Source organism: Aptenodytes patagonicus, chromosome 1 (genome assembly GCF_965638725.1).
Source record: "Aptenodytes patagonicus chromosome 1, bAptPat1.pri.cur, whole genome shotgun sequence".
NCBI lineage: Eukaryota > Metazoa > Chordata > Aves > Sphenisciformes > Spheniscidae > Aptenodytes > Aptenodytes patagonicus.
The window spans coordinates 59,280,011-59,410,049 of record NC_134949.1 but is presented as its reverse complement, the minus strand read 5'-3'; the positions used below and the strand labels follow the sequence as shown (position 1 = coordinate 59,410,049).

General features: G+C 50.9%; 4 protein-coding genes across 7 annotated transcripts; all 4 read right to left on the bottom strand.

The window, feature by feature from the left end:
- Positions 1 to 20,910: 20,910 nt before the first annotated feature.
- On the bottom strand, positions 20,911 to 29,342 carry TXN2 (thioredoxin 2). Of its 2 annotated transcripts, none has more exons than XM_076338491.1 (4): positions 29,288 to 29,342; positions 28,389 to 28,606; positions 26,617 to 26,740; positions 20,911 to 21,661 (listed from the first exon to the last, which is right to left on the bottom strand). In XM_076338491.1, exons 2-4 carry the CDS (start codon positions 28,604 to 28,606, stop codon positions 21,545 to 21,547), a joined length of 459 nt encoding a protein of 152 aa, XP_076194606.1. In that variant the 5' UTR covers positions 29,288 to 29,342; the 3' UTR covers positions 20,911 to 21,544. The 2 variants fall into 2 exon arrangements, with proteins under 2 accessions (XP_076194606.1, XP_076194616.1); XM_076338501.1 differs by lacking the exon at positions 29,288 to 29,342 and adding an exon at positions 29,004 to 29,060.
- A 1,586-nt stretch (positions 29,343 to 30,928) lies between these two features.
- On the bottom strand, positions 30,929 to 44,431 carry FOXRED2 (FAD dependent oxidoreductase domain containing 2). The gene is made up of 9 exons (XM_076338475.1): positions 44,396 to 44,431; positions 43,261 to 43,806; positions 41,415 to 41,666; positions 40,161 to 40,430; positions 39,283 to 39,449; positions 38,460 to 38,625; positions 37,702 to 37,943; positions 36,648 to 36,818; positions 30,929 to 32,062 (listed from the first exon to the last, which is right to left on the bottom strand). The coding sequence occupies exons 2-9, from the start codon at positions 43,782 to 43,784 to the stop codon at positions 31,797 to 31,799; spliced, it is 2,058 nt and encodes a 685-aa protein (XP_076194590.1). The 5' UTR covers positions 43,785 to 43,806; positions 44,396 to 44,431; the 3' UTR covers positions 30,929 to 31,796.
- A 412-nt stretch (positions 44,432 to 44,843) lies between these two features.
- Positions 44,844 to 52,928, bottom strand: EIF3D (eukaryotic translation initiation factor 3 subunit D). 2 transcript variants are annotated; one of them, XM_076338458.1, is made up of 15 exons: positions 52,835 to 52,928; positions 52,317 to 52,450; positions 51,939 to 51,984; positions 51,403 to 51,539; positions 51,206 to 51,291; positions 50,664 to 50,736; positions 50,413 to 50,528; positions 50,063 to 50,195; positions 49,290 to 49,437; positions 48,919 to 49,049; positions 48,378 to 48,463; positions 48,018 to 48,147; positions 47,395 to 47,537; positions 46,056 to 46,336; positions 44,844 to 45,008 (listed from the first exon to the last, which is right to left on the bottom strand). In XM_076338458.1, exons 2-15 carry the CDS (start codon positions 52,437 to 52,439, stop codon positions 44,995 to 44,997), a joined length of 1,647 nt encoding a protein of 548 aa, XP_076194573.1. In that variant the 5' UTR covers positions 52,440 to 52,450; positions 52,835 to 52,928; the 3' UTR covers positions 44,844 to 44,994. The 2 variants fall into 2 exon arrangements, with proteins under 2 accessions (XP_076194573.1, XP_076194579.1); XM_076338464.1 differs by having other exon boundaries at positions 50,413 to 50,525.
- Positions 52,929 to 67,694: 14,766 nt separating this feature from the next.
- CACNG2 (calcium voltage-gated channel auxiliary subunit gamma 2) lies at positions 67,695 to 119,656 on the bottom strand. Of its 2 annotated transcripts, XM_076328734.1 has the most exons (5): positions 119,379 to 119,656; positions 118,690 to 118,835; positions 72,645 to 72,728; positions 68,768 to 68,908; positions 67,695 to 68,267 (listed from the first exon to the last, which is right to left on the bottom strand). In XM_076328734.1, exons 2-5 carry the CDS (start codon positions 118,829 to 118,831, stop codon positions 67,732 to 67,734), a joined length of 903 nt encoding a protein of 300 aa, XP_076184849.1. In that variant the 5' UTR covers positions 118,832 to 118,835; positions 119,379 to 119,656; the 3' UTR covers positions 67,695 to 67,731. The 2 variants fall into 2 exon arrangements, with proteins under 2 accessions (XP_076184849.1, XP_076184848.1); XM_076328733.1 differs by having other exon boundaries at positions 118,690 to 119,656.
- Between the last annotated feature and the right edge of the window lie 10,383 nt (positions 119,657 to 130,039).

Below are 130,039 nucleotides of genomic sequence, written 5' to 3'. Positions count from 1 at the left end.
CAAAAGCTTTTTAAGAACAGTAGAGGCTGCCTCTTCAGCCAAGTGGCTGAGAAAGGAAAGGTAAGCAAAGGAAAGCAGTCAGTGTCAAGTCTAAATAAAGCTTTTAAAGGAGAAAAATAGCAGATCTGAGCTGGGAAAGCAAATACAAAAGGCAGAATGAACTGACAGCAGTAGTAATGTGGGAAATAAAAGATAATGACTGCAAGCATGAAATGAAGACATAAAAAGGCTGCCACAAAGTTGTTTTTGAAGACTGTATGATACTGGGCATTTTAAATTTTTCTATTCTTTTCTGACTCTCGTACTTCTCATATGTACTCTGCTCTTCCTGATGCTAAGATTTAAGTCTAAGGTCAGGCTGGACTGTCTTCTTAAGGTTTGGCTTTTTTTTTTCTTTCTTTTTTTTTAAAATTTGAGAACTTGGTCCCACTCCTGTTTAATCAATATAAAAGCTTTCTTGATGATTTCAGCAGTAAAGCATCAAAACTGAGCTCAGAACAAAGATTGCTGCAGGTTTACACCATCCTTTCCCTTAACAAAAAGTGTATCCCACCTCTTTTGAAAACTCTGTGTATTTATTTCCCTCATGGTCAGATTGGTAGATGTGTGGTAGTTGAGGCAAGTCAGATTTGAAATGTCTGTTTTCCATAGCTTCATTACTTTGAAAATAAGTGCAACAGGTTTTTGTGTTGATGTGGTGGCAGGAAGTTACCCAGGAAGGGAGACACACCTCAGAGAGAAACAAGTATGACTAAAAAAGCTATCATACTAATTTTATACATCTGTTACTTTCTACAAATTCACAGGATGTTTATTTGGATCCTTCTGATCAACTTCACTCACATTTTCCATCGATGTTTGCAAGCCAGCATCCTTTGGAAGAACAAACCTGTAATGGTCATTGAATTCTGAAAAACATCATCTCAACAGCAGATAGATTTACCAGTTTGGTGGGAGTAAATTAATGGTACTGCAGTGTTTCTAGAGGGGAAAAAAAAAAAAATCTACTAAGCAGCGAGCATCCAGAGATACCTCTTCAATTTGCCAGCCTTAACTGCAGACCAAGCAAATGCCCACTTTGCTGAACTACAGTGTTTTCCCCTGCACTGGTCTAATCCAGGACAACTGGGCTTAAGTTTGTTGGCAAACAGCAATGCCTGGGAGAAGCCTGCACTTCTGTGATCAACAATAAATGCACGGACATTTGATTTCTATATCTGACAAACAGGTAAAGTGGCTAAATTCATTTTGGTGAATAATTTCCAATGCTTTGCGAGGCAGAAGAAATCTCTTCCAAAACTAGTTTCTTACTGACAAGCTTGAGGGAGTGAAACAAGAAGAGTGACAGAGACAAAAGGTGTTTACTTCATCGGAGAAGTCACATTGCTAAACGCTAACCACAGTGGCTTTAGACAGAAACCGCACGCGTATATATCTGGAGAATGTCACAATCTGGTATTGCTAAGAAGCCTGAGCTCTGCTTTTGCAAAAGCCTGAAACATCAGTAGTTTCAGTGCAGATTCGTAATTGGAATTTCTCAAAAAAAGCAGCTCTGGAGTGGCTTTAATATGTACACCCATACAAAGCAGCAGCTATTAATGCAGATGAGAACTTGAAGGGTTTTCATGTACTGTAACAAAAAGAAATGGCTCTTTGGAGGTGGGTCTCTAGAAAAAAGCCACACGTCTGCGGACTTCACGCCTATGTCCTCTGAACAAGCTGAAATTTGTCTGCAATTTAGGCACCATCTCTTAGCACATAACTTCCTTTTCCCCTTATACCAATTCTTTATTGTTCTGCTCCCATAACAAATGCCAAATCCAAACTGTGAGAGTGCAGGAGATGGAAAGACATGAACTTAAGACGTGGAAGGAGTGAAAACAAGTGATGTTTCCACTGGGGGGTCAGAGCTTACAAATTTAGTGACTACCCATTTAAGCCCAAGTTCTAGCTCTGTTCATCCAGATTCTACCAGGAGCAGCTGACATAAAAGAGCTGCACTGCACCACACTAAGGGAAACGTGGCCCAGTAACCTGTCTCAGAAGCAGCCAGTAGCAGATGTTAGGAGGAGAGTAGCCCTTTTCTTACAGAATGATGTTACCCTTAGCATGACTACCCAACTTCTGGCATGGCTGTGGAAAAGGTATGGCTTAATTGGCTCATTTCATATGTGGGGGTGCAATTCCATCATGCCCTCTTCAGCGAAGCTGGTTTAAGATGTTGTCTGTTCTCCCACTAGCCATTCATTCCTAGTGCTGTGTCATAGTTTACCACTGCTCCAGTGGTGCTGATGTGGATGTTTCAAAAGCCATATTGTAAACTGGATCACTGAAGTAGAGTTAAAAAAGAAGGTTAAGAAAAAAGATCAGTTCACTGATCTAGTTTATAGGCCCACAGAGAGATGCATCAGCACAACTGAAGGGATTAAACTGAGGCACTGTAACAGGAGTCTTTCAAATTGACTTTGCTGATGGAGAAAATTTAAAAGGGAATTATACCTGCCCTCCAAGACTGGGGAGGAACCGTACCTGGCATACTCTAGCATTTAAAACAGTTACTCTACTTTTTACCTCTCCCCAGCCCTCCACCCACACAGTCCCATGTGAACAACCTGCTGAACTCCTGCTCCCTCATTGTGGTTCTTACTTCAGCTTTAGTAAAAGAGGAAGATGTTTTTACTTTCTTAACACATTAATGACAAGATCTGCAGCTGAAAAACAAAGCATTTACGTACAGCATCTCTGCTCGTTTGGGATACCACTCAGAAGCATAGATCTCTACCCATTGGTTATGTAGCACCGTAAGTATATTTGTCTTGTGCCAGAGTCCCTCCTGTCAATAAAATGGGAGTGACACCATCATGTTCCTGATCTGACATAATGGCCCAGAGCTCTTTACCTCCAAGGAATTCTAATATAATCATCTCTGCCATCTAAATGCAAGCACAATGCTAAGCAACAGGCATTTTTTAGTTCAGTATATCCCCTTCCTAACCTTGTTTCCTCTGGCCCTGTTCTCTTGCTACTCACTATTTTCTATTCAGCTTTAAATTTGGAGAAAGCTGGCATTCAACACCATTATACAAAAGGGCCAACAGGAATACAAGCCATCCAGCAAAAGTATCTTTGCCCCAAAACCGAGATTTGGAATCCGAGTTTTTTGCCTTGGGCCAACCCAGACTTATCCAAAACGCCAGCAGAACACATCCTGTTACCTGCCTTAAATAAGCACGGCAACTCTTTGCTGCAGAAAACAAACTGAGTGTTTTCACATAATCTGTTGCGGCTTAGCCCCTTCAGTGGTAATTCAGCGAGTATGATGCATGTAATTTTAGGCTTGTCTGTCCTGGCCTCACAGCTCCCTCGTTCAACAATTGCCAAGGATCCTTTATTAACATCTCAAATACCTCCTTTTCCTTGTCCCTTTCTCAGAGGAGGTAAGAAATGCTTCAGATTCCTGAGTTTAGAAGGGCTGGGGGGGAGGGGGGGGACGGCATTCTTTTTACTCGGCAGAGGATAAACTGAAAGGAGAATAACATCGCTGCCCAGCCCCTCTGTCACGCTGCACCTGTCATGCTTATGACGCTCAGGTAGCAAAAATACTTGCCAGACTTGGGTCGGATATTGATGAGGAAAAAATACTTTAAAGAGATTGACAAATCCATCTAAATGCTGCTTAATTCATCCTGATGAGGTAGGGCTGTGGAGAGCTTTATGCTACCTTTGCTTCTCTTTTCCTTCCCTATGTCTCAGGCTGGGCCAGGTTTTCACAGAACCAAGAATTCAGTAGCAGGCTGACTATGCTATTCGGAAAACAGGACTAAGTTCAGAGAATACATAAGGTGATAGTGTTTAGCTACTTCACTTTTTTTTTCATTGTTTTAATTGCTTTTCAGCATCGGCCACCTTTACGGGCCTCTAAACAAAAGGCATCTAACAAGCATCTTCCTATAGCAGGAATTTAGTCTCCCCTTAATTTTTTCCTCCCTACAAAAACATGAGAGCACCCCTACTTTCACCTTGCTGCCTTTCCTGAGGTTACAGTGTGAGCTTTTGCTCCACTAATGGTGCCTCTCAGCTTACCTCATGTTTGCTGTTTGTTTTTGGGCTCAGCCTTCAACAGTAATCAAGGCCAAATATTTGCTCAAATGAAGTGGCTCTGTGGTTCTCATTCCAGGGAACTGGCTGAGGACAAAGTGAAACTAGCTTGAAATATTCTAGTATGCCCAAGAGATGCTAGGAACAAGGGATTTTTCCAGTGCTGTAGAAAGTCATCCAGATTCTCACTGTAGCTTTGTTGTGGGAACTGCAGGGGAACTAACTCATTCATAGCCTGCCACAATTAAAGATACCACTTTTGTCTGCCAGAAACCAAAGTTGGTCTGGTCAAAGCCAAACTTTGGGACCATTCGTTTGGGCTACAACCAGAAAGAAAACTCAATGCGAAGTTACGCAAGCATTTGTTCTCCCTCTTCTGAAAGATTGAAGCCCACATTTTTCTGATAAGAGGAGGCTACATCCTTTGTGCTTGCAAATCAGCGGCAGGTCTTCTAAACACACCCACAGATTCTCAGCGTAACATATTGCAAGCTCTGTGCATCTGGAGCCAGTGCATGCTTTGCTCAACAACCCCCCTTTCATTTCTGCCAAGATTCCCTCCCACATTTGGGACTTTTTTCCTGCTCCCTTGAGAGCCTCCTCAATTCTCCCAGCTCCTCCGGCCTCCCACTGTCAGCATGGACTGTTCTGTATGGCTTTGCCGGTCTGCTCTGCCTTCGGAAACATATGGGCCAGTGCAGGAAGCTGGGCACAAAGAAGATCCATGCATTGCCCTTATTCTCAGCCCCATGTTTGAGTCAGGTGGATGGACCAGAAGACTGAACTTACAGCACTGGCAGAGAAGGCAGAAAATTAGCCAGGACTTACTGAGGCATTAGCTTTGCAGGATGTGAGAAAATACCAACAGAGATACACGAGGTACCATCACTGTGGGAAACCACCTTTTAGCCAAGGTGCAGACGAGCTCCATTTAACACAGACACCTTCTTTCTCATTTATCAGAGCATCGTTTCCTGGGATTGTTCTGGAACAAAGAAAGTAACTCACTGGGCATCCTACATGTTGGCGTAACACACAATTCCTGTCAAAAATCAGTACTTCACTGAGGAGTAGCAGGCTACTGAGCTGCCCAACTGCAGACTAGCACCTGCTATGCAATATTTCTTAGCTACCAAGAGATGGGAAAGTGTTAGAGGAACCAAGCCCACAGGGCAGAGGTGCGCGGGGGCTTCTTGTGAAATTCCTCTATGTGAGATAGCAGTTTGTGTTAGACTGGGATGGAAGGAGTCCTGCAGGCACTGCTGCCTTCTGCACCGGCTTAGAAAAAAAAAAAAAGAGGTTAGAAGGTTTTTTGTGGAAGAGAATATTTGGACTTCAAGTTACAGACCCAAGTGTGATACAAATCTAAAGCACGACATAAGATAGCTCTTCTGTCTTCTACCTAGTGGGTCAAGGCATTCAACCTGTGGTAAATCCTGTCCACTCCCTCCTTGTCTTTTCTGTCTACACATGGTGTAAAAGCATCCTTAAACCACTTGCTACTTTACCATTCTCCTGATTACAACTGCATCTAACACTGAACTTTAAACACACACCTGTACATAAGTTTGCGGCTAATTGCGAGACAGCACAGAGGCCTATAATTCTTTGACTCTTTATAGATGAATGTACATGTATAAAAGCCTTTTGAATTTTCATAAGCCGCCCCTTAGATGTGGGATAGCAAAACACAAAAAGATGAAAACAAGATGCTCACCCGATGATTCAGCTTTCCTGCAAAGTTTCTTCTAGCAGCCATCATAACCCTGAAAATAATCATCCCAGCCCCTTTTTCCTGTGGGCTAAAAACACATCAGCGATGAGGATCATAATTTAAGGTTTTTGTTCCCACTAGGAATCCATGAGAAAGAGCTTTGCATTACGTGGAGAAAAAAGAATCATATGCAGGAAAAGGAGGTATGTGTATTTTTTTAATTTTTTTTTTTTTCACTTAAGGAATGCTAAATCAGGTTTGGCTTTGCTAGGGGACATACCAGCTGTCTCCAAGCTCTTTTTATTATGACCTCTCTTGTACCTTAATTGAGAAAGCAGGGTGTGGAAGTTTCAACAAAGGCTCCCCTTTGTAGTGTGTTAATTAGGCACAGGAGTTAGCAAAACCCCTCAGTTATAAACAATTACCTTTCCCCGGGCTTACTTTCATTTTCATGCTACCACGTTTTTACTAATTTTCTATTAGTTTTCCAGAGTGGACAAGACTAATTTCTAAAATTAGTCTTCTAATTAGCAAAGAAAAGAAAAAAAAACACCAAGCAGGAAAATATGTAAAGCAGGAGGAAAAAAAAAAGGTATAATTAGAAGCACTTAAAGATGCCTTTTTTGTGCTTCTTCAGGATGCAGGAGCACAAGGTCTTTTCAGATCACTGTAAAGTCTCCTTTAAAAGTGAAAATCTATATTATGGTCCCCTGGAAGTGACTCTGGGTGTAAATGCCTGGGGATGGGAAAGAGTCTGATCTGGGTTTGCATGCCCTGAAATGAGTGCTACCCTCACCCCCGCAGGAGGAGGAAATGGAGGAAAGCGAGAGGGGCTGCGAGCTGTAATTCCTCCAGACCCTCTCCATCCATTCCATTTGCAAAGCAGTTTGCTTTAAAAAGAGGGCCCTGCTTGGCCCGCAGGACATCTTTTTGCCTGCCGGTGTCCTGGCTGGCCGCTCAGTGTGTGCTCAGACCCAAAGACACACAACAGCTGGGAAGGGAGAGGCCTCTGCCCTCCTCCCTGGCTGGAATGCCAGGCTTTGTCCTGATGGCAATGACCTCACCTCTTGGCACCGAGCTGTCCCACAGGGGACCGCCAGCCACCCTGGCTCTGGTACCCCTCCTCCTCCTCCTCCCTCCACCTCCGAGCAAGGGAAGGAAGAAACCCAGGGGCTTGGGGCAGTCCTTCTGCCTCAAAAAGAGGCAATCCCAGTGATGGAAAACTGTACTATAAGGACAACTGCCATCTTAATGCTAAACGTTTTACACCACGCGTTGGCATGAAACCTTTCACACGGCTGCTCTCTAATCTTGTTCTCTGATGAATTTCTGGAGAAAGGTTGAGCGAGGCACTTTAACCCACAGTATCAGGAGAAGCATGTTATGATTCAGTCTCCAGTCAGCGTCACGCTTCTCTTGCCACCCATGGTAGTGCTGTTTGCCCAAGACCTTTACAGTGTAGAAGGCACCCAGATATTCAAGCACAGATGACGGGCTATATCTGTGTTCCCTGAAGGTTGCCTTTGCATCCAAGGAGCTGCCCAGAAAGCCGGGGAACAGTGTTTATGTGGGACTGGGGAAAGAGTAGCTCAAGCTACAGTCCCAACAGCTTCTGTGTCTCCTGGCCTGCCAGCAGACCTGGAAAAGCCTGTCTAGGGAAAAACTCATAATTCTCAGTGGCAGCTTCCCAAGCATAGCAGTTCTCATTGGGAACAACCTTGCCTCTCCTCTCTGGAAGAGACTGAGGATAGTCTAGTGAAGATATCTGGTGAAGACAGATAGGCATTCCCCCCTTTATTGCTGCACATCAAACCACAGTCCTCCTTTCTCACTGCGTTGCAGTAGCACAGACTGATTCTGAAGCCAAGATGAGCTCCTGTTGCTTTCCCCAAAGAGCTTTCAAGCTTAAACGGACCAGAAAAACTCATTGTGAGAGAGCAATCAGAAGTGAAGAAAGGCTGAGAATGTCCCCAATGCCTGCAGCAGGTCCCAGGCAGGAGCTGGGTACAGGGTACTACCCTGACTGACCAGGCAAGCCAGGGAACCAAGGACCCCATGGCAGCACAGAGCTGCCTCACGTACGATGGAAAATGTTTAAACTGCTGTAGTTGGGGCCCACAGGAAACTTTTGGGAAGTGTGTGCTGGGTCTAAGACAGGAACCAAGAGAGTCAGTGTTTAAAATATGCACTGACAATGAATTGCTTCATTACTTAGAGAAAAACTGAGAGGGGAGGGGAAGGAGTAAAACTCAGCCACATCAGGAAACAGGCAAATAATTGTCTGATGGATACACCAGGTCTCCTGACTGCTGGTCTAGGACTTTGCTGCTGCTCAGCCCATAGTGTCTTCTTCATCATGATAAGCTGCTTCTTCCAGGAGACAGCAAGGTCTCCTCTGCATTTAGGTATTCCCCATGGGAACACACTGCATCTCAGAAAGGGCAACGTGTCCTCAGAAGATCATTTTCTTAGAGAGAAAAGCTGGGGGAAGGTGGCCATTTGAAGGCTCACATGCTAAGCATAAGACCCTGAGGACAGCCTCCTCCCTCGATACCAACAGCAGGGGCTGCACGGCACAGCTAAGTCCTCCCCACTGTGTGCCCCCATGTGCCTCAGGTCCCCAGGGCCTGTGTAGGGTGCAGGGGACCCTGCAAGAGAAGTGCCACAGTCATGCTATGGGATTAGGGCCAAGCTCAGCAAGGTGGTGCGATCCCTGCCTACATGCTGGTCACCACAGCTCCTTCCCTGTCATGCAATCCCCTGTCTGGGTGCATCCTCTCCTGTGGGATCTCAGACCCTGGAAAAGAAGCAAGCAGAAACATCTTGCATAGGGCTGCTTACCATCTCTGCTAGTGTCTTGTTTTGCCCCACTGTACTGTTTTTCTTTCTCCTACTACACCTTCCCCTGTACATACACTCTCAATTGAAGAATGAAAGTGCAACCCTTAAAACTAAGGGAACTTTTGGCCCATGAGCAGCTGAAGAAAGGCACATAGACACGTCAGCCACAGCCCCCGCCTCCCGTAGCACTTTGTAAAGCAAGTGAATAGTCTCAGGCAAGAGGCTTTCTATACTTTGAACAGTCCAAGGCAAGGAGTCGTGCAGGGCAGAGCACCTGGAGAAATTGGGTGGGCTGGGTGGCCTGGGCTTGCACATCCGTGAGCAGAGACATGGGAAACGCTGCCTTCCTGGAGCTGGAGTGGGGAGGGGAGCCCTGGAAGCCGCAGGCAGGAAGAGTCTGACTTGGGGAGGTGGCCAGTCTCGCACAGAGTGAGGCAGGTAACAATCATACAACTATTTATGGCTCTTTTTCATTGCGACAACCACAGCCATATATGGGCAAGAGCGCTCCACTTGAGGCAGAGCTGCGGAGGTGGAGCCTCAAGGGGCACTCCTGATGCTTGCTCCCAGGCTATCTGCCTGCACAAGCCGCTGACCTCCTTCCCGGGAAAAACCCTGGGAACCCTCGCTGAATCCAGCTGTTTAAATTTCAAACTACAAAATGACCCGGCTCCCCTCCCCTTCCCCCCCATACCTCCTATTAGCTGGAGCTGTGGTGAAGCAGAAGCATCTGCATTTGTAATGTTGTGGGTATCTGGGAGCACTGGGTTGGAGAGTCCTCCGCATCCGACGTGGGAATCCTATTCCCATCTGGTTGTGATAGTACTGAGAACCGGAAGAAAAAAAGAAAGGAAAAACAAACAACCCTCCCCTCGCCCCCCCCAGCGTTGCTTGTCAGACACTAGCGAGTGTGTGAAAGGCTGCAGCTGGCAAATCTGGTGCACAAACTGCGATGCAGATCCTTTCACCTCTGGATGGGCTTCGGAGCCCCCCGGTATCTCTAGCTGAGCTGCCAGTGTGCGCGTTGGGTTCTTACACATTTCAACCCCATCCAACCCACCCAGCTGAACTACGCTGGAAACTGGTTACAAATAAAACCAAACATAAACATGCTAAAAATGTCACTGTCATCAGATAAGGTTGCTATGCACATAAAATTCCTGACACAAGTTCATTAAACCAAGGACATGAAAAGTTAAGCCACATGCATGCGGTGGCTAGGATGGGGAGGGAGGTACGGTGAGCGGGGATTCAGGCTGTAACTCTGTTTTTGGGCCTGCTGCCAGCCTGTAGGACATCACCGCGGGGTGACTCAATTTCTCCCAATGGGAGGGGGAAGAAAAGGAAAAAAAAAAAAAAAAGATGTCACAGCACCCAGCTCCTTCTGTGAACACGGGCATGTTTCGGGCAGGAGCAGCAGGCGGGAGGCAGGGATTAGCCACGCCACTTGCAAGCTGCGGAAGGCTGGCCTTTCAGAGGACAAAGCATGTGCTGACTGCCAGCCCTCGGCAATCTTTACCAAAACCAGTCATATTTAGCACTCCATGAGGCAGTTATCTTTGTTTTATAAAAGAGGAAACAGGCGCCAAGAGCTTCCTCTATAATACACTTGTAGTTGTGGCGACGTTCAAGTCACAGAAATGCAGGGTTGAGTGGGCTAGATGTTCCCACATAGGCTTACCAGTTCTCAGACACCCAGGTTTGCACAGAGGTACATGAGCTGTTAGATGTAATGACCTTCCCTACCACCTACTGAGTTTTTGTAGTTCTCAAGCCATACATTTTAAAAGCCAAAGAGGGCAGGAGCTGTGGGAGTGGTTCACAGGTGGGAGTGATTTCAGGTGATCCCCCCCTCTCCTGAGCTTACCACAACAGCCACCCTTTAACTGCTCGCAGGCTGTCTGTGGCTCAAGAAAGAGCAGCTGTGCACCCTTTCCTCCAGGATGAGTGACATGGGTTAGGTTAACCTACAAGGGTGGAACATCATGTTCCTCCTCAGCCTCACAAGGGTCAGGGTTGGGGCTTGATGATTGCGCTAAGCCAACCCAAGTCTGTGCAGCCTGTGAAGGAAGAAGTCCTGTTCCCCTCCCTCCTCTGATCTTCACACTCCCACTGCCAGTCCCAGATGACACAGACAGCTGATCCAGCTGGAAACAGACTTGAACCAAAAGAGAGAGAGATGTTTCCGGCTTGATTGTTTTCTTGGTCCATTTGACTACCTGGGTGCTAGAAAGGCTCTGGAAATGCACGGTCATGGGCAGCCAGACATAAGCTGGTCAGAAACTATGAGGGAATTGCAGTCCAGGAGAGGCCAGAAAGCCTCCTTTCCAGTGGTACCATGAATGAATTTACTCCAGCTGCGTGGCTGGTCACAGGGGTTGTTATAGCATCCCACATGCAAGTGATTGCAATCAGTATCTGAATTAAGGAACATCTATTGCCAAACATGTAGGATTACCAAAATCACAGCATCATGTAGTGTAGGAGGTAACTCTGGAAGTCTCCAGTCCAACCACCTGCTCGGAGCAGGACCAGACTTAAGGTTAGATCAGGGTGCTCGGGGACATATTCAGCTGGGTTTTGAAAACCTCTGAGGATGGCAAATCCACAATCTCCATTCTTGCGTCTTGTCCTTTCACTGAGCACCTCTGACGATCTGATGCTACCTTCTGCATAACCTCCATTTGGGTAGCAGAAGACAGCGGTTAGATAACCCCTCCTCACAAGCCATCTCCTCTCCTTGCAAACCAACCCAGCTCCCTCAGCACCTGCTCGTGTGTCAGATGCTGCAGCCCCCTGGCCAGCTTCATGCTGCTCCGCTAGAGTTGCTCCAGTTTGTTACTGTCCCTCTTGCAAATGCAAAGGACCATCATGAAGCAGCCTGAGGAACTGTCCGTCTCACCTCCTGGAGAAGAGCAAGTGTCTCTGCCTACTTGTAAAAGGACGAGTCTTTGCGAGTATGTTTATTGGGTTGTGCATGCACAGTACCAGTCTGTGTTAGTGCATGTACACAGTGTCACACAGGGAGTCGGTGCATCTGCCTATCGTGTAAATATTGGCTCAGAAGTTTAGGTCATAAAAATGGGTGCAGATTCACTCAAGTCCGGGGAGCTGTGCTGGTTTTTGTGAGCAGAGCTGTACTGCATGTATGCTGTGTGAATGCCGTCTGTATGCGTACCCAGGGACATCTGCACACCGTCCTTCTCCTTCAGTGGCTCTGCGCCTTAGCAGGCACAGATCCTCCTTCCCGTTGTTATTGGAGAAGATGTTTACAGTCAGGTCTAAATCTGGTCAGGTAGCTTCTCAATTACTCACCTCTCAGTTATTACTCTGCTTCAGTAACCCTGAAGCTCAAGGAGACAGGGTGTACCAGGCGGTAGCTGGTACTGGAAGACAACAGAAATCATGTTCTGCTCTGCTGATGTTGCCCGAGGGCAATGCATCACTGCCATGATGTCATAACTGTGAGGCACAACCTTCAGAGCATAAAAAAGAACACCCATTGTTCAGTGGGCCAGCAGGTGATATGAAAGGAGACAAGCAAGAAGGAAGACTTCAAAACTTTTACCTGCTTGCTGTCTTGGGGATAATGGTAGGCAAAATGACGTGTAACTGCAAAGCGGTGGTGCCTTTTGCAATATCAGGATCGCGGTGTGATGAGCAATCCCTCTGAAGTCTTCATAAAAGGTGGGGAAAGCTGAGGTGAGCTCCAGGCTGTGGATGGGGGAAATGCACCGCAAGGATATGAGATGTCAGGTACGAGGCTGACAAATAGGTCCTGGACAGGATCTGCAGGCAGGGCGGGAGGAGGAAGGCAGGGACAGGGCATCTCTGCACTGCTGTCTGAGTGTGGAGCTCTGCTTCCCCCAGGCCACCTTACAAAGCTGAAAGCCCCATGAGGAGGAGTCCCTGGAGAGAGGGCTTGGGGCAGTTCAGTGCAGGCCACGCTCTTGTTCCTGCGGTGTAGATGGACTGGGCAGGGTAGGGCCAAGGCTGGACCAGCGGCTGCCCCGAGCTGCGGAGGCTGCAGCAGAATGAGAAAGCTCGAGTGCTGGTTCTCAGCCAGTCACATCTGCTCCTCATTTTGCAGCAAGAACTACCATCAAGTCTCTGTCATAAGGAGCTTTGGTGCTGCAGCCCAGGGTGCCTGGATGTCCAACACAGAAGGACAAGGAGTGTCGGGTAAAGGCTTCCTCAGTGTTAAGCTCCAGGCTGGAGCTGTGGGCTTACAAAGAAGAGGAAACGAAGCAATGTAGTCTGCTATGGGGAACAGAGATGTAAACCAAGTTAACATAGGGTGAGGTGCTCAAAGGGCTGGCCCAGTTCAGAGCCAGGCAAAGTTTGCTCCCCAGCTATAGAAGGTTATTACACAAATGCAATAAAACAGTTTTTACTACAAGCCAAGGACAAGAATCATCAGCTGTTCATGTCACCCAGCTCCCTTCAGTCTGAAACTATTTGGGGACTTAGGTGGCATGAGCAAAAGGCAGTCAGGTCAGGTTTGAAAGGCAGAGCTTGTTCCAGGGATCAACATCTCCTTTGAGACCCTTTGGTAAATCCCAAAGCAAGCAGGGAGGTAAAATACAAACTCAGCTGACTTCCCCATCAGTTCCACCTCTGGACCTACTGGTCCCGGCTGGAATGTGATGGGCTGGGATGGGAAGCCGTGTCTGTGCCACCACCACTGCTGGATGTAGGTTAGAGGGCCCAAAATACGTGCACAGCCACTGTAAGCCATGGGACTTTGTTCTCTGCCCAGGGCAGGGTGGCCTGTCCCTCCCAGCTCTGCAGCCTGGCATATCTCACCAGGCTTATCTGGTCGCGTGCCCTCCTCCCTCCCCAGCTGTACCCCCAGGGCCAGGTTTTCCTGCCTCACCCCAAATGGTTATTTTTATTATTTTAAAACAAACAGAGTTGCGTCTGTTTTGATTTCCAGAAAAAGGTTAGAGGGAGGTCAGAGCTGACATCTGGGCTGGAGATAACATTCCCATCTAATTAGCAAGCCCTGAATAATGAGGGCCTTCCTGTCCCATCCCCCTGCCCCGGCGCAGGAGAGGGCAGAGCCAGCAGAGGCCAGGGCAGAAATGGGGCAGGAGAACACCCCATTAGGTGGCATTTCACTTCCTAGTGCCCCCAGACTGAGCTCGTGGGGCTGCTGATAGATGCCTGTGGGCAACGGCTGGAGGCTGCCCCTCCTTCATCTTTGTGTGGGCACCATTTGCAGGCACTCAGCCTCTGCAGACTCTTTTTCCAAGGAATCGGCCACAGCTTTCCAAAGTGCCAATGGCGCTGCCAGTCACCCCCCAAGCCTATTGCCCGGGGGGAGTCCGTTCGCCCTTTCTGCAAAGCAGGGGTTACAGATTTAAACACCCTGGGCGCTACCTGTACTGCTGTATGTGTGGCAAGAGAAGACACTGGGAGACACGATGTTGGTGGGAGACACAGATGAGATGCACGGTGAGGTCCCCGGAGCGTGGCTGGGCCATCTGCTGCCCTCCCCTCAGTCTAGGGAGCCGTACATTGGCAGCTCCGTCCCCACTCTTGGGAATCAGGTTATTTATCAGAGTGGCGCAGCCCACCGGGCCGACACGATGCAGCTGTTTGTGCGCAGCAGTACTGCAAAGAGGAAGCAGCCATGGCAGGAGCTGGCTTTGGCCAGGATGCTGGGCTGGGGATGGCAGAGGGGCAGCAGTGCTGGGAAGACCCAGTTTGTGGGGGCTCTGGCAATGTGTAGACATATCCTCCCCCTGCAGCAGGGCACAGAGACACTGGAATACAGCCTGACTCAGCTGGGAGAGAGGCTCCCCGGCTGAATCACCCTGGGCTCTGCGCCTTCCCTGCAGCTCCCCCACCGTGGGCTGGCTGTGCCCAGCCAGCACTTGCAAAACCCCATGAGATCATGGGCACAGGCAAGCATGGTGGGGGCTGAACTGCAGCCAGGCGCTCCCCAGGTGAGATTACAACACCAGGCGCATCTGCTCCATGGAAAACCCCGGCTGACACCCCTTAGCAGAGCCGGTGACACACCAACCTGCCTGCCCCATCAGCCCCATGGCGGGGGGATTTGCTGCCGGCAGCCTCTGATGCGCGTCCGCCCTCACCGGAAATGCTGCAGCCTGTTGATTCCTCGGAAGGGACGTGACTGTCATTCCTGGCCTCGATATAAAACCCCACGAAGGGGAGGAAAAAGGAGACAGGGGAACAAGGCTCGGGATTTAACACTGGCAGAGCTCAGCCGCTGTGCCCCCAGCTGCAGGCTGGAGAAGATGAGGCTGGAAACTGTGCCCTTGGATCAGCCATGTGCCGCTGGCCACCATGGGCTGGGCACAGTGTCACAGGGAGGCACAGCATCGCAGGGGAGCAGCAGAACAAGGAGATGACAGCAACCTAGGGAGTTTGCTTCCGGACATGGCCACATGCTGCCAGTTTCTGTGCTGCAGGCTCCAGCGAGACCAGCAGTGACAGGTCCCTCATGTTCCTGCATCCTTTTGTCTCAAGGGTGCTGCCAGCTTCTGCCTTCCTGTGCAGTGCCAGACAGATTAAGAAAACCCCAAATGTGCTTCCTCTGAGTGCCACCAAGAAAACCCAAACTGAGAACAGAACTTGAGCCCAAGGCCAGGGAAAGGGGAACGGGAACTAAACAGGGCCCAGACAGGTACAAGGGGGTTGCTGTGCTGGGTGACCGCACAGTTTAGCATTAGAAATGTAGTGGTAGGCATGACAGCAGCAACCATTAATATTGCCTGACCTCTATGTAAAGTCTCCATGGTCCTGCCAGGATCTTAGGGCAAAGCCCATGGGACCCGGCCTGGCTGGGAAGGGGAAGCCGGACCTCCTCAGGTGGTGAGCTAAGCTGAAAGAACTAAGCTGAAGGATCAGCCCCTTGAGAGCAAACCCAGCGAGCGAGAAAGAAGAATGCGAGGGTTTTGTCTTGTAGCTTCCTGCCAAAAACTGGCACGGCTGTAAACATGAGCGCAGAACAATAAGGTCTCCTGTCCCAGCAGCTGCTAAAGCCGTCACCTGGGGAGCTTCCTGCAATCAGCCAGTGGAAGGACAAAAAGGAGCTCCCACATGCTTTCCTGCAATTTGTCATATGCCTGATCTCTGCTCTGCTCAGTCCCTGCCATCCTCCCTTCCCCAGAGCCGCCTGTCTCACTTTCTGACAAGAGGATGTGGTTACGAAGACCAACCTCTGGTGAGGAGCAGGCTCATCATTCAGCCTTGCTTCTCCAAGCAGCAAGAAGTTCTTTTCTTTACAACTTCTGAGTTACCCGATAGCCTCCCCACAGACAGTATTTCCCCTGGGCTGGTTCTGCCCACACTGCGTGGACTTCCCCCATACCTGGGTCTGGGCAGCCCAGAGAGACCCACAGCGTTCCACAGGTCCTCTCTGCCTGCCACGCATCGCATCTCCAGGGCTGACAGTGCCCAAAGAGTTGGCATGATGCTGCCACCGGCTTCTTTTCAGACCACCACGCCTTTCCAAGGCGTTAATCTCTGGGTCTGAACACTGCCATGCTGGATCTCTCCTCACGGGTGAGTATTTTTAGAAAGTTTGAGCTCAGACCATGCAGTCACTCCTGAGCTATGCCAGGATGAAAAGAAAACAACCACTTTTGCCTGAACAATACAGGCATGGAACAAAAAGCCACTGCAAATGGGCTTTTTCGGCATCACTCAAAACTAGCCGAGCTTTGAAAAATGAAACTTGCAGTCAAAAAAAAAAAAAGAAAAAGGTTCTTAGTGAACAGAAAGAGCTTTGACAATTTACTTAAAAAGCCAGATTAAAGCAAAACAATGTTATATAAATACCGGCGGGCGTGCCGGAGCTTGCATGCAGTACGGCGCTCCGTCTCCATCACAGCTGCTGTGCTAGCCAGACCCAGGGTGTTCGTTACCTGCTGGCTGCAATGTGGAACGGCCCTGTGGTTAAAGCCACCTGTGAGGAAAGGAGCTGCACAGTCCCTGCGCCTGTGGCAATGGGCCCCATGGGGAAGTGTTACTGCCTCATGATGGAGCAAGAAAGCAAGCTCGGGGGATGCAGCTCCTCTCCGCCTCGAGGCCGTGAAGCTACGCGTGCAGAGCCGGCCGGGACAAACACTCTCTTGCTGCCAGCTGTGTGGGACCGGCATGGAGGAGTTGCAGCCGTGCGGGTGGCCGGAGGTCACCATCGTCTCCGGAAACCACTGAAATCTCTGGTGCATTTTGTACCCTCTGGACAACTTGAAGTGGATGTTTCTGAGGAGACTCACTGCAAAAATTTCCTGGTTTTCAGTATTACTCAACCACCCCTCTGCTCACAGGAGGGATGGAGCCGGGGTGCCTTCAGCAGCAGAGGGATGAGTAGCGTGTGCCAAGAAGGGTACTGGGAGCTCAGCCTTCCTGTGAGTGAGAGAGCAAGCAGTCTGGCTCCTGTCCTCTTCTGTCAGCAGCTTCAGCTGCTGGGGACATCTGTGAGCCCCGGAAGCCGCTGGCACTTTCCACAACAGAGAACAAGAGTATGTGAGTGGATAAACACACACACACACATATATGTATATGTGCAGGGACATTACTTCACAGAAGCTGCAGGCCATGAAGAAAACCCAGTCAATTTTAGTGCATTTTTATTGCAACTATTTGGATTATGAGGGCCTAGGAAGTTGATGCGGGCAGGCAGGAGGTTGGGTGCTGCCCTGTTGCCCGCAGCTGCCAGCTCTTGTCCGCCCACAGGGCACAAGCAGCTCCAGCGTCCCCCTCTGACCTCTCCTCACAGGACGGGTCTTCCCATCTCACTGTCCAGCAGGGACCTCTTGCCACCAGGAAGGCAGCCACAGGGTTTCTCCTCACTCCCTCCCCACTGGGACATGGGGTGCCACATTTTCAAGGTCTCCCTGGAAGTCTCCGGTTTCCACCCATTTGGCTTCTCTGGGTGTAAGAAATTTGGGGGTTCTCCTGCTGCCCCTGCCTCCATCCTTCCCTGGATGGCAGAATGCACGTTGAGGAAAAAAGCAACCGGGCATGGCTCAGCACAGCAGCCCCCTCCGGCATCGCGCCCAGCCTGTGGCTACCACTCTCGCCATGAGTTGCAGCCTCTGGTTTTTGCCTGAGAAAGGTTTTAAGAGGGAAAGTATTGCTGGAGTTACAAAGCTGCAGAGGCAGAGAGGCAGAGAAACCACAAAGCTCACAAGTGCACCCCGGGTTCTTGGGAAGAGCATCAGGAAGGCATCCGTGTGTGGTGATGGACTTGAGCCTGGGTGGGTTGCAGGGGCAGGTAACAAGGACAAGACTGTGTAACAGGTGATCTAGTTTGGTTTTGGTCTGGAAGTCAAACCTATGGTAGTTTTATCTTATCTTTTTATTGCTTAGGATATTGCAGCTGTGCAAGCTGTTACTCTTTAACTTGCAGGAAGCCGAAACTCTCAGCAAGCACTTAATGCAGCGCAGCAAGTTTTGAACAACGCTGAGCTTAACATTACTGCTAACAGCCTTGCAGAGTTGGAGATTTTAATTGCTGATTCTGTCTGAATCCTATAATTACTTGGTTGAAAAAAATTGGGGGGAAAATAAAAAAGCTCAAAGTGATGAACAAACTGCTAGGGCAAAGAGCCCGGCCGGGCTGGTGAAAGGCCCTGCCTCGGGCAGCGTCAGTGGCAGCCATTTCCCTGTTGACATGGAGCTGGTCTTTGCACAGGAGGAGTCATATAACACATTGATAAAGCAAAGGATTTACTGTCCATGCTGGGTGGCCGGGCTGCTGAGGCCAGACCTCATTGGAGCCAAACGTGGCCAGAACTGTCCCCTTCAAAGCTGTAGGGGACCACATATACACCGTCCCCTGTGTGCTGCAAACCAGGCAACCTGAATCTTCCATCCTCTACCAGCACTTGAAGCTGCTCTCGGTGTAGCAGCCCTAGCAGAGAAGGCAACGCAGCTCTCCCTCCTTGCAGGCATCTGCCGTGGCCCAGAGCAGGTGGAGGTTAACATGGAGTTTAGTGGGCAGGCACAAACATCTCGGGGAGAGGAGCAGCTGTGTTAGGGCTTGATGCAAGCGTAAAGCCAACAGAAACGAATGGAAAACCTCCACTTGCCTGGGATCGGGCGCCTTGGACAAAACTGTGAGGACAGAGGCACCGCGCCTGACCTTTGGGGGGGATCTCGGCATTGGGTTCAGAACACACCTGGGGAGGGAGAAGCGGGTTTAGCTGAGCTTTGCTCCCCTTGGGAAGGCACCGACCGCCATGTCCTCTTAAAATAGCAACCAGGAACATTAGGAGCCGAGAAAGCTGCTGTAATGCAGGCAGGCTTGGGTGGGAGAGAGCAAATGCTTAACAGATCAGAGGAGCATTTGATGGGTTTAACTCCAAAAGGGAAGACCAACTGCATCCTTGCCGGAGCGAGCAGAGAGGAAACATTTTCACAGCTGACATGGAAAAAGCACCTACTGCTGAGGAATTGCCTATTGCTTCAGCTCTCTTCTCTCGGGAAAGACCAACATCATGTTCAGGTGGCATGAAAATTGCTGTGCAACCCCTCTTTTAACTGCTACATAAATACACTGCTGGTAGTGCTTCCCGCTTGCACCTCCTCCGTTATTGACGCAGAATATGGGGAATCCCTGAAGCCTCCCCCAGCAGTCGGCAAACAGGGAGCCGAATTAAAATCCTGCCACAGAAAACATCCTTGCGCTTTGACTCCTGTCCTGTGGTGAAAACTCTGCAAAGCGCTCAGGGAATCTCAAGGTGCCCCCAAACCCCTCCTCCTCCTCTCAATCCATTACGCTGTTTCTGAAGGATTTCCACAGGGCACAGCGTATGTGGCTTTTCAGCATTTATCTCAAAGAAACAGTTGTGGCTTTCACATAATGTGCCCTGAAGCATGCTGGCCCTTTAATAGCTGAATGGCACCTCAGCTCTGCTTTTCCTTAGAAGGAAGTGATAAAATAGCAAAATTATACTGCCCCTTAATTACACAATGCAAAGTCACTGTGTTTTTTCCTGTTCTGTAGGATGGTGAAGCATGAAAGTTGACTGTTGTCAGGTACGTGACGCTGTTCCCCTACTTTTCCTGCTCATGCAGGAAAATGGAGACGGTCTTTACTAGAAGTGTTTATGGAGCAGGAACACCGAAACTGCAGGGCAAATTGCCCAGCCTGAAACATCAGCAGGACGTGACCAGCATAGCTTCTGTGGTCTCCCAAATAAAATAAAATGCCATTTTTTACTGATCATAACTGACCGAGAGTTCTTTATCCAATTATATCCAAGTGACATCACCTCTAGCAGCACGCCGGGGGTGAGATCAGCCCAGACAGGGAGGTACCCATCTCGGAGGACCAGCACCACCTTGTGCTGCTGCCCAGGCCCCAGAGGTGATGGAAGCAGGTGGGAGCAGTGATGCCTGCAGCACTGCGGTTGCAGCAGGACACACGGGACTTGGATCGCCACTCCCCTGCTCCTTCAAAGGTCATAAATCGTTTTTGCGAAGGTGCAGAAAAAAATTGCCTCGCTGCTTGTAACAACCTACGCCACAGAGGTGAAATGGAGCAGAGCCAAAGCAGAGTTCAGAGCGATTGAAGGAAACAGAAGCTGGGAAGGGGGGGGGGGAAGAGATAAAAAAGCAGCTTGTACATGGTTATTAGGCACTTATAATGTTCTCATGCAGCTTAGATAAGCAAACTGGAATAAAGCATTACAGCAGGCATCAGCCCTGGTGCTGTACTCTGCCTACAAGCACACAAGGAGGCTGGGAGCACTTAGAAGCCAGGCTGGTTGGAAACAGGTGTATATGGGGAGGAGAAGAGATGGAAAGGGCTGAAGGCTGCTCCCGATATGAGCACAAAACTGCCTCCCTTAGTCTAAAGGTCAGGGCAATTAAAGTCAAAAGACTGCCTTTTGGCAGGGCTCACCTGCCTGAGCACATTTAATTATTCACACAAGGGAGAGGGAGGCTCTCGGGCTCCTCGGGCAGGAAAGGAGTGAGAAAAGCACGGGGGGAGCGAGCACAGCTCAGGTTCCCTGTGCGCAACGAGTTGCTGTTCCTCTGCGCACAGGAGGCGAGTCCTTCTTCCGGCGTCCTGGATACAGCAGCACCCAAAGGGGGTCCTAGAAGCAGCACTGAAAGCCCCGTGAAAGTAATCCACTTGTTTGTTTTTCGGCACATTACCTTTTAGTAGGGATCAAGTCATAACCTGCGCTCTCCCAACCCATTGTTAGAAACCAGCTGCTGCGCTGCTGATACTCCCTCTCACCCCTCTGGACAGACAAGGGACTTCCCTGTGATTTCTGAGAATCAAGTTTTATTCTCCAGCTAGACAGCAGTGACCATAAAGTTCTCTTTATTACAGACCTACAAAAGGAGATCCATAAAATACTTCTATTTTCTCTTATAAAATTATGACGGGAGCCCATGGACTTGTGGAGGAGTTGTACCTGTCCCAGCGACACGAGGACAGAGGGACAGAGAGACAGGTTTCACAGACAAGGCAGAGGCATTCTCAGCTTTAAACAAACCCACCCAAGGCAGGTATGTACCCACATCTTGCAGGGAGCAGCTGCCCTCTGCTCTGGGCTATCAGATGCTAGGCAAAGAGAAAAACATTCCTCCTCTCAACGCAGCAGCAGCTCTGCGTGTCAGCTCTTTGCTGATAAACACAGGCTCCTAATTCCAGCCGCATTCCCCATTTTGAGAATAAGCAGCCCCGCTCCTCAGCGCCCTTTACAACTACTGCTGCTCAAGAGAAGGGGGAGTGGGAGGGAAGGGTTACAACACTGTCCATCTCCTAAAAACCCCAAACCAGAAGAAAACCCCAGGTTGTACAAGGCAGGCAGTTCACGTGCCCCTCAGCTCTCCCAGGCCAGGAATGCACAACATGGACGTGTCCAGAGGCAGAGGTACAGCCACCCTTTTACTTCAGGCTCCGATGAGTTTCTTGAGGAATGCCTCCAGCTGATCCTCATCCTTTATCCCCACAAACTTATCCACGACATCTCCGTTCTTCATAGCCAGCACGGTTGGCACTGCTGACACCTGGGGGCAAGAGAAACAGGGAGACAAAGGTGAGCAGAGGCTGCGGGGAGCCCAGCTGCACCCAGGCCCCAAATGGAGCTCTACAGATGAAGAAGTGGCTACAAGGGAGTTGAGCATACACCGCTCAAGGGTAACATGTCTGCTCACAAAACACAGGCCAGCTGAGCTCCATGTTCTTCCTCTCCCTGTCGCCTCATCTCTGCACTGACTTACGTCACACTGCTTAAGCCAAGGCTGAGCAGCTTTTCGAGTTTAAGACAGACCCAAAATTTTAAAGACAAAACCAAAGCTAATACAAAAACAAGACGACAAAGCTTTTCCCCCCCTCTCCACTACAAATTCCTCTTCTCCTTCCCTTTTGTCCTATCATAAGCAAACAAACCCAGTCTTTTACCGGGACATCTCTCAGACATGACGACCTTTGGACATTTTACAGCCAGGGTGGTAGCAGACTGGACCCGTGTTCTTCTCCAGACAGGACTGGAGCAGGACCCCACCCACCACCGCACAGGCAGATTTCCTGCTCCATCCTACCATGGTAATGACAACCCCCTCTGACCCATCTTTCCTTCTCTACTCCTGTTTTCAGTGGTTCAGTTGGTCACACACCAGTGGCTGTCCACTGCAGATCCCTGATGATTAGGTAAGAAGTGAAAAAGTCCCTCCGACCACAGCCAGCAGGCAGCTGTGCTGCTCCGGGCACTGTTTTTTTAGCCCAGAACAAAGTTTTCTGGGAATTATCCAAGAGAACAGCGGTGGAAATGACAACGCTCCCCAGAGCCTTACCGGCTGACCAGTGACAGAAGAGACCCTGGGGACACAATCGAGAGAAGGAGCAACCAGATCTCGGAGAGCTGCGGCGGCGGCGAGATCTGGTCTTGTTTCTGACCCCACAGCTTTGGTGCCCTTATCTCTGCAAAGCCTCCCCCACCGAAACACATCCTGTCCTTATCTCTCCTGCTGCCTCCCCACCAGCCTGCGGGGCCTTCCCGCGTGCACTGCCAGCAAGGATCTGCAAATCCTTCCTCGGGAAACCTGCCAGAGGGCTGGCTTTTCTCCCATCGGGAGCCCGAGATGAAAGGGACATTTTGTGCTTCCCTTCCCACCCGGTCCCGGCCGGCCAGTCCGGCGTGGCTCCCCGCAGTCTGTCCTCCAGGGCTTGTGCAGTCTCATCTGAAGGGATGGGAGCGCCGGGGCTGCTGCAACGCACGATCTTCAGCTCCTCCTAGTGACTGTCGGGAGCGGATCCGGAGGAATCGGCCCCAGCACTGGCAATGGTGCCGCCAACATGCTCCCTTGTGATTTTAGGGGTGAGAAAGGACGGTACCAGCACTGCGCTCAACTGGTCTCTCCCTCCTTGAGGAGGGCAAAGCTCCACTGAGCCTCCCTCTGGTTTGCAAAGTGGGTTAATAACGAGCGGAGCTGCCCCAGCTCCATCCAAAAAACCAGCATGCCCAGCCGCAGCAAGCATCAGGCCATTACGGCCTGGGTGAGGAACGGGCGACTCTTCGAAGCACTACAGAGAAGCAGCTAACACCGAGTTACAGGGCTCTGCACGCTGAACAGCACACCCACGAGCTTCACACAGCCTCAATCCCTCCATCTGTTCCCCTTTTCGTGCTGGTGAGCAAACCCCCGAGAACGGGTGGCAGGTCTGGGGCTGGCGCTGCAGAGCTGGGCGAGAACCAGGGGCAGTGAGCAACTTGCCTCTGCCCAGAAAACACAACGCTTTTGACAGCTTCCTTCCTTCTAGCTGAAGCAAGGGCAGCCCGTTGACGGAGCACGTACTTTGTTTTGCTGCTTGAGAAGCAGATGTCATGGAAATTTCTAGAATGCAAAGTTGGGGCCTTCCCCCCCCCCCCCCCTTTTTTTTGGGTCCCATCCACACTGAACCTAAACAAACCCTCCTCCTCCCTCAAGAGCATTTCTAGAGAAAAAGTCAGGCTGCTTTTGATCAGCGCTGACGACACGTATAAACAAACGCGGCCATCCAGGCTATTCCTGGCAGCACCTGTACCGCGGGAATTCTCTCCCATCTGAAACTGGGGCTTTTATACAAGCTCGGATGCCACACAACGGAGCAGGGGGAAGGATTTCACCCAGGCTTCAGAATGAGACGTAACACAGGACCGAGCTCCGCTGATGAATGACCGTCCCTGTATCCAGCAGCTCTCCCGAGCTGCCCACCCGCAGCAGCCAGAGAAGGGGCTGCCCTTTCCCAGTGGCCACGCGTGCGGGTAACAGGCCAAGGCAAGAGATGAATCTGAAGAATTTTAAGAGATGGCAGATTAAACAAAAGTATTCCTTCTCCCTTTCTGCTCTCGGGGCGAGAGGTCAGGAGCGGGCTGGACCAGCGGAGAAAGGCCACAACCAGAGATGAAAGGTGTTAAGATAAAAGGAGGAATCCCCAGAGAAAGAACTTTTGTGCTGGGCATAACCGGACGGGGAAGGGTGCTGGGGACGTTTCTAGTCGCAGGAAACGCAACCCTGCTTCATGCAAAGCCGGGACGGCTGGGAGCCAAGGGCAGACGGACGCGCGTGTGAAGGAATGCACCGGCATTCCTCAGCTCTTCCAGGGGGTCTCTCCCCCTCGCCCTGCCTCCCCCCATGCCAAGGAAGCTGCTGAAGCGGACGTTGTGCAATTGGGCGGCAAGCCAGGGGCTGTGTGCGTCGGCAGGGGAATAAACATGGATGGAAGGAGACTTCCTGGCAGCTAGTGGAAGAGTTGCGGGGGTGGCACGGACACTGAAAACCCTCAGAACAAAAACTTTCTCAGCCTGCAGACATCTGATCCCCAATGGAATGGCTTTAAAACAAATAAGGCTTTCCTGATCCCCCCCGAACACCACATTTGGTTTTCCTGATCTCTCCCAAACACTACCTTTGGTCCCTCCTTGATCTCGACTTGGAGTCTTCCCATCAGCCCTTATGCTCACATCTCCTTAAGCGGCAACTTCCCAGAAGACAAAGCAAAACCAAGCACATGCTCAGCACATGAACCAAACTTCTGCCTTGAAAAGGATGCCCCAAACTATGAAGATCAAAGCAAAAATTTCTCCTCTACCCCTACCCGTTTGCAGCTATCCTACTCACGGACACCGCCTAGGGATGGGCTTTTAGCCGCGGGGATAATGGTCAAGACCAGATACACGCATCGCTCAGAGCAGAGGACGCAGCGACGATCCCCAGGCCCTCCTGCAAAACAAAAACTTCATGTTTGTCTGTAAGGCTCCAGAATGAATTGCTGGAAGCTGGCCCTTGCCCGCAGCTTCAATCCTGCCTGCACCTATGCCACCAGGGCTGCAAGACGGGCAGACCCTGCCGACAAATGCGTGTACACAGCAGGCTGTGCAGCTGCTCACTCACCATCCGGTGGGAGAGCACACGCAGCGTGTCAGCAAGCCTGCACAACTCGGGAACTTTCAGCCTCTTTTTGAAGACCTTTCTTCACATGCACACACTCTGTTTGCCGTTTTCCAGTCATCCGAGATGATCCAGCTAATTCGATCTACTGGAAGGCTTGGAACAATACAAGAGTTAAGCTAATAACCCCTATTCTCTCCTCCTTAGGGTGGGTGCTACCAGAGCCTGGCCTGCCTCTATTAGCATTTACGTGCTTTCTGACCACCACAGAAACAACTTCACCCTCTTCAGCTTCTTCTCACCAGCACCCTCGAGCGATGCAGCCTTTGGGCTTGCAACACACAGCCCTGCTCAGGAGCCAGCAGCCACCCTCCTTGGCCTGGGGCGTATCTGCGAGCACGCCACCACCGAGGAGAGCACCGGAGGCTCTCACGCTCAGCTTGTGGAAGCTGCAAGTCGCATTTGTGGCCGCAAGCTGGGTGGACACGCCACCACAGCACAGGCAGAAAGATCTCCTTGGGAAAGAGTGGGAGGGAACAAGCTGTTTCCACTTCCTTCTCCTTCCGGCACGGCAGGGTGTGGGAACGGCACAGAGCATCTCCTCTGGGCTCAACAAAATGACAGCTTGCTCAGGAGATGGTTCACACTTTGCTGGGCAACTTGAGGAGCTTCCTGTGCTAGCCCCCGCCCTGGGAGCAGGACTTCATCTGCAGAGGGGGAGCAGCTCCATCTGCGTGATACGCGAGTGAAAATTAAGCCCTTTTTTCCCTGTAAAACACAGCAGCAGGATGCCCCGACTCTGTAGACTGAGTTGTTGTTTACAAGGAGAGACAAGGGAGGTGAGCGCAGCTGTCAGAGGAGTTTTTGCATTTCTTAAACTACCTAATCACTGGCACAGGGAAAAAATAAGTCAATTACGTAAACCAAAGCCATGGCCTTCTCCAGCCACTCTGCTCCCTCCTGGGAGCCAGGCAGCACAGGGAACACGCCCAACAGGCATGTAAAACACTAGTGTAAGCGCCAAGGTCCACACTTGTCAAGAGTGGGACACATGCTCCTGTTGCTTATGTGTGTTCTCCGACCTGGCTCCCACCTGTCCAGACAAAACCCACGGTGTCTCCTTGTGCTGTGGCTTAAGGACGGGACATTATCACCCAGCAAGAAACCTTGTTCAAGGAAGGGAAAGAGGATGGGCTGGCTGCACAAAGAACTATGTTCAGGAGCAGAGCAGACTGGGGCTTGTTACTTCACGTTCCTGCCCTGCACCTGAGCAGCCCATGCATGCAGCAGAACGCTGCGTATGCTGCAGGCTCCAAGGCCAGGCAAGCATTTACGCTGACAGATGCCTGCAAGGCTTAGAGGACACCTTTCTGCAGAATTAGAGGCGGGGATGCTGAGCACGAGCAGCAGAGCTGGAGGAGAGCCATGCAGCGAAATCCACCTACTAACGAGTGACCCAAGGGATCAGGAACCTGTAGGCGCTGGGCTTCCCCTCCCCACCGATGCCACTGCCGTGCGGGCACACCTCTCCCCGGGGAGGGACCTTCTTTGCACCGCCAGCAAAAGAGAGACCGCACTCTTCCAGCTCCTACCTCGTACTCAATAGCAAGGTCTGTGTGATCGTCAATGTCCACTTTGGCCATCAGCACCTTCCCCTCCTGCTTGGCCACCATCTTCTCTAACCTGGGGCCTAGTATCTTGCAGGGGCCACACCACCTGATGGAGAAAGAGGACAGGGGACATTAGAGGCGGCAAGCGCAGCAGCAGCAGCCGTGGAAGGCTTGCTGGTACACCAGTGCCTTTACCACCATCGCCGTTCCATTCGAGAGCCAGCCTGGAAACACCATTTCTGAACCATGGCTTAGGAAAACATTTCCCTCACAAAGGAGCTGTCAAAGGTTTTTTTTCTGTGTCTGTGTGGTGAGCGGGCTGAGCGGCAGAAGACGTCACCATTCAGCATTCGTGGTGCTTTTGATGTCATTTCGATCACACCGCAGTCTGCTCTGCCAGCCTTGGTGGTCCTCCTGCCCCCGCTTCTCGGCTCTTCATCACTACCTTGCTTTGCATCCTCGCTGGCACGTACGTGCAGAGCTGTGACCCTGCTGACCACAAAGCCGCCCTAGAGCGAGTGTCGCTGCTGGGTGCAGGGGTCTCAGCCCACACTCAGATTGGTTTATGCCGATCATCAGATCACAGACTTCCCCTCCGCACTCACTGCAGGGTTTACAGAAACTCCCCTTTAGCTGCAAAACTCGCAGAGGCATTGCATCTCTTCAAAGAAAGACCACCTATTCCAAACCCAGGTGCAGCAATAGCAGACTTTGCGAGGCCCTGTACACAGAAAACACCCCCTGCATCCTCTAACCGCACCAGTTAGGATGGCATGAACTTACTCAGTTCAAGGAAAACATGAGTTAAAGCTCCAAGTGCCCTTTTCTTTTAAAATTGAAGCTTTAGTAAACTTTGTTCCTCCTCAGCCTCCCTCTGTATCAGGTTTCAGGCTTTCAATTATTTGTCTTCTCCCTGGATGATCCCAATTAACGTTCAATTTGGTTTGTCAGTTTGGTCTATTTAGAGCAGAAGTTTTCGGGCTGTTTCATACTATGCCCAGAATCAGCCACAACAGGGCTCACAGGACAGACAGCGCTGCGGGACTATGAAAATACGTGAAAAAAGAAAGATAATCAGTACCGTTAATCCAGCAGATAACATCTAGGAGTATTTTTACTGGCAAGAAGATGACAACATTTTTATCGATGACAAATGCTGCTGTTGGCATCACGTGGCTGTTACTAATACATAACGGCATTTGCTGTCAAGAGCCGCGCTTCAAGAGCACGCAGCATAAGAAAACTGGAAAGATGCAACATGTCGGTGCAGGGGGAAGAACACTGCAGTGTTCTTCCACGGCCGTTAAGATCATTTAGTGTTTTTAAGACGACGTTTAATCCACGAAGCTAAAAAAAGGAGATATCAGAGGTTTTTTTTTGAGGTGTCTTTCACAGGATGATGCAACGCCGGGGCCAGGGTGACACCCGAGCACTTGGGAGGTGCGGCGACACTGCCCTGGGGAACACCTTCCTGGCACTGGTGTTTTACACTCCTGCAGGGTGTAGCTACACCTACAGCAGTGCAACCCAATGAGTGAAACCTCCTCTATGGATTGCACTGCCATAGGAGCAGAAGCACCTTTTAACACCAGACGCCCGGCAGGGCGCTCGGCAGCTCCACGGCTTGGGAAGTCCTCGGGCATACTCACATCCCCGGTGCGCCCAGAGTGCCACACCATGCCAGGAAAGCAGCAGGGACACGCCTGCACGTGTGATGGCTGAGCGGGGCACAAGAGCAGTCGGGGGGAACTTACTGCGCATGGAAGTCCACCACAACGGGTTTGGGGTTGTTCACCACCCGGTCCTGGAAGTCGCTGCCATCCTGCACGTTGAAGGTGCTCCTGCAGCCTGCTGAGGTGCCGAAGGCCCTGCCGTGGGGTGCCAGGGGGGCACACGGTGCCAGGGGACCCTGGGAGGGCAGCGTCCTGGGTGCGAGGGACAGCAGCCGCTGGAGTGCCAGCCTTTGGGCCATCTGTGGGGAGAGAAGGTATGTGGGGCGGGTACACCCCACAGCCGGTCCCACTGCAGCAGTGCCCCGCTCAGGGTCCCCTCGGCAGGGCAGCCCCCAAGCCAGGAGGTGCCCTAGATAGAAACATATGGGGCGTCGCATGGGAGCGCTTACTGCCCCTACGCCCAGCCCTCGCCACCCCACTGCAGCTCTAGCCCCACAGCCATGGGGTCCCACCCGCCGTGGAGCCCCCAGCTATGGACCCCAGCTTCCTCCCCATCTCTATGGGGCAGGGACCCCCGCCCCAGGCACAGGGTCCCCGTTTTCCCCCCGCCCTACAGAGCGGGCCCTGCCCCTCGGCCTGTTCCTGCCCACCACAGGGCAGGGCCCCCAGCCGCGGGATCCCCGTTCCCCCCGATACCACCGGGCACGGCTCCTTCAGCCGGAGGGCCCCAGCAGCCCCCGTCAGCCGGACAGGGCCCCCCAGCCATAGGGTTCCCCCCTCAGCCCCCCAACCCGGCGGGGAAGGACACCCCCCCGAGCCGCGGGGGCCCCGCTGCTCCTCCAGCCCCAGAGGGCGGCACCCCCCCAGCCAGGACGCCCTAGCCAGGAGGGCCCCCTTCCCCCGGCGCCGTAGGACGGGTCCCCGCCCGCCACGGGGCGCCCCCCGAGCCGGAGACCGGAGCCGCAGCCCCCGCCCCGCACCTTCCCGGGCCCGGAGGTCACCCACGCCCAACCAAACTTCCGCCTAGTGCCCCGCCCGCCCGCGCGCTGATTGGCCGCCGCCGCAGGAAGGCTGCGAACGGCGGAACCGCCGCCCTCCCCGCCGATTGGCCGCCGCCCCGAGCGCCGATCTCTGACCGGCCGCCGTGGCCGTCCTTCAAGCCCCTTCCCACCGCCCTGTAGGGGCCGGCGGGCTGTCACGCGGGGCGAGCCCCGGGTGCCGATTGGCGACGGCGCCCTCCAATGGGCGCCGCGAGCACGGCCCGAGGCGTGGCGCGCCTCCCGCACGTGGAGCGGGCCCCGGCGGCCCCGCCCCGCCCCGCCCGGCCCCGGCCCCGGCCCGGCCCCGCCCGCCGGCGGCGGCGGCTCCGGCCCGCGGCTCCCTCCCGCTCGGGGCCGGGCCGAGGACGGCGCCGCTCCGCCCGCTGCTTTAAGCTTTCCGGGCCGCGCAAACCCCCGGCCCTGCGGCCGGCGATTAACCCCCCCTCCACACGGCGCGCGGCGGGGCAGGGCCGCGGGACCGGCCTGCGGCCCCGCTCCCACGGGCGACCGGCAGCCAGCGCGGCTGACTGCTCCACCCGCCGGGCCCGGCACCGCAGCGCCCGATCGAAAACGGTTCGGAGCCAGCGCTCCCTTCCCCCCTGCCTGCTCCGCCGGCGCGGGGCCCGGCCGGAGCGAGGCTGGAAGGGCAACGCTCGGTCAGCAGGGCGGGAAGGGCTGGGGCTCGGATCCTGCTCCCGGGGATCGACTGGAAGCGAGCGGCGGCGAAACCTCTGGGGTTTAAGGGGCCGGATCCAGCCCTGGGAGACACGCGCGGAGCACGCTGGAGGAGCCGGCGGGAGAACCACCCTTTAAGGCAAGACACGCACACCGTGAACGTACAGCCTGCGGATGGCTCGTGGGAATTCGAGGGCGGAAGAGGAAGCACCCGGAGAAGGCGCGTGCGCGTACCTACGGGCGGGCTGCACTCGACGTCGGTGCATACAGGGGATGAAGGAGCAGGCTCGTAGTGACAGCCGGGCAACCCCATTCGGTCGCAGGCCCTTATCTTCCCCCAGACAATCCCCAAATAAAAAGCCCGCGGTGCCAAGGACGTAGCGAGTAGCGGCACCACCCGGACAGCTACGGGCCACGAGAGCCATTCCCGGACTGGCCTCGGAGCCGGGGCAATGGGACGTAAAGGCCACAGAGGGATGCTGATGAACAGCAACCGAGAACGTGGTCGTATCCCCTTGCACGTGAAGAGCTCCGAGCTTGAAGCAGAGGCGGGGCAGGAACCGGGGTTTGACAGGAACGGCGGCTGAATTCCAAGGACTGTAAGAGTTTTAGGTACCTGGAGGTACAGCCCCCCCCGTCCGGGGTATCAGGAAGCACAAGTGCGGAGGGGTGTATTCTTCTAGGTGCTAGGGGGTTGGAAAATGCGTGTGGAGGTAAAAGCCTGTTTCCCCTCGCCCCTCCTCCGCTTCCTGGAAATCACAGGGACAGCGTAAGGCGGAGCGCAAAACTGCTCTGGCTTCGCAGCTCCGGGGCCGTGGAAGGAGCCCTCAGGGAGGCGACAGGCAAATGCAGGTGGCCGACGGAGGGAGCAATGAAGCGCAGGCAGCCTCCCAGTCGACGCCGGCAAGCTCTCCAGGTGACCGGAGGGGAATAAAAGAAACAGAAGACAAGCATTTTAACAACATCAAAGTCCACCCGAAACGTTCTTGATGGGACATTGTGCAAATAGGAGAAATATTGGTCACGCTTAACAAAAGGCAGGGGCTAACCCTTCGGGCCGCTCGGTGCGGGAGAAGAAAAACGCGAGGACAGCGGAGCCGAACTCGGCGTAAGTCCCTGTGTCCCAGGCATTCCAGGCAAGCTACTCGTCCTCCGTGGAGGGAAGGGTCTCTTGTGCTCTCCGGGAGATGACAGATTATCCCACCTACACGGTAACTAAAAATACGCCACCCCTCTCCACTCAGGCTACGCAACTGCCCTAACTCAAACGCAGGAAAAACCCCGGGAAGGTTGCCTGGAGCACTGCTTTGGGGTTCGGTGCACAAACGAATTTTCAAGTACACGCGGCGTCCGGCGTCCAGGGATCAGAGAGCCTGCACCGGGCTGCCACAGGGTGCGAGCAGGTCACCTCTGAAGAGGGACGTGACTTTTTACGTTACCCGGGCGTTGCCGCACTCTCTCTTCTTTGACCCCTGGATGTCACTGCAGATACTGGTCTGCGAGATAAACGCAAACACCATCTTCAGGCAACTCTGAACTCCGCAAGGACAACGCGGGAGCCTCGGCATGGCTGGATTTCGGCCCCTCGCTTATCCTTCGGAGCACGTTGGTCCTCCTTGTAACAGCAAGATCTGAGCAGGTCTTTGGCAACTCACGGTCAGTGGAAGGCATGGGGATGGAAGAGGAGCACGGGAAAGGGCAGAATCCTGCTGCGGATCTCTGTTACAGCCTTGTCACAACAGCACCTGTGGGTTTCAGTGTGGAGCGAGAAAGGTTAAAGCTCATCCTTGGCATTAACAAGATGCTGCAGCGGATGAACCGGTATCGCGTGATCTCTCAGCAGCTGGTCCTGTGACCCTTCGCGGCTGTCAGGGGGTCTGTCGCCCGGAAAGTCTGTGGGAGCGTAATCCTCCAGCAGGCCAGCTTCTACCGCGTGGCGCCGGAGCCCCTCGCTCCCCACGAGCCCTTGCATTCTCACGTACCCCTGCCGACAGAAGGGAGGCAGCTTCTGACGGGTGAAGGCAAACAGGAAACAGGACTCTGCGGGGGAAAGGATCAAAAAATCAGACTCGGCAGAGATACCCCGTAGAGAAAAATTCCCATAAACTCTTGAGGACTCATTCAGAACAAAAGGCAGAGAGGATGAGGGAAGGTGACTGGAGTGTCCCACCCAGCACCCTGCCCCAGATGGCAGCAGAATCGTAGAATAGTTTGGGTTGGAAGGGACCTCTAAAGGTCATCTAGTCCAACCACCCTGCCGTGGGCAGGGACATCTTCAACTAGATCAGGTTGCTCAGAGTCCCGTCCAACCTGACCTGGAATGTTTCCAGGGATGGGGCAGCCACCACCTCTCTGGGCAACCTGCTCCAGTGCTTCACCACCCTCAGCGTAAAAAATTTCTTCCTTATATCTAGTCTATATCTACCCCCCCTTAGTTTAAAGCCATTCCCCCTTGTCCCGTTGCAACAGGCCCTGCTAAAAAGTTTGCCCCCATCTTTCTTATAAGCCCCTTTTAAGTACTGATAGGCTGCAATAAGGTCACCCCAAAGCCTTCTCCTCTCCAGGCTGAACAACCCCAACCCTCTCAGCCTTTCTTCACAGGAGAGGTGTTCCATCCCCCTGATCATTTTCGTGGCCCTCCTCTGGACCCGCTCCAACAGGCCCGTGTCTTTCTTATGCTGAGGGCTCCAGAGCTGGACACAGTACTCCAGGTGGGGTCTCGGCAGAGCAGAGTAGAGCGGCAGAATCCCCTCCCTCGACCTGCTGGCCACGCTGCTTTTGATGCAGCCCAGGATATGATTGGCCTGGGCTGCGAGCACACACTGTCAACTCCTGTCCAGCTTTTCACCCACCAGTACCCCCAAGTCCTTCTCGGCAGGGCTGCTCTCAATCCCTTGGTCCCCCAGCCTGTATTGATACCGGGGGTTGCCCTGACCCAGCTGCAGGACCTTGCACTTGGCCTTCTTGAACCTCATGAGGTTCACATGGGCCCACTTCTGGAGCTTGGCCAGGTCCCTCTGGATGGCATCCTGTCCCTCTGGTATGTTGACTGCACCACTCAGCTTGGTGTCATCTGCAAACTTGCTGAGGGTGCACTTGATCCCACTGTCTGTGTCACTGATGAAGATATTAAACAGTACCGGTCCCAATACGGACTCCTGCAGGATGCCACTCGTCACCAACCTCCATCTGGACATTGAGCCGTTGACCACTACCCTCTGGATGTGACCATCTAACCACTTCCTCACCCACCGGACAGTCCACCCATCAAATCCATACCTCTCCAGTTCAGAGAGAAGGATGTTGTGGGGGACCGTGTCAAAGGCCTTACAGAGGTCCAGATAGACGACATCTGTAGCCCTTCCCGTGTCCACTGATGTAGTCACTCCATCACAGAAGGCCACTAGGTTGGTCAGGCAGGACTTGCCCTTGGTGAAGCCATGCTGGCTGTCTCGAATCACCTCCCTGTCCTCCGTGTGCCTTAGCATAGCTTCCAGGAGGATCTGTTCCAGGATCTTCCCAGGCACAGAGGTGAGGCTGACTGGCCTGTAGTTCCCCAGGTCTTCCTTACTTCCCTTTTTAAAAATGGGGGTTATGTTTCCCCTTTTCCAGTCAGTGGGAACTTCACCGGACTGCCATGACTTCTCAAATACGATGGATAGTGGCTTAGCAACTTCATCCGCCAGTTCCTTCAGGACCTGCGGATGGATCTCATCGGGTCCCATGGACTTGTGCACCTTCAGGTGCCTTAGATGGTCTCGAACCTGATCTTCTCCCACAGTGGGCGGCTCTTCATTCTCCCAGTCCCCGCCTTTGCCTTCTGCGGCTTGGGCGGTGAGGCTCGAGCACTTGCCGGTGAAGACCGAGGCGAAAAAGTCATTGAGTACCTCCGCCTTCTCTGTGTCCCGGGTAACCAGGTCTCCTGTTTTGTTCTGGAGAGGGCCCAAATTTTCCCCAGTCTTCCTTTTATCCCCGACGTACCTATAGAAGCTTTTCTTGTTGCCCTTGATGTCCCTGGCCAGATTTCATTCTATCAGGGCTTTAGCTTTCCTAACCTGATCCCTGGCTGCTCGGACAATTTCTCTGTATTCCTCCCAGGCTACCTGTCCTTGCTTCCACCCTCTGTAGGCTTCCTTTTTGTGTTGGAGTTTGTCCAGGACCTCCTTGTTCATCCATGCAGGCCTCCTGGCGTTTTTGCCTGACTTCCTCTTTGTTGGGATGCATCGCTCCTGAGCTTGGAAGAGGTGATCCCTGAATATTACCCAGCTTTCTTGGGCCCCTCTTCCCTCCAGGGCTTTGTCCCATGGCACTCTGCCAAGCAGATCCGTGAAGAGGCCAGAGTCTGCTCTCCTGAAGGCCAGGGTAGTGAGCTTGCTGTGCGCCCTCCTCGGTGCCCTAAGGATCTGGAACTCCACCATTTCGTGGTCACTGCAGCCCAGGCTGCCCTTGAGCTTCACATTCCCCACCAGCCACCCCTTGTTGGTGAGAACGAGGTCCAGCATAGCACCTCTCCTTGTTGGCTCCTCTACCACTTGGAGAAGGAAGTTGTCATCGACACATTCTAGGAACCTCTTCGATTGCTTATGCCCTGCCGTGTTGTCCCTCCAACAGATATCGGGGTGGTTGAAGTCCCCCATGAGGACCAGGGCTTGTGAGCTTGAGGCTGCTCCAATCTGTCTATAGAGGGCCTCATCTGCTCTGTCTTGCCGATTGGGTGGCCTGTAGCAGACTCCCACTGTAATGTCACCTGTCCCTGCCCTCCCTTTAATCCTGACCCACAAGCTCTCGGTTGGCTCCTCATCCATCCCCAGAGCTCCATGCACTCCAGCCGGTCATTGACATAGAGGGCGACACCCCCTCCTCGTCTCCCCTGCCTGTCCTTCCTAAAGAGCCTGTATCCCTCCATCCCAACACTCCAATCACAGGAGCCATCCCACCACGTCTCCACGATGCCAATAAGGTCGTAGCCCTGCAGGCGTGTGCACGTCTCTAACTCCTCTTGTTTATTCCCCATGCTATGTGCGTTTGCACAGAGGCATTTAAGTTGGGCCCCCGATGAAGCTGTCTTGCTGGCTGGAGTTCCTTTGTGCGGCTCTTCAGGCACTCTCCTGCTGACCTGTGTTCCTTCTCCAGGCTCTGGGCATCTATTGCTGGCCCTGGCATCAAACTGGTAGGAGTGGGATGGATTGAGGTTCCCCCCCCCGGCAACTTTAGTTTAAAGCCCTCTTCACCAGCTTGGCAAGCCCATGACTGAAGATGCTCTTCCCCTTCTCTGACAGATGGACCCCGTCAGCCCCCAGTAGACCAGGTTTCTCAAAGCCCATGGTCTAAGTAGCTGAACCACTGGCTGTGGCACCTGTAACCATTTGTTGATTCAACTGGCCCTTTCAAACCCCTTCCCTTTGACCGGGAGGATTGATGAAAAAAACCTACCTGCACTCCCGAGTCCCTTACTGCCGCCCCCAGGGCTCTGTAGTCCTTCTTGATAGTCCTCAGACTGCTCCTGGCTGTGTCCCTGGTGCCCACGTGAAACAGCAGCAGTGGATAATAGTCAGTGGACTGTATGAGGCTTGGTAGCCTCTTGGTGACATCCCTGATATGAGCCCCCGGTAAGCAGCACACCTCTCTAGAGAGTGCGTCCGGTCGGCAAATGGGTGCCTCCGTACCTCTCAGAAGAGAGTCGCCTACTACTATCACCCGTCGCCTTTTCTTAGTGGCGCTGGTTGTTATACGGGGGGCAGATCAGGCTGCATTACTCAGCTCCAGCATCTCTCCTGATGCGATGGGTCTTTCCTCTTCGGTCTGCAGAGCAGTGAAGCGGTTCTGCAAGGGCACCTCAGGCTTCAGGGAAGTCTCTTCCTCCTGCTGGTCCCTGCCATTGCAACCATCGATTCTGCTGCATTATTGGCCCCCTTCCCCTTTGCGTGTGCCGGCGGGGGAGTTTTTGGCTGTTTGGCTGTGGGCCCACCGCAGACTGTGCTTGGAACCAGTTAATCAACTAGAATAATCAACTCAATTCTGCAGAGCTCAGGAGATGCAGGGTGGGATCTCCAGTCTGCACTCTGAGAGGAAAAGGAGCTGGATTTGCGTTTGCAGCTCTCTGTCATCTTCTTCATACCACAGGACTGCTGCCCTCTGTGCAGCACGTACGGTTCCCGCAGGAGGTTCCCAGACCAGTCTTCAGACCAGGAAGGGAGGCAGCAGAGGCTCTCCAGCTCTCACCTCCCAGCGCTCCTATTTCCCATGGGAAAGCAATCCCATCATCTGTACATGAAAAGAGATCTGGTACCTGATGGCACATAGGAGCGTTCGGATAATGGAGGAGGAAGGAAAGCTGCAGGTAGAAAAGGGACTGAACCAAACCTCATACACCTTTCCCTAACTCCGTGTGTGCCTGGAGCCGTCTCTTTCTGGTGGTGAGCAAGAGCAAAGGCTATTTGGGAACACACACACAGCACCAGCACTTTTTACCGTCTGGGGAGTGCATCAAAGAGGTGTGACTGACGGTGAGACCATCAGCTCGCCACAGGGAGATCTCGGCTATTTGCAGAAGAGATCGCTCCTGTCGCGTGTCCCTCGCATCCCTCCTCCTCCTCCTGCCACCTTGACCCTGTGCTCAAATTACCTGCAAAGAAATTGCGCAGGTCAGTGCTGAGGCAGTTCTCCAAAAACCGCCTCAGCGGCAGGATGTGAGCGTTCGGGGCCGTCCAGTCTGTCAGAAAGTCCTCCACAATGTGATGGACGGCATCTGGGCGGGGGAGAGGCCAATCTGGGGGCCGAAGCCTCATCTCACGCTCTGCCAAGAGAACATTAAGGAAATCTCTCAGAATCAAAATAGCATTAAAAAGAGCTTGGGGAGTGGAAAGCAGCTATGACAGCTGTTCCAGCTTTTGTCCTGACCTTTTTAATCCCTACCTTACTTTCATTTGCAATCCCCTCTGCTTGCTCTGTCCTCAACAGCCCTGCCACTGCACAGCTGCCCCTTGTCCCTGCCTGCAGTACTTCCTGTCATTTCACTCCCGTTCCCCCCGGGCAGGGACTGCCAGATGGGCTGAGCTGCGTTCAAGCTTTAATGCTGCTACCCATCACACTTCTTTCTGTGCAAGGCAGGCCAGACCCTGACCCTAGGTTTCTGGAGATGAAGATTCAGCACACTCATTTCCCAAGGAAATCTATTCTGAGTGTGTTTGTTTGCTGGATATAACACATCTTCAAACCCTTGCCTTTGCCTCTATCACCGCTAGACCTCTCAGAGCTGGGCCGGCCACAGAAAGCAGCTTTCTTCTGGCGGCAACACTGAAGCCCAGCCTCATCTGCCAGGACTCTGCAAAATACATGCAGGGTGCCAGCCAAAGGAAAGCAATGTTCCTCTTTTTGGGAATGGGGCAGCTCCCAGCATACCTGTTTGTTCCTATTCTCAAACGTGAGGTCTCTGGTACAACCTCCCCACCCCACACCTCGTATCGGTCTGACCGATGGAAACTTCTTGCCAACTCCCAGCTTTTTCTTCAGCTCACACAGAGGTGGCAGGTGTCCTAGAGGATGGACGTGAAGGAAGTGGAGGAGAAGGGTGTGCAATGCCTTCAGGTACTCCCCCCCTTCTTTGGCCCTGAAGTATCTTCACCCCTCTTGGTTTTGCTTGTATCAGATCATTAGCAGGGAGAGGCAGGAAAACGTACCTGTTGGGAGGCGTTTGTAATAGTAAATAACAGGGTGCAAAAAGTTGGACTGCCAGGCGTGCTGTGCCTCTCCCACGGCTCGGTTGTAATAGAAGACATCCTTGTCAGCCCCAGAGAAATTCCTCCCATACTCCATGATGACGACAAACAGCCCGTTGGGAGCCTTTCTCCCCGTCTGCGTTTCCAGCTCGGCCAGGACTCCAACAGGGTATTCTTCCAGGTATTCAAATGCTGTGGCATTCCTGTGAATTGCAACCACAACTGTCAGACTTTTCCACCAGAAAAAAAGCCAGCTGGGATCCAACACCCCCTCAGCTGGTCAAGGCTAAGGCCAAAGAGCCATCAGAGAGTAATTATCCTTGGTCATTACAGATCTGGGCTGAACTTGACGCAGAGCTTATGAAGGCTGCAGATACTGTTATAAGACTCCATTATTCTCCTGGATTATGGGATTTCTCTCTACATTAGCACTGCTCAAGGAAAGCTTTTCCCTGAGGACAGTAAAAGGGTACTACACCTCTGAGCCTAGAGGGAAGGTCTGGACCATTTCAGCCCCTTAAGAGAGAGAAGTAATTGGCAGAATTGGGCACAGCGGCACCAGTCGCAGCAGCAGTACACGTTTTGAGGTGGCTGCCTACGTGACGGTAACACCCTTAGGCAGCAATGGAGCAATTTTTGTGGTGGCACCACGGGAAGCAATGGTAAAGAAAAAGGAATGAAGTGATGGAGTGCAGTGCTGGGAATAATTACTCACTCACTCTCTCAGCAGTATGATGTCAGCCAGGATACTGAACATCTGGTAGAGGCCCGAGGCCTCGTTCACCCGCTTGATGATGGAATTGGTCAGCTGTGTAATAGGGTAGACTGTGGATGGCCAGGGGACACCATGGTGACGGTTTTCCAATAGGCGGTGGACTGCACGAGCTAAGACATTGAGAGAAACAAAGACAGATTATTTAAAAATCCAAGCTTGCGCTTTTAAGAAATCCGATTGCTCTGCTGCGGCACACGCAGATACTGGCAGGACACAATAAATAAGCTTTACAGCTCATCCGTGCTCAGGATCTCCCACCCCGATCGCTGGCAACTGCAGTGGAGATGCCCTCTGAAAGCTGACGTGATGCTAAGTGGTTGGTGAGGGGGCGGGGGGTCCTTGGGGATATTTCATTACTTCTGAGCAGTCTTTTAATGGTAAGGATGGGCACGCACACGTAAAGACGGAAATTCTCTCTACTGCCCAAAGCCGCTGGGTTTTAACTCTACAGCACAGACCTCTCACCCACAGCCTGTCACAAGGCAGAGCATCTGGCAGGCAGAAATCTATTGTGTTACATAAATAAGAGACAATGCGCAAGAGAGACACAAGACAAAACAAAGACAGACAACCAAAAACTTCAGATATGACCCCAAGTCACTTCTCCTCCAGTTCAGATGACGCAGCTGCAGCTTGGCTGCGTTTTGTCATTCTTACTGCCAGCACAAGACTAAGGGTGATCTCTTTCCAGCAGTAAGCTATGAATTGTTCCTTTGAAGGGTGGAACAATTCCCACCTCTGCCCTTTCTGTACACCCCAGTACTCACTTGTATACCGGAATCCATGGATGAAGCCCCCAGCAGATTTCCTGAAGTCAACAGAATGGCTAGCAGTGCCAAGAACAAAAAGCCCCCGAGTGCTTCTGGACTCGTAGCTGGGTTTGATCTGAGGGTACTTCTTTTTATTCCCTTTTCCTGGCATCATTCTAAGGGATCTGATGTGCAAAAGAGAAGAGCAGGCTGTCAGGAAGAGCAGGGGTGGAAAAATAAAAAGGGTTTCTGATAAGGCACACATTATATTGCAGTCACTGCAAGACACTGCTTTCAGTGGGCTTTACCACTACAATAAGGATATTCCAGAAGACAAGGGTGCTCATCTCAAGGTAGCTCTGGACAAGATCAAATTCCAGCCTGAGCCACTGACAGTGAATTTTGGAAGACAGTGAAGTTAGCAGTATCATTTTCAACTGCAGGATGTACTAGGAGACAAACCAAGGTGGAGTGAAGGTTGCATCCTCAGGGGAAAAAAAGCAGACAAAACCTTTCTGTAGTGATCTGTACCTGTACCATCCTCATTCCAAAAAAAAACCCCAAACCCAAAACATTGCTAGCCTTCTCCATATGATCTGGCAGGTCAGGATGTCAAGTTCTAAAGGCACAAGTTTTTCTGCATCACCCAGGTCCCAACACTGCCATTTGCTCAGCCCTAGAGCCTGTCAGTCAGAGGCCAGTGACACACACGTTCCCACTGGCACATGGCCGGAGCTGCAGGGTAAACAAAGGACTGGGCAGCACCGGGTAGCTCAGAGCACGTGGAGGCCTGGGCCATGCTGCCAGGAGAGGACCTGCCCTTCCCTTTCCTCCCTACTCAGGCCCTTCACTCTAAATACCTGCTTCCCTGGAGATCCTGGGAAGGGATCCCTCACCTGTTGTAGATAGAGAAGTCAAACTTCCAGCCCAGGCAGCGGATGACACGGTCGTAAGGTGCGCGGGTAGCAAAATTATCCAGCTCATCCTGTGGGAGGGTGACGGAGTCAATGCCTGCGCTGGTGTTCCTGTTCTCCAGGTAGAACCGGAGTGTGATGTGCAGCTTCCCTTTCTTGTCCTTGACGATAGCCAGATCTTCCAGGTTGCCCTCCAGAAGCCCATCCAGAGATTTCAGCTGGTAGGTGTCCAGCAGGCCGTTGTTAATTGCTCTATGAAAAAAAGGAGAATGTAAGAGGGGCTAAAAGAAGGGAGGAGAGGTGGGATCCACGGATCTGTCTCAACTGCTGAAAATGCGACACCTTTACCAGGCATCCCACACTCCCCTTCAGTGCAAAGGTTATCCCCAGAGCCTCAGGGCTCACAGGAACAGCACAGGTAACACAGCCTCGCTGCCCTTGCAGGATGCAGTCAACCTCTCAGCTCTCCTCTGTGATTGCAAGCAAGGGAACAACTTGGGAGCCAGCACTTTTTAATGATACAGTTTCCAAGGGGACATTCTCCTATTTCACACAGACCTCGAAGAGCTCTTGTCAAGCTCCTGTGGTCAGCAACTGCAACCTGGACTGCTTTAAACCAAGGACTTAAAGATAGAAGGCCCCACGCTTCCTCTGCAACCCCCAGGACCACAGCACCTCTTTGGAGCTGTGCCAGTCCAGCTTGTCGCCTGGGCGAGAAGTGGTTCTCTGTGTTTGTACTCCGGCTGCGTTAGAAAGAGGAAGAGGTGCTGGAGCGTGTCCAGAGAAGGGCAACGAGGCTGGTGAGGGGTCTGGAGAACAAGTCTTATGAGGAGCGGCTGAGGGAACTGGGGTTGTTCAGCCTGGAGAAAAGGAGGCTGAGGGGAGACCTCATCGCTCTCTACAACTACCTGAAAGGAGGTTGTAGCGAGGTGGGTGTCGGTCTCTTCTCCCAAGTAACTAGCAATAGGACGAGAGGAAATGGCCTCAAGTTGCGCCAGGGGAGGTTTAGATTGGACGTGAGGAAAAATTTCTTTACTGAAAGAGTGGTGAAACATTGGAACAGGCTGCCCAGGGAAGTGGTTGAGTCACCATCCCTGGAGGTATTTAAAAGACGTGTAGACGAGGCGCTTAGGGACATGGTTTAGTGGGCATGGTGGTGTTGGGTCGATGGTTGGACTCGATGATCTTAGAGGTCTTTTCCAACCTCAATGATTCTATGATTCTATGATTTCCTACCTCAGATCCCCGACGTAGTGGGTGGCCCACGAGAGGCGCACGCGGGACCGGCTCACCATGTGGATGAAATTCGTGACGCCCAGAATGTTCTCTGCCGTCTCAAAGGCCGAGTTGCCTCGGCCCAAGATCAACACGGTTTGGCCAGCAAAATCCTCCGGGTTGATGGACACAGTCTCGTAACCCTCAACGTATTCTGAGCCAGGAAAGTTGACCACATTGGGTACCCACGTCCCAGTGGCGACCAACAAAGAGCTGCAAAAACAGGGATAACACTAGGGAATGTGGGAATTATGGGAACAGGGCCATCGCTTCATCTCATCACCCCGTCCTCCTCCTGCTGTGGAAGGTGACTGTGGTGTGCCCCCTCCAGCCACTCTGGATCAGCTGCACAGGTCATGGTTTCAAGAGAAACCTCTCCCTAGCCTCACCTAATGACCTGCTGTTGACCTCTCTTCCCTATTCTCAGGCCAACGAAGATGACTAGGAACGTCATTATATATAGCAAAAGTCAGTGTGGGTACTGTACATATACGTCTCCCTCCGTTGTTCATGAATGTGCAAGCACTACTCATACGTACTCACTGACAATATATATAATACTGAAGTTTCACAGGTCAATTGTATGTTGCATAAAAAAATTACTGATTTAAAATTTGTGTTGCCTTTTAGTACAGCAGAACAAAAGTTATTTTTAAGAGGGACAGAAAATGGTTTCGATATTTTAAAATGTAACTCCTAGCCATAAAACCGTATTAGCAACATCACTAATTGTTAACACTAAAATTAAGAACAGTAATCTTTTTATATGTCTCCATAGGAACTTTTACTTGAATCTTAGGGAAATTTTTGTGACTTAGACAGAAACACCAAGCAGCTGAGGCTAGTGGCACTGTCTGCTGTCCCAGTCTTACTCATGCAGCTCGTGAGAGCAACTCGCTTGTGGTGCGTGGGTGCCTGGGATTGCCTTCTGTCCCCTCCGAGCTTGGCAGCCAGCGCACCTCCAAGTGACAGCCAGCATGGCCTGCTGTCGGAGAGCTGAGGCTCTCAGGAGAGGTGAGAAATATACTCTGTATGTTCATATGAGTAACTCCTAGTTTTTTAGGAATGTAGCTCAGTGGCAGTATGGGGTACACACGCGTAAGTATGACAAGTGGAAGGGGAATTCAGGGACCAGCAGCCTCGAGGGTTATTTCTCACAGTCGGCTCCCTCTACTGCAACAGCTCCACTTTCCTCTGGTTCCCCCCTGCCAGCTCTGTGCCAGCCCAGGGCTTCAGCTGGCTGGGGCATATTTCTAAGCACATGTGGGTTAACGGAAGTGAGGTGTTGCTGCACTGACTCACTTGAGTTTGTAATAAAGGCAGCAGTGGCTACAAGAAGTACGACTGAGTTATTTTTTTTTGACAGAGAGCAATTACCTAGTGATAAACCAAAAGTGACTTCAAGCTTACCTATCAAGGATGGAACCTGCGGTGACAGCAATCGCAGCCAGTTTGTGTCTGCCCTGCCAGCTCCTCAGCTGTCCGAGGCATGACATTGCTTGCGAAAGGCAATGCCTTCCCAGGAGCAGTTATTCCACCCACCCGCCCCGCCAATCCCTGCAAAATGTGTTTCCCCTGTGACGGTGGTTAAGGCCCTAAGAGGCTGTGAAATCTCCACCCTTGGAGACACTCCATGCCTCAAGAGGGCAAGGCTCTGAGCAACCTGACGTCGCTGGCCCTGCTTTGGGCAGGGGGCTTGGACGAAATGACCTTTATGGGTCTCTTCCAACCTAATTTATTCTGTGATTTTGTGACTTTGAAGACGCCCGTGGAGAGCGGCATGGCTAGCCCCAGGTTCGCCCATTACCTGCACTTGTAGTTCTGCCTGTCCTGGTCGGTCAGGAGGAAGTAGTGGCCGTTCCAGGCCTGCCCGTCCCTCTCCAGCGTCACGTGGATGATGGCCGTGTTGTACTGAACCCGCAGCTTCAGCAGGGAAGCAAAGTCCTCCAGGTAACGCACCATTGCATCGGCGTCAGGGAAGAAGTCACGGGAGTAGCGTCGGAAAAGCAGCCGGCGGTCGTGGCTGAGGAGCGAGTTCCAGTCGTGGCGGAGGTTGAACTCGCTGTTGGATTTGCCCGTGTACCTCTTGTTGATGCTGATGAGCTTGCGGTGGCGAGGGTAGAGGGCGAAGAAGCTGCCGGGAGCGTGGCTCCGCTCAAAGACGACGTAATCCCGGCCGGCTTGCTGGAGGAAATAGGCCGCCTGCAAGCCTGAAGGGCCGGCCCCGATGACGCAGTAGTCGTGGTAGAGGAAAGCGGCACCGCTCGCCGCACACAGGCTGCTGGCGTACAAGGCCAGCCCCAGCAGCGTCCTGCAGACTGCCGGGGCCATGGCGGGGCCGGGACAGCCACCCCTGTGGGGGAGAGGACCAGGGAGGTGTCACCCAGGGAGTGAGCAGCTCCGGTGGGTGGAGGCCTCCCCGCAAGAGACCCCCAGCCTGGCCAGTCCCTGCCTGCACCCTGCCCAGGCCCGGCCGCCATGATGCCACCACCACCCCTCACGGCCCCCAGCCGGGGTGGGGGTGTTGGGGCGGGGCCCTGCTCCCTGCCAGCCAATAGCAAAAGGCGGTCCAAGTCCTCCAGCCAATGGGCACACAGGGCCCCCCGCCCCAGATGGCAGACAGCGCGGGGCCAGCGGGCGGGAAGGCGGGGCAGCACCTGTGGGGTAACGGCCGCAAGCCCCTGCGGCGCCTCTGCGCCCCAACAGCCAATGGGAAAAGGAGGCGCAAGCCCATCAGCCAACGGGAGACGGGGTGCCCCGCGCTGCCCTCGCTCCCTCGCCAATAGGGAACGGTCTCGGCCCCGCTTCCCCTCCCCCGCCCCCCCCGCCCGATGGCGTGCGGGGCGTGGCCGCCACCCGCGAGGCGCCGCACGTGACGCGCGGCGCGCCTGGCGCGCGGGGCCGCCGCGAGCCGGCCAGACCCGTCCCGCCAACGGCCGCACCTGCACCGCAGAGCTCGCGCCGCTCCGCTCCTCCCGCGCCGCGCCCGGCGGCCGCCGCACGCGCCGGGGGGGGGGGGGTGGTGGGGTTGGGGGACGGGGGCAGCGCGACCGCCCGCCGCGGGGTGGGCGAGGGGGCAGCGCGCGCCCCGCGCGCAGCCACCGCCCCGCGCCGCGTCACGTGAGGCCGCCGCCGCTTCCCGCCGCCGGCACCGTGGCGCCGCCGCGCGCGTATCACGTGTCCGGGGGGGGCGGGGCGCTTAAAGGGGCAGGCGCGGGCGGGGAAGGGAGGCCGCGACTTATCTCGCGCCGTCCCCAGCGCCGGGGGCCAGCCTGCAGCCTTCCCACCCCCCCCGCCCCGGGGTCGATCCCGCCGGGTACCGCCCCCGCCCGCTCTCCCCCCACGCCGGCGGAGGGTCCCCGCCGGCAGGCACAGGCAGCACAGCGCCACTGAACAAGAGAAACTTTATTCCGCTTCCTTCCCCCCCCTCGCCGTTTATTTGCAGGACAGCCGGGTGCCAAGGCGCGGCCCCCACCGGCCCCTCCGCCGGCAGGGACAGGGCGGGCCGGGCTCCGCGCCCCGCCTTAGCGGAGGGCAGGGCTCAGCTCTCTTCCTCTGAAAGAGAAGAGAGAGGGTAATGAAGCGAAGGCAGCCGGGGAAAGACAAAACCCTCCCCCCGTCAAGGAGATGCCACAAAGAAGAGGAAAAAACAAGCCCGCCACTTCAGGGAGATTCATCCCGCCCCAGCGGGGCTGTGTGTCCCCCCCGTCCCCCCCCCCCAGCCTGCCCATCAGCCCAGACCACACACGCGCCTCATTTGGCATCACACGCTTTACATTCTTGACCAGCGACCTAAAATTTCCGTAATAAAAAGCAGAGCGGCCAGGCTGAGTTTACAGCCCTGCAAAAGAAAAAAAAAAAAAAAAAAAAAAAAAGCTGGAAGATGTTTTTTGTATCGCGGAAGCAAGAGTTCCAGGTCACGCGGTTTCCCACTGTCGACAGAGCCCACGCAGATCACGCATCGGGGACCACAGATGGGTTTAGGCAGCGAAGCGCAGGCGGCAGCTGTCACTGCGGCACCACCAGTCCCCCGAAACTCCCAGACTGACCCACCAGCGATTGCTCAACGTCAACGTTCGCTTTATAAAAGCCTTCACCGAGTCACCTCAGCCAGGCTAGGTCACCACGTGTTTCACATGTGTCATCTTAGAGTCGCTCCCATTTCTAAAACTGCAGTGAAAAAAATACCCCGGCACCTACAGAAACCAGCACCACCACCACCCCCGCCCCAGATGCTGGTGCCACTGAATGAAGGGCTCCTTGGCAAGCTCCGCTTTCCCACTCAGTGCCCTGGGCCTGGGTCCTCTCCCCCACCCCTGCTAAAATCAGTCCCCGCTCGGTATCCATAAGGAGGCACACCACCTGCACTTCTAACTTGCAGCTCTTTTTTGCTTCCCACCGAGTACTCCCAACGTCGCTCACACACACCTTTTCCACCGCCGAGTCCCATCCTTGGGACTACCCCTTCTCCAGCCTCGCTCCGCTCTCGTCACTGCACTAGTCAGATCTCACCCTTTAGATCTGGTCTTCATCCCAGGTCACCCCTTTTCATCCAGAGCAGCAGGTCACTCAAAAGCATAAATCACCAAGTATGCTACGAACCTTCCTCTTCCTCTTCTTCCTCCTCATCCTCCTCATCTTCGTCAGAGCTGAAGGTGCCATCGGGCAAGCTGTAGATCCGGATCACCTGCTTGTTGGGGTCTTTGAGGATGAGGTACTTCCCCTCATCCAGCTTCATGCAGATGTCGATGACGCATCGCAGGATGCCCCAGGCGTTCTCTATGCTCAGGTTAATCTGGCTGGCAAACTCATTCGGCTTGAACTGCTGCGTGCCCAGGATCACGTGGCGGGCAGAGTCCTTCACGTGGTAACGGGATACGTACCTAGGGGGGGCAAGAGGAAACCGGAGGGGTATCAGGAGATTAAGCCCAACCAGCAGAAGTACGACACCAAGAAAAGCACTGCCATCAGTTTGGTTTTGTTTTCTGGGCTGAAAAATCCTAATACTCCAACACTGAAAGCTAAGAGGATCTCCTGGCTACCAGTCGTCCGTCAGTAACATACCACTACCCCAAACCACATGGGGTGGTACAAAAAGACAGAGAAGAATTAGTACCACAGATAAAAATTAAGCAACAGCACGATTAGCAGGGAGTTCGGACTTAAACAGATGCGAATGCATCAGTCCCATATCCGAGGACGGAACCCAGGACTGCAGAGCCAGCAGAACCGAGTTAGCAAATGCCTCTTGCTCATTATCCACAGCAAAAAAAAAAAAAAAAAAAAAATCTATTCTGTATATAAATATATATAATTATATATATTATCTATAATCAGCCATATCATCTGCTGTAAAAGCTACCAATGGGAGTCCCAGCTAGGGGACTCACCAGCTCCGTGCAGGTGCTGTGCAAAGAAACCACAGGAAAAGCACTCTGACCAGGACGCCTGGGAAACGATGCCTGGAAGCAGCCAGCACGCAAAGCGGCTCATCCAGGCCACCAACAGCAGGGCGCAGACTCAACTGATATTGAGCCGACAGTTTGAAATGGGCTGCGGCGATGCCTCCCCTCCACCCAATTTCTCATTAACGGGGCACCGAGGATCTCAATCAACCTCCTGACAGGTAGCACAGTCACTGCACTTATTTCCCTTGTTGGCAATCTCGGCAAACAGGCCGAGCGCCGCGGAGGCCGTCTGCCCGTCACGTGCGTGAGGTCTCAGGAGGCCAGTCACAGCGGAGGGCACATCAGCCGGATGCTGAGGGGAAGCGGTTTACGCCAAGGCTGGTGTGCTCACCGCAAGCTTTCCCCTCTTGGCCACACAAAACGTGGGGCTATTTTATGATTACTCATTCCACGAACGGTTCACTTTGACATACAGCGGGTTAAATCATGGAAAATGCACCTGAGAGATGTTTGGTGTGAAAACCCCATCTTACCCGAGTTTAAGATACTCCGATCCAGCCAGCAGCGCGCAACACGTCCAGCGGGCTAATTTGTAGCTGTTGTTTTTCAGCTCTGTGGCAATCACAGCCCCTCTCTGAGAGTCGAGCTTCTGGCGCCAGTCTACTCCATTGCAATACTGAGAGGAGAATCGAAACTAGGGTCAACCTAAGGAGCCAGCAGCAGTCACCTCTTCAGCCATCTTGACAACACGTAGGGGAGTTTCTTCTGTCTACCTTATGATACCATACAAGGGAACGCGCACAGCAAGCTACAGGGAAAGCCCTTGCACCGGAGAGGGAGAAACACAAACAGCAGGGATCGGCCAACATTTCTGGTTAGGAAGGGAAGTTTGTGAGGGAAGCGTTCATGAGGGAAGCATGGGAAGAGACCGGCTACTGTGCCGAACACCTGGGGACAAGATGGTTCAAACCAGCTACCTCGCGTCTGGGGGAGAATCCCATCAGCACTGCTTGTCCACCAAAGTTACGGGCCTTTGGTGGAACATAACCACCCGGGGGACACCGCCAGATGTTTGTCTCATCTTGCCTGCTGTACCTGGCATGTCAGGCAGCAGTGAAGCAGTTAGAGCTAGCTTTGGGATCTCGTTCTTCCTCACCCTGGAATCCCACTCGTTCAGTGTTTTGATGTTGATGAAAGACACTTCTCCATTTGCTCCTGTCATCACGCCATCATGTTCACAACGGACAATGAGGTCTATATCATCTCCCAGCTTCCACCTTCGGTATCTGCCAACAAACAATCCAGCTGGTTATTTCTGACCCTTGTTCTCTTCCAGATCCATGCAAGCACTCAACAAAATCCTTTCCTCCTCTATCTGTTCACTGTGAGGACGTCCAGGAATCCCTCTCATGGTAAAGCTTCTATTGGTAACACTCCTGACTCATTTTGCCTCCGTATCAGACTGACACCCTGCCTCCTTGCCAAACCTGGGCATCAGAGAGAGAGATCAACATACCTGTATGCAACCGAGGCTACCTCGTTTTTATCCATGTCATCCTCCACAAAGGGGTTTGGGTTGGGAAACTTGTATTTCTCCTTTCCCTGCAGAAGAAAACAGAAGGGCGCGTTAGGAAAAAAAAACCTGAGGGAGCTCTCCCCTACTGGACAGATATTCCCTTATAGCAGCAGTAGCTAATTTCCCCTATATAGAAAACCGCTAAAATATTAAGACAGCTGATGAGAAGCCCCATCTTCACATTAGTCACTTTGCTGTAAGCAGTACTTCTACAGCTTCACCAAGCGTACTCAGAAGCCCACCTGATTCACCAGTGGGAGCGGGATTTCTTCTTCGTGGAATAAAGGTGAAAATCTTTCCACAACAAAGTCACACTGCTCACCAGAAATAATCCCACCTCTTTCAAAACTGAGGGAACATCAGCGTAACATACCTCTGTCAGTTAAAACGCTTCTGTGCTGTATTAAAGCAGCCTTAATGAAGTCTCTTCTCGAGACTCTCTGAAACACAAACCCTACTACCCAGCACCGCTCAACCTTACCATCCTCAGACACTGCTGGGAGAAGTTGTGATTGATGTAGGTAGCTTCCATGGCAAGGTTGCGCGGAGAATTAAAGGAGTTGCCCTCTTCCTGTGGCGGTTCATTGGCTGTTTCACTCACTGTCAGCAGGTCTTGGAAGAAAACCAGACACAAGTGGTTATGCTCGGGGGAGTAACCCCATCAGCTTCAGTGAGTCTTCAGCCCCACACTGGAGCAGATCAATACTGAAGTTACCCCCGCGGCTAGCACAGCGATCAGCTTGTTCCAGGTGTTGAGACACCGAGACACAAAATAAACTCACAAAAACCCCATAAAGAAGACTAGACTCTCTAGCTACCGTAACAGCAATTTCTTTCAGGCCTTTTCCTCACCAAAATCGGAATTGTCCCTCTTGTCAAAGAAAAGCTTGGATCCAACTCTCTGGACAATGATGTCCCAGGAATAGACAGAGCGAGTGCAGCTCATCAGTGTGGCCAGGATGGCATCCGTGGCAAATACATTCCCTTGGGTCTTTGCCAGCTACGGATACAGGAGGAGAACACTGTGTTTCAGCAACACGAACAGACACCCCTTCCCTTCCCCAGACAAGAGCAGAAGTGTTAGCAAACCAGACCATTAATTTCTTCTCCCACGCTGAGGAAGCCAGACTGGTAGGTACATCACCGATTGCTAGACAAAGCGTGAGGTACTACCCAGCAATCCAGGCCCACCCTCACCCAAACACGGAAGGAGTACGAAACCCACTACAAAACGTGAATTCTGTTGGGAAAAGGCACGGCTCCTTATTGCTGATCGGGTCAGAGAGAGAAATCTCCGAGCCTTCCTCATCTCCAAAAGCAGAAACCTCAAGAACCAGGTCTCTGACACGAAGTTTCTTTCCCAACATAGCTCAAGTACCGGTCTGCTTGCCTTTCCAGAATTACAGCTTTTCCTTGGCCAGTATTCCTAGTTTTGCATTGATCTAGCTCTGCCTTGGAGCCAAGAAAAATAACGATACCAGTTAATGCTTCTTTTCCTTTGCAAGCTTAGGGATCTGCAACTTCTCTGCCCGTCTCTTAACTTTGGTCTGACGGTGACAGCTGGTCGCCAACAACAGCACGCACCGAGAAACACACTGTTGGGTTTCACAAACCAGTAAACATACCTTTCGGATAACTGGGTCATCAGTAGTGGTGACGGTATGGAAGATGCGCTTAATGCTCCTCAGTAGCTTCTCATTCCTTGTCGTAATGCGGTCAAAGGCTTTGTCATAGTATTCTAGGGCTCCGCAGCACTCTCTGCAGAGGTCAGAGGACCATCTTGATACCCCCCCTACAGATACCACCACCCACGAACCACACGGGACTGAGGGGCCTGCTGGACGTCCCGTTGGCTCCCCCTGCTTTGGGCACCTCAATGAGAACACTGGGACCAGGCCAGGAGACCCTTGCCCTCCTGCTTTCCAAAAATCCGGTCACTTCAGGAAGCAAGTGCACAGCTGCTTTAGGAACTCACATGTCCTGTGGCTCCGACACCTCCAGGTAGCGCATCTTCATCAGCCGAGGGAAATCCATCTCTTCTTTCACCTCCCAGTCACTGCGAACTTCAACAGAGGAGTCACGAGGCTTCTGCTGTGCGGCCAGAGGTCGGACAGATAGAGAGAGAAACAGAGACACAGCACATGAGGATTTGTGCAGGAGGAGCTGCCCCATGAGCGCAGCCAGAGAAACCAAACCAACACAGGGCGCAGAAAGCTTTTAGTTTACCTGTGATTTTTGGTCCCATTTCTGCCTCACTCCAAACTGCTTCTGAAACTTCTTTTGTAGGCGCAAACGATCTCTAAAATGACAAACACGAGAAAAGCCACGAAGAGAAGTTGTCGATTCCTACGTGCCACAACCATTCCTACGCTTCCAAATTGCCACCAGAGGAGCAATGCTTTTCGGCACCGAGGCACTGAAACATTTGCTGAGCTGTCTGTTGATCAAGATGCCCGAGGCATTAAAAGCTCTGTTCTTTACTCTGAGCAGCTCTTTAAATATTTCCACCTCCAATGACTGTAACGCAGTTTTCAGAAAGGGTACGCTCCGATTTGAAACGTCATGTTTACTTTTCTAAACACGATTCAAAAATCCTTCTGAACTCTTCGATAGCCGTTTGAAACCCACGCTTATAACTACCGGTGACATCAGCAGAACATCGGACTTGAAAGATCCTGAAATTCGCCCTAGTGGGTTCTGTTACAGTAATTTAACAAATGTTCACACACTCCAACCCCAGTACGGTACGCTCCTATCTGCAGCCTCACCTCTCCTTCTGCTTGGCACTCTTTGGCAGCGTCTGCATGCTGAACTGCAGCATGTTCCGACGGTCCTTGTCTCTCCGAAGGTTCCTCTGCAGAAATGAAGGAAAGGGAAAAAAAAAAAAAAAAGAACATTTTAGTTGCAAAATAATTCCGTGCTGCTGAAGCTCTCCTTTGAGCCTGTTCCTGAAAACACACGTTACCTGTGCAAATCGCATGCGATTCCTCTGGTATGCCGTTTTCTGCGTTCGCGCTGTATCCACCAGCTGGAAGCTAGTCTCATCCTCCTCATGGAAATAGGCATATTGACTTCCGCCACCAAACTGCGACGAGTACTTGTCTGGAAATAAAACAAAGCATCTCGACACCAAGCTTCTAGGAAAAAAGCCCCTGACGCTTTGCCCCTTTCTCCCCCCAAACTCCCTCCAGCTGCCTTCACCTAAGTCTGATGCGTGACTGGGGGCTCCTGCCTTACGCCAGCACGTTTCCTCCCCCCTCCAAGCCTCCCCGAGAAGCCCCAGTCATGAGGCAGTACAAAAATCAGGAGCGAGCCCTAAGGACAGGGAGAGCCCCACGGAGCTCTCCCGAGGGTGAGGCACGCTTCCTAATTTAAGGAGCCTCTCTTGCTGAGGCGCGCAGGTAACCACCAGAGCGGGTGCGAGACATGAAAGCAGGAATGACGCTTGAAGAAAACTTTGTAGGAAATAAACCACAGGAGCAGCCACCAGACAACACGTACTTGTGTATCTTTTATCCTGATACGTGGCTCCTGTCCAATCGGCCACCTAAGGACAAGCATAAACAGTCAAAATAAGTGACTATTAACCTGACGGTTCCCCCCGCCCCTGACTTGATATAGGCAGGACTTCAAGCAGCAAAAGCAAACGCTGCTGTGCGCTAACCCAGAACTAATCCTTTCAACTCCCCCCTCTGCCTGCCAGCCCTGCTAATTGTTCACAACTGTGCTAAAGCGTTAGGGTGCACGGCAAGCAGTGTCAGAAGAGCAGCCGCGGTGGCAAGAAGCGAAAACCGCTGGCAGCGTGCAGAGGTGGGATGCCAGAAGGCACGGAGGGCTCGTTCAGCAGCAGCCCAACGCGCCGTGGCACGACTGAGGTACCTTTCCCAGGCGGTCTCCTTTACTGAAGGGCTGGTAGGGCATGTCCCTGAACTGCTCGGGCACGGCGCACGGGCCCCAGCCGGAGGGGTTGTCCTGGATCACGGGTGTCACAAACTTCGCCATTTTTTAAACTTCTAGAGGGGAGAAAAAGCAAAAAAAAACCCCAAACCCTCAGCTGCCGCACGGCGAGCCCCGCCGCACGCCGTGACGCCCGCTGCGGTGGGGCACCGGGAACCGCGGCCTTGACCCCGGCACAGGCCAGGGCGCGGTGCCACCGCGAGGGGAGGGCGGGGAGGCCGCCTCCGCCAGCCGGGCCCGCACGGAGGAGAGCGGCCGGGGCGGGGTGAGGGGGCGCGGGGAGTCCCGGTCGCCGCTGCCGCTGTGTGTGTGTGTGTGGGGGAGGTGCGGGGACCCGGCCCCCACCGGAACCGGTGGCAGCGCCGGGGCGGGGCCGGGGGTCGCGACGCCCGCGGGCGGGTGCCGGTGGGACAGGGGGCCGGCCCCGCCACCCCTCTCACCTGCGCGGCCCCGTCGCGGCCCCGATGGCGGCGGATGCGGCGGCGACGGCGGCGGCGGACGAGGAAAGAGGCCGCCCGCAGCCCTGGCCCGCCCTTTCCGCGTCAGCGCCGCGCGACAGCAGCGCCGCCGAGCGCCGCTGTCGTAAAATCGGAACCAGAGGAGAACGCCGCGGAGGAGCGGAGCGCGGCTGCCGTAAAGCGCCCCCCTCCCAGAGTGCGGCCGTACGTCACGGCCATAGAGCTGCAGGAGAGCCGGGCTAGAAAAGGCGCGGCGGGGGAACGCGAGCGCCCCCCTCCCCCCCCGTGACACAGTCCTCCGGCGAGCTGCGCGGGCTGCCGCGCCCGGGCCGAGGGCGGCGGCGGCGGCGGCGCGGGGGGGGGGGGTCGTCGTCGTCGGTGCCTCGTCCCCTGTCCGCGGCGTCCGCGGCAGCCGGCGTTCCCTTCCGCGCCCGGCTTCGCGGCCGAGGGCGTCGGGGCCGGCGGGTGCGGGGGCCCGCGCGGGGCGTGAGGCGGCGCGCGCGCGCGTGTTGAGGGGGCCCGCCCGCCGCCCCCCTCCCCGTGGTGGCGTTTGTCGTGGCGGTGTCAGTCGGCGGAACCCCGCTCCCTCCTCACCACCGCCTAACAACGAGAGCCAGCGGGAAGAGGGCGAGGTTAATGGCGGCCAGCCTGCCCTACGGATTAAAAGGCTTGGGTGTGGCTCTTGGGCGGAGAAGCCGGGGGCGAGGCGCGACAAACCCGTTCGGTTTGTGCCCGGCTGTCACGAAGAGGAAGAAAACGTTGCTCTCTCTGCGCCTGCTGGACGCAGGCGGAGCACGGCGGCCCACGCAAACAGCGGCGAGGTGCCAGAAACATCTTCTCCAGCGGTAACGACGGTTAAACTTCCTAGGCACGCGGCACTTCTCTTCGCAGAAGTACTGAAGCCTACTCAAGCCTACGGTATAGGCAGACGCCTGTTGGGAATGGTTTGGGTGTAATCGGCTCGCCTGATAGCAGCGGGGCGGGATAAGTTGTCTAACAAACTTCCTCCTCCTCTTTATCCTCTGATCTCGTGAAGATACCTCGGGCTTCGTGACCACACAAGGGACTGCCCAATCTCAAGAATATTTCTTCTTTCCCTTTGGAAGGACCTGAATTCAAATCGCCTGGCCTAAAATCATGTATTGGAAGAGTACTGATCCTCAGCTTAGTCAAACGAAGACTTCGATTGCTAGCATGCGGTCGCCCGTCTGGTTGTGCCACGTTGTTCTACAGACATGAGGTGGAATTATTGTGAAGTCTGGTAGGTAAATTCCTGCTTTCACAGGTAGAAATGGAGGTAGAAGTTGTGAGATTTATGACTTTGATAGAGAACAGACTTACAGGACTCTGGACAAGAAGTATATCAACAAAGCCACGTGTCAGGACAGGAAACATGACTTAATGTTGTGCCTCTTAATTTTCTCACGCACACAGCCTCTTGAAATAAAAATGCATTCCAAACTATGCAACGGTTTTGTAGAAAAGCAGGTACTTTTCAGGTTGTAGTTGTATGACCATTCAACTGACTTTGCGTTTTAGAGGTGGTTACAAAGCACTTGACTTAGAGAGGTAAAGATGTGCAAAGAATGGGAATTGCAGTTGCCCTTGCTGTGTTCACAATGTGGTGTTCAAGGTTGTGCATTGTCCCTGATGGCGTTCCTTGACCTGCTGGAGGGGAGACCTAGGGCTGGAAGTTAGGATTCAGCCCTGCGGCCCCTCTAGGAGACCATGAACCAGTCATTTCATAGAATCATAGAATCATTAAGGTTGGAAAAGACCTCTAAGATCATCGAGTCCAACCGTCAACCCAACACCACCATGCCCACTAAACCATGTCCCTAAGCGCCTCATCTACATGTCTTTTAAATGCTTCCAGGGATGGGGACTCAACCACTTCCCTGGGCAGCCTGTTCCAATGTTTCACCACTCTTTCAGTAAAGAAATTTTTCCTCACGTCCAATCTAAACCTCCCCTGGCGCAACTTGAGGCCATTTCCTCTCGTCCTATCGCTAGTTACTTGGGAGAAGAGACCGACACCCACCTCGCTACAACCTCCTTTCAGGTAGTTGTAGAGAGCGATGAGGTCTCCCCTCAGCCTCCTTTTCTCCAGGCTGAACAACCCCAGTTCCCTCAGCCGCTCCTCATAAGACTTGTTCTCCAGACCCCTCACCAGCTTCATTGCCCTTCTCTGGACACGCTCCAGCACCTCAACGTCCTTCTTGTAGTGAGGGGCCCAAAACTGAACACAGTAGTCGAGGTGCGGCCTCACCAGTGCCGAGTACAGGGGCACGATCACTTCCCTACTCCTGCTGGCCACACTATTGCTGATACAGGCCAGGATGCCATGGGCCTTCTTGGCCGCCTGGGCACACTGCCGGCTCATGTTCAGCCGGCTGTCGACCAACACCCCCAGGTCCTTTTCTGACAGGCAGCTTTCCAGCCACTCCTCCCCAAGCCTGTAGCGTTGCATGGGGTTGTTGTGACCCAAGTGCAGGACCCGGCACTTGGGGTATATAATACAGCATGTGCCTCAGATCCCTGTCTCTGTAATTGGGATAGTATTTCTTCTCAGGGAGTGAGGGCAATAAATCATTAAATCTCGGATGTTCACATGCCAGGGTGATTGAAATTTTCTCTACCCCTAAAAAGAGCAGGGTCCAGTTTACAGATCTCTTCAGCTCACAGGCTAAAAACTAACTCTTTAGAGAATTTTACTGAGTATTTTTTACCTAAGAAGAGTCTAGATCAATATTTTCCAGGCAGAGAGGTGTGCATTTTCTCCTTTATTTACCACTTGTAATTCCTCCTTGAGAAAGAACTGAAGTCACAGCAGTCTCTGCTTTGCCAAGACACCCTGCCATTAATCAGAAGTGGGATTATTGAAGCGCTTTTCCCCACTAGCAAAAAAATCCACTTACATAAATACAGTTCATAAAATAGAATTTGTAACTGTCTCACCTAAACAGCCTTTTTAGAGACAAACATCATTAGTGCTGGAACTGCCTCACTGGCCGCTGGCGGTGGCTCTGTGCGATCCCAGCTCCAGGTAACCCCCGCAGCGCCCGTCCCTCGCCCTCCCCAGCTGGGGCAGCGGGCTAAACGGGCTCAGAGGGGCTGACTGGTGGAAGGAGTTGCCATGCTCATGTCCTGCTCAGGAGATGGTGATAAAAGGAGCAAGAAGTCCTGAAGAGAAAACTGGACTAAGGAATGAATGAAGAGAAGCGATGATAAACAGACTGATAGACTGAAAGCCCTTCCTTTCCACGGCTTCCTCTTTGCTTCTGAGCCTGCGTGAGTGCTTAAAAGAGAATGTGACGCCGCTGCTGTCTCCCAGAGATGACAGATCATGTGCAGTTTGGGCTTAGCCCATCAGACTTCCTTTTCTGGGGACAGAGTTGGGTATAGGCGTGGGTCAGAGGAGAGAGCATGTGTAGGGAGTGCCTGGTGTGGGAGAAGTGCTCCTCTGGGCACGGACGTAACCCTCCAGTTTCATATCAAGGGTTCTAAGAAAAAAAATCCAGTCTTGAAGAGGGTAAGATTTGCTGGCACATTTAGGGCAAATTTACTAGGAGAGGAGAGGGAGCGGGTCTGTCTCGCCTTCCGCTTTGCGCCAGGCACTGCACCTCCCGCCTCCTGTGCCGGGCTGCGGCCGGGGCCCCGCAGCTGCGTGCGCCTCTCGTCCTGTCTCGCTGACCCCGCGCACCGCTGCCGCAAACGGTTCGCCACCTGGCCTCTGGCGTTCGTTAAAGGCACGTGAGGTACGCCGTTTCCCGGAAAAGTACTCAAAATACACTTGCTTGCAATCATTTGATCCTTGATCCATAATTTCAGTTCATCAGTTAATTAATCGCTTAATCAGTTAATAAGGCTAATCACTCTTCCCTGGAAGATGCTCATGAGAACAGCCAGGATAAATTGCTCCCATCTGGTTTTCCATTCTTGTCTCCCACTTCTCCATTTTTGGGCTCTGTGCTGGCGTTAGCAGATCCGTAAAAGAGGGGCTTGTTCCAGCACCGTGGCTGTCCCAGTCCAAAACCTTCACCGCCATCAGCCTCCACCGCAGTTTGGGGCTCATTGGGGAGCCTTTAGACCGGTTGCTTTCCAGCTTGCGTGACTGTACTTCCACTCAAAGAGGCAGGTGAGGATTGGAAGACTAATGTTCACATTAAAACACTATTTTCCAGTAGTTCCTTTTCTCATAACAAATGCAGCAAAAATAGCCAGTTGGATTCTTTTCCACACCATACGCCTGTGCCGTATGCTTAGTCTCCACTGCCCTGCGCCTCTTGACAAACCCAGAAACCAAGGGAAGTAGTCTTCAGCCTTAACACTTTCCCCCTGCGGAGAAGCCTGACGTTTACACACCTCTTCAGGTCAGACTCTTCTTCCAAAGTCATCGTCGTCGTCTTTAAAGCAGCAAAACTCACCGCTGGCTCCTGGGCTCTGGTTGCAACCATCCTTGGCCGTATATGAACTGGCTGCTGCCATGGGCTGGTGTTCACAGGCTGAGAAGCCCTCCATCCTTCGCTGGCCTTCCTCTTCGCATCCCGTCTTTCCCGTCACACTTTTATCTGCCTTTTCGGTCTGCTGTTCTCCTGGGCCAGGTGCTTTGCTGCAATGTGTGGCCTCCCTTCCAGCTCCTTCATCCCTCTCCCGGGCGCCCTGCGGGCTGAACTATAAACCTGCCCTCCTCAAGTGGCAGTTGCTTGCCAGCTTTTTTGGGGAAATGCAGGATCGGATTTTCAGGAACCCTGGAAAAATGGCCATAGAGCAACTTTACTCTGCACGTGCTGCAAATCTAATTTTTAATTTGCTGTCTGTGTGATCTAGCGGGACTGGGAGCAGGTGGCACCTGGCAGATTTGCTGCGTGCGTTCAGACCAGCCACGTCCGTACAGTAAGGTCCACGCAGGGAATGTGCTGATTTTATTATTCTTGGTAGCGGATAGCGCTTTCACTCTGAGGCTTTCTCCCTCTTCCTCCTCCTGCCATGCTGAGCTCTCCCCACAGCTGCTGGGCCGGACTGCCTTGCCCTCAAGGACAGGGCTTCCCCTTCTTAAACCGTGTTGCTTCTGTGGGCTGGGCTCAGAGCCTGGCCTTGCGTTGTCTGCTCCTTCCATGCTACCAGGAAAAGCCACAAATTTATGACGCACCCAAAAATTGTCTTTCTCTGAATTAGTCTTGTCTCTTGCCTGGCTTTGACCATTTTTATTGCCAGTGTCAGGTCTCTCCCAAGGCTTCTGTAGCTTTGACCAGCAGGGCCTGGACCACGTGTATCGTCGAAGAGGCAGCGTGTATCACGCTCCGTCCTTGTCCTCGGCTGCTGAACACTGCCCTTTCCAGAGCTGTAGAAGGAGCTCGGGTCCGGCTGCCTCCCTGCAAACTGTCAGCAAGATTGCCTCCTTTGATCTGCACTCAGCGCTGGATTTTATCCCAGCAGCCAACAGGCTAATTCCACAAGTTTATTCTACAAAGCTCAATTACAGCAGCTGGCGCCGGCAGTGTCCCTGCTGGCTCCGAGCCTGCAGAAGGAGAGGAAGGCTGGTGCAGTGGCTGGAGTATGAGCTTGGGAGTCCACAGGCTGAGCTGCAAATCCCCACTCTGCGGCTGTCCTCCAGGCCACCCTGGTAAGCCTCCCCAGTGGGAGCTTGGCATCTCTGTGCCACGCAGGGAGGGGCAACATTTCCCTGCCTCACCGGAGGGGAAACGTTAGAGATACAGGCTACCGTGGTGATGGGGAACCGTGTCAACAGAGGCAGAAGCAGGTCACGGCTGCTGCATCTGGGAAATGCTGCGCAGATCCAGCCGGACCAACAGCGGGAAAGCGGATGGGGCCCCAGGTGATGGAGGGTGCGAGGCACACCATGCCTTCTCACCACTGAGTTAGCGGTTTGCTTTTCAGCTGCGGGAGCCCCGCTCCGTGCCCTGCGGTTCTCCAGTGCCTGAGTTATATTCAGCACTGCTCTGCAAAGGATCCTGGTGTGTGTGAGCAGAACCGCAGGCAACATGGGCTTTCTTTACAAGGGCCCTTGCCCAGCACAGGAGTGCCCACAGTTCAACATCATCAGTGTTACGGTAACCTCCGTGAAAAATCAGAATCTTCTGGGGCTAAACATGCTCTGTAAATGCTCCTGCCTGGCTGGTCCCTCCTCTGGAAAGCTTACTGTTTATGCCAGCCAAGTGAAGAGGTCTAGGCAGAAAGAGAGTCCAAGCGATTTCTGCTAGTGAGCAGAGTTGAACCCCTTTTGCACAAGACCTAGTTATCAAGGCAGTAAGGAGTCGAATGCAGATGCTACCTATGAATGACATGCTGCTCCCCTCCCAGGGACTCTCAGGAAAGTCCTTACAAAAGAGAACAGTGGCAAGAGACACACAGCAGCCCAGCGAGCCCACGGTTGCCATTCGCTTCCCTGCCCCTCAGTAAGTCAGAGACATGGCTGGCTGACGTGCTTGGCCGGGGACAAATGTGCCTCTCGGGGTACAGGGAGTGCGGAGCCTCGGGGCTATTCCTTCCTCTCCTCTTGAGCAGATTTCAGCACCATCTGCTCTCTTCTGTCTTTGGAGGAGTCAGCCGGGCACTTTTGTCCCTTCTGGCAAAGCCATGCTGCGTATGTCCCCCATCGGGCGTCAGGCACCCCGAGGCAGCCAGGGAGGATGCGCACTCTCAACCTTGCTCCAGAAAGCTCCCACTGCAGCAGCCCAAGGTCAGTCTTTCTCTCCTCTTCGCTGTCCGCAGCCTGTCCCTCTGGATGAGGCACTCACCAAGGTCGCAGCTGACTCCCAAGGTTGGGTCCAGGCTTTGCTGTGGCCTCTGCAGGAGGCGATGGGAAGGGGCTGAGCCTGGGAAGGGACCTTCCCTGTACCGCTCACTCCCCAAAAGGGCCCACAAGCAGCACCAAGCCCTCAGGGGAGAGCAGCAGCGGCAGGAGGAGATGTGGGGCAGCCATGGGGCTCCCTGACCTGGGAACTGCTCCATGGGATTTTTCTTTTCTCTGCACATGTGAAGTATCTCCCCGCTAAACACTCCTGGACAATCCCTGGCCCGGCACCAGCCGGAGGGAGACCAGAGGAGCTGCAAAATTTAGGGGAGGAGAAGTGGGGAGGCTTGCTGATGGCAGGCAGCTTGCTGGGACATGCTGCCTCAAACCTCACGGCCACACCAAGCTCAGGGTAAGAGCTTTGTTGTCTGCCCTCCCCTCCTAAAATCATACCTGCCACTGGGCTGGCTGGAGCCTGTCCCGGGTGGGAGTGAGCCGAACCCCTATGTCCAGGTGAGTTACGTCGTTGTGTCCCCTCCGAGCAAGGGTCCCACAGCTGCGTCTCCTGTGGGAGCTGTGCGGCTGCTCCAGCTCCTGCACAGTGCGGCTTTGAGACTGCTGCTGTGCCAGGCTCGTCCCACGGGATGGCACTGCCTGCTCAGGAACGGGCAGCCAGGCCGGCGCTCCTGGCAGGCATAAATTCAGTAAATTAAACGGTGGTGGCATATTCTGATTGACAGGTCCCTAGAGAGCAAAGTCTCTTGTTTTCTCCATCCCCGAGGGGATGAGGAGCAGCAGGAGCAGCAGCAGCAGAGAAAACCCTTTCCCAAGCCCAGCGCTTTGCCCTTGCGGATCTGTTTCTGGGACTCAGCCCATACCCGTGTATCTTGACCCCTTTGCTGAAGCTGCTGATGCCGGGCCAGCCGGCTCCTTCACTGCGGACTTTCCGCAATGTCAAGAGCCGACCGCTGCGGAGGACGCCAAGGACGCCTCATCTGAGCCCTTGTTGCACACACGAGCCATTGCACCCTTGTCGCTCCGTGCCTGGGGTGCAAGGCCCGGAGGTTTCAATAAAGGGCAAGCGAAATGAGGCCAGCAGGGTTTGGCGTCATTCGCACGTTACTCCTCTCTGTGGTGTAAAACCGGCACAAATGACAACACTCTGCCAGAACGGTTCACGTCTGCGTTGGCTCTGCCGGAGCCAGTTCAAAGCTGGGATTTCCAGCCCGGGAAGACGAGGGCTGGGCGAGCACCCAGCCGCCAGTCTCCTGGCTCTGCTGCTGCTCCTGCGGGAAGCAGCGTGGCCCATCGGGGTCCTGGCTCCTCTGGCGGGGTCCTCACTGCAGCTTCATGCCCGGCAGGTCCTCAGCACCCCTCTACCAGCCTTGGTAGAGGGCTAGTTGATGGCTTTAGGATGGAGTATCCACCATGGACACTGGGACATCACAGGTGCCTGCCCTACCCTTGTGGGCACAGATCCCCAGGAAAAGGTCTTTTGTCCTGGGGACAGGTCTCTGTCCCCTCTCCTGGGCTGGAGGGCAGTTTCTTCTCTCCATGTGTCATTTTGGCTGCACGGCTGCTCTGGAGCTCTGTGGAGCCACCAAAATGTGGTGCGGTTGTGCTCGATTTGGTCAGGACTTCTTGTAAATGCCTCGCCTGGGTGAGGAGCAGCGTAGTGGGCAGCAGCTGCCAAGGGGTCCAGCTCCATGCCTCAGCTTAGCGAGGGGGATGACTTGTTCTCTGCTCTTGGAGGGAAAACTCAGGCTGGTGGCATTTAATTCATATCCCCTTAATCTGTATAGGTCCTTGGCTACTGTTAAAATTTACCCTCCCTCTGCCTCCCTTCCCTACCAAAACTGTTGCCTCTTCTTTCTGTCTCTCCCGGGGGTGTCCAGAAGGGTGTGGGGAGAGGAGGGGAGAAGCTCCCAGCAGCTGGAAGGCACCCGGGGAAGGGATGCCGAGTCGTCTGGAGCCACCTCTACCCTCGGACAGACCTCCGGGACATTCAGCTGGCCTGTCCTTTGCCAGCCTTGCTCACCTAGTGGCTTTCGTTACGTTGACTGTACCTCGTCACTGACCCCCTTTCTCCATCAGCTCTCCTTCTCGATCCTCTCTCCATCCTTGGCCTCAGTGCTTGACCTTTGAAAGGTGAGATATGTGCCTGCCTTCCTCCCCCGTGTCGGTCCTCACACGCAAGCAAGACAGTAGGCTTGTGTGTCTGACGCTTGGCCTCTCTCTGTAGTCATTTGGCACAAAAAATTATCTGCAGAGAAAAGTACTGGGCTCCGTACCTGGGTCTTAATTTCCTCCCTCACCAAACCATTATTACTAATTACCACTTCTAGGTGTTTAAACCATTTCAATGATGCTGTTAAATGCCCGGCGTTAATTTAATAGCCAAGTATCTGGGTTTCCCCACATGCGGAGCTCTCAGAGTGTCTCCCACAGAAGCAAAACCCAGCCAGCCCTGGCTGTGGTCCATACGAGAGAGGCAGCAGGGGAGCGGTGAGCACATGTTAACAGCAGACCAGCGCCAGGAGCTGGGCATTACTCAGCAGGAAGCGCTCCCTTGCCCCGTACCGTCCCCCAAAGGGAGCCCCCTCTTCAGCCATGCTGCTTCCGCAGCGAGGGAAAACCTGGCACCGCTCCCAGTGTGGGCCGGCATCCCTTGGGCAGAGCGTACCCTCTCGAGCTCGGATCCATTGCCAGAGCCATCCTAGGGGATTGCTCCATCTGAGCGGGGCAGCACTCTCCCTGGCAGATGCCCTGCCTGCCTTCCACCCATCCCCGGCCAGCACTTGAGAGTGTGTCCTCAGATTTGGAGGGGGGGCTGTCAGAAATCGGCCCCATGCAGGGGTGGGCGCTGCTTTCCTCCAGCACCTGAAAGCAGGGAACGGCCATGGCCTCTAGAGAGGTCCCAGGGCTGGGGCGCGACGGGGACCTGGCTGAAGGCATCACACCAGACTTTGCCTGCTGCATCTCTGCTCCTGCTACACTGCAAAGGGCCTGCTGGCTCTCCTCCCCCACTGCTGGGGCTTGGGACTGGGGCAGGGGGACTTTTCCAACCCAAATATTTTAACTGACCTCTCAGTCACAAGTCTCCAGCACGCCCAGGACCTCAGTGGTTGTGCTGCGGAGGAGAAGACCCTGGTGCCCTGCTCACCCCTGGTGTATCCAGGGCCTGCCGGAGCACACAACCAGCACTGGGAGAGGCAAGCAAGTGGCATGGGGAGCACTGAGACCCAGGAGGGGCACAGAGTAACGTTTTAGGGTCTCGCACCCACACAAGTGTTAATGCACCCTGGGAGAGAGGGGGAATTAATTAGTTAATGTTTGTAAAGTGCTTTGAACATGACAAGTGCTGTATAAGTGCTGAGTATTAGTATTAATTATTATGGCATGGAAGCTGGCCCCGTCTGAGCACCATTCCCCAGGCCTAATTTCAGGCCGGTGCTGTTTCCCTGCCTCTCCCCCTCTGTTGCCCCATCCTGTAAAAGCCAGAAGAAGGGGAGAAGCAGAGAGGAAGAAGTAAGAGCATCTGCACCCTGCGAGGAAGGAGCACGTCATGGAGTCGTGTAGGGGGCTGAGCCATGCACCACCTCCTCTCCGGGCAGGGCATTGTGCGGGCAGTGGAGCTGCATCTCCCCAGTGCCCCGCTGGCATGGAGGGGGACGAGGGAGCACCCTCTTGCCCCCAGCTCTGCAGCAGGCCAGGGTTGGAAACATCGCAGGGATAATGGAGAAGGTGCGCCGGGGGGTTCTCCAGCTCATCCCACCCATCCCTGGGTGGGGGCACCCAGCACTGGTGGCGGCTTCAGAGCCAGGCAAGGGGATGAAGAGGGGGTGAGAAGGTTTTGGGGTCTGTGAGCTAGACAGGGCGGGGAGGCGGCTGTGTCCTAGATGTGCGTGTGGCAGGGTCGGGAGCTCCCCGGCGTCCCCCGGAGCCGGCGCCTGGCCTGCTTTGCTGCCTCTCCCCTCCTCGCGCCCTCCTTCTTGGCAAGGCTGGTCCCAGGAAGGGTCCCCGGAGGAGGAGCAGAAATGGGGCGGCGAGTGCCCCCAATTACCTCAGCAGTGAAACATCCCACCGGCTGGCCCATGAAATCTGTCTGCTGACAGGCATGCTGGGGAGGCGTGGGGTGGGTGTGAGGTGCTACTGGGGCCCCAAAGGAGAGGGGTGAGCTGGAGGGGGTTGGGCTGAATGGGGGGGGCTGGGGAGGGCCAGAGTGGGGACCCACAGGTGCTGGCTGGGGGATCTAGATACTGAGCACCGGTATCAATCTGTGCGAGGTGCATTGGGCGATGGGGAGGACTGCGGTGCTGTGATTGCACTGCAACCCATCGGTGTCTGCTGGGACACCTGGAGCCGGGTATGCCTTCACCCCACTGCCTCCCTGCCACTGCCGAATTAACCCCCCTGGTCCTACTTGCTCATTCAGCTCGTAGCCTCGCTCGCCCACCATGGGTCAGACCCTGGCTGCACTTTGGAGGGGCTTTGTCACTCAGGTGGCTGCCCTTCCCCGTCACCCCTCCGAGCTGGTGGTGACAGGGACTGGTGGGGATCCTGGTCCGCTCCAGAAAGCCATGGAGGGTTCTATGGCAAGCGGGAGCCCAGCGGAGGGCGAGGGGATCTCGGCGAGTTGGCACCCCTGCCGGTGGTGGGGTGGGAAGTGAGGGGACACGCCGGGAGCCCGGTCCCCTTTGCGGGGCTCTCACCTCCCTGCCCTGCTGCCACCTCACCCGTTTCTGGGTCTGCAGCTCCGGCTGTAAATAACCCCCCACTCCGGGCTCTGACGCCGAGCATTTCCACCAGCCAGCCACTGCCAACCCAGCTGCTGAGGAAGTCGCCAGAAATCCTATGAGTGGCTGAACAAAACCCCAAAACGACGTTTGGGCCCACTTTCTTTTCTCTTTCCTTTTTGAGCCCTCGAGCCTGTGTGAATTCTGAGCTCGCTGGCGGTTCTCGGCTTGCTGCCATGAGAGCTGCTGTCTTTGGGTGGGAGTTGGGGCATCAGCCCTTGTGGTAACACCACCCCGGGAGGAACGGGACAGGAGGGGCGATGCTGGGGGCTAAATGGGAGCTGGAACAGATGTTTTGGAGGGCAGCAGGGAAAGCTAGCACGTGTGACTTGAGTTTACCCGCACTTACTTTAAAAAAAGTTGTGGCAAAGCCCTCTCCTCTTGCCTCGTCCTTCCTCCTTGTATCTCGAAGACCAGCTTGAGAAGAGCAGTTGAAGCAAGACTGTCCGCTGAATTGCCTAAGAGGACAAAACTATCCGCAATAGTCGACTCCCTTGCTGGGTTTCCAGGTACTCCTCCGGCACAGCGGGACAATAAATCCTCCCCAATAAATGCACATAAACGAGGACCAAGTTATAAAAAAAAATCTTTATTTCATGTACCAGGATTTTTTTTTTTTTTGTCATTTTCTCTTTTTAAAATTTTTTTTCTTTTTAACAGTCTGAAAAAAACCACAAAATAAAGAAAATGGAGGTTGGTTTCTTGTACTGGTTTGAGCTGGACATGAGCAACACCCTTGGAAAAAAGCTTCCCCGCCAGCCCTCGCCTCCCGCACGCGCTCTCCTGGCGCGCTCCCGTGCTCTCCCCTTCCTGCCCGGCCCCGGGGGCGCGCTCGGCCCTGTGAATGCTCCCCAGCTCCGCGCGGCGTCGGGCGGGCGAGGGCGGCTGGGGATGGAAACCCCAACGCCGCCCTTCCTCCACGCCGGGGTCTGGGAAACCGGCTTTAACTTATTCCTTGGGGGGCGTCGGAGGCCGGGGGGGGTGTTCACCTGTGAATCTTTTTTAAAGGGCTGGGGGTCATGGGAGGGGATTTCAGCAGTGGGGGCGTCTGGACACCCAGCCAAGCTGCTTGCATCCTCCTCTTGCCCTGTGATGCCGGTTTTGGGGGTGACCCCCTCCCAGTGCTGCCCCCCGCCCTGCCCCAGAGCAGGGAGGGGGGGTTAAAGCAGTGGGGCGGGGCAGTGCAGGGAAGATCAGGCTGCTTTTAAGCAGAAACCCTGCTGGGACCCAAAGCAGGGGACTGCATGGCTCCTAGAACTGGAGCAGCAGGAATGGGGACAGAAAAAAGTCGAAAAGTGGGTCTGAGCTGCCGAAGGGCTCGGCGGCGCCATCCTGCAAACCCTCAGCCTCGCGCCTGCCCAGGGCGCTGCCGCTTTTGGGGAGCAGCCCTAACAGGGGCCCTGTCCTTGCCCCAGGCTAGCCAGCGGCTCGCAGGGTGTCGCAGAGGCCTCCCTGGCCCCACGCTCCCCTGCCACCGCCTCCCCTCCTGCCTGTATCTGCAGCAGCCATCGCGGGGGGAGCTGGATTAAAAGCGGTTTCTGGCACCCCTGGTGCCCCATTCCCCCAGCACAGCAGGGAAGGAGGGGGCCGTGGCCAGGCCAGGGGTCCCGGGGCGGGATGGCAGGGGCCCAGCTTGCCTCGCCGCTGCGGATGAGACTGCAGCGAACTGGGACCGCCCAGCGAAGGGGGGACGAGGACAAAACCCAGCGGGCGTGGAGACGCCCATCGGCCTCGCACCTCTGCCTTGCATCGCCGCCGGGACTCAGGGGGGCTCAGGCCCGGAGCGGAGGGCTCCCTGGGATGGGAGCTGGGGGGGTACATGTGTCAAGGCCAAGCAGCCGGCGGCCGGCTTTGGGTCAGGGCAGACTGGCTGTGCCCAGGGGGGGGACGACAGGAGCAATTTCAGGGGGCGGCTGGGTGGGCCTTGCCGTGCTCCCACACGGCTGCAGCCCCACTGGCGGGACCTAAGGGGGGGCCGGGCAGATTTGGGAGGCGCGTGGCGGCCCTGAGGAGCCTCCGGAGCATTCACAGGAGAGCGTGCGCGCACCTGGGCACGCGTGTGCACGAGTTCCGCCCCCCCCGTCGGCACGCTGCCCTCGGCTTTGGGCTGCCGTGTCCCCCCCAGCCTGCGGCATCCTGAAGGGATGGGAGCCCCGGTTCCCTCCACCAGCCCCCCGCCCTCTGCCTGCGCCTCCCACCCCGCTCCCCGCTGTCTGTTCCTTTTTTTTTTTTCACAGTTTAAAGCTGGAGAAAACAAAAATGAAAAGAAAAAAAACCTATCTGTTTTTCTTGCAAGTAAATCCACTTATTATATTTACATTTATTTATAGCTGTTGTTTTATTAAAAAAATTGCCACTTTTTTTTGTTAAGAAACCTTTTTTTGTCCTTTTTTTTGTCTGTGTGTGTGTGTGTGTCTTTATTCACTGTGTCTGTTTGCTTTTTGCACTGTCACCGTTAACCCCAGGGTCCCCAGGGCCGGGAAAGCGGGGACCCCCCCCGGAGACACTGCGGAGGGGTAACTCAGCTCCTGCGCTCCCTAGGGACAGGAGTCATTCTTAACCCCTATGGACCCGTGGGGGATGAGCGGATCCCCACGGATCCCGGGGGAACGGAGCAGGTCGCGGTTGACCCCGGCATCCCAGGATCCTCTGTAACCGGCCCAAGGACACCGAAGTCGCTGCCGGCCGAACCCCTGTCCCCTGTCCCCCGAGGAGCCCATGCTGGGCTAAAGGTAAGTGGGAAACAAACTGTAAAATTAAAGAATAAAATCCCCCAAAATCCAAAGAACTGCCTCCTCCTCCTCCTCCTTCTCCTCCCACTTGATTTATTGTCATTTGTTATTCCTTGGTTCCCTTTTATTTTTTTTTTAAGTCTGTTTTTATTAAATGTTAAAATAATGGTACATGGGAAATCATGCATTTTCTTTTAAATTTATTTCTATTTTTTAAATCTCTCTCGGTTTTAAAGTTTTTCTTTTTTTTCCTTTTTTCTTTTTCTTTTTTTTTAAAGAATTTTTTTCACTGTTGTCTCTTTCCTCGCGTTTCCTTTTCATTTGTTTGTGTTTTTGTTCGCTCGCTTGTTTGTCTGCGTATCTGCTTGTTCGTTGGTTGTTTTTTTGTTGGTTTTTTATTTGTTTTTGTTGTTTTTTGTGGATTTTTTTTTTTTTTTTGCGTTGGGAAGGTCCCCACCCCCCCCAAGGGGCGCTTCCACCTTCTCCTTCCCACCCCCTCTGCTGCTCCCGGCCCCCTTCCACCCTCCCCACCCCGCAGCCCACCCCGTCTCCTCCTGCCTGCTCCTGCCCCATTTTCAGCTCCTGGCGACGGCTTCATACCGGGGTGGTCCGGCGGTTGGCTGTGTTGGTGTGGATAGAGTCCTTGTTCTCTTTCTGGATACAGTTGTGAACCTGGAGGAAACTGTTATCCCTGTCGGAGTTGTAGGTGGCGGTGGGGGTGGTGGTTGCCTTCAGCGGGTCCCTGGTCAGGGTGTACATCGAGATCTCTGTTGATGGGAGGGTGTTGAACCCTTTGATCCCGACGGGAGAGGCATCCCTGGAGTGTGAAGGCTCGGTGGAGCGGGAGCTGGAGCGGCTGCGTCTCTGATAGCGGTACCGGTAGCTGGGGATGCGGGTGATGGCGGAGGACTGGAGGTAGTCCGTGGCACGAGCGTTGGCACGCAGCTGTTTGTGCCGGTCTATGAACATGTGGACGGCCAGCACTCCCACCATCTCGGCTATAATGAAGGACAGGGCCCCGAAGTAGAAGGACCAGCCGTAGGAGTAGCTGTTCTTCTTGGAGTCGCTCTTGGAGGGGTCTCCAGCGTTGGCTGATATGTATACGATGATGCCAATTATATTACTCAGACCTGCCAGCCGGCCGGCGGGGGAGAGAGAGGGAGATGTCAGGAGGGTCACACAAGGCAGTGGTGGGGGCCGTGGGGTTAAGCCCCTGCCCCCGGGAGGTGGGGAAGGGAGGGCCCCCAACCACCCGTCCCCTCCCGGTGGGCAGCTTCCCTTGGGAAACCCGGGCAAGACCCTCCTCACGTGCCTGCTGCATCCCTGGACTGCACTCCCGGCTGGTCCCTAAGAGGTGCCGGACGTAGGGAAACCCTCTCACTCCAGCGGCTCCCAAGCAGCAGGAAAGCCCCTGCCTGCAGGGTGCTGCTGCCTGCCTCTGCCAGGCGAGCAGGCAGGGCGGAGATGCATCCTTGGGAGGCTGATTTCACCCCAAATAAGGCTCATCAGGGCTGGGAAACAAACGCGCTCCTGCCTAGGCAACCGTGCCCCTGCAGGATGCCCCGGCTGGACAGCCCCCCCACCCCCTGAAGCCCATCTCCGGGGTGTCAGGCCCTGTGCATCCCTTTACCTGCGGACACGAAGAAGATGCCGGCACTAAGGATGATGTTGTGTCGGGTTTTGTAGAACTCGCTGGCTGCAATGCAGAGTCCACCCATGAAAAGCAGAATCACACTCAGGATCGGGAAAATACTAGAGGCTCTAACAGCCCCTGCGGAGGAAAGAGGGAGAGAGGCAGAAAGAACAGCACAGGTGTGAGAGAGAGGAAAAAGGGGCACGAAAACGGTGCCGGGGCGAGGGGACGGGGGGACGCGAGCATGTTTTGTGGGTGGGGGTGAAGGGGAGAGACAGAGGGCAATGTGCAGGCGGGAGGTAATTCAAGGAGGGATAAAGGCGGTGGGGGACGGAGGGAGGGAGAGAGAAACAAAGAGTGTCAGAAAAAGAGAGCGGTCCCAAGCAGCTCTCCCGCGCCCTGGCTGCTGGTGCTGCTGCAAAGCTGGTGGCCCGGCACAGGGAGGCGGAGGGGGCTGCGGGGCCAGTGGCTGAGCTGGGAGCCTGCCCCCCCTCACGCTGGCTTTTCCTCTGCTTTTGGGGGGACTACAGGCTGGAGGGGGAGCACTGGCACCATCCAGCTTCTCCTCCTGCAGGACGCTGCCGCTCGAGCCCGCTCTTCAAAGAGCAGCAACCCAAATGCTTCCTACAGAGCTGCTCAATCTCGAATCCTCCCGAAAGGACCTGAGCATCTCAAGGAGAGATTTTTTTTTTTTTTAGGGCTGGGAAGGAGCTCCTGGTGCCATGCACTGCTCTGCGGCTGCAGTGAGGACTGAGAAGTGAAAGTCCCAGCCCTGCGCGCTGAAACACGGGGCTTATCCTAGGGATTGAACGACTGGTCTCCTTCCAGAGGGCAGTGATGTGTTTGGATGTGCCAGCTCCCACACACGCACCCTCTCCATCGGTCGATACGGGAAGAGCTCAGCCAGCAGAGGGCAATGGCATAGATGCACGCATATGCTCATACGCGCGTGCAAAACATACCCCAAAGCTTCTGGGGGCACCCTCTCGTATTCATGCAGCAGAAGGCCAGGGCTGTGTACATGCACACCTGCGCACACATGCACGCACACGCACACACTGCTCGTGGGCTGTTCAGTGGGTACCAACTGTCTGCCTGAGTTCGTGTTGCCAATATTCATATTTTTTAACTAAGAAGGCCTTCCCTCCTCCCTTCCCAAGAGGAAATAAGCTGTTCAAGTGTGAAATGAAGCCTTGCTTGATAAAGAAAGGTATCAGACAGGCTGGTGCAATTCTGCTTGTGGAGCAAAGATCTGGAAGGGGGGATGAAAGCTAATCCCTCCTTGCCTGCAAGAATGAACCCTGCTGAAGCAAGCACAGGACTTTTTCCTAAGCAGGCAGAGACCGTGCTTCAAAGACCCTGTTGGTATCAGGATCCTACCAGGCACAAACAATTGGCTCTTTGAGGGGGGCCCTAGCCCACTGCCTGTGCATGGGGAATGAAAAAGGCAGGGAGAAACCTTTCTTGCTTCCCAGTTCTGCCTGGCTGTGTTTCAGGGAACAGGATAGTGATAATAACCATCTTAATAGCTTCTGGAAAGCAAGTCGGGATTTGACAATGCGAAGCTTAAATGGCAGTAAGCAAACATCAAGCAGGCATCCGCTGTTCAGAGGGTTTCTAGAGGGGTGCTCGGTCAGTCCTGCAGCCTGGCCCTGACCACATCGGTTTTATCTGGGTCTTAATTCTGAAATTCATGTCTGTTGGGAGAACACAAAGTTGCCGGCTGACACGGGGAGCTGCGGGCGTTATGTGATGGGGGAGGACAGCAGCCTCGCTCAGCCCCTGCTTTCTGCCCCTCAGGAGGACCATGCCAGCAAGAGAAGGACAGAATCTCATCCAGTCTTTCTGGGTCCAGAGCCTTTGGTCTAAAGAGAAGGGGACTCATGATGGTGTTCGGATGTTCCCTTGTATCATGTCTACTCTCTAACTCGAGTGTCCTCTAGCAAAGAAACACAGGGATGCTTCTGCTTCCTCTCTGACAACAGGCATTTGATTTCAAAAAGCCTAAGAAACCTTATGTGGATGTCTGGCAGAAATAAAGTCTGAGCCCTTCTAGCCAGGCTATGGGCACTGCCCCACAATTGTCCTGGTCCCCTGAATGAGGGAATCGCCTAGTCTAATACTAATAAACCATTTCCTAGCTGTTCTTGCCAGTACCGCCAGGCATTGCCCATGCAGAGTGTCCAGGGGCTCTGGTTTGGCAGAAGTCCTGGGAAGAAGCTGTTCAGTGGGGTCCCTCTACAGTCAGGTCTAAGCCAACAGAAATCCCACTTCCCTCAGGATTGACCCAAGTAGTCCTTTATTGACTTGCCAAATCCCTCTTTGAACCTGGTTCTTTCTTAAAAAGGGCTCTACCCTAGGGACACCGTCACATCCTGACATTGGGCCAATTTTTGTCTTCAGATCTTGTTCCCTCTGAGGGAACAGACCCATCCTTCTTGAGATGTTCGCCCCCTTCCCCCAACTCTTCTTTCTGAAGCACAGCTGATGCTGCAAGCAGCTTCCGTGCTCCCAAACAACTCTACAAGAGCTGGTTTGCCCTCAGAGGCAGCCTGCACCGTTGCTGTGCCAAACCAGATCAAACCCCAGTCTTCAGCTCTGCCGTTCAGGAGCCACGCAGCGATTAAGAGACTGATGCTGCAGAAAGGCATCTGAAAGGAGCAATCTCCCTGGGTTATTTACAATTTACAGTGGATGAAGAACTGTTTGAGAAACCAAGAGGCAGCAGCATAAGATCCACCTCTTTTCACATACAAATGAGCCTCACAGAGCCTAAATTATCTCTCTCATCTCTGCCGCAGGGCTGGGTCTCCACATCTGGCTTGGAGCACACCCGGATGACAAGGAGCTATTCTGAAAGACTCCCGGCCTTTGGAGACCTCTGATGCTTAACCTTGGGAGGTCAAAAGCTCTTATCTCAGATTTCTGAAGAGAGAAGATCTCTTCTCGTGATGTCGAAAGGTGTTGGGCTTGTGGAGGGAGGGCAGGATAGCAAGGTGGGGACCTAAGAGGAGGAGTGATCCCTGTTCATCTGTGCTAACGGAAGAGCAAGCTCCTGCTTCTGGGGCAGGTGGAAATGCTGACTTGTGATCAGGGAGGGCAACACATGATGTGGATCTGCCCTGCTGGCCAGGCTGCCTTCCCTGTCCCCATGTGCAAAGCGGTGCGAGCTTCACCCACACGTCCCAGGCTGGACTCAGAGCTCAGGTTAGGTTTCTTTATGGAGATGCCATGTGCCTGGGGTACGGCACCTCTTCCAGGGCGCTCTGGGTGAGCACGAGGTCTTTTCTTCAAAGGGCTCTGACTGTCCTTACTCCTGCTTCCTGTTCCCATCACTAAAATCACTAAAAACATCAAGGATCACATCTGCAGCCTCTGTAGGCAAGTGGTGTTTGGGGAAAGGTGAAGACAGAAATAGGTGCTCCTCGGACACAATCCAGCTAATTTCTTAAATCTGGTGCAACTGGAGTATCAGGTAAGGAAATACAAACATCCTCTGCTTTAGGAGGACACACACACACACGCACAGACACTCACACTGCTCCAGCTAGCCCAGTCCTGACTTTATGCCCACTCAGCAGCTCTCCAATAGATTTGAATTAAGGCTCTGGATTTATATTGTAATTAATTGCTGTTATTAAAAAATGCCACTGGTTGTTACTATGAGTTCGAAACTTGCACTGTCTCATGGGCAGGGCCCCAGGGAGGTTAGAGCGGAGCCATTTTTGGGGAGTGGTGAGGCTCTGGGGTTGCCTCCTCTGGCCTGCTGAGCTTCACAGGTCCCAGTGCCTCCACCACCCTACCTTCAGAAAGCAAAAGGCACCCGACGCTAGCACCTACGAGCCATTGCAAGGAGAAGAGCCTGCAGACTTACGGAGGAAATATTCTGCTGTATCGGCTTCATAATCTGCATCCTCAGGGAAGTGATCAATTTGCTTACACAGACCTTTAAAATTCCCTAGGGAACAAGAGAAAAAAAGAACAAATGAGAACACTGAAACCTGCCTCGCAGGAAAAGCTACCCTCTGCATCGCCCTTTGTGCCCGCCCTGCCTTCCTCCCAGGCAGCACGCCCGCTCGTGTATGGATGCCCGTTAAATGCCCAGGTACTCTTCTCGCACACTCGCACACGTATCTCCCTCTTATTTGCACAGGAACATGGGATTTACCGCCTGGATCCAGCCTGACGCCCACCTAGCCCAGCGCCCCTTGCTCAACGGTGGAGAGCACCAGAGGCTTTGGCTGGCAGGTATGACTCCTGCTGCAGACGGACAGGAGAGCACTGCCCGCCACTGCGGGAGGTGGGATGGGTAGAGGAGCCAGAGACTGGGTCATGCTGCAAAGTGTGCTGTGTATGGCGGGATGATCAGGTTTGGGTGGAAAAGCGTTTGTTTCTCTCAGCTGTGAATTTGCTGCCTATTCATTTCATGGGCAGGATACATCCTGTTGTTTTGGTGCGGTACGAGAAGAACAGAAGCTCTTAATCTACTTTCTCCGTGTGACTGCTTGTTTTTGCGTACCTTTATCAGGCCTCCTCTTCTGTCCTCTCACAGACTAAGGCTACAAGAAGCTTGGTGCAAGTGTGTGTATGCAGCTCAGCAGCAAAACACCCTTTGCACTGGGGGAGGAAAATCTTCCGCCATAAGTGAGGGAAGCTGGGATGGTCACCCTCAGTTTCATCAGGCTGGTTTACGTACAGGGCCTTCTGCTAGCTTTAGTCTTGAGGCACCCTTTTTCACACACTCCACGACCAGCAAAGCCATCCCAGCAGGAGGCCAATGACATCTTCCCAGTCTTTTGTCATCTGGGATGTCTACCAGGCTCTTATTTTTGTCATTCATGTCTCTCTCTTGAAATCAGGAATACTACTCCAGAGACGTAATCCTTAAACCACGTCATCATCATGACCACTGGTTGACTAGTATCTCAAAGGATCAGGTTGCTCATGCTGGTACAGGGGTGACCATGTGGAAGGCAATTTCATTATACCTCCTGGGGTTCCCCCAAACTTTTTCTCCCGCCTTCCCTTACATTTCCCTCTGGACACTTGCACTGGCTGGCCATTAACACAGAACTGATGGACATAATCTATCTAGAAAGGAGGAATGCAGTGTCCGCATGAGGTGCATGGATAGGCATGGTGATCCCATGGGCCCTCTCACCAGAGGTCAGCCACCAAAGTGGCTCAGGCTGACTGAGCCCTCAGCAGAAGAGTTTGGAGCCCGAGTCTGGAGAGTGACAAATGCTGTGGCAACCTGGGAAAGCCGCCTGCCACTCTGGCCCTGAGCCCAGCCGCTGGTCCAGCTGGGTGTGCAGGATGAGGGGACAATGAAGCCACCACACTTGTGGTTGTTGCCTCTGGGAAGGGCTGCTTGTGAGGAACCCAGAGCTCTTCCAGGCCAACCCTACCCAGGCTGACACCTGCAAGGACCATGTCAGGTCCCTGAGTCATGTCTTGGAAGGTTTATTCCAAGATGAATTCCAATGATCTCTCAGGTATTTGGGAATAACTGGAAGAAGGACCAAGCTCAAAGGATTGCCCCTGGAGGAAGGAAGGGGGGAAGGCCAAGCCTTGCTGGAGCAAGGTTTGGGATGCTTTGGGACGCAGTGCTGATCAAATAGCTGTAGAAGGCAGGTAGGTGGGTTCCTCTAGGTCAGCCCCCAAGCTCGGCTCCTTCTGAATCCAGTTGGCTTGTGTCTGATGCTTCTGAGATACCTACCGCCTTTAATTACTCGTTCAAAGAGCTTCCATGAAGAGGCTAGAGACAGCAGAGAGTGTCTGCTGCGTGTGCATGTAAGAGGTAAGTAATAGGAGAAGAAAGTAGGAACAAAGCCTCTCCATGTACCTCTGAAGTGTTATTCCCACATTGAAACTGTGGGTTATAAAAGGAGGTTATTAATCACCCATCCCCAATCCAGTTACCTCATTCAAGAAGTGTCTGCTTCTCAGCCATGGCTCTTCTGGAAGGAAAGCTTCATAGCCAAGCAAATTCCCTTGCCACACTCCCACCCTGCTACTTGCCCACTTAAATACCTGTGAGGAAGGCAGATACAGCATGAAGGGGGTCCTTTCCCTTGCTTGCCCCTGACTGCCTGGGGCCATCTGCCTGTGACAGACGAGCAGCTCATCACCCTGGTCCTTTGGCTGCAGTCACTGCTGTACAGTGCACGTGAACACTGCCACTCTCCAGGGTACCAGGGAAGTCTCCAGCCTCAGATTTCAGCTCCTTGCTCAGCAGATCCTGAACGCTGGGTGCCTCCTGCCCGTACACGCTGGGGGAGCAGGCAGAGCCTGCGTGCACCTCCCAGGCGAGGCTCCTGGTGCACAGCCAGCGCCCCCCCAGTTGGAATCAGCCAGGGAGGGAAGAGGCACTGCATCTGGAAACCACCTCACTCTGTGCCATCCTTTCCCTGCTTCCTCTCTTCTCCCTCTCCCCAGCTCCGTTTCTTGCTGTGTTTGAGCCTGATTAATTCCTATGTGAAGAATCAAGCTGCTTGGGAAAGATGCTGCATCTTGTGCAGGGTGTCTTTTATATGGATTTGTGTGGGATAGCTAGTTAGAGGTTCAGCCGCTTAGGCAGGGTGAGGGGACATGCAGACTCTTTGAAAATCTGCTCCTGGTGCTGAGTGTCCAAAAGGCCTTGCTGATCTGGCTCAGCAGGGTGCTTGGCCACTGGGGTGTCCAGCCTTGGCTTGCTTAAAATTCTGTGGCATTGAGGAGCTGCCCTTCACCGCAGGCTGATATGCTGCACCAGGCTGATCCCCCTCCCTGGCTCAAGCCTGCTGGGGTTCATGAGGGCAGGGTGGGCAGCGTTGGTCCCACTTTAGCCCCTGCTTTGTCTGTGCTCAGCACAGAGCGCCGTGACTCTGGATACTGACGATTTGCCTGTGCTACCACACCCTCTCCTCCGATGCCTCCTAGCTCCTCTGGGCGATGGATGGGGAAAGGATGCAGAATTTAGGTCATTAATGCGCTAACTGGGAATATAAGAGAACAAGATTCAGTTTTTGCTCTGCCACAGGCATGCTGTTAAAACCACTTCTTCTCTTTGCCTTAGAGTCCCACCCTGTGAAATGGGGGTGACAGCACCCCTCTGCCTCGTGCCGTACGTGGACATGTTAAAGAGGGCATGGTGTGGGTGCGCTGGTGCCAGCGGCTGTGCAAGCGCATGGAGTAGGTGAGCGATGGATGGCGGCGGTTCAGAAACCTGCTTGGTGCAGGGAAGGCCTCGATGTCACTTCTTACGCCAAGGTCACTCACTCGGCAATTCTCTGACGGACATCTGTGGCCTGCTGAGATGGTGCAGCAGCCTCCCTGGCACCTGTGCTGGTGGAAGCGCCGCGGCCACACGCGGGGAGGGGGATGGAGCAGCTCAGCAGCGCTGCTGAGGTCTGACACAACAGCCTTTTCCCGTGCTGCACATGCGGTTTGCAGAGCCAGGGAGGGAAGAGCCATGTGCCACCCTATAGTTAATACTCCTGAATGCCTGAGCAAGAGCAAATCATTATTTGGGAGGGCGTGTAGGGCTCTGGGAGCCCCTCAAGGGAGTAAGAGCAATGTCTCTGTACTTGTGTCCCTTTGCCCTTCCCATTCTTCCCATCTTGAGCTATTTCATGCTACGAACCCTGAAACAGGCAGGTGTTGAGCCTGAGAACAGGCTTCTCCTGCACACCTCTCTGAGAAACTTAAGCCACACGCTTCCACATCCTCCCTGCAGCTCTCCCAGTGCAGTTCGGGCTCTCCTCTCATCCTCTTTCTCGTGCTCACCCGCCAGATCTTCCTCCTGTTTCTCAGTCCCTCTCATTCATCGCAGCCACCTCCCTCTCCCTGGCATATCGGTGTGGGCATCCTTCGAGCAGCCTGCTGTGGCATGTGCAGGCTGCGAAGGAGGCGGGGAGGAGCTCTGACTTGTGTCAGGACAGAAAGGCTGGGGACGCCCAGGTCTGTGGAAAATCACAGAGCAGCCCCCAAGTCCTTTGGGTATTACTGGGAGTCCTTAGATGAGATCCCCACCGTTTGCTTGTTGCCTGCCCAAGCTTTGGAAGATGCAGTCTGGAGGAGCTAGGACTGGTGCAACAGGCACCACCCCAGTGCCTGGACCAGGACAGAGGCTGCCCAGCTGGGGCATTAAGGGCAGAGACAACCTGCCATACTGCCAAGAGGGACTGAATGTCTAAGATGCATGGAAATAAACGTTAACTGCACGTTCAGCCCTCAGAGAGACCTCCTCCAATGCGGCCGGGTCATCGTTCGGGTACATGCTGTCTATCCAGGACAGCTGGCAGCCGTCAGCTCTGCTGCAGCAAGAGTCAGACTGAGTTACCCCCGATGAGAACCTGGCTCAGTATTGTTGGTGATACGGTTTATTTTTGTGCTGCTTTGTGCAGCCCTGTCTCTTTCAGAAGTCTCGCTTGCCTGCAGAGTGCAATCCATTGCAAAATAGTAAGTTCCAAAGAATGAAAAGCTACTCCCTTCCTGCGGGGTAGGAACACTTTTAAATGGTCAGGACTGTACATCTGAAAACTGGGAGCCAGAGGCAGAGGAAAAGACATCCAAAAGGAGAGAAGCAGACAAAGAGGGACGAGAACAGAAAGACCTGTTTTCCCAGAATGATTTGTGATATTTCCATTTATGGAAAAAAGCAATCCACTGAAAGCTTTCCTTCAGTCTCACTCTCTAATTTAGCAAAGGTTTTGGCATGATGGCTTCTAGAAAAATAAATAAAGGGGGCTGGATATAGCTGTTGTCTCTAAAAGCTCAGAAAGATGGCTTGGTGTTGGCCAAGGATTCAGTACCTCTTTCCGCCACACGCTGCCTGTATCAGTTTAGGCAAGTCACTTAACCCCCCTCTTCTTTCACTCAAAATGGGAATAACAGTATTTCCCTGCCTCAGGGAAATAGCCTGAGGATATTTATATTAAAAATATGAAAGTGATCAGACACTGGATCTTTTGGGCCAGATAATTCTCCCCACCTTCCAGTTCAAACGTAACGTGCTCATCTTTGATGTGACCTTCTCCCAAATAAAACACGAAGGCTGTGCACACGTGAAAGCTCTCCCAAATTCACACTTGTGATTCCTGCCTTAGAAGTAATATTCGTTGCAGATTAAACTAATATTTGCTATCTACCCATGAAAGAAATGTGAGAAACGGTGCACAAAGGGCAGGTAGTCAGACACAAACACAAACATTTCTTTCTGCTCCAGGACCCTGTTTCTGAGCAGAGTCCGTTTGGTACCAGGTGGTGAAATGGGGCTCAGAGCCAGCCTCTGGGCTGGGAAGACAAATTCCACAGCTACGTGGCAAACTGTTGGCGTGTCTTTCTTACACGTATTGGCAAAGGGCTTCCAAACCAGGAGAGAAGGTCTGCTGCCCCTGTCAAAAAACGACACTAGTGACACTGAGTTGTTAATGCCCAACCTGACATGACTTCAAGAGGAAGGAGTGAGGTTTCATGAAGTGCCAAGGGAAGCACAGGAAAAAATGCCCTTAGAAGGCATTTTGATTGCTCTCCACCCTTCCAAGAATGAAGTGCTCGAGAGCACTCATTGTTTTGGGGGATTTGGAGCTGATGAAGAGCACTGTGGCAGGGAGCACAGACAGTGCTCCCGGGCATCTGCTTTTACCCACCTGTGCTGACATGCCCAAAAGAAAGGCTGGCTTTGCAAAAGTGCTCGTTATCCTTCTCGGGGAATCTCTCCATAGATAGCACCTTACAAAAATCAGGCCACCTTTTCACGTGCCTAAGTACACATTTAAAGGCCTTGGTTAAAGTGTGTAGGGTTATACCAGCAAACGTAGCCACTGTGCCACAAGGGATGGTCATTTTGGGGCTTGAGCAGGTGCTGCTCTAGCAGCTCTGACCCTGCACAGCGGCAGGGGATGCTGTGCTAGTGGCAATACCTTTTGACTCAGGCGGGTAATTTTAAGATCAAAGAGTCCACAACTCTCCTTAGGGACAGAGGAACTTTCCACTACAATGTGAAGCTCAGCGGGGCAGCAAATGGGGTCTGCGGGGGTGAGCCTGGGGCAATAGCAGAGATCCCTTGGGAACAAAGGACCATCAGAAGTCTTGCCACCTTCCCATGCAAACGCAATGTGCCTGCTTTGATGTGGTCTTCTCCAACATAAACATGCAGCAGTGCATATGTTAAAAAAAACAAACAAAACCCTAGCAACATAACCAGTATGTTGCATACATAATTCTCTCCCTGGGGAGAGGATAAAAGAACAAACCACATGTGGCTGATATCAAGCCCCATTGCTTAATGTGCCACTGGAAATCATTCAGATATTGTGGTGAAGAAGCCTGTAAAAGAACTGATGCAAAATAGAAATTGATCTTATAGTTATTGAAAGAATATCCCTCCTGCCTACAAGGTAGAACCATTATACCAGCTCTCCTCACCTTATTATTAATAATCATGTTTATTACAGCTGTTGCCAAGGATCAGATGATAAAGGGAGTTCACTGCAGTAAAAACGGTACAAACACTGCCTTACAGACCGTTGGAAGGGGTATATCACAGCGCATTAGCAATGACCAAAGCTACAGCAGTAAAGTGGCCTGATAATACCAATTCTGGGGAGATGACTTTAGTCAGGAGATGGTTAATAAATAGAAAAAGAAATGCAGACATAGATGGGCAGGGGAGAAAAAAGTGGGAGAAGCCAGCATGGGGTAGCACTGAGGAGGAGATGACAAGGTGGAAGGAGAGAGGTAGAGTGAACGGCCACCGAGCACCGGGGAGAGAAGTCCCATCCAAGACAATACCAGGCTTTTTTTCTGCCTTTTTCAGCTCTTACTCCTCACTTGCTCTCTGCAGCCCCCCCGACAGTCACCCGGCAAAGGAGAGGGGGCTAACGACAGAAGAAGACACCACATGTGCTGCTGGAGGCGGCTTGGGTCCCCCCCCAGTAGAGCCTCGGCGGTGTGGGAGTGCGGAAGAGCCCCATCACGTCCCGGCGTTACCCGCATGGTCCCCCTGCAGCGCTCCGCCTGCCTGGTGCTGCAGCTGCGGCGGCGAACGGGGATCGCGCTGCATTACGGCTGGACCCTGCGCCTGCTCTCAGCCTTGAATCGCTTTGCATTTTTCCTTGGAGGCGGCAGCCTCCTCGCCTTCCCACCCCGCTCCGTAATGCTGCTGTGTGCTGCTAAGTAGCCGATAGTCTTTGCCTCAGAGCTGGCTATAGCTATTCCTTGTACGTGGGTGGAGATGCAGCGGTAGCAAAACCTATTATTAAGATTATATGAAGATTTCCATTTATAAACACCCTCTTTTTACAGGGTTGTAACTTTCAAAAATATCCTCACTGTGGCTTGAAATTTCCCATGCTTTGTCTCAGGCAGAGAGTGAGATTGGCTGGGAAAATTGGGCAAAGGCTCTTGAACGCGTTTTGGTGCAAACACAAATCCAGCACATTTGAGCTTTACAAGCTGAAACATTGCGGGTGGCTGGTTTTCAGGGACTGCTAGACATCTGTCCAAGTTACAAATGAAAAACCTCAACACAGCAATAATGAACATCATTCAAAAAATCCTTTTTTGCATACATCCAGTACAAACATCTCCCCGAGTGAACAATTGCCTCTATTTTCTAGACTTTGCCAGAATCAAACCTGAGCTGAATTTCTTCTGAAAATAGTACTAAACACAAAAATGTATTAGACTCATCTAAATCCTCTAAAGCTGTGGATAACTTTGCTCCTCCTAACATTGTATTTCTTGCATTTCCCTGCTGTGCTGGCATTCTGGAATTGAAAATAGTTTTATATACACATATATAACAAATGCATGTTATGATTCCATATATATGTCAATGAAATAATTTGGTTTTTCTAACTGATATTTTCCTGTGTGATTCAGTGAATGTGTAAAGCATTGACAATATCTCTGATTCCTCAGCAGAGAGATTAAAAACTATTTCTACAGTTGTTAGAGTGACTAGTGTCACTCTAGGTAGGAAAAACATAGGAACTTTCTGGTGTACAAGCCCTGTTGCAGAGTTTTCAAGGTATATCAGCTGAGTTGGTGAAAGCTATTGCCTTCGCCTTGCAAGAAGAGGCAGAACTGGTTTTTAAATGAGCTGGGAATCAGAAAAATAATTGAGAAAAGGGTTTGTAAATAGTTGTGCTCAGATGTTGTAGCATGATGTTGGGTTTTAAACTCCAGGAGCACAACGTAAGTGCTGGAGCTGCTGGGGTGGAGGATGGAAAAGTGAAGGCAGAAGTTGATCAGGACATGGAGAGAAGTCCAAGCAAAACAGAAACGGCAAGTGAAAGAAATCAAGATATTACAGAGGATTTTAAAAAAATAAATCTGGCAATTTGTAGCAAGAACATTTGTGTGTGTGTGTAACGAGTCAAATGTGACACTACAACTGTGAGCCGAGTGGCAGAAAGGGTGATGCAATTATCTGCAGTGAGAGAGAAATGATGTGCATAAGGTGTGGGAAGAGAGGAGATGCTCCATAGCTACCACAGGCAATCCCAATCCATGGCTGTACATCCAGATGTTGGAGGAAGGGAGATACTAATGTAAGCTTGGAGGGAAAGGGGTGGATGGAATGAAGGGAGTATTTAAGAGCTGTTGCTTCTCTTTTTTTTTTTTTTCTATCACAGCAACAATATTGTAACTAGGACAGGTTTTGCATATAGGGTTACAACATCAAACTCTCAGAAATCAGAGCATGTAAACAACATCCTAGCTGGATGAGGACATAAGGACTGAACCATCTCGAACTTGAACTCAGAGACCCAGAGCTCAGGTGGATTAGTCTCTCCTCAGAAGTACGCAGAGGAAATCCATGGGCCAGAAAATGTGTAATTCAGCTCATCCTATTGGGTTGCATTTTTCTCCTCAGGTATAACTGCGTTGCTGATCCGTGAGCGTGCATCAGAGGACAGAGCCAGCCTCACGTTGTACAGTAGCTCATGTTTTGGGTCAGTGGTGAGACTATAACTCTAGGGGTGATTGGAAGTTACTGTGCACAGGCACGGATTTACGAGGCAAGAAAAGAGGGAAAACCAGCCCTCCTTACACCATGAAAAGTGGCCTGTGCAGCCTGGGACACAGCCACGAGCTGTACAGTGCCTTGGTTCAGATGTGGGCTGAGCCCCTACCCAAGTGGGAACTTGGGCTTAGCTATTCCCAAGCTCCAAATCTTGAATCTTGCAATTGTAATGCTGTGTTCACAAGGTTTTTTGAATGCAATTTCCTTAGCCATTTTTAAATTATGAAGGAGAAGAAAAGGCAATTCGAATCTTTCATCTCCAACTCCACACTACATTGACACATCCAGAAGGATCTACAGGGAGACGCTGTCCTCAGTTAAACTGGTGTAAATCTAGTGTGACTCTGAGCTGCTCCTTCAGCAGATATGGTCACAACCAAGAGAGGAATTAGGCTCGCAGCTGGTAATTAGCTTATGAAGTATGTGGTGTGCTTTAGGGTTCTTCAGGGTGCAAAGTGCTATATGAAAATTATTATTAGTCATTAATAATAAAAATACCCAAGAACCCCAGGGAAATAATCCAAAGAATGGAGCAAGTCAATGACAGAGGCAGCTTTCAATCCATCCTCCCTCTTCTGTGCCACTTAAGCTCTCCTCCCCCTTCCTCTCCAAGGCTCAGACACATGGAGGAAGGGAGAGACCCCCATCACACGTGTTTAGCAATTTGGCAGTCTCAGCAAGTCTCCTGTGTTCTCCCACACAACATCGTCAGCCTGCAGTAGGAATTGTCAAATCTGTAACATAATTGACAGCCAGCAGTAGAAATGTTGGGGAATAGCAGGGCGTGGGAATTCCTCAGCTTGCTTCCCATGGGAAAACTGCAACCCTGCCGCGGTCGTCCTCAGGGCCTTTCATCTCATTGCCCTCTCTGCCCCTGGGAAAAGGACTGGGCAGGTAGGTACCGCTTGCTTTCTTTAATGATCTCTGGGTGAGAATTGGGGGTCCAGCCATGGTTGCCTGAGTTGGGGTGAGCGGCTCCACTGGGGATGCACAACCTGTTTTGGCTATTCCAGCCCAGCAGATGAGTGTGAAGTTTATTTTAGGCAAGGAAATAGAACAAGGGAAGGGCTGGGTTTTCTCTAGCACTTTCTATACCCCAGGGAACCCAAAGCCCTTCATGCAACACTGAGAAAGATCCCCTAGCGCGGTGGCTCCGCAGACAAGCATGGCAGCCATTACACGCTCACTGGTCTCGCACACGCTTGCCCTCCGAGAGCGGAGGCGGCTTTACCCAGGCAGGGAATATTGGTTATCCCTTACTCCGTTCAGAAAGCGCGCTGGGATTTTTGCTGTCCCTTCAGGCAGCCCACCAGAGATGGCCAGGAGGGAACTCGGCGTAGGATTTCCTTGGCAGAAAGCCCTGCTGACTGCGACGCTTTGGGTTGAGCTGCAATGTGCAGGGCCATGCACTTGTGGAGCTTTTCTGCCCTGTGCCCTTTATGCCCTGAAATGCATCACCTACAGTCAGAAAATGAAACCCCCGAGGAAGAGGTTAGGACTTTCTAATTTTGCAATTTCCTCTAGCAGTCACTACGTCTCGCCCTGCAGCATTGGTGTTCCAGGAGAAACCCAACCCAGAGCAGCTCCACAGCTGGGCCAGAGCTACCCAGCACTGTGCTCTGGGGAGCACCCTGGGATGAGGGGAACATGAGTGTGCCGAAGGTCTTTAAGATGCTCACCCCTGGTAAATCCACTCCTGACCTGGACCTCACTCACAAAACGATCCAAAGCTTCCCAAATTCTCCTAAAGCAATAAAGAATAAGAAACTGGAGGGAAGACGGGGCAGGAAGAGTGGAGGGCTGACCTGATGTACAGCAAGACCCTTCTTACAGACAGCTGGGGAGGAAGCCACTGGTGTCCCCAGCTATCCCAGAAAGGGGAGCTCCCTGTCTTGGCAATGTCTCCAGGGTGGGGACAGCCTCCATGGCAGCCCCTTCATTGAATCCAAACGTGGCTTAATATTGTTTCTTGCATTTCCCAGCTATGCTGGGATTCTGGATTTGAAGAGTTGTGTGGGTTGCATGTATGGGTCTCAAACAATTCCAGGCTCATACTTCCCTGGGATTATTTTGGTGCAATTGCTGGCAGGGCAAATATCTGGAGTAACAACCAGACTGGCCTGTGAAAGCTGTAGGAAAGCAGTGCCCTCTGTGCTAAAAGAGCCAGGACACAGAGTTTGCTTTGTTACACATGAAAAAAGCATCATGCTTATTTTTGACTTGGGTCACTGGAGTTCAGAAAGTGTTGGTAAACACAGTCTATATCCCATAGGGCTGAACAGGGTAGCTGGCCTGTGTGAGTCTGATCAAATTGCGTTAGCACAGTTATGCTGTGGCTCTCAATGTCTCCAGACAAGCTACTGCTGTTCCAACTTGCTGCTTTACTCATAATCCACATCAAACATTGGGTGTTAAAGTAGATATTGCAGAGATTTGATTTTAGGTCCCTTTTTATGCAGCTGAGCAAAAAACAAATGTCAAGCCTTGCGAGTGGTGTTAGCTTTTAGAGGTTGCTATTAGAACATTAATAATTTTATTATTGTTATTTCCTCTGGGTTGCAGGTACCCCAGTGATTTACAAGGAAACAAAGCGACTTGGCCCTCTCCTGAAGTGCTTACAACAAAAGTTAGACTGAAGCACAGCACTGGGCTTATTTAACAAGCAAACAGTGCCAGCAGGGTGTTTGGAAGAGGGAGGTTTATAGCAGCGCAGGATCATGAGACATTTACGGTTGTGTGCGCGTGTGTATCCTGTTAGTTTATGCTGGCTTTTAAAAAGAAAACCGTGGAGGGGAAAAGTGTGCTAGATTTAGGGGCGATGCTGGCAAGAAAGGTGAGCGGAGGTCAGCGAGAGTAGGATGATTTGGAAAGGGGAGGTTGAAGGGGAGGCTGTGAAGGAGGAGTGTGAAACTACCTGTGGCACAGCCAGAGAAGGCATACGGGGGAGCAGGTACTGCTGCTCAGTCATAATAACCCCTTTGAAGCTTGACTGCAAGCTGTGCTGCTGCACCAATATTTTTTCATCCATTGAGCACGCTAATTTATTACAGAAGAGTCTGTAGGTGTGAGCTATGTGCTAGGGCTAATCTCTGAAGCGTTTTCAGCTATTCTACACATAACATTACTCTTGTGTCCTGGGGAGGAGTCTATTCATAATGGGATAAAATTTACTCACAATACTAAACTAGGGAATATTATTTCTAATGTGATCTGGTCCAGTTACACTCAGTTAGAAACCTGAAAGGCTGTTTCAGGGTTTTGAATCATGTCCAAGCCAGGTACCAAGCTGCCTTCTGTGGCCAGGATTGTATTACTTGGAGACATGCCCATCAGAGCTACTTACACCGAACCGTACCTCCCCACCTACCCCACACGCGGAGTAACGTAGGTCTCAGAACTGAAACTTCCCTGCTTTAAAGTCTGTAAAACAAGAACTTGTCTCCTAAAGACTGCCAAACCCCAAAGTCCTTCCAGATTTGCCCACTTTTCCTTGGAAAAAATTACCAGTTCTCCACTGGAATCACTGGTCTGAAATTCCAACCCCTTCCTCAGTTTCTAATTTACTGCTATAGCTCCAGCAGTCTGTGAAGCAAGAAATGTTGTGCTGCACCTTAGATCTTAACCTCATTATCTTACCTTCGAACTGGAGTTGCCAGTCAGGAAATGTGCCAAGATCAAAGAACGGCAGCACTTCAGTCTCACTGTGTGTTTGTCTCTCCATGAGTAAATCCCGTTTTTTGCCCGTGCTACAGACACTGCTGAAAGTCTTCCTCTCTTGAAGCTGGTCAGAGTTTTTCAATGAAGATTTCTCAGAGGGGTACAGAGACTTTGACCTGTTCACCTGAATCCCAGGTGAATAAGGTGAATACCTGACCTATTGGCTTACTGACAATTTCAGTGCATCTAACTCGTGGTTTTGGTCTAAAAAAAAGCCTTTAAAAACCATCTTTGTCCCACCCCATCATAGAACAGGAAGCTTTATAATTTCAGAGTTTTGTGGGACAGGAAAATAGTTCTCCATGTTTTTCCAGCCTGGTCTCTGCATCTGCCTGACTTGGTGTCAGCTACCATGCACCTTATTTAGCATATGTTTGCAGCTTCTCTTTGGGTCCTGCTGGGACAGCTGTGGCTGCTGAAGGCACAGCTGGCCAGCTGTTCCTTGGGGACTGCTTGTCCACGTAACTCTACCCACAGTTGCCACATCTCAGTCTACCAGTCTGTTTCTTCAAAACTGACCTCTGAGATACATTGTGCACCAAGACTTTGTCCTCTTGGCCCTCTTGATCAGCACAGCCTTGGAAGCCTGCGGCCTTGGTTTTGCCAAGCCAACATTAGAGTCATGTCAACCTCAAACATGAAATTCAGTTTATGCATTAGTCTCTGATCCAAACTCTCTCTCCTGGAGCCACTTTTAATGAACACCAAAACGAGTTTTGGCCAAGCTAGAACCAAAACAATGCGGGTTTTCCTCTTGCTTCCTCTGTGACCTGACATAACAAATGCGTTGTGTAAATGCTTCTTCAGGGCTGCCCTCCATTCCTACTGAAGGGCTCCTCTTTTCCTGTAGTGCACTTCACGGTGTGCTGCGGAGCAGAGGCGGTTAATACATCAGAGCAAGAATGAATGACTTTGCCTAACCACTGGGATCCTCTAACAACCCCAGTACTCGGAGATTCCCCTGCGGGGGGGAGAAGAGAGAGCATTTCTTGACTAGCTGGAAGCCCTGTGTACAGAATACCTGTAGAGACTGGCAGGGAAAGTGAGTGAGCTGGGACTGGATGCCTTCCAAGCTTCAGAGCAAAACTGAGTCTCTCAGTGGAGGATGCTAAATTTTGACAACGGGAAAGAAACAGACAGACAAAGGGTGAGTGGGAGGGAAAAGCCTTTCCCTGCTAATGCTGTCTGCTCGTAGCGTTAAGCATCATTATGTATTTCCACATGCCATCATGTGTACACGGCGTTTTGCCGTCAGCTAAAAACGCAGAATCTTGCCCCCAGGATTTCACAGTACAAAGACCCCAGCCTTTGGGGCACTAGCAAGTGAGGATGCTCAGCTCTTCAGTAGAGGCTCTCGGCAGCCATTAGGCAGCAACTGTGAGGCCTGGATCCTGCTTCTGGTGAGGTCAGCAGGAAAACAGTGGGGACAAGATTAGGTCTGAGACGTGCAGGCTGGAATGAGGGAAGGAAGTGCCTGAGAAAGGTCGCAAGCTGAGCTACGGCATGTTCATGACTTGTTTGCTCCTGGCTTTGGCCGGCTATCTCTGAATCATTCCTCATTCTAAAGATGTAATATAGCAAACAAAGTTAATAGTCAGAAGGGGCAAAGCTTGCCAAGGGCGTAGGAGAAGTGGAAGTCATTAACATAGGAAGACTAGCTGCAGTAAATGAGTCCTGAGGGCAGGCACGAGGGAGGTGAATAAAGTTGTGCGGTGAAAGGAGGGGAGAGGGCAGCAGGAGAGAAGGAGCAGAGTCATTGCTGCAGGGAGATGGAGGGGGGCTGGGGAGGGGGAGATGTGCTGAGTGAGCACCGAGTAGGGTGGGAGACGAAGGAGGGAGCAAGCTCCGACAGAGCCACGTGAAGCCTTGAAGATGAAATGAGCAACTGAACTTTGATGTAGAAGGAGACTGGAAATCGGCACGGGGATTCGAGAAGAGAGTGACACAAGTGGAACAGCAGGTAAGGAAAAGATAATGTAGCTGCTGCATGCTGGGTGTTTTAGTGCGAATATTAAGCCTCCCCTATAGTCCTGCTGGGCCTCTCCAGCTCTGAGAATTGAGTGGGTTTGTGCTTTCATGATCTGGTCTAAATAACTTGGTAAAATGTTGTCTCTATATTGCTTTTACCTAATCAATCAGCCACACATCAGGAGTGTTAATTTGTAAGGGGAGGCAGTTGCAGGGAAAGGGCTGTCTGTGAGCAGTGGGATGGGTGCCATCACAGCAGCAGAACAACATGACACCGAGGGGCTGAGGATCTCCCATCCTGGCCCACAGGTTGTAGGGTGCAGAGGACTTCTACAGAGGAGAAAGCAGTGGGATCACCTCCAACCTCAGGACCTCCTCAAAAGGCGACCAAGGGGATAATCCCAGCAGTAGAGCATTTCCCACACCCTGCAGGTTCCCAAGGAGAGGAATACCGCTGTCTCTGTTGTTTATTGCAGCTACCCGAGATCATGTCCTACCAAGGGTAGTTCCTGCAGGACAGAATTGCCAGCATGAGCCAGAAACATTCCTGTGCCTGTGGCTCCCTCCCGGGACAAGTCCCATCTCCCATTTCTGAAACTCTGAGTAGATCCTATGTGTCTTTTTTTTTTTTTTTTAAACAGCTCAGCTCTCCTTTCACTCCTGAAGCAATTTTCTGCCTGTGAATTTCTTCTATTTTCTTACTTTCCGTGATCTTTCAGACTTCTTACACTCTTTGCTTTATTACTCCAACTGTGGTGACTCTTTCTTCATGCTGCCCCTTCCTCTTTCTTCTCCTTCTTTCCCAACTATTGGCATGCAGTTTCTCACCTTCAGCTTCCTGATTTCTGGGACTCTGTCCTAATAAGCCCAACTTTTCCCTCCCTACCCAGTGCTGCCTTGCTTAGTTTGCACCGTTGTCTCTTCATCTCAGGATTACACTAAACCTTTGATTCCCTTCAAGCATTCTCTCCACATGCTTTTTAGTGCTCATCTGCAGTTTGACTGGCTCCCTCCTTTCCTCTCGCAGTCCATTATGGCAGTACCTGCAGAGCTGTGTTAATCTCCATTTCTGTCCAACACCATCTGCATTAAAAACCAAACCCAAACCCAAACAAAATCCATCACTTCAAGATCTTCTTCAGGATACTTTGTCCCGTCTCTGATTTTCAGTCATTTGGGTTATACTTTCAGAAACAACAGTATGAATCCCTCCTTCATATCCAGCAGGAGACTTAGGGCAGTTTATTACGGATAGTCTTGTTTGTTTCTGAAGCTGCTATTAGCCCTTCCTCCCTGTTTCTCTGACACTGGTATTCTTCCCAGCACACCCATGTTTTTCTCACCTCCTAGTCCTTTTCCAGACAAGAACAATATACTTTTTTCATCTTTCAATCACAGATTGCCCTGATTTATCCCACTTAGACTTAACACCCCCCTTTCCCAAGCCTTTCTCGTGCCTCTCCTCCTACTCTCTTTGCAGCCCTGGAAACATCTGACATAATTCAGTCGCTCAAGAAAACAACTACTTCTCTTGACCCTGGTACCTCTCATCATTTAGGCCTATCTCCTTACTCCGGCTTTTTACTTTACTCCTGTTTCCAGTAATTCCTTAGCTTCTGGTACTCTGCTCAGCTCTTTGAAAAGAAGCCATTATCTGCTGTGTCCTCAGGCTCCTCCATCGACACCGCTGTTCCATTTAACAAGCACCCAGAGCCTCCTTATTCTTCATAGAGTGCTTAAGAGAGTCACTCCCTCTTATCTCTCTTACATGACTGTCCTCGTCCATTTTCACCGTAGGTTCGTGCAGACAGTAGTGCAGAAATCTAATGATCTCCTTTCTGCTAATGATGCCTGGTCCCATTTCTTTTTTACCTCGTGGCAGCCTTGTGAAATGGTTGCCCACTCCATCCATCTTGGGGTATTCATTGCGATGAAGGTACTCTGGTTTCTTAGCAACTGCTCAACTTTCAAGCAGTTCTTTGGACAGGGATGCCTCTTCTGTGCTGGGATCCCTTCTCCAGGGATAAATGATCCTTTAAATCTTTTTCTAATAAAAATTATAATCATACTTAACATTCATACTGTTTTTCATCCATAGAGCTCAAAGCATTTTGCAAAATCAGTAAGCATCGTTTTCTCCATTGTAGAGATGGAAAAGCTGAGTCACAGAGATATTAGAGCCAGTATTTTCATGTGTTCATTCATTTTATGCATCTTCATTTCTGGGAACCCAGTCTGAAATAACTTAACCTAATTGCTTTGCCGTAGGACTTGAAAGGGAGCAGTAGGTCTTCAGCACCTTTGAACAATATAGAATAGAACAGTAGGTGCAAAATATCTCAGATGAGGCACTGACAAATGAGTACCTATGAAAATGTAGTTGTATACCATCTGATCAAGACCACACAGAGCTCAGTTACTTCTGGCATCAGAGCCAGAGACCTCCATTCACAAGGATACTGCTGCTTCAGGGTCTTCTTTCTGCCTTAAGTGGCGGAGACATGTGGTGGTGCAAAGCATCAGGGTATTTTAGAAGTTTCAGAATAAATCTTCAGTTCACACTGTGACATATCCATACCTTCTCAGTTGTTTTTTTTCTGTAGGAAAGGCAGAAAACAACCCTGCCCTAGAAGAACTAGTGGTCTAGCAGCCAGGCTTAATATTGAAATGGTGGAAACTTTCCAATGAATGGCAAATTCAAAATTCTTCTTCTCACCCAGCAAAGACTTCACCCTGGATTTCCTGTATTCTAGATGAGTTAATTAATTGTTTGTCTCTTCTGATTGCCTCTTCTCTTCCTCTCCTTCTGACTAGTGATCCCATCTCAGATCTAAGCTACCTTTTCCGCTGAGACTAGAAAGTATGTTCCTGCAGAATGTCAGCTTCAACAAACTGATATTCACAGACAAAAAATGTGTTTCAGTAAAAAATTCCTGTCAGCTCTACCAGCCACTTTAATGTCAATAGTACTCAAATACACATAACTTCTATAACTGCACTGGCTCTTCCCTGCTTACCTGCAGCCTCTCGCCTAAGAAAGCTTCTGGATTTGTATCAGCTTTTCTCAGTTAACTCCTTCACAGGTAGAATAATTCCTCTTAATCTAAAATGCTTCAAATTATCCATATTTCTTTCCTGTCCCTCTTTGAAACCCATTCTGCATATGCTAGGCATAACCTGGGCATTTTTGTGAGTTTTTAACTCATCTTCTCTACCTAGGTATGTCACAACAGCAAATCTACCAGTCATAATGTCTACAACATGGTCTGACCTTTGAAATGTTCTTACTCAGGGCTGTTCCAAATTTGTGTGTACAACTAAACACAACTGGTATTACACCTTTTCATCTCAAACTCTTAATTTCCCATTCATTTCAAGGCAAATTCTCAAATTCCTCTCCTTTATTTTCCAAGCTGATTTGCTCCAGTCTGTGCCATTACTCACATTTCTCTGCAAGCGCCGGCTTCCTCAGTGTCCCACAGCTCCAGCTGTTGACATATCTTTTTCCAATACTGTTTCCTTGGCCTGGACTAATGTTTCCATCTCTCTGCTTTTTGGACTCTCTCTCTCTTTCCCCTCTGTCTTGATTTCAATTGATCTCGGATTTGTTTTCAATTGTTTTTTAAAACTTCAGTCTTGTATTTTTCCACTGTGAACCAAGGCCAGCCTGCGTTCTTCTAGCACACAGTACAAATGTTACAAAAGATGGGATTGAAAAGCAATGTAAAAGTACAATTCCATGCATGATCAACAAAAAGTCCTTCTCTCTTTTGAAGAGCCTGGGAGATATCCACACCCTCAAAACTATTAACACTCACTCCCATCTGTTTTCAAATAATTCTTGGAGGAAAATAATAATTTCCTTTGATTTGCTTGTTGATTGACATTTTTTGTCAACACAAGGGCAATTCAACCTCTGATTTGTTTGCTAACCCATTTCTGCCAGCATTGTTTTAAGTATATGAGATGTGAAATTCAGTTCTTTTCTGATTGGACACATATACTAAATTACTTTTATCCTATGCCATCAACTGGAAATGGAAAATGTTTTAGTTTCCATTGCCCCCCTTCAAGAAAGAACATATCAAATATATGCCCAGAAAAACAGATGCTTTTGCAGCTCTTGTCATTGTGTGTAAATTCGAAGTTTCCCTCAGACAAAAATTTCCAGTAACAATTTGGTAGTGGCTTTAACTCATTAATAGTAGTGTCTCATCAGAGTGAATACTTTTTGATTATAGATTCAACATTTGCTTTTTACAAACACGTTCACTTAAATGTTGCTGTTTGCGTGAAAATCCATGCCAGTAAATATGTTGCTGGTACAGCCACAGAAGGCAGACAAATGGAGTGGGAACACAATTGAAACAAATTTGTTTAAAGTAAACTGAATGATCACACACAAATATTTTATGTGATATTTACTAAAGCCTATCTCCCTGCCCATCTGATAACCACCACATAATTTTTGCAAAATAAGATACAACATCCTGACAACAGGCCCATCAGAGTGTAACCTGTCCCTTCAAATGGTAGGAGTTAACCAACAGTGGGAGATGTAGCATGCTGAGTTTTCATTAAAAGGGTAGTCTTAGAGGTGAGTCTAATATTCAGATCACATATACTTTTCACTCCAAATGCACGTATATGCTCAGTGCTGCTTTAACTGCAACTGCAGAATCCCTCCTTCATGAAATAAGCCATTTAACAAAGAAAATGTGACTGCAGAATCAATACTTAAGGATAATGATAGGTAGAGTGTATGAATTGCTACCTTCTCCTGGTGGAAATATATCAGCTTTCTCAATTACTGGTCTGTCCAGCTGTGTTTCGTGGCTGCTCCAGGAATGCTACTGTTGTAGTACAGCGTAGTCTTACAGGTGCTGTTAAGAGCACCACATCACTATCCTGTTTATTGGGCAGCAAGGGACTAGCGCGGGGGAGTCCAGCAGTAGTTGAGACAGTTTAAGTTGTGTGAGTTATGTGCTGGCAGGACAGAGAAAATGACACATCACAGCAGCTTACGCTGCCTCCAATTCACTCAGCTCAAGCTGTGAATGCAGCCAAATGTGTACGATTTGCTGGCATTTTTATTAGTTATAAACTTCCATCTTCTCCATCTGAGCCAGTGAAACCGCTCTTGTAGCTCGCTGGATGAAAGGCCTTTGCTCCTGAGTGGAGAAGTCCTGAAATTAAATCCCAGATGTAGTGTGCAGTGAAATGGCTGCAGTGCAAAGTAATGGCTGCGGGTAAATAAAGATGGTATTGGAAACTTATATTGCAAACATCTGGTGAACTGTTTGAAAGAGAGATGACAGAGATGACAGTGTCACCACATCTAGCTCTGGATCAATCATGTTACCGTACACCATTACATGCCTAACATACAGATTATAAGCCAGCTATAAAACCGATAAGCAGCCCTGGGAATCACACACATTTCAAAACCAACAAAACACCAAGTGCTCATCTACCATATGTAGCACAGTGACACTCTGCGCCATGGGGCATACTAGTGAATACGAGCAAGCAAATTTGGGGCTGTTTGCAAAGTCATTTGACTGGGTTCCTCTGGCTGTACAGCATTAGGTTTGGACTACAGTATCTCTCTGTAATATAGCCCCATTTCCTAGCTGGCCTGGGCAGTCAGCTCCAGGGAAGTGGGATTAACAGTAACCGATATGCAGGGAATTACTGGAGGTGACAGTAAAGAGGAGATGCCTGCGACCAGTGCAGCCACTGCTACGGCAAAGGGGGAAGCTTCTGATCATACAAGAGCCCAAGCTGTTACCAGCAGTCTGCACAAAGCTGCAGCCCTGCGGCCGGTGTCTCTGGAGCATCCGCGTGCCGTACCTCCCAGAGGTGCAGCCTCTCCCAGGAGCCTGGAGTTTGGGAAGGCTCCTCTGGCTGCCGGTTTGACTGCCCTGACTGGACTAGGTCCAGCGGGCCAGCCTAAAGTCTTTTTTTGTGCGTTTGTCTAACATGTATCACAGTAGGAGAGCCTAAAGCCTTTTTTGTGTGTTTATCTAACATGTATCACAGTAGGAGATACTGCTTTGTGAAATACTTACTGTTTCTAATTACAACCCAGGGTTTTCCAGAACGGTGGCATTGGCTGACAGAAGTTCACGTGGTCTCATATTGCCTTTTACTGTGTTTCTCATCCTCTCATTTGTCCAATAGACCATTGAACTATTGAGCAGCCCTGGCTGACACAGTTTTGCAGCTCTGCGACCTACAGCAGTAGATCCTCAGCACATGAGGACGATGATCCCCTGTCATGTTTAGGAAAAAAGAAGGAGGTTTTATCTGAAACAGCTAAATTGGTTGGTGTTGCTGTTAAAACTTTCCTGTCCACTTTGCACTGCATGATGAGAGTAGTGTACTCCCTGAGCTGTTGTACAATTTCCTGAATAAGGAGCCAAATATATGGGATTTCAGAGGGATATTTTCCTCCTTGTCCCTCCTGACAGGGCATTATACCTTGGTGCAGGAATCCAAATTCAGTAGCATCCATGCTGATCAGAGACAACTTCACTGGGTTCGTACACCTGCCCCTGCTCCCAGGACTCTGAAGGTGGCCTGGACGGGTTATGATACGGTGATTCCTCCAGCCTACCCCTTTGCCAGCAGAAAGGCGTAAGTTCCTGTTACATGCGCAGAAACCTGTAAGAGGTGGATCACAAAGAGGAGTCCACTCATCCCCAGGAGAGAGGGGAGCCCCATGTGCATCTGACTACAGGGACTAGAAATAGGGTGCATGGGATTTCAGCTACTGGTGCAGAGAGGCATCAGAGATGTTCCCATGGGTTTGCAGACTCCAATGTGCACACAGTGAGCTCCCAAGGAGCTTGATACTCCAGATCACATTTCCCTACATCTCTTACTCTCTGGCTACTCTCTAGTTATTGTGATAAGGTAGATGAAACACTGCTTTCTCTCTACTTGTGTGCACCACCTAGGAAAAGTCATACAAGGTGCTTCCTTTGGCTTTCTTACAAGTATATGGCCGAAGCAGGCCTTACAGCTTATATTGATTTGAGATCTAAGATAGGCTATTTTCAGTTCTTGATCAGTACCTAATGAGGATGGCTAGAGTGAGGAGCTGGGATAAGTTTCAAAGGTGTGATGCACAAACCACTAAGACCAAAGTATTAATTTTTAAAAAGCCATATGCCTCTGGAAGTTTGGGCATGGCTGTTCTTCAGTGATATACCACATTCATTTGAAGTACTGCTGGGATATGATATCAAACCTGCCCCCGGCTGGATAAAGCCCTGAGCAAACTGGCCTGGCCTCACAGCCGATGCTGCTTTGAGCGGCAGTTTGGACTAGAGACTTTGTGAGGTCCCTTCCCACCTGAATGCTTCGGTTATCCTATGGTTCAAACTTAACCAACACAACTGTCTGACCGACCTTTTCTTTACCAACACCCCCTGCCCTGTGATTGGAGGGTGTATATCAACACGCACAACTGGAGGTGAAAGTCGGTGCTACGTCATTGCAAAGCCTGGCAAGCCAGTGCTAAAATACATACACGGCACGATATGACCAGACTATAAAAACCTATAGAGCAACTGTAAAATTTCATCCTACCACAGGATCCAGTGGCTGAAACTTGTGTTATAACTAGAACTTACAAGGAGAAAAGCAATCAGACTGAAAAATGTGTATAGGGAAAAACAGACTTTCCCAGGCTGGCAACATATTGACAGACCTCTGTCAGTGCATCATATATTAAAGTAAAAGAAATGTCCATGCTAGTCTAAACATAGGAAAATGATGAGTGCTCCAGCAGATTCACCCCGTTGGCTGGTCACAATGTTATTCATAACTGGTAAGCCTCTGAGAATGTTTTGGGATGGAAACCCAGACTTCAGCTAAGATTTATGATGCATTATTTTTTCCAACTTACCAGTGAAACTGAATCAGAGAAAAGGGACTGAAACTGAAATTTAACTCAGGCCAGGGGCGTTTTATTTGGCTTGGGGTGATCATGGGTCCCACCACATTTGAGAAGTGCTATGCGCAGAGCAGGAAAATTGGAATCCTGAAATCCCAGTGAAGCAATCTCAACAGCCAAAAAGCAATGCGCTTCACCGGATGTTGCTGCATTCTGGTGGAAAGTAAAAAATCAGCTTGTAGTTCACAAGAAATTGCAGCAAGAATCCAAAATCCACTGACTCTTAAAACCACCAGTAAATCCCAGTTCCTTCCTTCTCCAGCCCTGGGCATAAGGTTTCCTCAGAGGCACGCCAGGGCATTTCTGGGCATGCACTTGCTGTAGAAGAGAGGATCAGGATTATTAGTTTTGTCCCTTCTCCAGTGGGGCTTGTATAGGTTCATTCCATTACTGCACCGATGAGACTGGTGCAGGCAATGAGGTCATGACTGCAGTTACCTTGGACCTTTGAGGGTCTCTGGGGAATTGTAGCCCTTTTCTCTAGAAATGCAGCTGCAAGCTTTCAACCTGCATTTATCTTACAAAGCAGTGTGTCTCGAATAGAAGTTCTGCACAACGGGATTCTTCATAATGGACTTGACAAATCTGGGACAGTGCATAGAAAATCTCCCTGCAAGGGAACAGGTTCAGGTGCACCGTCACCGATTTTCACTCTTCAGCAGATGGAAGGCTATTTAGAGGTGGAAAACTGAAGATAGCGCTATTGCCAAGACTTGCACCCTGGGGTTGAAGGGAAGGGAGCTGTCAAACAGAGATGGCATGCTGGTAAGAAACCATCAGACCATCCCAACTCCATTGCAGCAGGAGGATTGAATGATCAGTGATCTTGAGCAGATACCTCTTTTATGGGGGTAGCGGGCTTCACAAAGAATTGTTGTCCCTGTGGAATGTGTCCAAGGAAAGATATGAGATGTGTCTGGGGAAAGAATCTAAGATGAAACAAGTGTACAGCCATCCAAGCAGATGGAAAGCGGTAGCACTGACTGGCCTGACAGACTCGTTTGTATGTGCATGGTGAAGCCTGGAGATGAGCTGCCAGGGATGGCTGAGCACATTCTCTCCCTGAGGACTTCTGGATGGGATCCTTAGACTGGGATCTCCCTGTGAACTCAATGAAGCATACACCAGTTCCAGACTGTGTTGCCATGCTCAATAGCTTGTGGGAGAGGAGTAGTGTAAAGACAGTCTTGCCACTCTGGACTTCAGAGGTTACTCTGGCGGGGGTCAGGATCTTCACTTGTCTGCTGTAACGAAGGAAATGTCCCAGGCAGGAATAGGGTCCCGAGGGGTCATACAGAATAAAGCTAAGATGGGCATGCTTCAGCTTCTGATGAATGGCAAAAGGAGAGGGATGAACAGGCTCTTCCTTCTGTTGCCCCGTCCTGCCAGTAGCTATTGGACTCTGTAAGGCTGCTGAGGTATTGTTAACTCACTGTGTTAGAATCTGCTTGTTAACTCCCCATGGATATAAGAGAGGAGTGAGGGCTCATTTGGGAAAAGGCAGAAGGAGAGGGAATATGGAAAAGATCTTGGAAGGAAAGCCAAGGACAGTCAGATGCTTTGGCCGGGATGTATATTGAATAATACTTCTGAGTTGCCCATAAAGTCAAGATCCTGGCAGAGGATGGATCTGGATGCTAACTCAGCATTTGTGTGCTATGGTGAGAATACCATGGAGACTCAGTCCATTTTCCTCATTGAAATGATCAGCTCAAGTGAATTAACTTGGTTTCCACCTCGCCCAACCTAAATCATCCTCCTTTGAAGTTCTCCTTCCTCATTCATGCTAAGTTTGTGCCCTATATATAAAATCCAATGTGTCTTAAAGGCAGCTGGAGCAGAAACCACAGAAGGGACACAGAGGCCTTTTATCCAAAACAGACCTATACAGAAAATTAATCCCATTTTTGGACACTGTAACAGCTCTCGGATTAGAGAGACAGAAGGAGGTAGCACGGCTGGACTGCTGACTATACCTCAGCTTGCTGCCCTTGAAAGGGACTGATTCAGGGGACTTTGCTCACCCACACTAAAATACTTGGTGAGTTAGAGGAAGGTGGAAAGGTGGAAAACCTTGTCCTGATGTTACACAAGCACATCGTGTAACTTAAACTGAGGGATCATTTCAGCACAGCTGTAGTGAAGTAAAATTGTTATAAGAAGGAGTGAGAAGGGGTTTAAGGACTGACTTTTCTGTCATATCTCTCAGGGAGAAAATCTCGGTGAAAGCCACCAGTATTAATGAAAGCCAATTGGAACTTGATAGGAATTATTTTGCTATTTTGTCAGCGTTGGTTGGAACACAGGGATTTAGGAAGATTTCCTTTGTAGAAGCACATCTAGGAATGCTGTGCTGTCTCCTCTGAGCTGTGAGATGCACAAGCCTTTGGGAATTTGTATTTCTCTCAGGATCTGGTTTGTATTCAGCTTTTCAGATTTTTATGGGAGACCAACAAACCCACTTTACTGGCACCCGTTAACTGGATGAGAACACACAAGCACAGACACAAATCCTACCTACATGCTGTGAGGGAACCAGAAGGATGGAAGGGAAATTCAGGTTTCCAGCTCTAATCACTGCACCTTTTCTAAAAATCACCCCCATGAGCTAAGGAGAGGAGAGCCAGGATGGATAAACAAATACCTTTTCACAGTGGGGTAAACTGCCAAGTCCCAAAGAATGGGCTTCAAGAAAGTCCTTCTCAAATCATTAAACAGGTCATATCAAAGAAATGGCACATGAGGAAGTGGCCTCTGTTGCCCACTCTCATGATGGGTCCAGGAACTGGAGTGGGAAGGGGACGCGGTAAGTGGGGACCAGCACAGCATGTAGGGATCCCAGAGAAAGGCACATGCTACAGCTGAGACATTTCCTAACTGCATTTGCTGGTATTGCACTTGGCTCTCACCAGAGCCATTCGTTGCTCTTTCTCGGGAGCACACAAACATTCCCTCCCATTTAAAAGGAAGGAAAAGGAAGAGCTCAGCTGCAGGGGAGAATAGAGAAATCAGAGAGCAAGGGAGGGAGCGGCGAAGGAAAGAGCAGGTATAGTGCACGTCCGATGATGTCCATCTGTTCCTCATTAACCAGATGTCCCCCACCCACCTCCTGAAGTGCCATTGACTGTATATTGTCAGGACAAGAAGGGGATAACAATGCCACCATGGCGCAAACATTCATACACCAACAGGAGTCCTGCCATGCAGCCATCCCTCCCTCTACTACCCTTCCAGATTGGATGCCAAGTCCCTCTTTTTCCTAATCAGCTTTTAAACAGTTACATCCTCATAAAGCTTCTTGCATTATAATTGCCATGTGTTTCATCCCGCTCCGAAAATGGCAAGTTATTTCAGCCCAGTTTACCAGAATCAGACCTTACTTCCTGTAAGTGTGTCACCACTTCCTGCAGTATTTAAATGAGAGAAGAGTGAATCCTTGATTTAAAAAGTGATTTCTGCTTGCCAAACTTCATCATTTTAAGAGTCAGAGAGTCCTTGGATTCACACCTGTATCCAAAGAACAGCAATAGATTTATGGACAATTCAACCTACTAAAGATTATTCAGAAATGCAGGAAGAGCCATAAATTACTTTGTCTATGTTGTTAGCCAAGGATCATTTATAATAAGAGCCCATCGAGTCATCCTTACTCCAAGGGTGATCTGTGCACTGGTCTGTGTGTGGGCATGTCAGCGTAGGAAGACTGTCTCATACCCTAAGCTGTATTCACAGCCCGTTCATGGGAAGTCTTCCCTTACCTCCATGTCCCTGATGAAACCAAAGCACTCTGTCCTCTACTCTCTAAATCATACCGCAGCACGGCTCATAAATTGTAGTGTGCAAATGGAGCATCTGCTGAGCTGCAGCCACAGATAATGTGATGCTTCCACCTATTTACCTTTATGAAAACATGCAGGTTATGCTGTGCACTGTGTCCCTGACTCATGTAACAGCTAGAAGGTAACCTGTGTCCTGATCTTGTCTTTTTGCTCTGAGCTCCTGTGCAGGGAACTTGAATGGGTGGAGGAGATCCAGGTGGACAGGTGTCCTCTAGAACCAGCAGCTCTGAACACTTGCCAGATGAGCAGCTGAAGGCCCCAATTGCTTGTTGAGATAAATATCTCTACCTCTTTCAAAGTCATTGTACTTATTGAGCCTGCAAAACTGCTAGAATAGCACTAGGTTTAAATGCCTCTTCCCTGGGTGCCAGCTGTTGAACAGCTGGTCCTGAGCCTCATGTTGATGTGGGACCTCTGCATGAGTTGTGCGTTCTCCTTGATGTCATGGTGTTATTACATTGCTGTAACTATGAGAGTAGCTTCAGTGTGGATGCCTGCTCACTATTAGGCAGAAGAGTCCTTCATATGTCATTGACAGTAGTTGGTCCTTGAACCATGGTGGGTGATGACTGAGATCGAAGATGCGGTGGTGGGATTGCTGAGCCCTATGCACGTTACAAAAAGCTGAACAAAGCCAGGTAAGGATGGAAAGGATTAAAGAAAGACTTGGGCGAGGAACAAAACAGGAAGCTTCATCAAGAGACAGGAGAGAATCATGGCAGAGAGGGGAGTGAATGGGTTTTGAAAGGAAAAAGCCTAATTTAGTGAAGGGAATAACCACGGTCAGAAAAGACAAATTATGAGCTGGCAGTCTGAAGGCAGGAGACCCCCCACCAAGTCAAAGGGAGAGGGAGCAGTGGGTGGGGACATCGTGTTTGTTGTTTTCTCATGATTTGTATTTTCTGAGAGATGCTGGGTTCCGACATTATGTGCAAAGTTCATCTTTATCACACATGTCTTACATCTAGCAGTGCCTGATGAATTAAAGTGTAAGCCAGAAGGCTCATGCCTCATGATAGATTCTGTGAAAGGCTGCACTTAAGCTACCTGGGGAAGTTGTGCAAGCCTGCAGGGAGAGGCAACTGCAGCAGGAGGTCAAGCTCTCAGGAAGAGATAGTCGATAGAGATTCTGCGCCCCTCCAACATCCCTGGAGATGCCCAGTCAGGTGTAATACTTTTTTCTCTCTTTATGCTCCAGAGGCTAAAAGCACATTGGAAACTCAGCAGCTGGATTCTGCGGCAGCAATCTGATGATTGTCCAACAAATGGCTCCCAGCCAGGTTTGTGACAACCTGATCAATCAAATTCCGAAAATTCCTTTTTAGCTCTACGGCTGACATTGGAAAAGATCTGGGAACATGTTTGGGAATTGAAGGCACCTGCTGAACATGAATGAGAAAGAAAAAAAACACAGACAAGCACGTGGAGAAAGAAATGAATGGACGATGGTGAGATGATTCCTTGTGCTGGTGTGTGGAAGAAAAACAATGTGAGGTGCCAAACTGTGTCTTTGCCTGCATCACGTAGCACACATGAAGCTGTGCTGCTGTGGCAAGTTAATGTGGATGCATTTCCATGTCTTGCTTTTGCAGTAGAAAAACACACCTGAAAATTTCTCCAGGTGAGTTACAACTGACATGGAAAGCCTGAGGAGAATGCTGGAATCCAGCAAGACGTGGAAAGGCATACCCACAGTGACTGTTGTTGCTATTAAACACCATCTGTTGCAGATGTACACAGGAACTCAGTACTGGATCCTTCTTACATCACAAAAGTTAAATGAGATAATCTGCATCTTAGTCTCATACGCATCATCGCTGACAATAAGAATCAGTGGTTTATGCTCACTTGTAGTAGCTATGGATTTGACCCAGTATGTCAACTTCAGGTCTTACTTCCCTGACACTGCCCAAGACTTCAACAGCATGGATTTTCTTTTTCTTTTTTCCTTTGCTGTTTTCTTCTTCTCACTCAAAGCATTCCAGAGTTGGTTTGTTTTTTAATAAAATCTTTTTTAGGTACCAAGTAAGTCTGCAATTGCAGCAAGAACAATACCCCAGTGTTCTCTCTTTCCTGTTTGGTTCTAACAACCTCTGAGTATCAAATGGGCTTTGATTTGAGAGAAAAAAGATAATAAAGAATGACTTAAAATAGCTCTGCTGAGGAAAATACGAGTTCGATTTCAACTGCAGAGGGAATAACTTTTTTCCTGGCTCACTCATTGACTCCAATAGAAGACCAGCAAGGTCTGATGTGGCTCCTGCAGAGACCTCCCATGTTCAAAGTATCTGGGAGCTTGCAAGAAGTACTGTAGAGCTTGAATCAGCTCTAATACACTACTGATTGCAATCCATGACATTTCTGTGGTGCTTTAGAGATCATCTATGTACTTCACACTTGGAAAATAGGCAATACCCTTCTGTGGTGTGATAGGCAGTGGGGCCAGGCAAACAGCGCTCTGGAAGGATGGTGGAGTGATCTGGATATGGACATAAGACTTGGCGAAGAGTTCAGCTCTGCCGCAGTCTTTGTGTATACTTGGCTAACCATTTAACCTTCCTGTGCCTGAAATTTTTCACATATGGAATGGGCATGGGAGCATTTTCTAGTGCTCCAGGGACACTGGGTGATGAAATGCATCAAGGAGTGAAAAACCATGCACTAGCAGAATGAATTCTGTTGCTGTGAGCAGAGGACAGCGATGGCATGCATAGAAAGCACAAGTTGAAACCTCACCAGCAGCATTGTTTTTGCTGATGAAAAATGGGACATTTCCTTCAGCAAATCATCTGTTAGTCTTTGTTTACCTGACCAGTGATGGCACTAGTGGGTTGGGAATGTCATCCTGATTGGTACCAGTAAAACTTCCATACCACAATCTGCCACTCCCTATTCTGGAGATGCCATGTGTGTCATGGAAAATAAATTTATTTTGAGAGGTTTAAAAATTTTATAGAGACTATTCTTATGTTCCTTCTCTGTGAAAGCAAGCATCAGTTACTATTCAGCTAACCACACAGACCTCCCAGGAGGCCATAATGATCTTTAAAAAAATCCTAGAATAATCTTTCTATGCATAAAAATGTCAACATTTTAAACTCTTGCCATTCAAAGTGACTTCTGCAGGGAAGCTGTGGATTTCCAGCTTTCTCAGTGGTATCTGAAACAGGATAGATGGTGTGGGGGTTAAAGGTGGATTTCTGCTGTTTGCATTTTTCTGACCATCAGACCAGAAGAGATTGGCTTGGTCTCTGATCTGACCAAATCATAACTCAAAACAAGGCACCACTGAAGCAGGGGACTCCTGGAACATGATGTCTTGTTACTTGCACTATCTGACCTTTGGCCACATCCCCTAACTGAGGGCAGGTTTATGCATTTCTTGGCCACGTGGGGGTTTCCCTATAACAGGGAACTTACACCAGCAATGTGCAGCAATGTTGTTAGCAGAGGGCAGGATCTCTTTCTGACTCTATGGAGTCAGGCAGCAATACAGTTAACTGAAATAGCATGATGTTTTCTGTTCTGAAAAAAAGAAGTCACTGGCTCAAGACTGGATCTTGCCTGTTTTGGGCCTCAGGCAGGTGTTGTTTTGGAGGGGACAAATCACAGTGTCTTTTAAACTAAGAAATGAGACAAATACACATTTTCCAGGGAAGAGATACTTCAGCTATGAGAAGAGGCCGTAACCAGGTGCACTAGAAGGCTAGGCAGCAAACCCTTCTCGTCATTCCCCTGACATACTTCAGCAGGGCTCCTGATGAGTTCAAGAGATGGTGTCTGAGGAACCCAGCATGACCCCATGACCCAGCAAAAACCTGCATGACACAGCAGAACCTGATATAACCAGCGCAAAATCACCACAATAACCTAGCATGACCCACAAGATTGACCCTGTGACAACATTTGATTTATTACAAGTGACATGGATTTAATCACTCACCGGAGAATGCTGAATGACGCAGCACGGCGTTGCTCACTGTGGCTCTACTGAACTGGCATGCTCTGACTGGCTTCGTGAACACACCCATTGGGTGATTCATCCAATTAAAGAGCGGCCAATCCTCCCATCGCTAATGAAATACATCTCTATTTTACTTGTAGCACTTTCTAGCAACCCGTTTAGGCTTTTCTGCTGCTCTCATCACCCTAAGGTATGAGCACATCGTAATTGACGGACAGCTGGTTTGCAGTTGAGGTTAAAAAGAAAACCTGGTTCCTAACAGGATAGAGTTGAATAATTTGTGAGTTTATAATCAGAATACAAATGTTCAGTCAGCTAATTAATTACTATACTGGCTTAGCACAGGTTGGATGATGTCCCCCACCCCAATAACATTAACATAGAACTGTTAAGGACTGTGTGTACTAAACAAACCAGTGTTAAAACATTGTTGTAAAGTGTGTAAACTGTATCTCAAATACGGTTTGAGATTTCCTGCAGACCATGAGAAAGACACCGTGGTTCTTCTCCACTGGAAGGAAAAGTAAAGTTAGCTTCAAGGTGCATGGCAAACTGCCCACTAAGGTCACTAATGTACTAGCATACATCAGCCAGAGCATAGATATAGGGCTTGGTCCTCAAATTCATTCCAGTTGTTTCACCCCATTTAATAGCACAAAACAGCAAAGAATTTTGCTTAAATTCCATCTGAAGACATTCTGTATGTAGGGGAAATCCTGGATGACATAAGTTCAGGGACATGTGAATGTGACGGTAGTTTAAGACTCTTTTCTCCTCCTCCATCATTCTGGACCGAATATAATCCAGACATGCTGGAAGACCTAGTTCACATGCGAAGGACAGCCAATAGGGTCTGTCATGAACTAAACTGGTTCAACGGTATTGTCTCAACCCTCATAATAGACCTAATTTTTCCTATTAGAGCCTCAGTTTCCCTTACTCCTTTTGCATGTCCCTTGGTCTAACATCCATGAGGTCCCAGCTTACTTCCTTCCCTGCATGAAAATTAAATCTCCCCTCAGCTGTAGGCTCTACCCCGGTTCCCCACTCATTTTGCTGCTGTACTATTAAAACCTAGATTCTCCCTCATTCGTTCTCACCATCTTCCTAATCTAATGCCCTGTTGTTATTCTCATAACAGCATGTAGAGATGCGAACTGATCTGCCTCCCATCTTGTCATCTTCTCTCACATATCCGACCCAGTTCCCAGGGTCTGATTTTGTACAACTATGAACATTTATTCTTGAAAATTGATCACTGGCCCAGAGGCTAAATGTTTGTTATCCAGAAAAAGAAAGACGACATTACAGTTATTCTTATTTTAGGTCCTGAAAAGGGCAGGAAGTCCTACTACATTAGCAGTGAAAGGAACAAGGGTGGCTCAAGGGGGTCTTGGCAGGTTCATAAAGTAACAACATTTGAAAGCAAAGTCCACATTTGATCACCTATCAACAATTTATCAATAGCTCAGTGATTAAAAACAAAGCTCTCTCACTTCATTAAACACATTCAGTGCCATTTGCTCTACATTCCAAATGGCTGAACTGATGTTCCAATGCAGCCTATTTTTAGTATTTCTGATTAGTTCATTATTTGGGAAAAGCTACTGACTGTGTATCTGTTGCAGAGATCTAATTCTTCATGTGGATCCCAGAGAAGAGCAGGGCTTCATATAGGTCTTAAGAATTTGTTTGGATGTGGGTTCAACCTCTGTCCCTGCTGTGGTGTAGCTCAGTGAAGTGATGGCCATGGAGCTTTCCTTTGAGTCCTTTTCTTTGTTTTTATTATGGGGAAGAAGCCATGTACACCTTTTTCCAAGAAAACTAAGATCAAGAATGACAGAAAACTAGCAGTCTCAGTGAGAATTAAACAAGATACTCAAAATAAGTGATCTCTTGGGTGTCTGAGTAAATTACCACCTCCAGATCAGATTTTATTTATTTTCAGAACAAACTGTTTCTTTGCTGGTAAATCCTGCAGTTTTGTCATGAATCCAATGAATTTTCACTGGTAAGCAACAACCCTAGAAATGGAAGTGGCCGTATATCCCCAGGGCAGATACCACATGGGCAAAAGCATTCCAGCATTGCCTCTTCAGCAAGCTTCAGCCCTCATGTGAAAAAACAGGATCTGCAGGTCACATGGAGATTAGTCTCTGTGACCTTCAGCCCTGCCTGCTAAAACTGCGAAGGAGAAATCCAGTTGTGATGGCATCTTCGGGCTCCAGATTTCTCAAGCACTCGGAGACATGTCTGGGACCAAGCTCCCCTTCAGAACCCCAAATAATACAGTACTCCTCCCACAGGAACAGAATGAGGTCTGATCATTCGTTCCTTTCAGACCACCTGTGGTTACCAAGCATGGGGAAAAACCCCTCCAACCACATAGGCATGCCCATATGGGGATACGGGAATTAGGTTTGGGCTGAGAGCTGAGAGAGGCTCTTACTGTACGTCTCCATGGCACAATGTAATGTGACCTTGCATGGGTCTTGGAAGCAACACACCTGAGTAAGCGCTGCATCCTGACAGCTCTCAGACACACTGCTAATTTGCCTGCGCAGAGCACCATGCTTGAGTAGCCATTAGGGCTTGAAATGCCTAAGCTAGCTTGCTTAGAGTTATTCAGGTGTCTCCTTCTGTCGCTGCCTGGTGCTGGGCAGATGTGCCCTGTTCTGCATTCTGCTCTGCCTGGAGAAGGAGATGAAGTCAGTTCTAGGTGTAATACCCTCTTACTGATGTCAAAAGCAACAATGCAGAAACAAGTTTTACACATTTGCTGTCTTCTGCTTTGCTGCCTTTCATATGTCATTTGTCATCTTAGATTGTCACTTCTTTGATGTAGGGACAACAGCTTTTGTGTATGCACAGTGTCTAGCATAAAGGTGTTTCCACCCTACGTGAAGCATTTTGGTGCAGCCGCAATGGCACAACGGCAATAAAAGGTGAAATACTCAGAAACCCTCTGCCGAAGAGCAGCAGCCAGAAAGGAGCATTAAGTTTTGGTTCCCCTGCTTTATCAAAGATAATCTGGCCAAACCATGGGTTCTCTGCCATGAAAACTGTACTCCAGGCCTCCAGAAGGAGGACAAATTCATGTGCTTACAGCTGTGAGGCCAGCAGAGAGCCTCAGTGTAGGAGGTGGCCATGTCTGCCTTAAGTTGCTTACATAGATAAATTTCTTGACATCACCAAGTCAGGACAAAAATTTTATACTCCAGCTTCTTTGATTCGTCCTCTCCCCAGCTTTCCTTTGTCAGACTATACCACACGGAGCCGTGACCACTGGTCACACTTTCCAAATTGCTGCAGGTCCATGGTTGGTTGGTTTGTGTGACTGATCCTGCCCTGTCTATGTGTGTCTAAACCCTTCTTTCTCCCATGGGCTGGAGCAGTGGGGAGAGGGAGAAAAGGTCTTTATGGGTGGCAGATGCTGGCATCAGACAAGAGAAAATCCATCCCATTCCACAAGTCAGAGAAGGTGGACGAGGAGGTCTGTCTCTCCATCCATCAGCTTCAGCTGATATTCCTGCTTCTTTCAGCAATTCAAGTCTCTCCTACCTCTGAGTCCCAGGGTTTCTCCTGAATCACCCTCCTCTTTCAGACCATATTTCTCAATTATCTCCTTCCAGCACTCACACTGCATTCCTATTACCACCTCCCCATGCCATGCTGTGGCCAAGTCCTAGGTCCCCTCTTGCCTACTGTTTCCTTCTGGCGAGCTGTGCTTTCCAGCTGCCACAGACCCTTCCAGCCCCAACCGTCCCTCTGTTTCCAGCATGCAGAGATGCTTTCCTCCACAGCTGAGTCAGTCTACTCCCAGAAACAACCCATCCCTTCAGTTTCTGCAGAAGAGTATAAATCCTCCCTGGCCCTGGTGCCTTTACCTCCTCACAGTGCTGTCTCTTGCAGTCTTGCTTTGCTCTGAATGTTTTCCCCCTCACTGTTCCTGTAAATGTGGGCCAAGCTGTAATGATGCAGCACACAGAAAAAACACCTTTCTCCTGTGATCTTAGACAGCCTCTGGAATTAATTCCTGGAAAGGTATTCTTGGCCTTTCTGAGTTATGCTTTCCTGCGAACACACGGACAAAGTGATGACTGAAGAGGGGAAGAGTGGAGCAATGATTGGGGAAGAGTGGTGCAGTGGTTAGGTGGTCACCTAAAATTTAGGAAAATTGTCAATCCCATGCTTTTCCTGTGTGCTGTGCTGCTGTTTGTGTTGCAGTCCACTCAGCAGGGTAGACATATTCATTTCTCTGTTGCTCCCTTTCCCAACAGTAAAACAGCTGCACTGCTCTGCTCTGGTCTTGGCAGTTGTTTCCTTCGAGACTATTGAGTACAGCTGCAATGGAGGTGTCTCAGCTAGAGGACACTGTGCGACGTTCAGCTTCCAATTGATCTCCAACACCAAGCCTGTTCACAGCTGCTCTGTTACCCCAAACCCTTGCACTTCATGATAGACCCTGTCATCCTCCCTGGTTTCCTCCCAAACCACCTTTCCTGTGAATTTTCTCTTCCTTGAAAGGAATACGTGGCTCCTACTTTTGGAGGCACAGGGGAAGCAGGAGAGATTTAAACAACTCCATGACTGGAAGACTTAGGGGTCTAGTCCACTGTGCAATCCCTCCTAGCCTGGAAGATATGAAGGAACCTAGCCCTGGTTATTTCTTGAGGCAGCAGCTACATGTCTCCACTTCTGTTGTTTTACAGGTCAACTTACAATTTCTCTTTGTGCTGCATACACTGAGATGATAGGGCTCCAGGTAGGCAAATTATGTGAGGAATATCTGGGACAGAGGCTTCTACACCAAACTGTAGCATGCCCCCCATCCCAAAAGCACACACTGCGGGGGTGTTCTGAAGGAAGTTGGAGGAGATAGGAGCCTGGAGATAGCTATTCCTGGACCTTTCCTCTCCCCCAGGTGCATTTCCACAGTGCGTTGGGGATCTCTGTCTCTCAGTCAGTTGTTTCCTCTGGACACCAGCCCCTCTTGCTGTCCCCAAAATACTCTAAACCAGCTCTTCACCCTGCCTACAATCTTCCCACTGTCTCTGGCCAAGTATGGACTCCCGAACACAGGGAAACCATCCATCCTGCGCTCATGCCATTCAGTAAAACTTCATAGTTGCTTCAACCTATTCCCTGTGCTTTATTTCACCTCTCAAGCATCATTCCTTAGTCTCTGAATATTTGATTTCTGTCTCCCCCCCCGCACCTTCACGTGGGATGACATTCTTTTCTGTTTGAGTCCTTTCAGGTGCTACTGGTCTTGAAGCTCCCCAATTACAACCACTTTTCTTGTGATGGTGACACCTTAAGAGACAACAGCAGCTGCCTATAAAGGGCCTCTGCCATCTGTTTCCCCTGCCACTTCTTTGAGACAGCTCTAGCTATATACAGAAAAATATTTATCACAGTTCATTCACTCCCTCACTCAAAAATGAGCAAGAGAAAAATGTCTTCTTTCATGATTCTGCCACTGCCCTTCAAATACCCGTGACCCTCAGCCTAAGGAAAAGGGCAATGCTTGAATCTAAAAGGAAGCAGCAGAAATTCTTGATGATTGATCCCCTGAGACCCTGTACTCTGAAGGCAATTCTGGGGGGCATCTGCATTTGGAAATGACTCCTTGTGGCTGTCTGAAAGGCAAAAGTCAGAGCCAGGCCACTTCACCTCAATCACCAAGCTTTCATACCGACCATATCTGAAAGGAGATGCACATGTGCACGTGTGCACACACACGCACATGAACACACTTAGTTTTCAATCCTTTTCCACCACCTCTCCATAGAGGCTGAATGGGATGGGATCAAGGGGAGTAGTTCCTACCCAGGAGGACTATGGGCTAGGAATGTAAAGGGAAGAGAAGAAATGTCATCGGGGTGAGGGCTGGGGGAGAAAATGGCAGACATGAGAGACGATGTGGAAAAAAAGGGAAGAAAAGAAGAAACAGTGAATTCTGAAGGGGGCTGATGGAGACAATGAAGAAAAATTGAAACCAAAAATGAAAAAAAAAAAATTGAAACTAAGAAAGAAAAGTATTAGGCCACACCTTCAGGAGGAAATAAAGCTCCAGGAACAGGTTCTCAGAAATTTCCTGGTTACAATGGACAGGCCACAGTAAGGTTGCAGGAGTCAGCAAATAGGGTTGGATCAAAAGTGGTTTGATTGACAGTGCTTCATCTATGATACTGAATGAACATGACCATAAACGTGGGAAATATTCAGTGTTCAAGTGTGATCCCTCACACTGCAGCTACACTGGTGGTATAAACAAGACCTGAAGAGAGAAGTTCTCTGAGTGATAGCAAATTTAAGAATGAAATGTAGTTATGAAGCAGTGGGAGGAGAAAAATAAAACAGACACTAAAAAAAATCATGTTCAGGAGGAGAATGAAAACTGAGAAATAGGAAAAGAAAAATCAGAAAGGGATAGAAAATCCAGGGGACGGAGGTGGATAGTGTTATTCTTTATTTGACAGAATGTATACTTTATACAACAAGCTAAATCAGAAATTTATAGTTGTTTGCTTCTAGCAAAAACACACATCGGAAAAATTCCTACCCATGGATAGGATGGCATTGCATTCTCAAGTTTTTGTATACCATCCTCATTTTCTGTTTTTCACAGCTAGCAGGTAGGAGTGTATGCTCTGGGGGAATAGGAGGTGCAGGATAAAGTCCATATGCTTCTCTGGGGAGTTACAGATTTGATAGGAAGCTAGTATAAAAACTTCAGCAGCCTGTGCCACAGAAACACAAGTGGATTTCACCTATCCTGCAGGGCTTGTTATGAAAACTCTGATTGTGTAGTCTGGAATTTTATGAGAGAGCTTTTCTGTAACACAAAGAAGATAAATGGGGCTGGGAGACAGAAAGCTGTCAGTAAATAAAAGAGATTCAGTGAAAGATAGAAATGCAGAAAGAAGAAAAAGAGAAAGGTGAATGCCAGCAGGTTCATGGTCACCTTTGCCATTTTACACGCTCACTGATCCAAGGTGAGGAGTCTGTAAGAGGATTTTTGCCCCACAGGGAGGGCAGCCAGGTTGAATTTTTCTAATGAGGGTGAAAGACGATGAAAATAGAAATAGTTAAAAAAGGAACTGCTGGACTGGGTGAACAGCTGGCATAAATAAGTGCAGAATCTCATTAACTTTGGGGCTGTTGCACCCACTCACACTGGAAGTGAATTTAACCCCTGGTTTGCTGGGTACAGCACTGGCAAAGCGGGGACACGCAGTGACCTTGGGGACATGGCTGTTTAAAGCACGCACAGCCCTTCCTCAGCCTCATTCTCCCCTTGCCTACACGCTTGCAGCGTAAGCAGCGTGGCTTCATCCGAGTCAGTGAGGTTGCATCAGTGCAAACACGGGGAGAACTGGGCCTTCATCTCTTGTGCATAGAAACACTACAGTATTGTACGTCATCAGATGCCAGTTCAGTAATCTTTTCCACAGATACAAGAGAAAAGAGACAACCTCGTTTCTAATTTAGTCATGATAGCATCAAAGAGACCCAAAGCCTATTGCTTTCTGGGAAGCAGGGACTTCAACAATAATAATTCTTCACACATCTATAGCACCTTCACTGCTAACTACTTACTTTATACCCTGGGGTGTGAAGAAAGAGGACTCCACTTAATTCCATATGCTCTTAATTGCTCTCTATCCCAGATCCTTCCTAAAAAAAATTGATAGAAATACCTAAACTCGCTGTTAATTTGTCAAATTAGGGCAGTCATTGACACCAGCAGAAACGCAGGCCTAGTTTGTATCTTATATTGCAACTGCATAGCATAGCATCTAGAAACAAAAGAAATGCTAGACTAAGTAAATCTGAGCTCTGTTTAATCCCTGACAAATGTTTCAGGGAAGAGGCAAGAACCACATGGCAGTCAGATAGGGGATAGACTGCCCTTGTGAAATGTTATCCTAGTTTTTATGGCGACTGGCTTAATTGCTGAATTACGAAACACCCAAAATGCTGTTCACATCCATTAGGAGGACGCTTAATTTTCGTGAACTCTGTCGTAAATGCCCACTTGCTTGCTAAATGTTGTTAAAATCTTGGCCACGGGAGCTCCGGTGGCAATGAGCTCCACAGCCCTCATACGCATCAAATGAGAAAGCTTTAACTGGGTCTCCGGTGACTCACGTCAGGTCCTCTTGTCTGTGTGTTACAAAATGGGGAAATCAAGAGCTACTGATCCATCTTCTCTAGCCCATTCATTATTCAATACAATCCAATCACTTTCCCTCTCATTCACCTCCTTTTCCAGGCAAACACGTAGAGTCTTGCAGACTGCCTTCATACACATGGTCTTTCCTACTCCTCCTTGTCCCTGTCCCCCTTTTATGAACCCTCTTCTGACTTCGCAATCCCCCCCGCCTTGGATGGCCCTTGCTTCTGCACTCTCTGCTATCCCCCCTGCTCTACTCTTTACACTGGGGGACTTGCTAGTGGTGGGTTTTCTGTCTACAGCCATGTGCTGCACTGGGCCACTGACAACAATATCCCTGTTTCTGGCATCCAGCGAGCCGCCGTGGTTTATGTAGAGCCCTGCACGGTACGCAATCCCCCTTTTCCCACCAGCCAGTGGTGCCCTCTGACCTGACTCACTGAGGTTCATTCAGCCGATCGTCGAGATCCACTGGGCCTGGAGACCCCAGCCCCATTCACCTCACCCCCTTAGGCATTCCTGAGAATCTTAGAGAAAATCATCCCCCTGTAAACAGCTTGAAAAGGACGACTGTTTGCTGAGACACTTCTTCCTGACAACCGGAGATCCTTCACTGTAGCGCACAACAACTGCCCCAGGGTTATGGCTACAGAGACCCTTATTTTCCATTTGGATCCTGGCCTGATCCATGTCTGAGGGTTGCCAGGGAGGGTATTTAGGGCTGCCGTGAGCTCCTTCCAGCCCAGTTGCTGGCTGCATGCAGATGAGCCAGCTCATCAGCTGAGCTGCCAGTGAGCCCTCCGGCCACGGGAGGTTGGAGGCAGCAAAGTGGAGGGATGTTGGCTTGACCACAGGGAACAAACAATGAGGAGAGCAGAAAGAGGGGCTTGGGTCTCACCCCCCTCAGAGGTAGCCGGGCTGCCCTGGGGGCAAGAGAAGACAGCGACAGCAACTGGTGTCACACACTGCTTTGAGGAGGGGGGACACTGGCTGGCAAAAGGACAAGGGGGAGAGTCAGAGAAGGGTTGGAAAAGACTTGCTTTAGAACGTAGAAGCAGCACAGGTCCAAAAGGATGGGGTCCTTCGGCTGGGGGGAATGACTGTACGTGAGATGGGGGAAATGATGGCAGAGAGAAGGGGAAAGAGGACAGAGAGATAAGACGGCGGGAGCAAAGGGGACAGAGGAGTGCAAGGACAAGATAATATAACAGAGAAAAGAGCAAGGGGGATGGGCCTCAGAGAACTTGGAGAGAAACAGAGAGAAATAACGAAGGAGAAACTGCTTTTGAGAGAAAGCACAGAAGAGACATGAAGATGAAAGAGAAAAATACAGAGGAGAAACAGGGGAGGGAAACAAGAACAAATTAAAATGGAGATGGATAGAATGAGTCAAAGATGGAGGGCAAGGAAAAAGCTGGGGTCATACAGGCAAGAGAAAAATAACTTTTAGGTGTACTGTATTTACAAGACGTTCTGTGTATGGCTGACCTGTTCTGCGCTCTGTGTTTCCCCTGACGGGTAGCTGTCGCCCTGGGATCGGCGTTATGGGGGGGAAGAGACAGAGTGAGAGCTCCGCTGCTAACCCATTCCTCCAGCAGCAGCCCCCTTCCCTCCCCGAGAGCCCCCTGCAAGGGGGAAGGTTCCATGCCCGCGAAAGGCAGAAGCACATCCCCTGACAACGAGTGCAATATGGAAGGGAGAAGCAGTGCGGAATGGAGCAGCAAGGGCTCCCCCTGGGATAAACCGGGTATGCTTGATTGGGAATCTGCTCTTAAAACAGGGGCAGGGGGCAGAGCCATCTGAGAGCCTGAAATGTTCCCTGCTCCCCCCGGCAACCTCCTCGCTACTGCTTTTAAATTAAATAAATATGGAGATTCTGCTGTCAAACCCCAGTGGTCCTCCTCCCCAAAAACTCTTGCTTAGATCGTACCAAACCACAGCGAAGTGAGACATGGGCTCAGAGGGTTGCATGGGGAAAGGGATGGGTTAAAAGGGAAACATTGGATAGGAATAGCTCCTGGTCTCCCTGGCAAAGAGACATTTGTTCTATCTCTGTGTAATTTCTTTATACATTACTGCTGCCACACTGCATCTGCATGTCCCTCCCACTGTATTTCGCTCTCACTCTCTTCAGCAAGGCAATTTCTGGTGCATTTCAGGACAATATTAACCCATTCCTCTTTCTCTGTCAGTAGGAAGATTCATAATTTAGAAGTAATTTAAAAGTCAGTTCTAGCAACTCACTGGTGAGGAACAGCATTTCCTTGTCAAACCTTACAAAGGAATTGAGCTTGCAGGTCTCAGCCCCTCAAATCCCTACCTTCTCGGTGACTTACAGCCAGGTGTGAATTTAAGCTGAGAGGAGAACCAAACCCACCCAAGTCTGGGATCCTGAGTAATTCTCCCTCGCCATCTGCCACCCCACTTTTTAAAATCCTTTGTCTTCCTTTTTATCCAAAGCCTGTCCAGCTCTGCATCCTCCTTCTCCCCAGCAGATGCAATGCCAGCAGCAATCAGCTATGTGCCGGGCCATTGCCTCCTGCTGCATCTCAGGGCTGTGCTAGGCTGCTCCTGGACCTGAACCACGAAGACATGGAGACCCTGACTTAATCTACTGCTATTTTCACTGTGTGTTCAGAAAAGCCCCTGGATTAGGACAGCAAGAGTCAAGGGAAAGGACCCCGGCAGATTTGTGGATCCTTGGAAGTAGGACGGCAGGCAATTCTGCAGTGCAAAACTAGGGATGCTGACAGAAACGAAGGGTAAAAGAAAGGAAATCGGGAAAGGTAAGAGGGAAGATAAGGAAAAAACCATTCATAAGATGGGTGTGAAAGGAAAGAGGTGGCCCAGGAGCAAACAGCAGTGGGAGAAGGCAGCGCGAGGAAGCGACGCAACGCCAGAATTGGCTGGCAGAAGCTTGTCCACTGCCTGTGCCCTGCCTCACTTTGCTGTCAGCTCTTCATTTTTGCAAACACTGAAATTGCACTTAACTCTCATGCGCTGTTCAGATATAACAAGCTGGAAAGGGAACAGATCAGCTCATTAATTTTCCTTGGGAAGGGTCTCTAGGCAGGAATTATATTCTGCACCAACATCCATTCAATTACTTGCCTTCACACCAGTGAGATCTACAGGGATGTCTAACCCCATGCACATCACTCATGCCTGCCTGCCCTGGACTCTTCTCTCCCTCCTTCTCGGTATAAAAGCCTCGCAGACCTATACCTTTCCTAATAATAATGACAACATGACAAAACCAATAACCTACAGATATAAAATACATTTCATTTGCTTGCTTCATAAGACCCCGATAAGGCATCGTCGCTCACTTTTTGAGATCCTGTAGGAGATTTACAGGAGCTAATGAAAGACTTAGACAAGGCATCATTCATAATAAAAAGTGGTTTTAAAGCATTTGGTGCCAAGAAGGAATTAGGCTGGAAGATCTGCAACCATTTCAAAGTTGTAAGAGGTGCAGTATCCATGTGTGGCATGAGCTTGCAGATCTCAATTGCTTGGTGTACATGTGTGTTTATGCCTACACAGTTAAAGGCCATTTTTCTTGAAGGGCAAAGATTTTTGAATGGCCTGGGGACATATTTGGGCAACATCAAAGACTGAGAAAAAATTATCTCAAGGAAGATTAGGAAAAAAAACAGAAATGCGATCTGCAGTAATGTGAACCGACACCACCTTTCTGCTCTAGCCCCACCATGGAGCAGGGGCTCACTGTAGGACACAAGAAAGTGGGGAAAGAAATCCTGATAGAGGAGGAACATCTCAAATGACACTCCTCTTTGGAGCAATACAAAGATCTGAAAATGCTAACTGAAAGTCCACTGTGGGGAACAGAATGACTGAAGAGAGGGGAACCTGAAAATTGAAAGCCCAGGGACCAAATTCTCCAAGAGGAACTTGCAATTCTGACCGTAGTGTATCTGTGTGTACAGCCCGAGACTGAGTCCCCACATCCATTTTTGCTACTGGATATCTTGGCCAAGAAGAGAAAAGACAGTTTAGCACAATATTTTGAACAGGAGGAGTCCACCATCTCTGACAGCCTACAGTGTTGACTAATGCCAGTGTTCCTCCAGATCCCCAGAAATGAAGGCAACCTCATCAGAGGCTTCCTACCAGTAGCAGAAGGCAGTTTGGGCTCCTTCTTTGATTACTTTCTTGTCACGAAGCCTCCTGCCCTGCTCTTCACTACCTCCCCTCACCCTATAGACCTGCCCTGACACCCACCCCAGGCAGCAGAAGCATGTCTGTCCCACACCCTTTGACAGGTGCCTTTGCCACACCGTGGGCAGGGTGTGAGCAGAGTCCAAGGGTTTTGCCCTTTTTACGGCCTCCTGGGACCAAGCCCTTCCCTCCACAAGTCTGCCCACCCTCTGCATCATGGGGGAAAAGAGCCTTTGCTGCACCCTTCTCCCTCCTGCTCACCAGCAGGCAGCTTTCACCAGGGAGAGTGAGTCAACCAGGGACACCTTTCTGATTCCTTCTGCCGAGAAAGAAGATAACCCCCCCTAAGGTGATCAGATGTGACAGTAAGAGGCCTGCTGTCCAGGGGCTGGTGAAGATACTTGGCTGTGCTCTTCTGGGAGCAAAAGAGTGCCAGCCACCAGCCCGTGCAGGTTGTGGGGATGCGGGAAGCCAAGCGGGGGCATCCCGGCAGCGGTGGTATCAGATGTGTGCCGTGCTGCCCCATGAGGCAAACCCACGCCCAGGCCCTGCTCGGCATGTGGCTGCAGGGCTGGTTTTGTCTCCTGCTGAGATGCTCTTGCTACCGAGCCTTTATCCAAGTTTTGGCGCAACCTGTGCCCTCAGGCTAGGGACTCAGAGCTGGGCTCAGCTCCTGCGTGGTGCATTGCACCCTCCTACCCCGCTCACCACTTCTGCCCAGCGTCCAGGGGCTGGGGAAACAGGCCAGCCCAACCCTCACACAGCTGGGGCAAGCAAGAGCACCCTGCCAGGGTCATGCAGCTTGTGCTCAGGCTGCATTTCACACCCCTCGTGCAGGGCTGCCGTTTGAGCCCTCTGGAGAGCATCAACAGGGAGGACACGGGAACTGGCTGGCAGCGCAGCACTGGGGGGGCTGGGGGGACTTCGGAGCTTTTAATGGGAAGCATCCTGGCGCTTTCCTTTGTCATGCAAGCCACTTCTCCACAGTGCCTGTGGGGTCCTGTCAGATGTAAAGGAGAAGGAGCCCCGAGCTCCTCCAATCTGACAAACCTCACCCGCCCCTTCCTCCTCCCCCTCAGACCGCGTCCCTCTGGGTACAGCTCTGTGGGCAGATAGACATGATCTGAATGCGCTGCCTCTCCCGGCCGGGGTCCTCATACCTCCTGTCTCCACCCCAGCCTCCCTCCGCCCTCCAGCTTGGGGACACGGCTCAGGAAGGGAGCTCTCCCTTCCCCGCAGCCTCCCTTCCCCGCATGGCTTTGGGCTTCCTTTTTTTTTGGTTTTCCCCCTCTCTCATTAATTTTTAATTAAGGAGATGTCTCCTTCCCCGGTTGTAAGGAATAGCTGTGTGAAAGGCTTTTCATTTTTTATTAACATATACCTCTATATATTTATCTATTTGGAGGAAATGCGTGCATGTGTGTGAGCGAGTGTGTTTAAAACATCCCCCATTAATTTACTGCTATTGATTTTCTGGCATGGAGACAGCATATAGTATTCAGCATAGAGCTCCTCTGCAGGATATGTTAAAAGGCAGCAGTTTGGGTTGACAAAGGGCACTAAATGCAGTATGCGTCAAATAGACCATCGCTCAATGAAGTCACTTAGCTATTCAAAACATGTCCAGCCATCACTCAACCGTTTGCACCAAGAACGGGGGGGAAATTCGCGCTTCTTCCCGGACACAACCATTTCCAAACAGCAGCTTTAGCTTGCTTTGGTGAGACACATCAGGACATACATAGTTTATTCCCCCCCCCTCCCCCCTGCCTTCCATCTCCCAGTGCCGGTCTTTGCAAATCAGTTCTGCGGTACCCGCTCCCCGTTCTCTCCCATCGGGGAGCTCCAGGCACACCCAGCACTGGTGGACACCGGCAGACACAGACATTATTCCTGGATGTCCATAAACCCCCAGCAGCCCACCCTCCAGCTGGGAGCTGATTCATAAACAGGGCTTTTACAATGGGCTGCAATGTGCACTCTTGTGCTCTCGCTCTCTCCTTCTCGCTACGTGTGTAACATAAACCACGCATTTACATCGGTTGCCCCTATCCCTCCAGCACAGGCTGAAGACCACCTCCCCAGCCCACACGTACGCCAATAGCAGTACTGAGCAACACATATTCAAAAGTGAATCACTGGCCCCTCTTTTCTTTCCCCCTCCCTTAGGAACGTCTGATTCCAGAAGTTCGCTGCGGCGATGTCTCTTCTGCCATCAGACATGTCACTGAGTTGCTGTTCAGTTTCACCACATCAGACTTAGGCTGATTTTTCCATTCAGAGACTTGTTTATTTTTAGCCTTTACCATAAACCTTAAAAAAAAAAAAGCCCCAAACAAAAACCCACCCCCAACAGCAAACAAACGGGGGAAAAATCCCAGCCCCAAACCAAACCAATCGGCCGCCAACTGGACCCCTCTGCACCCAGCCCAGTGAGATGTGGTTGCTTACAGACATTACGAAATGCTCTGAACTCTGCTTGAGATGACTGGAATCGTTAGATTTACTGTACGAGGCATTTTGGACATAACAGTGTTGCCTCCCTTTCTCTCTTTTTCCCTCCTAAAGTGAACTAATAATTGCATCCGAAGTGCTTTGCAGTCACCCCCTCCCCACATCGTCCCTCACTCCCAGTCTTGTCTTTGCAAATAAGCCATTTGCAAAGAGAGCAATTATTTCACTCTGTGGTTACAGCCGGAGCACAGCAGTAATACAGCATTTTGGCATTGCTTTCCCAGGCAATACAAACAAGCTGAAGACGGGCAGACCACACGGTTGCTTTTTGGAAAGGTCTTTCGGTGTTTTTGTAACACGCACATTATTCCAGTTGGAGGGGGGAAGTGAATTTTTGGGGAAGGTGGGGGGGAGGAGGGTGGGGAAGAGGAAGGGATAAGGGAACGGAGCACAGAATGTTTTGCCTGTCTTCTTGCCTCTGTGCCCTGAGTAACTGAGCCCACCGGTCTCGATCCGTGGTGAAAGGAATGAAGTGAGAAAATGGTGGAATGTGGAGGGATTTATTTGGAGGGGGGGAGAAACATGGGGTGGTGGGAGAGGAAAGGGGGGGTGTGTGGAGATCCAGAATCAAATACCTTCCAGGCAGCAGGTTCTCCATAATCCAGAATGGGTCATGACTTCCTCGTTCTTTTTGCTGGTTTCGTTCTCACTGACAGTTTTAGTCTTGCAAACCCCTCTGGAGTAAAGCCAGTAGTCGGTCCCCACAGCTATGGTCATCAGGCTGAAGGCAGCGAAAGCACCAACGGTGGTTAAAAGCATCTGAACACCTCTGTCAAAGAGCCCCATAATTCTTCATTATACAAATACCCAACCGCCTTCTGATTCTTGGGGTGTGTGTGTTTAATAAAATAAAAGAATAATAATTCCGACTAATAATATAATGGATATATATAGAGAGATAGATATCAAAAAAGGGAGGTAAGAAAGCCCACGGAAAAGAGTGTAAATTAGAAAGACCACATGGGAAGAGGCTTGCCTTTTAAATCGGAAACGTTCTGGTTGAAATATAAAAAAAGGAAAAAGGAAAAAGAAAAAAAAAAAGAGAGAAAAGAACCAAGAAAAACCAAACAAATAAAGAGAGAACCCCCCCCAAAACGAGACGCCTTAATCCCTTTTTCTAAAATTCTGGTCTCCAGTTTCCATATGTAATGGCTAATTTGGAGATGGCTTCCACAGTGAACAGGGGAGCAGCAGCAGCATCCTCAACACAATCTCTCATTATCTGGACCTAGACAGTTAGAGACTGTAAGAGCAGAGATGCAACCTTCAGTCTTCTTGCTTAGCTCTGCAGCCTGCGCCATGAAAATCCTTTTCCTTCCCAGTTATCTTCCTTGGGTTTTTATTTTTTTTTTCCCGGCAGCGACAGTCGCTCCAATCCTCTCTCACTTTTTCTCGCTTGCTTCTCCTTCCTTTCGCTCGCTCCTACCACCAAGCCAGACCGCCCAGTATACTGTAAGCCCTTGATTTCAGCTGAACAGGTGCCGAGGTCTTGCCTCCCATGGCTTTTCCGCACAGCCGCGGCGCTCGCTCCCGGCGGAGGTGGGCGAGGAGAGAGGGGGGCTCCGGGGGGGGGAGGGGGGGGAGGAAGGGGACAGGCGCGGCGCCCCTCCCAGGCGGGGGACGCGGAGCGGAGCCCGGCTGCGGCACCCCCTGCCCCGCGGCGGCCCCCGGCGACTCCCGGGCCCCGCTACTGCATCAAGGCGGCGGCGGCGGCGGCGGCGGCGGCGCGGCGCTGGTCGGCTCCCCCGCGGCGGCGGCGGCGGCGGCGGCGGCGGCGGCCGGCGGTGCTGCAGGACAGCTCCCCGGGGCGGCGGCGCGGGAGGAGCGCTCCCGGGCCCCCGGTGCTGCAGGACAGCTCCCCGGGCGGCGGCGCGGGAGGAGCGCTCCCGGGCCCCCGGTGCTGCAGGACAGCTCCCCGGGCGGCGGCGCGGGAGGAGCGCTCCCGGGCCCCCGGTGCTGCAGGACAGCTCCCCGGGCGGCGGCGCGGGAGGAGCGCTCCCGGGCCCCCGGTGCTGAAGGACAGCTCCCCTGCCCGCGCCGCCCGCCCTGCCCGCGCCGCCCGCGCCCCAGCATCCGCGGGCGGCAGCCGCCCTCCTCCGCTCTGCGCGGGCAGGCAGGCAGGCGGGCAGGCAGGGAGGGGCGGAGGGGGCAGCCTCCCCCCCTCCCTGCGCCTAGCCCGCCGCCGCCAGCCCCGGGAAGGGTTGCTCCCCCAGGCTGCCGCGGAGCCCGGAGGACGGCGTAGCTGGGGCTCTCCCTCTTTCTCGCCTTCTGCCTTTCTCCCCCCACCTCCGCCCCCCAGCTCAGCCTCCTTCGCGTCCCCGCCGTACGTGCCCGGAGCTGCGAGTGCAACCCGCACACCGCAGTTAGACCCGCACAAAACTTCAGTCGGCCGTTTCTCTCCCCGAGAGACGGGTGAAATGTAACGTGGAAGGGTAATTTAAAAACCAGCATTTATTACTGTTATTATTGCTGTTGTTATGATTTTAAGTGCTTGCTCCTCACTCTTCTCGGGTTCGCTGCAAGTTGCATACGTTTTGGTGTTGCTCGTTTCCCGTCCCTCTGTCTCCCCCCGACCAGCGTTGCATGAATCCCTGCGTTCTGACTTTGTCTTTATAGCTTTCTGTGAAATCCCAATGCCTGCTCCACGAAGCAGACATTTTGGGAAGATTCTTTACGAGGAAGGACGATTTATTGTTATTACTATTACTTTGTTAAGGAAAGGGACCACAAAACTTAATCCCTTCCCCCCACCCCCCGGAAAGCAATCCACCTTTCATACCCTCTTTTTACACAGAAAGGTGCATGAGCTGAATGGATGCAGACTGAAATCTATCACTGCTTAAGTTTCCTGTGTCAGACATGACCCGACAGTACCGGGAACATATACAAAATTGTGCAATACTGACATCTAAGTATGTCATAATCCTCTCTCTCTTCCTCAGCAGTATCATTACACCAGGTTAATTACATTAGTCACCTCCTGGTTCTATACATGTAGCTGCTCATTAATGCAACAATCATAAAAGAAAGAAATAATCTAATTCTTGATGCTACCGATTTTGTTTCTCTCTGATCGGATTCATTGTTCAGTGAAAAAGAGACCAGAAGAGTTGCTTTAGGTTCACTGCTGTTCTGTGCGGGTGAGCGGGGCTGAGGAAAGGGGGTGCTGGGAAGTTGAACCAGTTGGAGGGCTTCAGCCACGTTGCAATTTCATAACTCCATTTATTTTGCCTCCTTTCTCCTTCTCTGGGTGCAGACTGGGACTGCCCTTTCAGGACAATCTCCCCCAGGACTGTTGGACATGAAGGGCTCTATAGCAAGCAGCAGGGGGGCCATTGGCTGCTCTACAGACCACTGATGGTTTCCCCAATTTGGAGGGCACAGACCAGGCTGCCCTTGCAGCTGAGACTGAGATAGGGGTGTTTACCAGCAAGCACTCATGGTGTCTGGCATCAGCCATATGCAGATCACCACCAGCAGGCGGGAAAGGCCCTGGGGGAGGCAGGAGATAGAGGGAGGGGTGGTAGGAGACAGTGCAGGTTGAGACCACTGACACAAGGTTGAAGAAAACCACAGTCCCTAGCCTCACCTGGGGGACTCCTGGCCTTGCCCTCTGCCACAGGAGCTGGGGGTCTCTTTCTGCACTCACTGAGCTGCCAAAGAGCTGAGGATGGGCAAGGGGGCAGGTGGCCCCAACGCACCTTTAGCACTCTGGGTACAGCCTGCTGCAAGAGTGTGGAGGATGGTAGCTGTGGACAGGCTCTCTGAACTGTTGTTCTTGGTTCAAAGGAGTTTGAGAGGCAGAAAGATGCAGAGAACACCCCTAAACTGGTGGGAGATTATGGCTCTACAGGGATGGCCTGTGGTGAGGAGGAGGCTCTGTGAGGCTCTTAACTGGGGAAGCTAGAGAATATCACTCGAGGACCTCTCCTTCCCTTCTGAGACATTTTCACTGAAAGAAGGAAGGGGCCTTGAAGAGGGAAGGCAAAAGGGAGGAATAAGTAATTCTTGGGACTCTGAGCCATTTTCTTTTTCTGTTGGTGGTCGTACCCCTCCAACCTCACCCCATTATTCAAGTCTTCTCATTCTTCAAAGGAGGGTAGAAAAGCTGGGCCAGGAGCCTGAAAGACTCTGAAGAGGGACAAACTTCAGCTGGCTATTCTGGCACCCAAATCCATCAGGCACCAACATTGCATGTGTGGATGAGAAAGGCACTCTGGAAATCTGTGGAGCTCATAGCTCCAAGGAAGGGAGACTCCTCAGTTACTCTGTACTCTCAAAAAAGTGTGGCACAGCCCTTCTAGTAATGCCACACAAGCAACCTGGGTGGAGCGGAAGCAAAAAGGTCTCAGGCCCTTTGAAAGCTCACCCATGCTTACACAGCAGGGTCATTCAAAGAGGAAAGGGAGAGAAGGGACGATGCTATGTGTTTTCACTTGGGGCCCACCTGTGTAGCCCATGTGGCTAAGTGTTTATTTTACTGCTATGAACAGTAGTGCTGCTTTGGGTCAAGGGTATGCTGGGCTGCACAGACAGAGGTTATCTCCGGGTTGAGGATCTTGCTTCTGTTGGTACCTGAGTCTAAGTGAGACTAGTAGGGTGAGCAAGCAGTCACTGCAGAGGTTGTGGATTTGGGCTTGCAGGGGACCTCAACACTGTGAGAAATTACAGATTTCATTTATAACAAGAAAAATATTGCTGAAAATGTCAGGTTTACTTATCTTTACATTTAACAAATCCAATCAGATACAGAGGATGAAGCAGCAGCTGGGCCAAAACAGAGACCCTCAAACCAATCCAGAACTGTTGCCTTTATTACATATTTCTACATCTTTGACAAGTTTGGTTTCAAGTGACTACAGCAACAGGAGAGGGGCCTGTTCTCCTCAAAGAAACTGCCAGTGTAAGAAGGCCAGGTTTGCAGGGTGGTGAGTTCTTTAATCTCTGGCTAAGAAGTGTGAGATCTATGAGGGCTCAGTACATCTCAGGATCAGGACTAAACACGGCTTCCTGCCTCACGCTTCCCAATTTCCAGAAATAATTCTCTGCCTGCTACCCTGCTTATATACTCTTAGACCATTCACAATAATCCCTCTACAGTTCTAAATGCCACAGGAGAAGAATGGAACACAGGCAATGCAAATGCCAGAATGTCCTGTGTGACTGCTTGTGCTGTGGCTAGATGCTGTGCTGAGATTTCATCTTTCCTACAAAGGATCATTAAAAATTATAATACAAAACAAGAATACAAAATAAAAACGCTGTGGCAGATTTTTACAACAGTCACATCTTACTGAATAGCGCAACACAGAATGACATCTATAAAAGAGTAAGGAGAGAGAAATTAATAGTCTGGAGGAAATAGAGAGATTTTAAATTACATTTTAAATTACTTGAAATGAGAAGCTGATGAGACAGGGAGCCGCAGGAAGTCTGCTTCCAATGGCAAACCAAGAGTGCTGCTATTTGTGGAGAGAAGGGGCAGTGCTGTAGGAAAAAAAGGGGCACAAGAAATATGCAGGAAGGGAGATGAAGGGCACGGAGTCGGAAGCAACTCCATGGGATGGTAATGGAACTGAATAGAGTGTTTGTGCATTGAGTGCTGCAGTGGAGCTTTTCAGCACATAGGACAAAATCAGACAGCGATAGTATATGAAAACCGGTATCTAGGAATCTTCATTCTAGGGAGGCCAGCCCAGAAGGAGCTGCTGTAATGAGATGTAAAAGAGATGGAGTTGATGCAGCTGTATTCACAGGCGGAGCAGAGGTGTTAATAGACCGATGCACCAGCAGAGGACATGTTAGGAAAAATACATTGGGGTTAGGGTGATGATAATAGAACTGGAAGCCAATGGGGCAGAGAAGATAGAAGTGAGATATGATGTAGAAAGAGAATTAATATTTAAGAGATTTCACTGGAGAAAGTTGAAAAAAGTCACATATATGTATGGTTGGGCAAGCAGAGGGGGTGATCAGAGCAGTCATCACTGGCATCCAAAGCTGAGGGTCCCAAAGCACTTAAGAAACGTTATTCACATCATATCTGCATGCTGGTGGTTTTCTTAGACCAATTTAACAAACTAGCAAACTGAGGAAAGAAGATTTGTGTTTTTGCCAGAGAATCACAGGTGGAGATGATGAAGATAGCTAGAGATAGAGATGGAGATGGAGATGGAGATGAAATAAAGATAGAGATAGGGAGATAAATAAGATGGAAAAAGACTCAGTGGTCCTCTCTTCTTATCTTCAGGTTCATATAACTTGAGGATCAACATGAAAGGCAGTTTAAACATCAAATATTCAAATACTACAGGAGATTCATCTCTAGTGTAACACCGTGACCAGAAAGGAAGAAAAAAGAAGGGACATACAGGGTACAGAGGTCTAACAATTAAAATGAGTAGGTTTCCATGCAAAAGTGGTGCTGGTGCTGCCCTGAGAGTGCATTAAAAACTCCTGTGTTAGACAGGAGTGGAACCCTGGCAGGGACCAAGTATAAGGTTATAAGGCTGCAATACATAACTCCCTCAGTTTCTGACTTATATCCTCTTCCAAGCTAAATGTTGTGCAAACAATTAATTTAGCCTCATAACACTCTTACGAAGCAATGTTCACTAGTTTGCGGAGGCACTGAGGCACTGAAAAATTCAGAACATAATCTCAAAGCCCACCAAAGCTAAAATATTCGCAGTTATTTTAGTGGGATCTGGGTGCTGTTATAAATGAGTTGGGTACCCATGGATACCCAAGAAATCTGTTCCAGATTGAGTCTTGAAGCTAGAACTCCTGCACTTTCCATGCAAGACTCCCTTTTCTCACGCAACCTTTTCTTCCATTGAATGGTAACCTTTGAAATGTTTGCTACTTGAGGATGGTTGAAAAAAAGTGTCAGCTTATAGTCCTGTGGGTTGATTTCTTCAAAAAGGCAAAAGCTTCCTTCTTTACTTGAAAGAGATAGTGGGAAAAGACTGGGATTCCCAGGATGAATTTTCCACCATGATGAATTGCTGGGATGTGAACTGTTTTGCCTCTCTTTCTCTCCATGCTGTGCTGAGATTTGTATGTACAGCAGCCTCCTAATCAATAGGAATAGAAAAAAAAAAAATAAAAATCAATGCCTGCAACCCATTAGCTCTAACAGAGGGCAGGCTGCTAACAAGTCACTCTAGCTGGAATTCCAGTATTTGGTAAAGTATCCTCAGTGAGGTTATATGCATACATACAGATACAAACTTACTGAATAAGACTAGCAGAGAAAATCAGTTACGAGAACATTCCCCATCCCACCAGCATGTCTATCCCCACGTATTTGCATGACTATGTTAAACTAGAGACACTATCACGGCCACCCAGATGCTGTCCCTCATACTTTTCCACTCCAGAGCACCCAGTTTTCTACACCTGATCTATAATCCCGGGCTACCTTCATGCTGGACCATCCTGTATATAAATAAATACATGTCTCTACACATTCTTGCTCCTTCATAAACCACACACCATAGAATCCAATTTCAGCCCCACTTATTCACAAGCATACAGCCATTCCTTCTCCTTTGCTGTATCCCCAGATCCTTCATGGAAACCTTCTTTCTTCTTCCCATTCATATCCAAAATCGGGCACAGATAGTTCCCACTGACATCCATATACATCTAACCCTGGAAGCATATTCCAGGAAACAAAAAGTTGGTGAAAAGGTTGTGGCACAGGTTTTGTAATCAGAATCTGCTCGACGGTCCAAGGCACAGGGAAAGGGTCTCCAGAATGGATCAGAGAAACAATGGGTCTTACTGCCTATTGTGCATGAAATATGGACACAAGTAACTGTCTTGCTCCAAATAAAGCCTTTGTCCATCCATCCGCTGACTGTAACTAGAACAGACTCTCACTCCTGATTTACCTCTCATGGTAAGGGATTGTCTCTCCTGGTCAACTTCAGAATCCATGAGTTAAAAAAGTATTCATTTCTTGACAAACAGGTTCATGAAACTCCAGTGAGGAAATGTGCAGTGGCTGTGGTTTGGTTCTTAAAGAAGAAAAAAGACTGTTTTCATGTAAACATAGCAGTAATCAGAGAATTGCAAAGAATAAGGCAAGAAAGAGAAAGGCCTTGGTTTTTTTCTGAAACGAAGGTTTTCAGAATCTTCCTGGAAGCATCAGCACAATGACAAATGCTGAGGGAAAGGTGAGGCCTACAGTGAGGATGGTTCATGTTGACACTGATCAATATTCTGTGATATCAGGCTTTCTTCCAGTGTAAAGGGGACGGGGACAGTGATAGGGACAGAGAAGAGGATCCTGTGCAGCCTCATCTATTCAGTATCATCATTTAAAGCCACAATCCAGCCCAAACATGAGCTTTTGTCATCTGGTCCCCAGCAGCACAGAGGTATCCCTGGGGCTTCCTGTATGGGGCAGACTTGCTCTCCTAGGTCTGGCGGTACTGATGCACGTAACCCTTCTGCAAGCCAGCTATATGCACTTTTGTCTTCTTTAGGACATCCCTAGCTCTTCATCTGTCAGATAGTTTAGGGTATCAGGGGAGGAATATTGAACTTTTAATTTTTCTGATGCTCCGTAATAAATTAGGGTTAAAAGAGACTCTTGAGGGAACACCCTAAGCAAAACAAGAGAAATGGTTAGTCTCTGCAATAGTTTTTTTTTCAGAGGGACAAAGCAAGAGAAGCACATAACCCAACATCTATTCAGGAGCTCAATGAGTGGGCAATTTTATAAAATTCAAAATCACTAGGTCCCACTGATGTCAATAACAGGCTACTGATTTTAATGTGAGAAGGGTTTCTTTCTGTAGTCCCACATAGTCAAGGAGACATCCCATGATACGTACATGTACTTTAGACACTGTTTCAGAGAAAGCCAGCTAGTGTATTGTGTCCACAGAGCCTTTATATGAATTCCTAGGATTTGGTTTTACATTGCCATTGTAATGGTTTAGGATCCCCAGTGTGAATTCCTATAGAGGAAGTAGGTTAAACACATCAGATTAAGCCAGTCTGATGCTAGACTGGAGCATTATGGTGATGCACAGAAGAGTATACCATGGATAGAAATTGTAGAGAGGTGATATTCTCTGCCTTGGGAATAGAGGCCTATTTTAAAAAGAAAGCAAAACACATATGTCTATTTAGGCTTCTAACTCCATGTTTAGACATCGAAGAACTGTCCTGATTTTCAGTTGTGCTGAGCAGTCAGCATCTCACATTGATTTTGCAGAGATGTAGAAGCTCCAAATATGTCTGAAAATCTGGATGTCTGTTTTGATGTCTAAATGTCATCTTAGCAGATTAACTTTGACCTTGTATAACAACAAAATTCTTAATAGAAATTAAATCAGAAGTCCCAAGGCCAAATGCTGGGCTCATCAGGATTTCCACTTTCAGTCATTCACTGCAGCTACTCACCACTTGTGAAAATTTCTGGGAATGGTCTGAAAGCAGAGTTTACTCATACTGTGGCAAATCATGGGAAGTGAGGAGTCTACTGCAGGGCAAAGCAGTTCCCAGCAGTGCACTTGTCTCATCCAGCTCCACCAGACCAGGCTCAGGGCCTTGCTGATGCCTCTCCGCTGGCTATGTGGGTCTCCTTGGCAGCAGAGGCTGGCCAAACGCTCCAGCCCATCTTCCAAGGGTATGGGGGTATGGTTCTCCTTTGTGCTTCTCTAATTTGTTTGCTCCGTTGTCCACTTCGACACAGTGAGCAAGTCTGGCAGGGGGCATGAGGAAGCATGCCTCAGCCATGCTCCCCCCTCCGTATCGGGGACACAGGACCATGCATAGAAGAAGACAGCTCAGAGGCAGGAAAAGGGAATCTCAGGCTGGTTATTCCCTGCGTTAAGGGGGTGGCTGGGAGATGAGCAGTCCCCTGTGCAGAGCTGGTCCTCCTCCCATGCTCACCACTACCGCATTCTTTGACAGGGCACTTTTCCAGGTTGCTTGCATCTTTTAGGTAAAACTGTTCAGTCGCCATCTTTCCAGTAGCCAGTCTGAAGCGACAAACCACTTCTCTGTTTCACAGACCATTGGGACTCTTCTCTGCAACTGACCTATATTAGTTATAAGCCTCATTCGTTCTGGCCTGCGCTCCTCTCTCTTCTCCCACATGGAGCACATGCACTGCTCCTCCCCCTCAAACAAACACCTTTACACATCCAAGGACACTGTAAAAATAAAATGATCACAACCTGGCCCTCCGGGAACCTTGGTTTTACAGTTTGTCCCGCTCTGATGCCAACAGAATTCACAACCCAGTTCAAGGGAGACAGACAGTGAGTGAGAGCAAGCAGGCAGACAGGCACAGACAGAAGGAGACGGAGGAATCGGGGAGAGATAAAAAGGAGCAGAAGAAAAGAAACAGGGCAACCAGAAGGAATAAGTTGCAACAACAAGGGAAGGCGTGTAAACTAGGAGTCTAGAACACAACAGAGAAAGAGAGATGGAGTTACAGGGAAGAGTAAGAATTTAAAATGATAGGAAGTTGAAGGAAGAGAAAGAAGGAGACGAAAAAAGACAGAGGAAAGGACAGAAGAGAAAAGAAATGGTCAACGGAGGGGGGAGGTCAAGTCAGGCAGCAAAGCAAGGTGATATCTATGGCATGAGGTGGAAGAATTAAGAAGGTGCCTGTGAATTTGGGCACTGCTTTTTCACATCTCCTTTCCATTGAGAGTACGCTGTAAGGAAAAGGGCAAAAGGAGAGGGAAGAAAAGGATAAATAAATGCCTGAGCTGCCATCGTAAACAGCTCCTAGCAGTCAAGCAGGTACACTGGAAATAGGCAGTCCACAGGTTGCAAATGCTCAGGTACACATTGCAGTTCAGCAGGCAGGAAACAGTCTGCACTAGCACAGTGGCATTTACACTCCCAGGTCCACTGGGTCTCTCTGTGCACTGACAGTGAGCCCTGCATACATAAAAATGCTTCTGTTTGGTACTGGGGAATTGTGCTCTGATCCCTGCCCTGCATCCTCTCTCAGGTCCCAATAAGAAAACCTCAGCCCCAAACACAAGTGCTGTTAGTCTCCCTTCTTCTCAAATGAATCCCCTTCTCCCCCCTGCCTGATCCCAGTTCTTGTTTGCACTCCGAGGGCTGCCTTGCCTTCCTGTGCCTCTCTTTTCCCCACAGTTCATCTCTAGCCTTGTTCTTTTGTTCCTCTGCTTTATCTCTCTCCTCTCTCCTCTTCTTCCTCACAGTCAGTCATTCAGCTCCCCCTTACACAGGCCTATATAAACACACCCACACCCACACACACTCTTTATTTCCATCTCTGTAGTTATCCACTTACCTATTACTGTAGTACCTAGCTGACACACATCTCTCTCCCACAGACAATCCATCTATCTCCACACCACACACCTGCCAAATATGCTTGTCTTTCCTTCCTTCACAGCCTTTCTCTCGCTGTCCCCTAGTCAGTCCATTTCTTTGTCTCCCCCCACCCAGTTCTTCTGCCTTTCCCCCTCTACAGTCCATTCTTCTTTCCTTCTCCTCCTCTCTGCCCATCTGTCTGTCTGTCCCTCCTTCCTGCAGTTCTCTCCAGCTGATACACATGTACCCCAGTCCATCTGCCTCTCTCCCCTCTTCTTCCCCCCCCCCCCCCTTCACACATGTCATCTCTTTGTGTCTCCCACACACCCAGGCCCACGCTTGCTCTCTCCCATACTGAGAGGAGGTGGCGGCAAAGAATTTGCTGCTGACCGCTGCATTGCTAGGAGGCAAACACATGGCCGGCCTTGTGCAGGCCAGTTTCTGCCTGAGTGCCCCAAGTCACATATACCCAGCATCATCGCCGGCACTGGGAAAACAGATGGTATAATAAATGAGCGCAGTCTGATAAAAGGAGGAAAGGGTGCCTGCCTCGGATGCCCCTCACCCGCGCAGAGACACACATCCAACATGGGCACAGCTCTCTCA

What these genes read in the sequence shown, in the direction of transcription:
- TXN2 (XM_076338491.1), bottom strand. Translation starts at nt 28,606, where the DNA reads ATGGCCCAAAGGCTGGCACTCCAGCGGCTGCTGTCCCTCGCACCCAGG. An exon ending in GTGGTGGACTTCCATGCGCA is followed by an intron (nt 26,741 to 28,388) that starts GTAAGTTCCCCC and finishes TTTCTCCATCAG; the next exon opens with GTGGTGTGGCCCCTGCAAGA. An exon ending in ACCTTGCTATTGAGTACGAG is followed by an intron (nt 21,662 to 26,616) that starts GTAGGAGCTGGA and finishes TCTTGCCCCCAG; the next exon opens with GTGTCAGCAGTGCCAACCGT.
- FOXRED2 (XM_076338475.1), bottom strand. Translation starts at nt 43,784, where the DNA reads ATGGCCCCGGCAGTCTGCAGGACGCTGCTGGGGCTGGCCTTGTACGCC. An exon ending in CACTACGTCGGGGATCTGAG is followed by an intron (nt 40,431 to 41,414) that starts GTAGGAAATCAT and finishes TTTTTTTCATAG; the next exon opens with AGCAATTAACAACGGCCTGC. An exon ending in CCTGCGCAATTTCTTTGCAG is followed by an intron (nt 32,063 to 36,647) that starts GTAATTTGAGCA and finishes TTTCCCCCGCAG; the next exon opens with AGTCCTGTTTCCTGTTTGCC.
- EIF3D (XM_076338458.1), bottom strand. Translation starts at nt 52,439, where the DNA reads ATGGCGAAGTTTGTGACACCCGTGATCCAGGACAACCCCTCCGGCTGG. An exon ending in CCCAGCAGTGTCTGAGGATG is followed by an intron (nt 48,464 to 48,918) that starts GTAAGGTTGAGC and finishes TTTCTTCTGCAG; the next exon opens with GGAAAGGAGAAATACAAGTT. An exon ending in TCGGAGTATCTTAAACTCGG is followed by an intron (nt 46,337 to 47,394) that starts GTAAGATGGGGT and finishes TGCCCCCCCTAG; the next exon opens with GTACGTATCCCGTTACCACG.
- CACNG2 (XM_076328733.1), bottom strand. Translation starts at nt 118,900, where the DNA reads ATGGGGCTCTTTGACAGAGGTGTTCAGATGCTTTTAACCACCGTTGGT. An exon ending in TACAGCAGAATATTTCCTCC is followed by an intron (nt 68,909 to 72,644) that starts GTAAGTCTGCAG and finishes TTTCCTCCGCAG; the next exon opens with GGGCTGTTAGAGCCTCTAGT. An exon ending in CATCTTCTTCGTGTCCGCAG is followed by an intron (nt 68,268 to 68,767) that starts GTAAAGGGATGC and finishes GCCGGCTGGCAG; the next exon opens with GTCTGAGTAATATAATTGGC.